Genomic DNA, 144,179 nt, shown 5'->3' with positions numbered 1-144,179 from the left:
GCTCCTAACGCTGGTTTTGGGCACCCGCTGGTATTTGGAGTCAGTGATTAAAGGGTCTAACGCTCACTTTTCAGCCGCGACTTTTCCATACCGCAGATCCCCCTACGCCATTTGCGTAGCCTATCTTTTCAATGGGATCTTTCTAACGCTGGTATTTAGAGTCGTTTCTGAAGTGAGCGTTAGAGCTCTAACGACAAGATTCCAGCCGCCTGAAAATAGCAGGAGTTAAGAGCTTTCTGGCTAACGCCGGTTTATAAAGCTCTTAACTACTATACCCTAAAGTACACTAACACCCATAAACTACCTATGTACCCCTAAACCGAGCTCCCCCCACATCGCCGCCACTCGATTTAAATTTTTAACCCCTAATCTGCCGACCGCCACCTACGTTATACTTATGTACCCCTAATCTGCTGCCCCTAACCCCGCCGACCCCTATATTATATTTCTTAACCCCTAACTTGCCCCCCACAACGTCGCCGCAAGCAACTTAAAATAATTAACCCCTAATCTTCCGACCGCAAATCGCCGCCACCTACGTTATCCTTATGTACCCCTAATCTGCTACCCCTAACATCGCCGACCCCTATATTATATTTATTAACCCCTAATCTGCCCCCCTCAACGTCGCCGACACCTGCCTACACTTATTAACCCCTAATCTGCCGAGCGGACCTGAGCGCTACTATAATAAAGTTATTAACCCCTAATCCGCCTCACTAACCCTATCATAAATAGTATTAACCCCTAATCTGCCCTCCCTAACATCGCCGACACCTAACTTCAAACATTAACCCCTAATCTGCCGACCGGAGCTCACCGCTATTCTAATAAATGTATTAACCCCTAAAGCTAAGTCTAACCCTAATACTAACACCCCCCTAAGTTAAATATAATTTTTATCTAACTAAATAAATTAACTCTTATTAAATAAATGATTCCTATTTAAAGCTAAATACTTACCTGTAAAATAAATCCTAATATAGCTACAATATAAATTATAATTATATTATAGCTATTTTAGGATTAATATTTATTTTACAGGTAACTTTGTAATTATTTTAACCAGGTACAATAGCTATTAAATAGTTAAGAACTATTTAATAGTTACCTAGTTAAAATAACAACAAAATTACCTGTAAAATAAGTCCTAACCTAAGATATAATTAAACCTAACACTACCCTATCAATAAATTAATTAAATAAACTACCTACAATTACCTACAATTAACCTAACACTACACTGTCAATAAATTAATTAAATACAATTCCTACAAATAAATACAATTAAATAAACTAGCTAAAGTACAAAAAATAAAAAAGATCTAAGTTACAGAAAATAAAAAAATATTTACAAACATAATAAAAATATTACAACAATTTTAAACTAATTACACCTACTCTAAGCCCCCTAATAAAATAACAAAGCCCCCCAAAATAAAAAATTCCCTACCCTATTCTAAATTAAAAAAAGTTACAAGCTCTTTTACCTTACCAGCCCTGAACAGGGCCCTTTGCGGGGCATGCCCCAAGAATTTCAGCTCTTTTGCCTGTAAAAGAATAAATACAATACCCCCCCCCCAACATTACAACCCACCACCCACATACCCCTAATCTAACCCAAACCCCCCTTAAATAAACCTAACACTAAGCCCCTGAAGATCTTCCTACCTTGTCTTCACCATACCAGGTTCACCGATCCGTCCTGAAGAGCTCCTCCGATGTCCTGATCCAAGCCCAAGCGGGGGCTGAAGAGGTCCATGATCCGGTCAAAGTCTTCATCCAAGCGGGGCAGAAGAGGATCTTCCATCCGATTGAAGTCATCATCCAGGCGGCATCTTCGATCTTCTTCCATCCGGAGCGAAGCGGCAGGATCCTGAAGACATCCAGCGCGGAACATCCATCCGGACCGACGACTGAACGATGAATGACTGTTCCTTTAAGGGACGTCATCCAAGATGGCGTCCCTCGAATTCCGATTGGCTGATAGGATTCTATCAGCCAATCGGAATTAAGGTAGGAATTTTCTGATTGGCTGATGGAATCAGCCAATCAGAATCAAGTTCAATCCGATTGGCTGATCCGATCAGCCAATCAGATTGAGCTCGCATTCTATTGGCTGTTCCGATCAGCCAATAGAATGCGAGCTCAATCTGATTGGCTGATTGGATCGGCCAATCGGATTGAACTAGATTCTGATTGGCTGATTCCATCAGCCAATCAGAAAATTCCTACCTTAATTCCGATTGGCTGGTAGAATCCTATCAGCCAATCGGAATTCGAGGGACGCCATCTTGGATGACGTCCCTTAAAGGAACAGTCATTCGTCGTTCAGTCGTCGGTCCGGATGGATGTTCCGCGCTGGATGTCTTCAGGATCCTGCCGCTTCGCTCCGGATGGAAGAAGATCGAAGATGCCGCCTGGATGATGACTTCAATCGGATGGAAGATCCTCTTCTGCCCCGCTTGGATGAAGACTTTGACCGGATCATGGACCTCTTCAGCCCCCGCTTGGGCTTGGATCAGGACATCGGAGGAGCTCTTCAGGACGGATCGGTGAACCTGGTATGGTGAAGACAAGGTAGGAAGATCTTCAGGGGCTTAGTGTTAGGTTTATTTAAGGGGGGTTTGGGTTAGATTAGGGGTATGTGGGTGGTGGGTTGTAATGTTGGGGGGGGGGGTATTGTATTTATTCTTTTACAGGCAAAAGAGCTGAAATTCTTGGGGCATGCCCCGCAAAGGGCCCTGTTCAGGGCTGGTAAGGTAAAAGAGCTTGTAACTTTTTTTAATTTAGAATAGGGTAGGGAATTTTTTATTTTGGGGGGCTTTGTTATTTTATTAGGGGGCTTAGAGTAGGTGTAATTAGTTTAAAATTGTTGTAATATTTTTATTATGTTTGTAAATATTTTTTTATTTTCTGTAACTTAGATCTTTTTTATTTTTTGTACTTTAGCTAGTTTATTTAATTGTATTTATTTGTAGGAATTGTATTTAATTAATTTATTGATAGTGTAGTGTTAGGTTAATTGTAGGTAATTGTAGGTAGTTTATTTAATTAATTTATTGATAGGGTAGTGTTAGGTTTAATTATATCTTAGGTTAGGACTTATTTTACAGGTAATTTTGTTATTATTTTAACTAGGTAACTATTAAATAGTTCTTAACTATTTAATAGCTATTGTACCTGGTTAAAATAATTACAAAGTTACCTGTAAAATAAATATAAATCCTAAAATAGCTATAATATAATTATAATTTATATTGTAGCTATATTAGGATTTATTTTACAGGTAAGTATTTAGCTTTAAATAGGAATCATTTATTTAATAAGAGTTAATTTATTTCGTTAGATAAAAATTATATTTAACTTAGGGGGGTGTTAGTATTAGGGTTAGACTTAGCTTTAGGGGTTAATACATTTATTAGAATAGCGGTGAGCTCCGGTCGGCAGATTAGGGGTTAATAATTGAAGTTAGGTGTCGGCGATGTTAGGGAGGGCAGATTAGGGGTTAATACTATTTATGATAGGGTTAGTGAGGCGGATTAGGGGTTAATAACTTTATTATAGTAGCGCTCAGGTCCGCTCGGCAGATTAGGGGTTAATAAGTGTAGGCAGGTGTCGGCGACGTTGAGGGGGGCAGATTAGGGGTTAATAAATATAATATAGGGGTCGGCGATGTTAGGGCAGCAGATTAGGGGTACATAGGGATAACGTAGGTTGCGGCGGTTTACGGAGCGGCAGATTAGGGGTTTAAAAAAATATGCAGGGGTCAGCGATAGCGGGGGCGGCAGATTAGGGGTTAATAAGTGTAAGGTTAGGGGTGTTTAGACTCGGGGTACATGTTAGAGTGTTAGGTGCAGACGTAGGAAGTGTTTCCCCATAGGAAACAATGGGGCTGCGTTAAGAGCTGAACGCTGCTTTTTTGCAGGTGTTAGGTTTTTTTTCAGCTCAAATAGCCCCATTGTTTCCTATGGGGGAATCGTGCACGAGCACGTTTTTGAGGCCGGCCGCGTCCGTAAGCAACTCTGGTATCGAGAGTTGCATTTGCGGTAAAAATGCTCTACGCTCCTTTTTTGGAGCCTAACGCAGCATTTGTTTGAACTCTCGATACCAGAGTTAAATTTATGGTGCGGCCAGAAAAAAGCCCGCGGAGCGTTAGCAGCCCTTTTACCGCCGAACTCCAAATCTAGGCCTAAGAATGCAGCTTCCAAATGAATCTAAAATGGATGCTGTCCAGGAGGTGGGAGGGTCTGGGAGGGAGGGTCTGCTGCTGATTGGCTGTAATGTGTCTTCTGACTGTGAGGTACAGGGTCAAAGTTTACTCAATGATGACGAATAGGGGCGGATCGAACATCGCATATGCTCGCAGGCTGTGGCGAACGCGAACATGCTATGTTCGCCGGGAACTATTCGCCGGCGAACTATTCGCGACATCACTATAGACCACATACCTGTCCCATAGAGGGGGGTGATAAAGATAAATGTTTATTACAAAAAGCGTCCTAGTGGATATTTAATTTGGATGCTTTGTTTCCAAAGGGGCTAAAAATGTCTATTGATTACCAGTGCTTTATGTAAGTGAACGGTTGGCAGTGACTTCTATTCCAGATTGTGGTTACAGGTTGTAAATTTTGTACCAGATATGATCATTAACAACCAGCATATTGCAGAGGCGAGTTGCCTCTTATTTGTAAAAATGACTGATTATAAGTGTAATAGTGCAGGATCTAGTGGGATTGAAAATGATTAGTGCCAGGCTATATACTGTACTAGTACACTAAACAGTATAATCTAGTGAACATACTTATTGGGTTTGTATTCCAGCCATGGTTATGGGGATATATTCGTGTATAGGGTCTGGCCATTCTGACCAATTAGGTTATCTAGTTAATCTTAGCAACTTTAGCGAGTGCAGGGAGCTGTATTATGTCTCCAATGAGTTTAGGTAAATCATGTCTGACTAATGGTTAGGATGACATTATAACAAGTATATTTTGATTAAATCATTTAGGGTTTCACTTGATAGTATGAATCAGTAACAAGCGCTTATATGTATAACCCTTGTTGCTATGGCTACGTGTCACTTATTTTCTCACAATTATGTTTTTGCTTTGCTTTTAGTTTTTTGCCTATACTGGAGCTCTGTATCGGCCTTGGCACATGCGCAGTTGTGCTTTACAGACGTGCAGGAGCCCAGCTGTATGATGTGGAGATTGTTTGGTATATATGTAATTCTCGTTGGATACTCCTCTATCAGACCAAACTCGGCCAGTAGTCTTGTTATCCCGGCGTCGACCGGAATGATAGGGAATATCCCAGAGCAAAGAAAATTAGTAAGATGAGGAGAGCTGCACTCACCACAGGAAGGACAGTCCCCAGCGGCAAAAGCAGAGCAGTCCAAGGGCACACCACTAGAATGGTCAGGCAGGCAGGGTTCGGCAACGAAGAGACAATCCAGAATAGCAGAGGTTAATGAGCAGAGTAGTCAGGCAGGCAGGAATCATCAGCAGTATATCAGTCCAGCAATTCAGGGGTCAAACAGGCAGAGTAGTCAGCAAACAGGCAGGTTCAGCAACAAAGATCAGTCCAGCAGATTAAGGGTTAAGGCAGGTAGAGTAGTCAGTAAACAGGCAGGTTCAGCAACAAAGATCAATCCAGCAGTTTAAGGGTTAAGGCAGGTAGAGTAGTCAGTAAGCAGGCAGGGATCAGCAGCAGTATATCAGGCAAATAGAATGATCTGTCACACCCAGGAGCACACAGAGTGACACCTCTACTTGGACAGTGACAGATCGTTAGAGTAGGGTTTAAATAGGCGCAGGATTCGCACCAATAAGCTCCCACCAGCATCAGGAGTGTGCGGCGATGACATCAGCGCCATACGCATCCTGAGCCGACACTGCCACTGGCAATGAGCAGGAAGGAGACGCCGCGCCCCTAGCAACGGTATAGCGGCGCGGTGTGACAATATATGGGTGAATTTTTTATTATACTGTATTGGTCTGAGGACGGGGGAGACCCCGAAAACATTTAAAAAAAACACTTTATTAAAGTGACAGCTTTAAAATGGAGAGTGACTTCCTGACTTGAACTTGTATATGCACCTAATTTGAAGTGCACCCCGGTAGTTGTTTCCTGAAAGTGAGTGCTGGATCCTATTTCTCTTACTGTATATATTGGTTGGTCTGATGAAGGGGAGCATTCCCCGAAACGTCACTTAATAAAAGTATTTATTTTGTACTTTATTTTAGACCAGTGAGTGCTGTCTCCTACCTACTATATCCTACTCTGCATTCAGCAACCTGGCATTGGAACATTGTTTGTGAGAGTGCACCTCCCTCTGTATTTATTTATATAAATTAGACAATTCTACCTGTCAAAGCTGATATGCCGTTTTTAATTTGTTAAACTAATAAAGGAACTTTGTTGTTACTGCATTTGTGCTGGCTGAACTTCTGGTCTTTGCTTATATATACTATACTATATATATATATATATATATATATATATATATATATATATATATATATATATATATGTAAATATAGAGAAAATAACTCACATGTGCAGTTCATCAACAAATCTAGACAGGCCAGAAGGCTTGTTTTTCCCACAGAAAACCTCTGGAATACATTGTTTCCAATGCAGCAAATGATTCTGGGTAAGATATGCAAATTAGGTTCACAATGACGCACCTTTTTACTTGAAGTCTGCTTTTCAGCAGATTCTCTTAACGCCAAAGCATCGCTGTTCATACAGCTTATAAGCTTAGCTAGGGTTAGTGCAGTGATTCATAACCATCCCAGGACAAACTGTTTCGTAGTTATTGCTACTCATCAGCTGGGAAAAGGTTTGAATCACTGCTGGGTGAAGTTGATTTCGGGCAAAATACAACAATATTTAAAATTAGGCGAGGTAAAAGGTGAGTTTAAAATCCTCCACTACACACAAAATATAGCGAAAATAACTCATTGTGTAGTTCATTAACACATCTAGACAGGCCAGAAGGCTTGTTTTCCCACAGAAAACCTTTGGAATAAATTGTTTCCAATGCAGCAAATGATTCTGGGTAAGATATGCAAATTCGGTTCACAATGACGCACCTGTTTACTTCAAGTCTGCTTTTCAGCAGATTCCCTTAACGCCAAAGTATCGCTGTTCACACAGCTTATAAGCTTAGCTAGGGTAAGTGCAGTGATTCATAACCATCCCAGGACAGACAGTTTCGTAGTTATTGCTACTCATCAGCTGGGAGAAGGTTTGAATCACTACTGGGTGAAGTTGATTTCGGGCCAAATACAACAACATTTAAAATTAGGGGGAGGTAAAAGGTTAGTTTAAAATACTCAAAATACTCAAAATATAGCGGAAAGATTGTCTACATTTCCCCCAGGACTTCCTTTTCTGTTAAGGAATAGGGGTATACACAAAGGAAACGATTCTATTTGTTTGCAACATTGTATCTGGCTGTGCTTTTATGGTACCAACAATAGGATCAACAAGAACTCTCTAGTCGCTACTAGCGACCGCAAAGTCCACCAGCACAGTTCACCAGTCAGTGTGCACTATTTCCAATATTGTCTACCATCTTTATCAAACGATAAGAAGAAAACATAGTCACAATTTGTGACCGCCAAGATTGTCTACATTTCCCCCAGGACTTCCTTTCCTGTTAAGGAATAGGGGTTAATACAAAGAAAACAAATCTATTTGTTTGCAATATTGCATCCTCAATAGGATTTTGTGGACACAAAGTTCTTCTGTTTGCTTTGGACGCTAAGACCCTATACGTGACGTCAGAGGGGTCACGTGAAATCCTCATAAAAAGCCGCCATTCACTATTAGCCGGTAACGCCACACTGAACACAAACGGTGAGCTTGACCCGCTAAGGACACGCTGTGTTGTTCTCCTTACGATTGTGAGAACCGCACTGATACTTTCAAATTGTCAAGATAATTCTCATAGCCTGAGGCCTAGGCTATTTTTTCATCTGTTAAAAGCACTTATTTTTACAATTTGTATTATTTGTACAAGGCTAATTAGAAGCCGTTATTTGTTCTAAGGGAGACGTCCCTTCCTATATGTTTTACATGCTTTAGATGTTATATTTGCATTTTATTAAATTGATATATTGTTTTTATTATAGTTGTCCCACTTTGATACATTATTTACCTTTCATTTGATTTTCTCTATACTAGTTATATTAACCTAGCCTGATACATCTCCCAGGCACACCAATCACTCTTTGTTTTTAATATTTTATATTATGCAACACAAATTTTTGCACTAAATATTCACACACTTATCAGCAATATTATTTTTAACCCGTGCTTTTAGCGCTTAACTATCTTTCACTAGATATTAGAAAAACGGTCAACCACCATAAGGATAACAGTATTGCCATTGGAAACAGGGAGCTCGACAATGAAGTCCATGGAAAGATGTGTCCAAGGATGCTCACCATTAACAATAGGTTGAAATAGACCCACAGGAAGACGTCAAGGAGTCTTATTCTGTGCACAAACTGAGCAGGAGGCAACATACGCAGCAACATCAGAATGAAGACCTGGCCACCAGAATTGTCGAGTGACAGACCAAATAATTTTGTTCTTGCCTGGGCCTGCGGCTTTAGGATAGTGGTTAGTGTGCAAAAGTTTAGTTCGAAGATTCTCAGGAACAAAACACTTACCACTAGGTTTCTCAGGAGGTGCATTGGTTTGTGCAGCCAGGATCTCCTCCCCTAAGGGAGAAGTCAAATTAGTATGTATGGTAGCCATAATATGGTCAGGAGGTATAACTGGAGAAGGTACAGACTCCTCCTTGGACAGAGGCAAAAATTGTCGAGAGATGGCATTAGCCCTAACATTCTTACTACCAGGCAGGTAAAAGACCACATAATTAAACAGAGACAAAAATAGCGCCCATCTGGCCTGTTGGGGCGACAAAAGTTTTGCTTCAGATAGATAAGTTAAATTCTTGTGGTCAGTAAGAATGAGCACTGGTACGCTAGTACCCTCCTGAAGATGCCTCCATTCCTTGAGTGCCAAAATTATGGCCAGTAATTCCCTGTCGCCAATTTCATAATTGCACTCCGCTGGAGACAATTTCTTAGAGAAGAAACCGCACGGATGCAAGGAATCGTCAGGCGTAGGACGTTGAGACAAGAGGGCACCTACTCCAGTCTCAGATGCATCGACTTCAAGAACCAAAGGCAGGACAGGGTTAGGATGAGCTAGAAATGGAGCGGCAGCAAAGGCAGTCTTAAGACTATCAAAGGCCTTAATGGCAGTAGGTGACCAATGGAGTGGATCATTCTCTTTACGGGTCATGTTTGTGATATGTTTGACCAAGGAAGAAAAGTTTTTAATAAACTTTCTATAGTAATTGGCGAACCCCAAAAAACGTTGAATAGACTGAAGGCCAACTGGGTGAGGCCACTGCAGAACTGCAGACAAATTGTCAGGATCCATGGAGAACCCTGCAACAGAGATAAGATAACCTAGGAAGGTTACTTGAGTCTGATGGAACTCACATTTCTTGAGTTTACAAAACAGGCCATTCTCACGTAGTCTCTGAAGAACCCGTGTAACATCAGAACGATGAGCCTCAAGTGTGGGTGAGTGTATGAGGATGTAGTCTAAATACACCACAACACACTGTTGCAACATATCTCGTAGGACATCATTAATAAGTTCCTGGAAAACAGCCGGAGCATTACATAGGCCAAAAGACATTACAAGATACTCATAATGCCCACTCCTGGTGTTAAATGCTGTTTTCCATTCGTGGCCCTCCTTGATCCTAACGAGATTGTATGCTCCTCTCAAATCAAGTTTAGAAAAGACCGTAGCTCCCTTGAGGTGGTCAAAAAGTTCCATAATGAGCGGAATAGGGTAAGCATTCTTAATGGTAAGATGATTAAGGCCCCTATAATCGATGCATGGTCTTAACTCGCCACCCTTTTTCTTTACAAAGAAAAAGCCAGCCCCTGCAGGAGAGCAGGATTTGCGGATGATCCCCCGCGACAGAGCATCGGCAACATACTCCTCCATAGCACAATTCTCTGCAACAGACAGAGAGTAAACCCGGCCCCGAGGAAGAATGGCTCCGGATTGCAGGTCTATGGCACAATAGTAAGACCAGTGAGGAGGCAACGTACCGGCACTCACCTTGTCAAAAACATCTAGGAACTCTCGGTACTCCTCTGGCAATTGAGATACCGAAGAAGTGCACAAGACTTTAACTGGTTTCCGAAGACAAGCGGAAATACATTGCGGAGGCCACGACAAAATTTCGGACCTGCACCAGTTGAGACTAGGATTGTGCTTTTGGAGCCAGGGATAACCCAGAACAACTGGAAAATGCGGAGAATTTATCACCTGGAACTGGAAGGTTTCAAAATGAAGAGCCCCAACAGCCATGGATAATGGAGCGATTTCGTGAGTAATGAGTGCGGGCTGAAGGGGCCTGCCATCAATGGCCTCAATAGCAAGTGGAACAGACTGAGGCAAAACAGGAATGATACAAAAGAACTGTCAATAAAATAGCCCGCAGCACAGGAGTCAACAAGAGCCTGGGTGACTATGGAGGAGTCCACCCAGGAAAGGACAACCGTGACCAAAGGTTTCTCCTTTAGCGGTTCCGGGGACGAGCATAAACCACCCAAGGTCTGCCCCCGACAGGACCTTAGGTGTGATCGTTTTTCCGGCCGTGTAGGACAAGACTTCAAAAGGTGGTCCTGTAACCCACAATAGAGGCAGAGCCCCTCCCTCCTCCTAAAGGCCCTCTCTGCCGTGGAGAGATGCGTGAATCCCAACTGCATCGGCTCAGCAGTACCTGGTGACTCAGGACCAGGAGGCATGGGAGGAGAGGGAGGCATGGGTGGGAATGAAGACATAGGAGACAATGGAACAGGAGGGCCTCTCTCTGAGTCTGATGTCAATTAGGATCAAAAAAGACACCAATGCCTCGAGATCCTCTGGTAAATCTCTGGCAGCAACTTCGTCTTTAATTGCATCAGAGAGCCCATGAAAGAAGGTGGCAACAAGGGCTTCATTGTTCCAACCTACCTCTGTGGCACTCAATGGCATGCTGGACAACAGAACTTGTACCTTGCTAAATGGAGATGAGTCGTTTAGCAGCAGAGGAGGAGCGAGCCAGAACATCAAATACCCTTCGAAAGGAGGCCACAAATTCAGGGTAATTTGAAATCACAGGTTTATTAGTCTCCCACAAGGGATTAGCCCAGGCAAGAGCTGTGTCAGAGAGTAACGAGATGAGAAATCCCACCTTAGCTCTGTCAGAGGGAAACGCCTGAGGTAACATCTCAAAGTAAATGCCCACCTGGTTCAAAAACCCTCTGCACTGAATAGGATCACCTCCATATCGCTGAGGTAGAGGTGCAGAACCGGACATGCTCCTGATAGGACTAGGTGCAGCAGCGGAAACAGGAGCAGCCATAACTTGCAGGACACTTTGATCCAAATGTGCAGTGTGAGTCAGCAGGGTTTGCAGGGCTAGTGCGAATTGATCCAAGCGGTGATCCTGTTCATCCATCCTGGAAATGATGGTAGGTAAAGGTGGATTATTAGCACCATCAGGATTCATGGCCCTTGCATAATTTCAGGGTGCCAGGAATCAGACTGAGACAAGAAGTGCAAAAATAATCACACCTTTATAATAGCAAAAAAATAATAAAAAGTCCACAAGTCAAATAACAAGCCAGGAGTCAAAACCAGAGCTGGTAGTCAGACGAGCTGAATCAGGAGTCAAAGGGAATAGTCAGATGAGCCAAGTCAGGAGCCAAAGCGAGTAGTCAGATGAGCCGGAATTAGGAACAAGGAGAACAGCAGAGTCAGGAACAAGCCAGGGATCAGGAACCAGGAGGGACGTCAGACAGCCAGGTAATACACAGGAACTGGAACTCTCACAAACAGGTCTGAGACAACGCAAGGGCAAAGCATACTGAACAGAGGCCCTTTAAATAATAAGTGATGAGATCACAATTCTGAGACTGCAACCTGTCTCACATGGATGATGTACACCAGTCTGGCCATAAAAGGGCATGCAGGAAATGAGCAGCATCACACACTATGCACTAGAGTCAGCAAGAGAGGTGAGTAAAATGGCTGCCAGCAGCACATGGCAAACAAAGCAGGGCAAAAACCCTGACAGCGCAAAATAGTTTTTTTAACTTGTAACATTAGTGTAACCCGACTAGCGCAACATAAACTCTAGCGGAGTTTTTGTGATCGCAAAAAGCACAATATACCGCTCCACTATCTGTAAATATGTGCAGAAAAAAATCTAATAAAGTATTTGCCTAAGGTTGTGCTAAAAGAACACAGTGTAATCGTGGAGTCTCCTTTTGGCAATTTTTAATTAGTAATCCTCCAAAGAAAGGAGGAAACACAAAATTGTGAAATCCGATCAGTTGTTTGAAGCAACAATTCAATTCTACTGAGCTATAACCTAGCTCTAAGTGTACTGGCTCAATGAGACCCTTCCCAGATCAAAGAACAACATGAACAGGAACTTAGGTGAAAAATATATTTATTTAAAAGGACAATCAGTTAGGTCTAATGTGACACAATAAACTGCACAACAGTAAGCAATTGTGGCATGCGAAGAACCAGCGACAGTAACTGGTAGAAATCCCACCCTCCTAATGACATAACGTTTGGTTTTCCAAGGATCTCTTGTTTTTTTTAGAAGCCAGTGTACAGTTTCAGATTCTCACTGTATACTATAACTGTACTTCTTCTTTGCACTCATTCACCCCCTTGAATAAGGTTAAGCAATACATTATAACTCCCAGTTTATTGATAGAAAAAGGGTGGGTGCCCCTTACTGTTGCTGTCCCTTCTTGCCTAGCCATACAACAGACAACAAAGTCGCACACTGATTAGCTTAAACACACTTCTGGACTGTCTAGCTCCACCCACAGAACACCCATGACTCTAACTCCGCCTACAGAACATCCATGTCTCTGACTTCATCCATGGAACATAAATGACTCTCACTCCTCCCACGGAACATCCATGACTATCCATAGGCATAGTCACAAAAATGTAAATTGAATGTGATAATAAAACGTAACAATAATTAAAAAAATAAAAAATGACAGTCCATCACAAAACCATTTGTGTAAAAAAGACATGTTGCAAACAGCTTACGTGTACCAGCATTCAAGCCATAATCATAGCTTTACATGGACATGTCTTTCTCCTAATAAAGCACCTACTATTCTGCCATTGGTTAAAAACATAAACTTGCTTATTCAAAGGATTACAATGTTAATACATCAAATCATTGTGTTAGTTGTTAGAGAAATACACAGAGAGAGCACCTGTGGGAGCAACGATGCATATATATATATATATATATATATATATATATATATATATATATTTATATATATTTATATATATATACACTTTGTGAGCAAACAACAACTCCAGCACAGTAGCAAATAGATGTGATATATCTGTATTGATGGATTCTCGGAAAGTAATGTAAATATAATAATTTAACAAAAATATGAAAATAAAAATGAAATTAATAGGGAAAAAAACTAAAGAGCTGATGAACAGAGAACTGGAATATGTGTACAAATAAATTAATGAATAAACAAAGAATTCTTCCCGGGGTTTGAACTCATAGTTACATATTTCAAAGTTGACAACAATTCTGCTAAGCTGTAGACGCTATAATTTAGTGCAAATGCCACAATTGGAAAATACATATAGTGTGTAAGTCTATAGAGAATGGGGAATATTAGTATAAACAGTGAATAATGAAAATTTGAATACGCAAGACCAAATTAAAAAAATAATCAAGACTCCAATTTACAGAGTAAACAGTAAAACTAGTAAATTATGGAAACTACAGGTAATAAAACTAAACCCAAGTATATATAATTCCTAATAATCCACTAAGGATTACTATTGCCAATAATTAATAAGGTCATATTCAGAATTTAAACTATGTGGTACACTGGTTTTCAATTTAAAGATCCAAAACATTTATTTTTTGCCCAGAATTCTTTCCATATCGCCTCCATGTTTGGGAATGATAACTTGATCAATGGCTTGCCAACTAAAGTAGTCGGTACTGCAATTGCTCTTTTACAAAATGTTGCATGATTGGTGTAGTAGTTTTTCTAACACTTATGGTGGAGCGATGTTCCCTAATCTGGAACTTAACATCTCTTGTCTTGAGTCCAACATATTGCAAATTGCACAATGTGCAAGTTATTAAAGGGACGGTATACACCAATTTTCATTTAACTGCATGTAATAGACACTACTATAAAGAATAATATGCACAGTTACTGATCTAAAAATCCAGTATAAAACCGTTTAAAAACTTACTTAGAAGCTCCCAGTTTAGCACTGTTGAAAAAGGTTAGCTGGAACACTAAACAGTGTAATAAAATAAATTTTATCGCTTGAAGACCTCTGTCATGAGGAATATAGCGCAGTAACATCTACTGTGAGCCATTGGCACGTATCATCCCAACATATATTTTGTATTAAATTTATTGTTTCAAAATATAGATAATCTATTAATTACCCATTCCCTAGTTTTACATAACCAACACAGTTATATTAATACACTTTTTACCTCTGTAAATAACTTGCATCTAAGCCTCTGCAGACTGCCCCCTTATTTCAGTTCTTTTGACAGACTTGCATTTTAGCCAATCAGTGCTGAATCCAAGGTAACTCCACGTGCGTGAGCACAATGTTATCTATATGACACACATGAACTAACACCCTCTTGTGGTGAAAAACTGTCAAAATGCCCTGAGATAAGAGGCGGTCTTCAATGTGTAAGAAATTAGCATATGAACCTTCTAGGTTGAGCTTTGAACTAAGAATACCAAGAGAACAACGCAAAATTGGTGATAAAAGTAGGGTGACCATATTGCCGCTTTAAAAAGGACACATATGAAAAATACATGTCAGGGTTCTTATAGAAAACATTTATTTAAACAGCCCTGAAAACAGTCCTGACATATGTATTTTTCATATGTGTCCCATCTTAAAGCGGCAATATGGTCACCCTAGATAAAAGTAAATGGTTGTTTAAAATGACATGCCTTATCTGAATAACGAAAGTTTATTTCTCCAACATAGGTGTGTCCGGTCCACGGCGTCATCCTTGTGGGATATTCTCCTCCCCAACAGGAAATGGCAAAGAGCCCAGCAAAGCTGGTCACATGATCCCTCCTAGGCTCCGCCTTCCCCAGTCATTCTCTTTGCCGTTGCACAGGCAACATCTCCACGGAGATGGCTCAGAGTTTTTTTGGTGTTTAAATGTAGTTTTTATTCTTCTATCAAGAGTTTGTTATTTTAAAATAGTGCTGGTATGTACTATTTACTCTGAAACAGAAAAGAGATGAAGATTTCTGTTTGTAAGAGGAAAATGATTTTAGCAACCGTTACTAAAATCGATGGCTGTTCCCACACAGGACTGTTGAGAGGAATTAACTTCAGTTGGGGGAAACAGTGAGCAGACTTTGGCTGCTTGAGGTATGACACATTTCTAACAAGACTTGGTAATGCTGGAAGCTGTCATTTTCCCTATGGGATCCGGTAAGCCATTTTTATTAATAAGAATAAAGGGCTTCACAAGGGCTTTAAAGACTGGTAGACATTTTTCTGGGCTAAAACGATTAATTTATAAGCATTTTTAATAGTTTATAGCTTTGAGGAGTTATTTTATTCTTGGGAATTATGTTAAAAAAAAACGGCAGGCACTGTATTGGACACCTTTTTCACTGGGGGCCTTCTCTAATCATAGGCAGAGCCTCATTTTCGCGCCACTAATGCATACTTGCCAACTGTCCCGTTTTTGCCGGGACAGTCCCGGAATTTGGGACCGTGTCACGGCCATTTAAATGTCCCGGACTGTCCCGGCAAGAGTAGCAGGCTGCAGCGCTTTTTGAGTTAGCTAGCGCAATCGTGCCACTCTGAGGCCCTCCTCCTTTGAATTTTTAATTCTCCAATATCGAGCGGTCAGCAGCAGCGACGAGCAGAGGTGACGTCACCAGGCATCTCATGTGACCACCCCGCGTTGCCGCTCACTAGACTCAGTGTAAGTTCTCAACATGCGGCAGCAGGCAGGAGGGACACAGTACTGTCTGACAGAGCAGGTGAGAGTGTAACTACTGTCGCACACACGCCCGGGGCCTAATCCTCTGACTTGAGCCGATCTGGACCAGAGAGGTGAGACTCAGCCCTGCATAAATGAACCGGCTCAGCTCAGGCTGCAATAAAAAGTTTTAGCCAGCTCAGCTGCTGCTAATACCGACTGTAACACCAAAATTATTTAAAAAAATATTAATAACATTTTTTTTTACTTAGTTTTATTTGTCAGACTGAAACACCAATTAATTATTTAAAACAATATTAATAACATTTTTTGTGACTTAAGTTTTATTTGTCAGACTTAGTCTGTTATGCTAGGAAAAAAGGGTAATAAAATGACAAATTATAAACTAACTGTAACAACCAGCAAGTAGATAATTCGCAAATCTGAGGGGTAATTAAAAAAGAGTAAAGCTTCTTAATTTTTTAATTACCCTGACTGATATTAGCAAATGATCTGCCATTGTTATATGCATTTTATTTGTTATATCTGCTGGTAGAGATATTTTTCAGTAAAGCTTCTTAATTTTTGAATTACCCTGGCTGATATTAGCAAATGATCTGCCACTGTTATAATATACAGAGTTTATTTGTTATCTAATCTGTTGGTTCTGTAAATACAGATGTAGTAAAGCTTCTGAAGCTTTACTACAAAATATCTGTACTTACAGAACCAACAGATTAGATAACAAATAAACTCTGTATATTATAACAGTGGCAGATCATTTGCTAATAATATAGCCAAGGTAATAAAAAAATGAAGAAACTTTACTGAAAAATATCTCTACCAGCAGATATAACAAATAAAATAACAGCTGAGTGGTAGATTATTTGCTAACAGTATTGAGATAGGCATTCCATGTCCCCCCCTACATAATATATAGCCCCCATGTGTCACCCAGCATATAATATATAGCCCCATCCCCCCTTCATAATATTTTGCCCCTTAGTGCTAACCCTGCATAAATATCTGCCACCCATGTGCCCCCTCTACATAATATCTGCCCCCCATGTGCCCCCTGCATGCTATCGGTTCCCCATGTGCCCCCCTGCACAATGTCTGGCCCCCATATGCCCCCCCCCCTGCATAATATATGGTCCCTAATGTGCCCCTTGCAAAATGTTTGTCCCCTATGTTCCCCCCTGCATAATTGCTGGTCCCCATGATGTGCCACCTTCCTAATATCTGGTCCCCATGTGACGTGGCCCCTGCATATTATCTGGTCCCCATGTGTGTCCCCAGCACAATGTCTGGACCCAATGTTCCCCCTGCATAATATCTTATATCTTGTCCCCATATGCCCACCTCCACAGTGTCTGGCCCCTATGTGCCCCCCTGCATAACATATGGCCCACTTGAGCCTCGTATCACACAACTAAAAATCCCACACTCTGCAAAATGTCGGCACTTCCTGCAGCAGAGGGCAGGAAAATGTGTATAGCCAGAATGCCAGCTGTTTGTACAGGGTGTATATGACCAGTCTGCTGGTGATATAACTCCTTATTAGCTGATCTAGATTTCTCCCTGTAGTATGAATGTATATAGAAACAAATGCTACATATAATCAGTTGTCTCTTTATAACACACCGTGCTATAAATATTCATGTTATAGCTTTGCTTATTATGACCACCTCTTCTCTCAGGGCATTTTGACAGTGTTTCACCACTAGAGGGTGTTAGTTCATGTGTGTCATATAGATAACACTGTGCTCACGCACGTGGAGTTCCAGGGAGCCAGCTCTGATTGGCTAAAATTGATGTCAGTCAAAAGAACTGAAATAAGGGGGCAGTTTGCTGAAGCTTAGATACCAGGTATTTACAGAAGTAAAACGTGTATTTTTATAACTGTGTTGGTTATGCAAAACTAGGGAATTGGTAATAAAGGGATTATCTATCTTTTAAAACAATACAAGTTCTGGTGTACACAGAATTGGAATGTTTTCAACACAATGAGATAGCAGTAGAATATGATGCATGGGCCATTTATTTAATTAATTCCATTCTGTACATTCTACTTCTATTTTCATGTTTTAATTATATATATATATATATATATATATATATATATATATATATATATATATATATATATTCTGCACCATAGAAAAATAGGTGGAGCTAAATTATGCTAATTATGTGGGTTTGGCAAAGTGGGTGGGGCTTTAGGGCAGGGGGTGTGGTTAAACATTTCATGTAGGTAATTGATAGCTGCAAAGTGTCCCTGGAAATTTTTTTCAAATGTTGGCAACTATGCTAATGCGCAGTTGTTTTTGGGAAGCAAGGCATGCAGATGCATGTGTGAGGAGCTCAGATACACAGAAAAAGCTTACTGAAGGCGTCATTTGGTATCGTATTCCCCTCTGGGCTTGGTTGGGTCTCAGCAAAGCAGATACCAGGGACTGTATAGGGGTTAAATATAAAAACGGCTCCGGTTCCGTTATTTTAAGAGTTAAAGCTTTCAAATTTGGTGTGCAATACTTTTAAGGCTTTAAGACACTGTGGTGAAATTTTGGTGAATTTTGAACAATTCCTTCATACTTTTTCGCATATTCAGTAATAAAGTGTGTTCAGTTCAGTTTAAAATTTAAAGAGACAGTAACGGTTTTATTTTAAAACGTTTTTTGTGCTTTGTTATCAAGTTTATGCCTGTTTAACATGTCTGAACTATCAGATAGACTATGTTCTGTATGTGAGGAAGCCAAGGTTCCTTCTCATTTAAATAGATGTGATGTATGTGACAAACAATTTAGAGAAAATGATGCCTCAAGTGAGGGGAGTAAGCATGGTACTGCATCATCCCCTCCTTCGTCTACGCCAGTCTTGCCCACACAGGAGGCCCCTAGTACATCTAGTGCGCCAATACTCCTTACTATGCAACAATTAACGGCTGTAATGGATAATTCTATCAAAAACATTTTAGCCAAAATGCCCACTTATCAGCGAAAGCGCGGCTGCTCTGTTTTAGAAAATACTGAAGAGCAGGAGGACGCTGATGATAATGGTTCTGACATGCCCCTACACCAGTCTGAAGGGGCCAGGGAGGTTTTGTCTGAGGGAGAAATTTCAGATTCAGGGAAAATTTCTCAACAAGCTGAACCTGATGTTATTACATTCAAATTTAAATTGGAACATCTCCGCGCTCTGCTTAAGGAGGTGTTGTCTACTCTGGATGATTGTGACAATTTGGTCATTCCAGAGAAATTATGTAAGATGGACAAGTTCCTAGAGGTCCCGGTGCCCCCCGAAGCTTTTCCTATACCCAAGCGGGTGGCGGACATTGTAAACAAAGAATGGGAAAGGCCCGGCATACCTTTTGTCCCTCCCCCTATATTTAAGAAATTGTTTCCTATGGTCGACCCCAGAAAGGACTTATGGCAGACAGTCCCCAAGGTCGAGGGGGCGGTTTCTACTCTAAACAAACGCACTACTATCCCTATAGAAGATAGTTGTGCTTTCAAAGATCCTATGGATAAAAAATTAGGGGGTTTGCTTAAAAAGATGTTTGTTCAGCAAGGTTACCTTCTACAACCAATTTCATGCATTGTTCCTGTCACTACAGCAGCGTGTTTCTGGTTCGATGAGCTAGAAAAGTCGCTCGATAAGGAATCTTCTTATGAGGAGATTATGGACAGAGTTCACGCTCTTAAATTGGCTAACTCTTTTACTTTAGACGCCACTTTGCAATTAGCTAGATTAGCGGCGAAAAATTCAGGGTTTGCTATTGTGGCGCGCAGAGCGCTTTGGCTAAAGTCTTGGTCAGCGGATGCGTCCTCCAAGAACAAATTGCTTAACATACCTTTCAAGGGGAAAACGCTGTTTGGCCCTGACTTGAAGGAGATTATTTCAGATATCACTGGGGGAAAGGGCCACGCCCTTCCTCAGGATAGGTCTTTTAAGGCTAAAAATAAACCAAATTTTCGTCCCTTTCGCAGAAACGGACCAGCCTCAAGTTCTACATCCTCTAAGCAAGAGGGTAATACTTCTCAAACCAAGCCAGCCTGGAGGCCAATGCAAGGCTGGAACAAAGGTAAGCAGGCCAAGAAACCTGCCACTGCTACCAAGACAGCATGAGATGTTGGCCCCCGATCCGGGACCGGATCTGGTGGGGGGCAGACTTTCTCTCTTCGCTCAGGCTTGGGCAAGAGATGTTCTGGATCCTTGGGCGCTAGAAATAGTCTCCCAAGGTTATCTTCTGGAATTCAAGGAGCTACCCCCAAGGGGAAGGTTCCACAGGTCTCAATTGTCTTCAGACCACATAAAAAGACAGGCATTCTTACATTGTGTAGAAGACCTGTTAAAAATGGGAGTGATTCACCCTGTTCCATTAGGAGAACAAGGGATGGGATTCTACTCCAATCTGTTCATAGTTCCCAAAAAAGAGGGAACATTCAGACCAATCTTAGATCTCAAGATCCTAAACAAGTTTCTCAGGGTTCCATCGTTCAAAATGGAAACCATTCGGACAATTCTTCCTACCATCCAGGAAGGTCAATTCATGACCATGGTGGATTTAAAGGATGCGTATCTACATATTCCTATCCACAAGGAACATCATCGGTTCCTAAGGTTCGCCTTTCTGGACAAGCATTACCAGTTTGTGGCACTTCCATTCGGATTAGCCACTGCTCCAAGAATTTTCACAAAGGTACTAGGGTCCCTTCTAGCGGTGCTAAGACCAAGGGGCATTGCAGTAGTACCTTACTTGGGCGACATACTGATTCAAGCGTCGTCTCTGCCACAAGCAAAGGCTCATACGGACATTGTCCTGGCCTTTCTCAGATCTCACGGGTGGAAAGTGAACGTAGAAAAAAGTTCTCTATCCCCGTCAACAAGAGTTCCCTTCTTGGGAACAATAATAGACTCCTTAGGAATGAGGATTTTTCTGACAGAGGCCAGAAAATCAAAACTTCTAAGTTCTTGTCAAGTACTTCATTCTGTTCTTCTTCCTTCCATAGCGCAGTGCATGGAAGTAATAGGTTTGATGGTCGCGGCAATGGACATAGTTCCTTTTGCGCGAATTCATCTAAGACCATTACAACTGTGCATGCTCAGTCAGTGGAATGGGGATTATACAGACTTGTCTCCGACGATACAAGTAGATCAGAGGACCAGAGATTCACTCCGTTGGTGGCTGTCCCTGGACAACCTGTCACAAGGGATGAGCTTCCGCAGACCAGAGTGGGTCATTGTCACGACCGACGCCAGTCTGGTGGGCTGGGGCGCGGTCTGGGAACCCCTGAAAGCTCAGGGTCTTTGGTCTCGGGAAGAATCTCTTCTCCCGATAAATATTCTGGAACTGAGAGCGATATTCAATGCTCTCAAGGCTTGGCCTCAGCTAGCAAAGGCCAAATTCATACAGTTTCAATCAGACAACATGACGACTGTTGCGTATATCAACCATCAGGGGGGAACAAGGAGTTCCCTGGCGATGGAAGAAGTGACCAAAATAATTCAATGGGCGGAGACTCACTCCTGCCACTTGTCTGCAATCCACATCCCAGGAGTGGAAAATTGGGAAGCGGATTTTCTGAGTCGTCAGACATTTCATCCGGGGGAGTGGGAACTCCATCCGGAAATCTTTGCCCAAATAATTCTATTGTGGGGCATTCCAGACATGGATCTGATGGCGTCTCGTCAGAACTTCAAGGTTCCTTGCTACGGGTCCAGATCCAGGGATCCCAAGGCGACTCTAGTGGATGCACTATTAGCACCTTGGACTTTCAACCTAGCTTATGTGTTCCCACCGTTTCCTCTCATTCCCAGGCTGGTAGCCAGGATCAAACAGGAGAGGGTATCGGTGATCTTGATAGCTCCTGCGTGGCCACGCAGGACTTGGTATGCAGATCTGGTGAATATGTCATCGGCTCCACCATGGAAGCTACCTTTGAGACAGGACCTTCTTGTTCAAGGTCCGTTCGAACATCCGAATCTGGCCTCACTCCAACTGACTGCTTGGAGATTGAACGCTTGATTTTATCAAAGCGAGGGTTCTCAGATTCTGTCATTGATACTCTTGTTCAGGCTAGAAAGCCTGTAACTAGAAAAATCTACCATAAAATATGGAAAAAATATATCTGTTGGTGCGAATCTAAAGGATTCCCATGGAACAAGATAAAAATTCCTAAGATTCTATCCTTTCTTCAAGAAGGTTTGGAGAAAGGATTATCTGCAAGTTCTTTGAAGGGACAGATTTCTGCTTTATCTGTTTTACTTCACAAAAAGCTGGCGGCTGTGCCAGATGTTCAAGCTTTTGTTCAGGCTCTGGTTAGAATCAAGCCTGTTTACAAACCTTTGACTCCTCCTTGGAGTCTCAATTTAGTTCTTTCAGTTCTTCAGGGGGTTCCGTTTGAACCCCTACATTCCGTTGATATCAAGTTATTATCTTGGAAAGTTTTGTTTTTGGTTGCAATTTCTTCTGCTAGAAGAGTTTCAGAGTTATCTGCTCTGCAGTGTTCTCCTCCTTATCTGGTGTTCCATGCAGATAAGGTGGTTTTGTGTACTAAACCTGGTTTTCTTCCGAAAGTTGTTTCTAACAAAAATATTAACCAGGAGATAGTCGTGCCTTCTTTGTGTCCGAATCCAGTTTCAAAGAAGGAACGCTTGTTACACAATTTGGATGTAGTTCGTGCTCTAAAATTCTATTTAGAGGCTACTACGGATTTCAGACCAACTTCTTCCTTGTTTGTTGTTTATTCTGGTAAAAGGAGAGGTCAAAAAGCAACTTCTACCTCTCTCTTTTTGGCTTAAAAGCATCATCCGATTGGCTTATGAGACTGCCGGACGGCAGCCTCCTGAAAGAATCACAGCTCACTCCACTAGGGCCGTGGCTTCCACATGGGCCTTCAAGAACGAGGCTTCTGTTGAGCAGATATGTAAGGCAGCGACTTCACTGCACACTTTTACCAAATTTTACAAATTTGATACTTTTGCTTCTTCTGAGGCTATTTTTGGGAGAAAGGTTTTGCAAGCCGTGGTGCCTTCCATCTAGGTGACCTGATTTGCTCCCTCCCATCATCCGTGTCCTAAAGCTTTGGTATTGGTTCCCACAAGTAAGGATGACGCCGTGGACCGGACACACCTATGTTGGAGAAAACAGAATTTATGCTTACCTGATAAATTACTTTCTCCAACGGTGTGTCCGGTCCACTGCCCGCCCTGGTTTTTTAATCAGGTCTGATGAATTATTTTCTCTAACTACAGTCACCACGGTATCATATGATTTCTCCTATGCATATTCCTCCTTTACGTCGGTCGAATGACTGGGGAAGGCGGAGCCTAGGAGGGATCATGTGACCAGCTTTGCTGGGCTCTTTGCCATTTCCTGTTGGGGAGGAGAATATCCCACAAGTAAGGATGACGCCGTGGACCGGACACACCGTTGGAGAAAGTAATTTATCAGGTAAGCATAAATTCTGTTTTTGGACTATACTGTCCCTTTAATATCCCTAAGATACAGTAACTAGGGAGTGCTGTGACTAATGGATTTAAGATTGCATCAAGCCACTTGCAGAGATGTTCAAAGAGAGATCCTATCACCGATACTATGGGGCGGCCTTTAACATGTTTAGTGGATTTGTAAACTTTAGGTAAGTGGTGAAAAACAGCTACCACTGGTTTTTCAACATATAGATATTCAGAGATAGATGGGTCTATAAAACCTTGGTCCAAGCCAAAATTTGTAAAAATTCACGCTGCTATTTTTTTGGTGGATTTAAAGGCAACACTTCGTAGGTCTCAGGGCCACTTAATTGTCGTAGAGCCTTGTCGATGTGCATTGATCTATCAAGTACTACAATTGAACCATCGGCTGCACAAATGACAATATCAGTGTTCATCTTTAATTCATTGAAACCCTGGTATTCTCTTTTGCTTAAATTAGAGTGTTTTTCATGTTGTTGTGCATGAAGTGTGCTTTGATAATGTGCTTCGCTCCTGTAGAAGGTCTCAAGTGCTGTACCAATACTGTGTATGAAGTAAAACTCTGATGATTTTTTAAACCACCCAAATGTACAGATCCTATAATTTACAAGTCCCTTAGATCCCTCCCACAGGAGATTTTGATGTGTAATTATGTCACAAGAATCTTGAAAGGTTTAATCTCCTGTATAGATAGTATTAAGTGATATATTCTTAACCTCAGGTGTAGTAGCAAAATAATTTTTTTCAAAGAAATGTCTATGTAGTGTAATATTCCTCATCGAATGTATAGTCTCCTAGTGCCACAGACTTGAGCCCTTTCTCTTTACTTGGGATTTGGATACACACCAGATTGGATTACAAAGTGCGTTATGCTATGTTGCAGTCTAGTGAGGATGTCCCTCTGAGCTCCTAAGAAATATTTGTGTATTACGTTTACCTTAACTTGTTTGGAAGCTCCTACACATTTCTACTACTGCCCCTCCCCTGGTGTGGTCCGGAACCAGCATTTCTTTCTTCCTTCCCCTATCTATGCTGCCATCGGTGACCTATGACCGTAGGTGTTTATGGATGACCGGGCAGAGGAATACACTACCTAGTTGTGCATAGGTGCTGGGTCAGACACCTGTGGATTAAGTTTATTTCTTGGTTTTCCGGCTCCCCTTCGAAGATACCCGGTAGTCTACAGAAGCATTTACGATCATTATTTGTACAACTGGACCGGCAGACCTTGGGTGAGCGGGCAGTCTGGCACACAGTCTGTTTGTCAGCTGTTCTACAGTTTTTCAGACTTATTCACTTCTATTTTTATCCCAGTGGGTGTGCTCTACATTATTTCTTATATGTTTTTGCTCAATACTGAAACAGATTTGTTATGTGGCACTGACTGTTTGCACTTCTGCATATGTTTTTATGAGTTAATGCTGTTATTGTTTCCACACTCAAAAATGGTGTTACTAGATCTATCCATTGGCATCCCGACAGCCCTAGAACCCACACTCTCTATGTCTCTCTTGTAAAAACTTAGCACCTTTCAATGTATGTGCTATTTGAATCATTAAAGTTTTAGTTTTCCTTCTGTCAGTACACTGTGTACTTTACGTCAAGTTGTTTACAGTTTCTTGTCTAAATGAACAATTAATGCATGGTTTGCTAGCATTTCTATAGAAAAAGTGTTGTTGTTTTTTGGTTTTAAAAAGTGACAATTCAATGCTTTCATTATCCTGTTACAAGTAGTACTTTTCTAAGCTTTTGAAATTGGAGAAAGCGAAATAAGCACGTGTGACAAAAGAAAAACTGTAGTCTTTATTCATGACTGCACTTATGCTATCAAATGAAGCCTAGAGTGTTGACATATTTTATCCTTGTACAGTCTAAAGTATTTATATGTGCAATAAATCAAAGATTGAAAATTATATACTCATCATATTTTCTAATATAAACTTTGTTAAAGTTAAAATATTTGCTTTGATTAATATTTGAGTGGGATAGAATGACGAATTATGGTTAAATATGTAACACTGTCATATATTCATATGGTTCAGTGTTTTTATACTGAAGTGTTCTTAATCTTTTTTTCATTTTCTATGATGCTTGAAGGACAGCTTAGGAGTAAATGAATGATCGTAGAACGAATGAAGCTCTTGTGGAGAATGATCAGATTCTCTAAGGGTGTTTAATTTTAAAAATAAATGTGCACATTTCACCTTCAGTATAAGTCAGCATCTCCATTCTGCTCACGTTTTTGCAATTTACAAGAACAAGTACACACTAACGTAGTTTAAATAAATACTTGATAATGTAATTATGACTGTTCAACAAACCATTTATATTCTTTAATTGCCCTTAACTTTTGAAGGAAGCAAAACTGGCACAAATTTAAAATTCCAGTTCAAAATACTAGTCAATACATTTTCAGCCATTTTTAAAAGGAACATTCAAGTAATTTTTATATGCAAATTACAAATCAGAAATTGAACACTGTACAAATAATGTCCCACTTCCTAACACATGGAAGCAGCAAATCAATATGTAAAAAGTATTTAAAGGGACAGTAAACACCTTGAAATTACAAGACATATCTGTTGTGTTGCTACAGAAGAACACTTCAGCCAAGTCTTAATGTTTTTGAAACAAATTAACATCCTTTTTACTACAGTTCTTTTTCAATAGCCAAACTCCACCCACCATTTGCCTTATTGGGAGGAGCCAATCTGGGCTTTAGTCCACAAACAACAAGGCTAGTCACTGTCATAAAGTCAGTATAAAGTGTATTGTTTTGCACTTGTTATCTGATAAAGCCAATCAGTGACAGATACGTAGCTGAAAAGTCAGAAGGGGCATTCCAAATATATTTCCTAAACATTTCCAGATTTAAAGGGATACTAAATCCACATTTTTCCTTTAATGATTCAGATAGAGCAGCAATTTTAAGCAACTTTCTACTTTACTCCTTTTATCAATTTTTCTTCTTTCTCTTGCTACTTTATTTGAAAAGCAGGAATTTAATGCTTAGGAGCCAGACCATTTTTGGTTCAGCACCTTTGGTGGCGCTTGCTGATTGGTAGCTAAATGTAGCCACCAATAAGCAAGTGCTATCCAAGGTACTGAACCAAAAATGGGCAAGGCAAGGCAAGGCAAGCTTCTTTGTTTTAAATATATATATAATAACTCGTAAGCATGTTTCTGGTAGCACTGAGGAGAGATGTGCATTCAACTTCAGACGGATACAAATTTGTCTGGCTTTATGCCAGTTTGTCAACTCTTCTGACATGCGAGCAACCAAATACATTATAGAACGAAACAGATAAAGAACAAGCAATTGCTTGACCGAATAATTTTGTTTGTATATAAGTTGTCACCAAAAAAGCTGCAGTATGGGGCAGGAAAGCACTTTAGTCACACAGGCTTGTTCAGTCATGCCTTAACCTATCATAAGGAGGTGGGAGACTAGGGGACATTCAGCCATTTTCAATTACTGTGACTAAAAAGGGTGAGAGACAAATCACAAAGTTATAGGTTCAATCACAATCCTTTAGCAAAGCGTATCAAATGATTTAAAGAGACACTAAACCCATTTTTTTTTCATGATTCAGATAGAGAATACAATTTTAAACAACTCTCCAATTTGCTTCTATTTACTAATTTGCTTCATTTTTTAGATATCCTTTGTTGAAGAAATATCAATGCATATGGGTGAGCCAATCACATGAGGCATCTATGTGCAGCCACCAATCTGCAGCTACTAAGCCTATCTAGATATGCTTTACAGCAAAGTATATCAAGAGAATGAAGCAAATTTGATAAAAGAAGTAAATTAGAAACTTGTTTAAAATTGAATTCTCTTAATAAATCATGAAAGAAATAATGTGGGTTTCATGACCCTTTAACTAACAAAAATCCCTATAGACTTTAATAGTGAATTTTGAAGAAAAATCATTAGGTAAGCATTTTTAAAGGATTGTTATTGACCCCTCTATATTCTGTTGTCATTGAAATATAGGTTCTTTTAATTGTTTTAACTCTATAATATAAGATTTTTATTAAAATGAGGTGTAAATTTGCTGTCCCCATTGTAATTAATAGTAACAAATCCAGAACCAATATTCAGCTGAACCAAGCGCCCACAAGAGTGTCATTCAGCAAAAATATGAAATTAATCTTTCAGACGAAACACATTTTTTGCCATGTGCATGTCTAGTAGTTGGTATATCATTATCACTGCAAAGAGATCATGACAGAAGCGGCAAAAATAGGTCTTACATTGGGATAATCCTATCAAATATAGGACTATTGGGAAGAAAGATTAACGATAGAAAATGTGTCAGCTAATTGTAAGTATTCATGTGTGAACAGATATATAAAGAATACATTTAACACATATTATTCATATATTGAACTATTAAAAATCACATGTGGTAATATTCTGAAATGATGTTCCCATGGGTCTCCTGTTTAAATTTAGCTGGAGTATGTGCTTCTGTGTATTACACAATTGTAATGTATGATGAATGCTAGACATTAGTCACGCAATGAATAGATGGCAAACTTTAAAATACTAAGCAAAAGTACATTTATTGCAATATCTGCTGAAATATACTGGAACCTATTAAGGTTCCACACTACTTGAAAATGTTAAATGCAAATAAAAAAATATAAATAGATACAAAGGAAAAAAACATTAGACTGCCAAGTTTTTTAACCACTGGAATGAATACAATTGATTGTGAAAGGGATAAAGCTTATCAAGATTTGATTGTATTATTTCTGCAGTTACCATCATATATATAACATGCATCTTTCAGTATACAAGTTTAAAATGTTAGGGGCATATCTATCAAACTCTGTATGGATCTTGAAGCCCTGTGTTTCTGGCGAGGCTTCAGGCTCGCCAGAAACACCAGTTATGAAGCAGCGCTCTAAAGAGCTGCTGGTGCAATGCTGAATGCCAAGAGCGTATTGCTCTCCGCATTCAGCGAGGTCTATCAGACATGTCGGATCATGTTCGACAAGCCTTTCATAAATAGGCCCCAGTGACTCCTCAAAATCCTCATACTAATCATTGAAACGAAAAAAAAATACAAGTAACATACTATTATAAAATTGCTTCTAAAAAAAGAATACAGGCATCACACACACATAGACACAAACACACAAACACAGACAAATAAAGCCTAGTAACTACACAGCAGTTTCATAGGAAGAGGTATTTTCAATAGAAAAGCAAGTATGGCAAAGTACTCTAAACATATCTTACTTGACCTCTCAGCTGCCTTTGACACTGTTGACCACTTCCAGCTCCTACATAACCTCAGCTCTCTTGGTCTCTGTCACACTGCTTTCTCTTGGATCCACGCTTATCTTTCTAACAAAAGATTTTCTGTGTAATTTACTGACAACTACTCCTTTTCAATGCCTCTTTCAGTTGGAGTTCCTCAAGGCTCTGTCCTGGGTCCTTTGCTTCTCTATTTATAGATCTTTACTGGGTAAAGTTATCAACAGCTATGGCTTCAAATACCACATTTATGCTGATGACACTAAGATCTACCTCTCCAACTCTAACTCTGCTCTCTCTCCCTCTGTTCATGTCAGCGACTGCTTATCTGGCATTTCTTGCTGGATGGTCTCTCACCACCTAAGGGTTAACATATCCAAGACTGAGCTCCTTCTAATCCCCCCTCTAGTTATACTCCAATTTCTGACTTTTCTATCACTGGCGGCGGCATCATTATCTCCCTATCTCCCCGAGTCCACTGTTTCGGAGTTACACTTGACTCTAATTTGTCCTTCATCCCTCACATCTAATTGTTTTCTTCATCCTGCCTCAACCACCTGCACACTATCTCCAAAATGTGTCAGTTTCTGAAAATTTACACCACTAGGCAACAAATTCACTCCCTTGTAATTTCCGGACTTGACTACTGCAATAACCAGTTAACTGACCTTTCTTTCTCCCTCCTCTCCCCCTTTCAATCCATCCTAAATGCCTCTGGCAGGCTAATCCACCTTTCCCAATGATCTGCTTCTGCTGCACCTCTCTGTGAGTTCTTTCACTGGCTCTCATTCACAGCAAAATTAAATTCAACATTATCACCCTGACCTACATAGCTCTTACCAATGCCACTCCCCACTACCTGTTCTCACTAAACAACAAATACACTCCAGCCCAACTCCCAAAGTACAACAATGACACCTGCTCCTTGCATCTTCTATCATCACTTCTTCCCACGCTAGGCTGCAGAACGTCTGTTGTGTGGCACCAACCCACTGTAACGCACCTTCTTGTGTTCTCAGATAATCCCCATATCTGTCTTCCTTTAAACGCTCCATAAATACATTTTTATTCAAGGAAGCCTACCACCCAACTCAGTAACAGACAAATTCCACTTGCCTAATAATTGCCCTCATCTATCTCAGTACTAGCATCATTCTAACCCTTGTAGTCCTCAGCTCCTGTTTCTCACCCTCCTAACCCTCTAGATTGTAAGCTCCCACAGGAACAGGGCCCTCAATTCCTCCTGTATTTCTTTAATAAGCTTTGTCTTGTCTCTAGTATCATCTTTGTACTTTTTTCCCTTGTACCCATTTACAGTACTGCAGAAATTGTTGGGGCTTTAAAATTAAAGTATAATAATAATTAGTTAGGCTGTTGTTTAGTATTGTGTACAGTTATGAGGTCATATCTCTCCATGAATATTAACAAACTCAAATCTGTTAAAAGGAAGGCTACTTTACTGGTACATGGTCTAAATATGTATAACTTAGAGGAGAAAATGGAGGGCGGTGATATGATAGAAACTTAATAATGGGCTTAATAAAACTGTGGCTGAAAGTATGATCTTGGTTTGCATGGCTGAGCAGCTGAACGCAAGCCTCACATCAACCTACACAAAGCCAAGGGTTTAATGTAGACTCTGGACTGGAGCAGTGGAAACGTGTTCTCTGGAATTATGAATTATGCTTCACTATCTGCCAGTCTGAAAGAATCTGGGTGTGGCAGATGCAAGGGAATTCTACCTATCAGAATGCATAGTACATACAATAAAGTTTGGTGGAGGATGGATAATGATCTGTGGCTGTTTTTCATGTTTTCAAACCTGTCCTCTGGCCTCCCCAACTGGCCAGGTTTTCAGGATTACCTAATGTCCCTTTCATGCTACAGTTTACAAAGATATTTAAGAAAATGTGGTGCTTCCAACTTTCCTGTACCAGCATGTCGGTGCCCCTGTGCACAAAACAAGGTCCATGAAAACATGGTTTCATATTCCAGAGTTTCACGGTAAGATGTTTGTATTTAGAGTCTCTTGGCAGACCTATGAAACTGATCTATAACTGTGTAAATGGATGAGCCATTGCCTCAGCTTAGTAATTTCTTATGTTGTCAAGAGTTTGAAGTTATTGAACTAGAAAAATCCAAAAATCATTAGAAAATGTATGCAAAAAGTGTTTTCTGATTTCAGAGTTTCACCTCATGTTTTAAATAGTATCAAGCTTGTCCATATAGTTATTTTATACATGTATAAATTTGCTAATTGTTGACAATTATCAAATTTATCTTAATATCCTTTGTTGAAAAATAGCTCCTTTGCATGATAGCATACTGACATAGGTTAATGAGTGTGCATGTGTATTGAGCACTAAATTGTAGTTTTGTTTGAAACAATTGAATCTATCACAATCAATTGGCTGAGGCCTTTCAGTCTTTTTTTCTGGCCAAAAATGTCACTTTTTGATTCAATGTGTTCCCAATATTGCTGCACCTGTGATCATCCATTTTCAAGAGACTCTTTAACACCTTTTTGAGACCAGTTTTGACTTTTCAAATCCAACTTCTCAAGGCACTTGATAAAAACCTGGAATGGCAGTTCTAATTTTTTACAAATGTGCAAGATACTCTGAATTGGCAACATGAGACATTTTAGAAGTGTATTAACAAATATGGTATTGATTAATGAAATCTCTATTCAACACCATTGTAAAGGCCGTCTGCAGTGGACAGGGCACACATATACAGGTGGCCCTCGTTTTACAACGGTTCAATTTACACCGTTTCAGAATAACAACCTTTTTTTCCAGTCATGTAACTGCTATTGAAAAGCATTGAGAAGCAGTGCATTTATTAAAATAGCCAGTAGGTGGAGCTGTCCGCTTGTGTTGCAGCATAGCAAAGCAAGCTGAAATTAATCAGTTTAACCAGACCTGAGCTATCAAGCAGATTTCAAAGGAACACGATCTTCCTGTCTATAAATCAGTCCAGATTGGAATGCATAGAAAGAACTGTTTGCAGAAAAATGCAAGTGAAGTCTGTGTTGTGTGATTATTTTATTAGGTTTATAATGCTGTTTAGCAAATGTTTTTGTTCATTTAACTTAGTTGAATTATATATTCTGTGTTGTGTGATTATTTTATTAGGTTTATAATGCTGTTTAGCATTTAAAGTCTTCATTTCAAAGCTTTAACAATAATCTATTAGGGGTTACTTATGACAATTTTGAGAGGAGCCTGGAACCTATCTCCCTCACTTTCCATTGACTTACATTATAAACTGTGTCTCAATTTACAACGGTTTTGATTTACAACCATTCCTTCTGGAACCTAACCCTGGTGTAAACTGAGGGCTACCTGTGTGTATATATATATATATATATATATATATATATATATATATATATATATATATATATATATATATATATGTATTGATGTATTGAGTATGTTATATCCTGTAAATCTAATGAGATCTGCAGGAATAATCATATCAGAAAACCAACATCTTCAAAACGCATGGATTAACCTGCTTCTGTAAATGTTTTGATTCTGTAGTGAGTGTTACTGCTTACTACTGACAATCGTGAGTTCAAAAATAAACCATTGCAAGATGATTCCATCCCCACCAATAAAAAACCATCTGAAAGAAATTTGTACATTGACAAAATGTGTATACTGGGTATAGTTTCTCAATTGTAATAACAGGAACCCTTTGATTCCATTTTGTTTTAAGATCATGCCAAACCAGAAATGGTGCATTTACAATCAATTAAATTTAATATTGTAAAAAAAACCAAAAAACAATATTTGTCAAATTTAAAAAGTGACAATATAGCGATTGAGTAATAGCTCAGATGAGGGTAGATTTGAATTGTAGCTTAACTGCACACATATGTAAATACGCATTTTCCTTCCACAGTAAACAAAGGGCTATCCTTGAGGTGTGAAAGCGCTATTGTATCTATCAGTTTTGGTTGATCTCACACTTTTTTGTTAAAAAGCAACTCCAGCTTCCGATGCACTAATCCATTTTGTATCGTAATTACTGCTGATATATTGTGACCTTCTTAAAGGTTTGTAACAATATTATATATACAAAAATCCATATGCTCTGATAGAAAGGGCAATGTTTCAAATAAGCTTGTGCATTCATTTTGTTACTACAAATGCCAATTTGTAAAAAAAAATACAGATATTTGTTTAGTTTTACCAAAACGAATATCTGAATGAATATACTAATTTAAAGTATAACAAACATAATTGATTAGAATATTTTTTCTCCTTTAAATTAGGTGTATACTTACCTATAGCACTCACAGGAGACTCGCTAATCCTTTTCTTCTTCATAGACTTTAGGGCTGCGCTAATATGAACATTAGTGTGGCGAATCCAAGAGCCTGCACTAAGGTACCCTCTTCTTTAGTACAGGTGTGTGGCGCGCTAATCCAACCTTCTTCACAGAGTCCAGGGCTGCACTAATAGAAGAATTAGGCCCTGGACTCTGAAGAAGGGTCGGATTTTGGCTTCCCCTACCTTCGCTAAAAGAGAAGGTACCTTAGTGCATGCTCTGGGATCCAACACAATAATATTTCTATTAGCATGGTCCTGGACTCTATGAGGAAGAAAAAGATTAGCGTAGCTTCCCAGTATGTTATAGGTAAGGTATCCAGCACACAAATATTCTGAAAAATAATTTTTTCACAATTTTCGTCTTGAATGATTCGTTCAAAACAAATTATTCAGGAAAATCAAGTTAAACTGAGAAAGTTTTTAAGTTTGCAAGCTTTGCCTGAATCAAGACATTCCAGTCAAACTGTAAAAGCACGTAGATGAATTACATCTTTGAAAATAAAGTTATTTACAATATACATGTACTGTATTGGCAAAAATGCTTCTAGTAAAAGGTATCATTGTTTTTGTGTTAGCATTTTTCTCTGCACGTGCATGTGAAGCATAGCTAGATATTCTCAGTGCACCAGCATTTTAAATACAGCAGCTGCTCAGAGCACTAGTGGGGGCGTGTACCATGTCAGCAATTAACAAATTGAGCAAGTGCTTTGTTTAAAATGCTGGTGCATGGTGCACACTTAAATATACTTTTGAAACAGATATAGCTTTTATTAGAAGCATTTTTTGTAATACATTTATATTAAAAAAATGCTTCTATTCAAAACTGAAATGCATCCATGTGGACTCCAATTTTGGCTGGAATGTCCCTTTAATTCTGACTTCCAAGTCCCTTTTAGCTTCATTATTCTGAAAAACAATTATGCAGCAGTGATCTCACTTATCTTTTTTAACTGTGTTATGTAGTGTTAAATGTTAGATATTTTACCTTTATATAACCCTAAGCAATCACAAATCACAATCACCTCATACATAATACACACAACTCCTAAATAAAGGATTGAATTGCTCTTAAACGACACATGTACCATTTATACCGATTTTTCCTTCCATTTATTCAAGGTCTTCTTCGCTAACAGATCATTATTATTCTAAAATGAATTATCTAAGCTAAATATTTATATACATCTGTTGCAGTCTTGTACTGCTTTTGGAATATATATATATATATATATATATATATATATATATATATATATATATATATATATATAGTAATTTTTCAGACCATAGACACAGTTAAGTTTTTTTAGAATTGTTTAAATGTATTATTTTTTTTTGGGGGGGGGGAATTTATATCATATGTAGCCCTTCCTGTTGAACATTTGCACCTGTATACAATCTGCAGGAGATGTTGCCTAGGCAACTATTAGACTGGTTGGTCATGTGATCAAGTGAAACTGAAAGAAGAGTGTAAGACACAGGAGGAAGCAGACATGTCAGAGCAGTGAAGGTGTGTGTGAGGCCTGGCTGTGTGAGAGCTGCAGACTTCATCTTGTAAAGTAACAGCATTCCTCTGCTGATTTAGTGTATGCTGCCAGCTGCAGTCTGTCCCTGTTAGAGAGCTGTGGAGAAGAATGCAGACAAAGTAAATGACTGGCAGACCTTGGAGTTTTCTTTCAGCCTGTGCAGAATCCTGTCAGTGGTAAGAAGTATCCTCTCTCCTTGTCATACTGACAGGGCATTCTGTCCATCACATAAACTTATAAACAGCTCTTCCTGTGGATTGCAGTTTCCTATGAGCTGTAACTGTTTAAATGCATGTGGATTACCTTAAAGGGCCCCAACATTTATGTGCACCAACTGGTACCCATCAGCCATTAGGGTGAAGCCTGAGGGTGGGTTCGCAGGTGGTTTGGGAGGGTGCTGGGCCTGGTTAGAGAGAGTCGGTGTGTTAGTTAGCCACTGTATTTCTTGCCTTATTTTTATTTACCATAATCCTTTAATACATGTTCATACTGTTTTACTGTTATTACTGTGTGTGTTGTAGTTATTTATTATGTTCCTGTCTGGGAAACCCATTCTTGCCCTGGATGCCCAGTCAGGTGGAGGCACTGCCACAGTCATGTACCCCAACTCCCAGGTAGCGGAGACTCAGGATCAGCCTGCAGAGCACATGGAGGTAGCTGGGGTAAAGACCCACAGGGGTAATTGTGGGCCTAGGCCAAACCCCGTTACATTTGGTGGTACTGCTGAGATAAATTGGGGTACACCCAGTAAGGATCCGTTAATTCCCCGGCCCACACTCCCATTTGTAACAGATTGGGCCCAGCAACAGAAGGTACCATTGCATCATGCAGTGATGATATGCCAGGTACCTCCCTATAGTGAGATAAAACATGTCACCAAGTGCGTAGAGATTATACTGGGAATAGAGATGGCTACCATCAGAGACATCCTGCATGATTCATACGGTCAAACTTACATGTTAGTATATTCCCATGCAGATTTGAGAGGCCGTCATAGGCCTACATGTCTATACCTTCTTGAAACAGCTCCTGAAGGATGTCGCTTAGTGTACGCTCTCCCTGATAAGGAGGAAGGGGTTACACTGCAGCAACCCTCCACTATAGGCCAAAGAGACTTTAATGTATCAAGTTATTCCCAGATTCTGTCCCCTTTGTCAGAGAAACCCCCCAGGAGATTACCGGTTACCCCTGTAGAGACTGGGGCCATCCCCAAACGAAATGTCTACTTTTCCAGTGTGCAAGGGACAACTGCCCCTAAGACCCCAGATCTAGTGGTTCCCTCATCTCCAACATCCCCAAAACCAGGCGATTCCCTATTGAGAACCACAAGTTCAGGAGAGAGTAACATATCTGAAATACTGCAAAAACTCTCAGAAGCCATAGTAACAGCTACCCATACCCACAGTTACCGTAAGCTGAAAGTGTTTTCTGGGAATCAACCTGTTCCTGCCGGGGAGGAGCCCTTTAAGGCCTGGAAGGATAATGCTGTACAATTATTGGAAGAATGGTCTTGTACGGATAACATAAAAAAACAACGGATAATGGAGAGTCTTCGTTTCCCAGCTACAAATATGATAAGGCTGTTTAGGGGAGTGAATGAACAAGCTACCGCACAAGATTACCTGAAAGTTTTGCAGGATGCGTATGGAAAATCTGAGGACTCTGATGATCTATTAATCAAGTTCCTAGCCACTAAACAGAAGGAACATGAGAAAGCTTCAGACTATATCAATCGATTACAATTGTCACTGGGAAAACTGTTTCATAATGGAGCAGTCACTGCATCTGAGTTGGATGCTCGACTATCCAAACAAATTCAGAAGGGAGGCCTTAGCAATGATCCAGTCATGATCATGTTAAGAGTTAAGTTGGATGATCAAGTCTTGTCCTATTCCACACTGATCCGAAAAGCAAAAATACTGGAGAACCAAATGTCCCCATCTCCTCCACAAAAAGGAAATTCTTCTAAAGCTGCAGATAAAGAGGCTATGGAACTGTTCGTCCTTAAAAAAAAGGTAGCTGAATTAGAATTATTGTCTAAGTCATCGCCAAGAAGAACAGATTATTCTCCTACCAGGAGGCAGCACCGCAGGGAGACCACAGGAAGGTTATTCCCAGAGGAACAGTCCCCCCGAGGGAACTGTTTTAAGTGTGGAAAATCAGGGCATTTCAAGCGGGAGTGTCCCACTAATTCATCAGATACAGAAGTGGATGTGCTAGCTATTGAGCTGGAGGAGGCTCAAGCTACCAATCCTTTCAGGAAAAGAGGAAAAAGAACCACACCCATATTATCTGTGGGGGCCAAGATCGGGCCCAAATCTCTGATACAGTTACAAATAGAAGATATTCATGCCTCGGCCTTGTTAGATACTGGATCCCAGGTCACCATAATTAATAGAGACTTCTATGACCATCATCTAAAACATATTCCCCTGGAGCCAGCAGGAGAGTTGCAGTTGTGGGGAGTGGGATCTCAGGCCCAGCCTGTAGAGGGATGTATAAGAGTGACAATAACAATCCCACAGTTAAACACAGGAATGATCTGCCCTATGGAATTGGAAGCTCTTGTATGCTCCATGAAGAAAACAATGTGCGCCCCAATAATTTTGGGTACCAACGCAAGAATGGTGCAGGACATGTTCAGGGCCTACCTAACTGAAGTGGGAGATGTATCTCTAACCAGACTGATGGAAGTCAGCCCTGTTCTAGGAAAAGAATGCCATCGACTAGCCCTACAAGCTAGACCAGGATCATGCCACTACTCGGGGAAAGAACCTTTATTTGTAAGGCCTGGAGAGACTAAGACTCTACGAGCCATAGCATCTATGCACCATGAAATATCAGGAGGAACCAGGCAATACCTCATTGAGTCCTTGCCTGAGGAGGATGCAAAAAAAGGGTGGACTCTCATACCTGAGGTGAAAGACTGGCGGAATCACTGGTGTAAAGATTTTCCCATAATGATAAGAAACTTAACACCCACAGAGATCAGAATTGATCGTCACCAGAAGATTGGTGTGATTCACTTGTTGGACCAAGTCTCTTCAGTAATGTCTGTAAAGGCAGAACAGGGAGGGGATCATGAAGGACCTATAGTTTTTGAACTGGAAGATTCTCCTCTACCACCAAAGTGGAGAGATAGCCTCCGATCCAAATTAGCTACTCGAGAGAAAGTTTTCTCCAGGAAAGAAATGGATGTGGGATGTGCAAAGAGTGCCACACATGCTATCAGACTTTCTGACCCAGCTCCTTTCAGAGAAAGATCAAGGAGAATACCCCCTCGAGATGTGGAAGATGTCCGGGATATACTCAAACAGATGGAAGAATCTGGCATTATTAAAGAGTCCAGAAGTCCATATGCCTCACCCATAGTGGTAGTTAGGAAAAAGAATGGCACAGTCCGGCTTTGCATAGACTATCGGACTTTAAACAAAAGGACTGTGCCAGATCAATATACTCTGCCACGGATAGAAGATCTGCTAGATGCCCTTTCTGGAAGCCAGTGGTTCAGCGTCCTGGACTTGAGGTCTGGGTATTATCAGGTACCCATGAAGAAGGAGGATCAGGAAAAGACAGCTTTCATCTGTCCCTTGGGATTCTACGAGTTTACCAGGATGCCCCAAGGGGTCACTGGAGCTCCCGCCACCTTTCAAAGGCTGATGGAGAAGACTGTGGGGGATATGAATCCCAAAGAGTGCCTAGTCTATCTTGATGACCTCATAGTGTTTGGAAGGACACCAGAAGAGCACGAACAGCGATTGCTGAAGGTGTTGGATCGACTCCAAGCAGAGGGTCTGAAATTATCAATAGACAAATGTCGATTTGCCCAGAACTCTGTTACATATGTAGGTCACATTGTTTCCGCACAAGGTGTGACAACTGACCCGACCAAAATTGAAGCGGTGATGAACTGGCCCAGGCCAGATAACATCAGTGAGCTGCGCTCATTTCTTGGATTCTGCGGTTACTACCGGAGGTTTGTGAAAGACTATTCAAAGATTGCTCGAGAGCTACACAACCTGTTAAAGACTACCTCAGCTATAGAGGGTGTTAAGGCGCCAAGTCCTAAAGACTCCTTCGGAAAGAAATGGACCTCAGGATGCGAAGAAGCCTTCTTAATCTTGAAGAAAAGACTCACAGAAGCTCCTGTATTGGCATATTCAGATCCCGAGAAACCATATGTGCTCCATGTTGATGCCAGTATGGAAGGCCTAGGGGCCGTATTGCATCAGAGCTACCCAGAAGGGTTAAGACCAGTGGCCTACATAAGTAGAAGTCTAACTGGTGCAGAGAAAAACTATCCGGTCCATAAGCTAGAATTCTTGGCGCTCAAGTGGGCAATTGTGGACAAGTTACATGACTATTTATATGGAGCAACATTCGAGGTAAGGACGGATAACAATCCGCTTACTTATATTCAAACAACAGCAAAGCTGGATGCCACAGGGCATAGGTGGCTGGCAGCATTGTCAAACTATAGTTTCAGCCTTAAATACAAGCCAGGCCCTAAGAATGTCAGTGCGGATGCTCTGTCCCGCAGACCTGGACTTCCTCCTCATGAAGAAAAGGAGGAATGGGAAGAAATCCCTGTGCCTGGGGTAGGAGCCCTGTGCCAAACATATGTAGTGGCTGAGAGGCAGGATGAGTTCTCTGAACTCAGAGGAATAGACTCCATATGTCACTCCCCAGAAGCCGTACCAGAGGTATTCTGTGCTCCAGCAATGCTCCAACAGTGGTCTCACATAACCAATGAAGACAAGAAGAAAGCCCAGTCACAGCACTGGTATATAGGTACAGTCCTCAAGGCAATGAGAGCCAAGAACCCTAAATTACTGAGCTCCCTTCCCATTGGACAAAGAGATTTGTACCGGAGAGAATGGAGTAAACTACATCTAGAAGATGGAATCCTTTATAGAATTATAAAATACCATGACCACCCTGGTCGAAAGCAGCTAGTGTTACCTCATAGATATCGGGGAATGGTCCTGAGAGCTCTCCATGATCAACATGGGCATCTTGGGGTAGACAAGACCTATGGCCTGGTACAAGACCGGTTCTATTGGCCTCGCATGAGAGAACATGTTGAACATTATGTGAAGACCTGCAGAAGATGTATTCAGAGAAAGACTCTGCCTGTGAGAGCTGCCCCTATGGGCCACCTGAGAAGTACAGGACCCCTGGATCTTGTGTGCATGGACTATCTATGTATTGAGAATGATACTACCGGAATTGGGAATGTTCTGGTAGTAACAGACCATTTCACCAGATACGCTCAGGCTTTTCCCACTAAAGACCAGAAGGCTGTGACCGTAGCCAAGGTCCTCTGGCAGAAATATTTTATGCACTACGGTCTGCCCAATCGAATACATTCTGATCAAGGTAGAGACTTTGAGAGTAAGCTGATCAAAGAACTGCTGGATATGTTGCAGGTTCACAAGTCCAGAACAACACCCTACCACCCTGAGGGTGATGCCCAGCCTGAGCGTTTTAATAGGACACTCCTAGACATGCTCGGGACTCTGAAACAAGTGGAAAAGCGGTCCTGGAGTAAGCATGTAGAAGCCATGGTCCACGCATATAATTGCACAAGGCATGAGTCTACAGGATTCTCACCCTATTTCCTAATGTTTGGAAGGGAAGCCAGACTACCGATAGATGTCCGGTTGGGGGTGTCCCCAGATGGGACAAAGTCAGACTCTCACTTCCAGTATGTGAGGACCCTTAGACAAAACCTTCACAGTGCCTACGAGTTGGCCACTCAAGCTGCGGCAAAAATGGAGGAACGCAACAAAAGAAGATACGATACCAAAGTGAAGCATCAGGAAGTCCAAGCGGGAGATAAGGTTCTCCTCCGGAATCTAGGGGTACCTGGGAAACACAAATTAGCAGACAGATGGAAGGATACCCTATTTGAAGTTGTGTCTAAGCTAAAGGGGCTGCCAGTGTATAATATAAAAGGCCCAGAAGGCCGGATCAAAGCTTGGCATAGGAACCATCTACTACCAATAGCCTATATCGATGAAGAGGAAGGGAGTAGTAGTGAATGGGAGAAAAGCACAACGGAGAGTCCTGAAAATGAGGCAGTAGAGACCCCAGAAGCTCTTAGTGCTGATGATCAATGGTGGTCTCCTGCTGCTGAGGAAACACAGCACTTTCCTTCCTCTCCTCCCTTAGCCTCCTCTACATTGAATCCCAACAGCCCCAACTTTGTGCCTGGGACCCCAAAAAGAGACTCTTGTATCATGGGAAAGCCAGGGTCTCAAGCATCTGGTGACCTCCCCACCCAAGTGGCCAGAGCTGAAGATTCCCAGGAACATTCTGGACTTCCTCAGAGAGAACAGAGACTGGGTACTAGAATACGACAGCCTCCCAGGGTTCTTACTTACGATCAAGTCGGAGAACCCAGTTATGTACATATGCCCCAGGTACAATCTAAAATGGTTGATTTTCTGTATGCGGTTGCGGACATTATGAATGTTGGAACCTCTCTGTACTAGAATAAACTGTAAGATAGTAAACATTTGTTTATAGGACTGTTAGTGCATTTATTATTATTTATATGTTTTGTTTTTTTCAATTTACCTCTTGGTGGAACCTTGCCAGTGGAAGGCAAGGATTTTACAAGGGGGAGAATGTAGCCCTTCCTGTTGAACATTTGCACCTGTATACAATCTGAAGGAGATGTTGCCTAGGCAACTATTAGACTGGTTGGTCATGTGATCAAGTGAAACTGAAAGAAGAGTGTAAGACACAGGAGGAAGCAGACATGTCAGAGCAGTGAAGGTGTGTGAGGCCTGGCTGTGTGAGAGCTGCAGACTTCATCTTGTAAAGTAACAGCATTCCTCTGCTGATTTAGTGTATGCTGCCAGCTGCAGTCTGTCCCTGTTAGAGAGCTGTGGAGAAGAATGCAGACAAAGTAAATGACTGGCAGACCTTGGAGTTTTCTTTCAGCCTGTGCAGAATCCTGTCAGTGGTAAGAAGTATCCTCTCTCCTTGTCATACTGACAGGGCATTCTGTCCATCACATAAACTTATAAACAGCTCTTCCTGTGGATTGCAGTTTCCTATGAGCTGTAACTGTTTAAATGCATGTGGATTACCTTAAAGGGCCCCAACATTTATGTGCACCAACTGGTACCCATCAGCCATTAGGGTGAAGCCTGAGGGTGGGTTCGCAGGTGGTTTGGGAGGGTGCTGGGCCTGGTTAGAGAGAGTCGGTGTGTTAGTTAGCCACTGTATTTCTTGCCTTATTTTTATTTACCATAATCCTTTAATACATGTTCATACTGTTTTACTGTTATTACTGTGTGTGTTGTAGTTATTTATTATGTTCCTGTCTGGGAAACCCATTCTTGCCCTGGATGCCCAGTCAGGTGGAGGCACTGCCACAGTCATGTACCCCAACTCCCAGGTAGCGGAGACTCAGGATCAGCCTGCAGAGCACATGGAGGTAGCTGGGGTAAAGACCCACAGGGGTAATTGTGGGCCTAGGCCAAACCCCGTTACACATATATCCTAAATTGTATAATAGGTTCTCCTATCCGTTTTGTCTTTACACTGTTTTTGTTATCTTGTTATCGTATCTTCTTTTTGTTTGTGTGTCATTATAGTAGAAAAATAATATTCTCTAATTCATTACAGCATGTCATTTTAGCACTGGTGACCCTGCATTTCTTTTGCAAGGGTTAAACACAAAGAAACATTATAACTTGGGACCTGCAGAGCACTGCTGGTCCCAAATAGAAAGTGCCACTAACCCAATCACAAATGATAGTCACACAGTTGGGTCGACTTTCATTGATGATTAAGTCAGCAGCTGTTTCCACTCAGGTCCAGCAGTGTTCAACAATTCCCAAGTAATACTTTAACTATGTGTTTATACCTTTTACAATAGTCAAACAAAGTATTGTCGGGTGTCTGGGTTAACATTACACACTCTAATATCCTTATGATGTTTCACTAAATACTTGAAGTTAGCTGAATTTGAGGGGATAAATGAATGTGGGCTAGATTATGAGTGGAGCGCTAATTGTTGAGCCTGAGCGATAAGGGGTTTATCGCAGGTGTTTGCGCGTGTAAGAAGTAGTGTGCATGGTACAATTTGAAAGTAAACAGGTTCGCTTGAGCGCAATTGAATTTAAAGTGCGTTGGGTTACATCAGGAAGTGAATTTGCCCGTAAATATTTTGGAATTTTCTTTTTCAGTTCTGGCTTCTATTAGGCCCACCCTAAAAGAAAAAAGGCGAAATTCTCCAGCACAGCGAGATCTCTCTCATTTATGTATGTGAAGCGGAGACAAGAACAGTGCAATATTGCACTGCATGAAATGAGAGTCTTGTTACACTTACACTTTGTGCTTTGTATTTTATTTTACTATGCATTTTAGATTGGGTCTTTTCAGTATTATTGCATTTAAGCTTTGCCCTTTCTCATATGTATTATAATACATTTAATTTTTTCCACTGGAAGTCGCGGTTTTGAGCCCATTATGAAATTAACTGCAAAGAGAATTGTTACATATTGAAATAGTGCAAAAGTTCTCAGGTTCAACCCCCCACAACAAAGTATTTATTTATTTTATTTTTTTAAATATCAAACCAATAAAAATCAATCTAAAATGTCAAATTTTGCAAAGAAATGTATAAAACATTTTGTGATATTCTAATCTATCAATACAATATACAGTATCTGAGCAACTTTTTTTTTTTACTTTTCTAATTCAATAGCATAGTAACATACTAGCTGAGGTTGAAAAAAGACAAACGTTCATCAAGTTTAACCTATACAGAGCCTACCTGATTTACAATAAAGTAGCTCCATTTGAACTTACTGTAATTCAATTAGAAAGTCAACCAAGTTAACAGAAGAAATCATATCCCTGAGTTTAGACAAAAATGTATGTAAGCAATTTTTATATTCATCTAAGGTATTGGCAGTCACTACCACCTTAGGCAATGAGTTCCACAATTTGATTGATGTTACATTGAAAAAACATTACATTGCTGAAAAATACATCTCCTTTCCTATATCCTTATACTATGATCACTTGTCACAAACAATTTCCTTGAATATGATATATATATATATATATATATATCTGTGTGTGTGTATAAAGTTATTATATCATTTCTCAAGCCCCTTTATCTAGAGTCCCAGAACTGCACTCCATACTCAAAATGAGGTCTTACCAGGTATTTATATTGGGACATACTTATGCATTAATACATTCAGTTATCATATTAGCCTTAGAAGCATCTGCCTTGCATTGCAAAATCATTCTTAGCTTGGTATCTATAGCTTGTTATCTATAGTTTGTTATCTATAAGTATGCCTAAAGATTTTTTTCTCCTGCATATTTTCATTCCAAAATGTAGAATGCTATTTAATTCCTTCTACAAGTAATTATTAAAATATTAAATGGAACAGTGCCCAGTACTGATCCTTGTGGTACCCCACTAATTACTATTTGGAACAACTTATTGCTCCCTGTCTTTTATCCAGTTATTTATCCATGAGGTAACATTATCAGCTATTCCCAGTCCCTTAATTTTGTATAAAAAAAAATCTCATGAGCCACTGTATCTCAAAAGCCTTTGCAAAATCCAAGTATATCACACAAATTGTTAATCATTATCTATATTCCTTATTGCTTCCTCATAGAATCTAATTTGATTACTTTGACATGGTCTATTTCTCATAAAACTATGCTGGTTTGAACTCATTATTCATGAATATACTCTAGAATATATTTATAATCCCTTATAATCCATTCCAGCATCTTCCCCACTACCAATGTCAGGCTTACAAGTTTATAGCTTCCTGCATCTACCCTGCTTCCTTTTAAAAAATTGACACATCAGCTTAATGCTATTTGAATAGAGTACACCCTATAAAATTGTTAATTTGACCTCTTTTCCAGAGTATATCATGGTTGATGGCACAGCTTTTTTAAAGTTAAAGTCATTGAATATATTCTGGTAATGTTCTAGTAAACACAATTGCTTACTGGTCTTCAAATGTGGAAAAAATAGCTCAATCAAACTTTTAAACCAATTATTTTTTACAAAATATTATCATTTTAATTTATAATTGCAATAAAGCCTTTTGACCTTTTAAAATGTTAATTATAAAATTCAGTAAAATGGTTCAAAATTGACATCACCAAAAAGTCCTGAAGTGATATTATTTGTTAAAGGGACAGTCTACACCAGAATTGTTATTGTTTAAAAAGATAAATAATCCCTTTATTACCCATTCCCAAATTTTGCATAACTAACACATATATGTTTTACCTCAGTGATTACCTTGTAACTGAGTTTCTGGAGACTGCCCCCTTATCTAAGTGCTTTTGACAGACATGCAGTTTAGACAATGAGTGCAGACTCCTAAATAACTCCACTGGAGTGAGCACAATGTTATATCTATGACACACATGAACTAGTACTGTCTAACTATGAAAAACTTTCAAAATGCTTTGAGCTAAGAAGAGGTTTTTAACAGTTTAGAAATCAGTTTGAGCCAACCTAGGTTTAGCTTTTAAAAAATACCTTCAAGGGAACAAAGCAAATTTGATGATACAACTAAATTGGCAAGTTGTTTAAAATTGTATGCCCTATCTGAATCATGAAAGTTTAATTTTGACTAGACTGTCCCTTTAAGTGGAATAAAACCTAGCTGATTTACATTAAACTGGGCAATAACCACCATTGTGTGGAGAGCTATTTATCACTTGCACGTTAACTCCGCTAAAAGTAAGATTTTTGCTCGCTTTGGGTAGTGCGCATATTACAATTTAAAAGTAAAAAGTTTTTGTATAATAATAGTGTGATTATGAGTGTAACTGTACTTTTAAATATAATTTTAATGTGATTTGTTTTGTGCAACTTTTTAATTGCAGCATAGCTCTGAAGTTGCGCAATCTCAACATGCGATAGATTCAATTGCGCGCAAGTGAACGCGTTTACTTGAAACCTGTAACCACAATAAACCCCTTTTCACTCACGTGCAACAGTTGGTGCGTCACTTTTAATCTAGCTCATTATTGAAGCTGCTGTGTTTCACATGCACCCATGAAGATCTATAAAAAAAACTGTAATGAGGAAAGAAGGAAAAAATATAAAAAAAAAAAATAATTTTGGAAATATGGGCATACTTTAAAGTGCCCCTTTAAAGCATGCACATTTTTCCAAAATTAAGGGGGTTTTTTACGTTTCACAATTTCACAATTTTTCTTTCATGATTCAAATAGAACATACAGTTTTAACCCCTTCAATACCAGGAATTTCAGATAAAAACTCCAAAATACCAGAGAATTTTTAGCATTTTTGATGTCACTCCATGTTTGATTTTTTTTTATTTACCTATCAAAACTATATAATTCTTAAGTAGACCACTAAAGCTAATGATCTGTGCCCATTTTCGTATATTTCATGCCTCAATTTCACCAACAAATGCGATTATATAAACATAATATTTTTTTTTACTTTTTCACAAACTTTGGTTTTCTCACTAAAAGTATTTACATACTGCTTGTTCAGTCATAACGCAAACAGCTGTAAAAGCTTCTTTTGGATCCCCTTTGTTCAGAAATAGCAGGCATGCATTGTGTTGCCATTTTTTTATATTATATTATATATTTTTATATGCTATTATTATTGTGTAGGTATTACTTTCCTGTCTGACCCCTCCCACCTCCCTGATCCCTTCCAAACAGCTACCCCGCCAATCCTCACAACCACCTTAGCTACTGGCAGTTTGCAGTCTGACAGGCTGCCAGTATGCAATTTAGGGCTTTATTTTTTTATTTTTTATTATTTGTTTTCTGCAGTGTAGTGATCCTTCCTCAACCCTCCCACTGCCCTGATCCCTACCAAATAGCTTTCTAAACCTCCCACTTTGCACTAGTATTGGCCATTTTATGTACTGCAGATGTCTGCCAGTACACAGTTTGATTTAGATTATTATTGTACTTTTTTATTAATATTGCTTTCTATAGTATAGATGTACCCTCCCATAATCGTTATATATAACCCCCCTCTGATTCCCCCTTTTCTGTAGTGTAGTGTCCCATCCCTCCATCCCTTCAAAATGTTTGAACCACTCCAGTCTTCCAAAATGTGATCATCATTATTATGAAAATCACTATAAAAAAACATTAATTGGCATAGTCTCCCTCCTTCAAACGATGGGTCGTATGATGTATTTCTATGGATAAGAGGTGATTAGGGTTGCCAAGTGTCCAGTATTCAACCATACATTCCAGTATTTTAACAGGCTGTCCAGTAAAATCTGTACAAAAATACTGGACACTTAAATGTCCAGTATTTTTAAAGACCCATGTCAGCTAAATGTAAAGGACCTTCTAGGCCTTTATGCATTATAAATATGTCTCAAAAAGAAGTTACACTGTGCATTTTCTATTATATGTGTTACAGGCAATCATGAGGGTGGTCAATCATTGCTGGGTTGTTTACCTCTAGCATCCAAGGGGGTTACATCACTGCTCTGTACATGTGTTACTGGCAACCAAGGGGATAAAATGACTGCTTAATAATTTTCTGCTCTCAGAGTTTCAGGCTCATATTACGAGTTGAAAGTAAAAAGTTTGTTCTCTCATGTTCATAACGTCACAGTAAAAAATAGACTTTGAGAAGTTGCGAATACAAAATCGCATTCCCCCCATAGACTTCAATGTAGCTGAAAAATACCTAGCACCCACAAGTCACACAAACACGATGGCGGTTATTTAAAAGCATAACATAAGAAGATAATATTGAATATTTCATAATCTAATGTTCTGCGGATAGCAGAATATGTTCTATGTATTCTTAAAGAGATATTTAAATGTATATCTGATGGATATTTGCACAAATATATATGTATACATACATATATATATATATATATATATATATATATATATATATATATATATATATATATATATATTTATATATGTATATAAACTTGATTATATTTAGGTCTAGATGTATACAGATATATAGGATTATCTATTTAAAAATACATAGAACATATTCCCCATTGTGCAAAAACATTGGAATGTGAAATTTATATAGTAAATACATAGTTAAACACTTATGAATATTGCATAAATATGTTTTTTCATGTTTTCATCTACTTAACTGCAAAGGGCTCCAATGCACTTATATATATGTCTATATATGTATGCATATGTATTTAAGTGTTTATATTCTGTAAATATGCATATACAAATATAAATACATATATACACACATATACATACATATACATATTTAGCCATGTGTATGAATGTACAGTATCTCTATGTTAAAGCCCTTTGCAGTCTTTTTTATATATATAACACCTGAGACCTCATATCTTTGAGCCCTTATAACTTTTTAATGCAAAATTTTTATTTAATATTTTTGTATCAGATAGTGTTATTATGAGTGTAACTGTACTTTTAAATGTTGATGTGTTTTGTAAATTCAGCAACGTATATCAAGGGAATTAAGCACCTTTGATAATAGGAGTAAATTGGAAAATCATTTAAAATTACCTGTAATATTCTATCTGAATCCGGAAAGAACAAAAATGGGTTTTATATCCCTTTGGTAGGTCCCATACGATGTAACCTGTAGTGTACTGCAAACATTTAACAATAAATGCTCTCAAGAATTAGAACATTATATTTTTTTATCAAGGCAAATAATTTACTACACATGTGCACAAATGCATACTTTATTATTCAGTTTGTAAACAAATAATGTAGTTATCCTCTTTCTTTGGCAATTACTTTGATCTGACACCAGATAAAAGAGCAATTTAAAATATCTAAATAGCTGATTTCTAAGTTTTAATAGGGCTGTTTTTCAAGTTCTCAGTATACTGTAAATAAGCCTTCTTTAATAGGTGTGTTACTGTATGATGAGCTTGTAGGCATCTTGGTAAATGGAGGCCTGCACTGAATTAAGCATGGACATAACTGCTAGAGGTTTTCGGGTGATCCAGGGTGATCCAGTTGCTGCTGGGTGATTCGGGTGATCCAGTTGCTGCTATCATTAAGAGATATTCTTTGTGTCCTCATATTTAAATATACAAACATATTTATTGCAGATATGAGCAGAACATCTTACCATTTGATAGTTTTAGGTAGGAACACTTTTACTATGTCAAGGGCACTTGGCAATCAGGCAAAATTTTGAATCTTATGATATATGGAAGCCTTATTATTCTGTAATAGTTCTGCTTAAATACAAACCCAGTACAAAAAGAGTGGTGTCTTGCAGGGGAATAATATATTGTAATACTACAAAGTGTTTTTTCACTATAGGCAGGTTGTTTCGCCCTCGTTGGGGCTCTTCAGTATGATGTAGGTGCCATGCTATTGGACTCAAGCATTGATTTTAGGTTTACGGCTATATGCCAGTTTTGCTGATGATTACATTAATTTTCGTAACCACACTTACAAAGCGTGAAATTAATGCTTGAGCAGAACAGCAGCAACAACCATAGACAGCCTGTTTGGCCCATTTGGGGCTCATTCCTCCATTGTATTAATCCTAGCCAAAATAAATGTACTTATCTGTGCAAAATTGCAAAACTTACAATTCAAAATCCATTTCAATATAATGGGCAGCCCTGTAGCAAAGGGTGGAATGCTCAAGGACATCAGCATCAACCATAATGACTTGAGTGAGAAAGAGTCCCAAAGTAGCGAAACGGGCTGCCTATGGTTGATGCTGTGTTATTTAAGCCTCATGTATTTCACAGTTTGCTATACTACTGGTTTAAACTGACAGAAGCATAAGGGGTGCCATATTAAAATGCATTTTGAATTAGTAATACTCTGTGGGATAATTTGTATATTCTATGCATTGTATATTTATTCCTTGCTGAACTAATTAAATGGAGGGTTTATCTCACTCTATTAACAACAATACATTTATTTGGTACAATGGGAGTCCCTGCTCTAAAGGATTTCCATGGGTTTAAGTGCAGACCCTGTTCCAAGGAGCTTACAATCTAGTGTTTCAGTGCTTTGCTCAAAGAGCTTACATTCTTGTATTTAAGGAGAACGTACCTCTGGATACTTACAGTGTAGAGAAATAAAAGAAATCCCTGATGTAAGATTGCACTCAGCATGTGACATAACACTAGTCCCTCTGAAATCTTCAATCTTCCTGCCACTGCCATAGAGTATTCCAGTCTTCATTATACTGCTTGCTAGATATGAATCAGTCTATGCACATCTTGTAAGGATTTTTCACCCAATGCAAGAACATTGGTGCATGACACACTGTACCTTATAATGCAGTTTTTTTTTTTCAATTTCTAATCTGAGGTATAAAATACAGGACCATCCCATAACCTATCAAATTGTGTGCTTCACTAGGACTCTCTGCTTCAAAAATCCAACAGTAGTACTTGTCCCACAGTGACTGTAGGCATTCAAGTTTAGTTTCACAGATATAATAGTCCTTGTTCCAGGTTGCTGAAGTTCTCAAATAAAATTGTAAACCAGCTGCAAGGTGCTTATTGGTGTCCCTACGTCAAGGCATTGCATTGAGGATTTAAGTGCAAACATATTAATCATATCATTGTATTCTCTTCACCAAGATCCTTAACATTATTAAATTAGGCAGATATGTGCAGTAAAAATGGATTTAAGCCATTCAATTTGATTTAATATCAGTTTATTAAAGTTATAGCAGTGTAAGTGTACTTATGCTTTATTGTTAGTGTTATGATTCCAAGTTCTAGTGTCACAGAGATGATTTGTATATTGTTTATCAATAAGCCTTAAAAAGTACAGAAAGCTTTAAACATACAGAACCAAATTAAAGCCAAAGGTTTCTATGAAATGGGAAAGTAAAGAAAAAGTGTGACAGAAATGTGAGAAATGATCTGACCTCACTGCACGTGTCTGTAGGCTCTTGGAGCAGGATCTGTATTTACAATCTAATGTGGTAATGGGATGTCTTGCTCAAAGAGCTAACAAACTTGTTAATCTCAGAAAATCTTACCTTAGATACTTACAGTTTAGTAATATAAAAATCCTTGAAGGAAATCTGCCATCAGCGCGTATACTGCTGGCCATAAGCACATCAGTCTGATCTGAATTTATTTCAGATTGCCAGTTGTCTTTTCTTCATCTGGGTCAAGCAGAACAAACAGCTGCATCAGATGCTGCACCTTACAGTACAGTGTTTCATGAGATTCCCAGCACTAGTGAGTTTGCAGCGTAAAAACATCTGCCATCAGCGTGAATACTGCTGGCCAGATGCGCATCAGTCTGATCTGAATTTATTTCAGATTGCCAGTTGTCTTTTCTTCATCTGGGTCAAGCAGAACAAACAGCTGCATCAGATGCTGCACCTTACAGTACAGTGTTTCATGAGATTCCCAGCACTAGTGAGTTTGCAGCGTAAAAACATCTGCCATCAGCGTGAATACTGCTGGCCAGATGCGCATCAGTCTGATCTGAATTTATTTCAGATTGCCAGAAGTCTTTTCTTTATCGGGGTCAAGCAGAACAAACAGCTGAATCAGATGCTCCACCTTACAGTACAGTGTTTAATGAGGGTCCCAGCACCAGTGAGTTTGCAGCGTGAGGACATCTGCCATCAGCGCATATACTGCTGGCTAGATGCACATGAGTCTGATCTGAATTTATCTCAGATCCCCAGTTTCCTTTTCTTCATCGGGGTCAAGCAAAACAAACAGCTGCATCAGATGCTGCACCTTACAGTACAGTGTTTAATGAGGCTCCCAGCACCAGTGAGTTTGCATCGTGAGGACATCTGCCATCAGCGCGAATACTGCTGGTCAGATGTGCATCAATCTGATCTGAAATGATTTCAGATGACCAGTTGCCTTTTCTTCATCCGGGTCAAGCAGAAAAAAACAGCTGCATCAGACAGTGCAGTGTTTAATGAGGGTCCCAGTACCAGAGAGTGTGCAGTGTATAAATTGCAGACCCATACCGTGGGGTTTATATTCTAGGCCTTTACTAGAAGTCCTTGCTTTAGAGCATTTGCAGACTAATGATGCAGTAATTCTTACAATCCTTAAAGCTGGTTTAAAGCCTTTACTGCCAGCTGCAAATCTTATAAAGATATGTAGAGGAAGCACAGAAAGGCATTGGTGTGCCCTACAGTTTTGGCTATAATACTTATAATGCTATAATATGTTTTAAAATATATATATATTTGTAAATATTATATTTAATAAATTATATTTATTTTTAAATAAAGGTGTGAAGATAATATTGATCATTATTATGTAAGGTTTGTATGCTATGTTGAGTACTGGTGCCCATAGGAAGCTACAAAGTTTAAGCTATTACTTCTGTCATTTATCTGTATTATTTTACAATGTATATAAATGTGATTTAGTATTATTCAGTTACTGAGTTGGGGTGATCATGGTAACACTACCTGTAGTAATTGGTGTTCATACCTGCAGCTCCCACTGGATGCCATTTGCATTGTGTTGGAGGTAGTCACTGTTCTTCTCACCAGCACATATACAGAGTTGTAGTTGTAAAGTCTAGCCCAGTCAAAACTGAAGCTCAGCAGGATCAGTCTGGCAACGTAAAGTGAGCAAAAGTTATGAGGGTGGTTGCTTTGTGTTGTCAGTTGGTTTTGTGACATAACTGCTGCATCACATAAGCCACTCCCCTAAGAATGTTACCATGACAACCAGGCATCACATTATACCATGACTGTCAGTTTAGCTTGTTATTAGTGTAGTTAATTAAGCATAATAAAACAACTTTGGAATATACTCATTATTTATTTTGCCCCTTTTCATGTAATTAGTTTTGAAAATTGTACATTGAGTTGGAGCTGCATCCTGCTGACTTTTCAGAGCTAACTCTGCAACAAATATTTTCCTAATTGGCTTTCATAGATAACAACTGCAAAACAATTAATTTTATGCTAACTTAATGGCAATGATTAACCTTGTTGTCTGCCGACTCAATCTTATTTGGCTCCTCCAAATAAGGTGAGAATTGGGTGAAGTTTTTCTATTGAAAACCAATTGCAGTAAACAGGATTTTATTTTGATAAACAAATGTTTACACTTGGCTGATATGTTATTCTATAGGACAGTAACATAAATGTCTTATAATTACAAGGTGTTTACTGTCCCTTTAAGTTCTAACAAAACTCCCATTATAAATCCTGAGCTTCCAGTGCTTATATGTTGAGAATAGATAATTAAAATGTCATGAACTACTTTTGGTCTAGTAATATCTACAGAGCTATGACTGAGCCTCAGGATCATGTCATGTGATTACTTCTGGGGTTACCAGCCATACTAATTAGCATATGTAATTGTGCAGTGTAGCTAAGAAACTATAGGTGCTAGGTCTGTCATTACTTAATAGTAGATTCCCCACATTTATATCAATTGTATATTAATTATAGCTGATCTGAACCATACAAACAGGGTGTCCGGAATTTTAGCAGGCTGTCCAGTACAATCTGTACTAAAATACTGGACACTTAAAGACCCCTGTCAGCTAAATATAAAGGGCCTTCTAGGCCTTTATGCATTAGAAATATGGCTCAAAAGAAGTTACACTGTGCATTTTCTATTATGTGTGTTTTAGGCAAACAGGGGTTTGTTCAATCATTGCTGGGTGTTTACTTCTGGTAGCCAAAGGGGTCACATCACTACTACGCACATGTGTTACTGCCAACCAAGGGGATAAAATGACTGCTTAGTTGTGAAAAATATATGTGGTGGGATCAAGGGTGGGGCCTAAGGTTGAGCTTTTGTGGGGACATTGTGTGAACCCAGCTACAACCGGTGTCCAGTCACCTATAGGTTGTCCAGTATTTTTATAGCGCACAGCTCGCAACCCTAGAGGTGATAGTGGATTCTTTACCTTGATGAAAGATAGAAAATCTTAAATTTAAATGCATATTTTTCTTTTTTGAAGAAAGGTCTCATGTATCTTTATGTATTATATGAAGTGATGCAGTGTTATCCCTCTCTTCTGCTTATATCCCATATGATATGGATCTATCATGGGATTGTTGTTTCCATGAAGAGTATATAGGCATTTAACATTTCAACTGAAAGAAGATTGATTTTCTAATATGAGGACGTGACTTGCGTTAGGAGGCAGAGCAAGAAGAATGCCGACTGCTTCGCACTCTAGAATCCTAGAGCAGTAACATCCGTCCCCAAACGCTGGAATCCTTGGCTGTGTTGGTGTATCGCCGGCCCGGATTAGGGAGGGAAATCCCCCGTGTTTCGGAAGTCACTGAAGCCTACAATTGCTCATGTGGCTGGAGCAACAACACTCATGTGAGCCATCGTTGCTGGAAGTTCCGCGGTGAGATCTTAAGGGGCTACACGTCACCCGGGGATGGGCAAATCCTGCGGCTCCAGGGGAACTTGTGAACCTAGGACGAGTGACCACGTCATAAGGTACCCAGGGGCATACAATAGTGGTAAACAATTTGACTAAGTACACTAAAGGGCCCCTGTGCTTCATATCCAGAACAGTGGATTTAAAGTGCATATCCAATTGAGTGCGTATTTACACCCAGGAAAATGGACAGACTGTGAATTCAATATTTGAGCATACAAGAAATAGGTGTATTGTTTGATACCTGTCTTATGATTGACCTCAGTGGAACTTTTGAATCATCCTAACAGTGAGGAAGGGGACAGCTCCCACAACCCATATAGGAGCGAAGTAATAACTGGACAGTATATGCCCATTTCCCCAGTGTACCATACATGCTGCAGCTCTGATCTGAAACATACTTTTGGAACAGTCTCCCTGCCTCCTGGCTTATAGTGGAGCATTGGTTGCCTGGTAGTTTAAACTTTGCTGGCTTTTACAACCCTCATGGAGTATGGGTGAAGCATTGAATATAAAATTTGTATGCTCCTCAATATTGGTCTGGAAATATCTTGTTTTCAAGTATGTGGAAATTTGTGTGTGGGTCTAGTGGCTCCCATAAACCTCATTGGGTAGGAGTGGAATAGTCTCTATAAAAATTGCACACATTTAAGTTTGATGTGATTATCACCCATATTAAGTAGCTACAGTAAGCTATACTTTCATTCTAATGGTTAAACTTTTGCTACACAAACTCTACAAGGTGAAGCTGAGAAGGTGTGGAAGACGACACTCACTTAAACCTATAAAATGCTACGTAAACAAGGACTTTCAGCAGGACAATTTGCTCTATGAATATTTAGTATCCTTACAGAATATCAGAGCATGTACTATAACTAATGTTTGCACTGATTTTCTTGTTTGTAATGGTTGTATAGTAATTATGATTTGTTTAGTAGTGAATCTAACTAAATTTGTGTCAGAATATGATTACAATCCTGTTGAATATTACATAAATTGTAAGTGGTCAACAGATAAGACCACGGTTTTTAAAATATTGTTGTGAATGTTGATGGGTGTTTATGTCTATTTTGGGCCTCGCTGACAGTTACTGCAATTGGTTTTTAATGTTGTTGTTGTTTGTTCACATAAGTTCACTATGTGGTATTTATAAAAGCTCCACTGGCTTTTTTTTTCTTTTCTATTGGCTACTTTGCTTGTTTTCATAAACACATTATTTAGCATTGTTGGAAGCCCCACTGGCTGTTTGCACACTATTCACTTATACTCATTTATAAGTAATAAGACACTGTATTGCACACTATTCACTTATACTCACTTATAAGTAATAAGACACGGTATTGCACACTATTCACTTATACTCACTTATAAGTAATAAGACACTGTATTGCACGCTATTCACATACTCACTTATAAGTAATAAGACACTGTATTGCACACTATTCACTTATACTTACTTATAAGTAAGAAGACACTGTATTGCACGCTATTCACTTATACTCACTTATAAGTAATAAGACACTGTATTGCACACTATTCACTTATACTCATAAGTAATAAGACACTGTATTGCACACTATTCACTTATACTCACTTATAAGTAATAAGACACTGTATTGCACACTATTCACTTATACTTACTTATAAGTAAGAAGACATGGTATTGCAAACTATTCACTTATACTCACTTATAAGTAATAAGACACTGTATTGCACACTATTCACTTATACTCATAAGTAATAAGACACTGTATTGCACACTATTCACTTATACTCACTTATAAGTAATAAAACACTGTATTGCACACTATTCACTTATACTCACTTATAATTAATAAGACACTGTATTGCACACTATTCACTTATACTTACTTATACGTAATAAGACACGGTATTGCACACTATTCACTTATACTCACTTATAAGTAATAAGACACGGTATTGCACACTATTCACTTATACTCACTTATAAGTAATAAGACACTGTATTGCACACTATTCACTTATACTTACTTAGAAGTAATAAGACACTGTATTGCACACTATTCACTTTTACCCACTTATAAGTATTAATACACTGTATTATATGATGTTTGTACTACACTACCCTTTAGGGTTTTAATACCCCAACTCAGAATAATATATGCTCATAATATAAGCACATCACAAATAGGTAGGCAGTTTTTCCTTGCCCATAATTTCTAGACTTGTGCAGTTTCGAAAAATTTGTTTCGGTTTGGTTCGGATCGATTCGGATCGGTTCGAATTTCGGTTCGGATCTATTCGAATTTGGAAAAAATTTGAATTAATTCATTTCAGATTCATTCAGATTCTTTTGGATTCGGAAAAAATTTGGTTCGGTTCGATTCGATTCGGTTCGAATCGATTCAGAAATTCGGAATTTCGGTAAGTGTTAGGTGGGATGTGCTGTGTATTACACTAGTATTATGTACTGTATATTAGGTTTAACCCATAGCAGAGTGATAAAACCTAATATACTGTACAATATTAGTGTAATACACGGCCATCCGAATCTACCGAATACATCCAAATCGATTCGGATGTATTCGAATCGATTCAGATGTATTCGATTCGATTCGGATTTATTCGGTAGATTCAGCAGTATTTTAATTCGGAAATTCAAATCGATCCGAATCTCCGAATTTTCCGAATTTTCAAATCGATCCGAAACGAATCGCACATGTCTAATAATTTCCTTATATATACACAATTTAGCATATATGCACCTGGTTAGCTTAGCTAGTTAGCTAATGATCCAATTTATTTGAGAATAATAGCTTTTTGATTGAAGCAATCCCTTGGGGTTTATAATATCTATGGAAAGATTCATTGCACAAGGTAAAGGCAACTCTCCTGTCATGCCACTTAAACAGCGAGACGAAAAAAACTAATAAACAAGCTGAACACAGATTTTCTAATATGAGTGCTTAGATGGAGTGCTTCAGCTCAGAGCACAATATAAGTCACCAAAATAATAGGTGATTGACATTTCTTAACCATTCACCTACTACCTAGTGGGATATGAAACACCTAGATATAACAGACTTCTATAGATGCCCCATCCTCCATACAGCAAATATATTAAATATCAATGAGATCACCATGGACACCTCATAGTAAAAAGGGACACCCCTTTTCCCATAAGGAATCTTTTGCCCACCTGCTTACGTTTATGCAAGGATGCTGGAAGACATGGGTTCTTATATAGCCCCTCTCCCCATATGAAGAATTTTAATTATTTTCATTATTATCGGTTATTTGTAAAGTACTAACAGATTTATTCCTAGAGGTGCAGGAAATCATAAGTGATATGGTGATGACATATATTAGGGGGATGTGACCCCCTTATTAATCAAAGTAAATTCTCCAAGAGGCCCACTTTAAAATTACGACTGGACTTCAGAGACCATAAGCATCATGGGAAATGTAGTTCTGAAACATCTGGAGTGCCAAGGTTCACCATCACTACCATATATTATGACCACATGGCAATAGTTCGGTTTGATATCACTAATTTGGAGAGGACATAGAGAACAAGGAATGAAGGGATCTTAAGATACACATAGTAATGACAGAAAAGGATGACATTATATTGTTTTTCGCTTTTTAGGGGTCAAATCTGAATAGCCAATCTTATTTCAAATTCAAAGCGTTTTACAGTTTTGCATTTAAACAATGAAGTGTTGATTGTATTTAAAAGGAAATTTGATTTGAAATACAATTGTGTCAACAGTATGGCTCTGTCATATTAAGATATTAGGCAACATAATAATATATTTTAATAAGCAAATAGCAATTATGTTGATTGTTCACTAATAAAAATAATAATAAATGTGTAACAAAACATTGTACCATTGCCAGACTGTCTTTATAGTGTATTCCCTCTCCTATGACACAAAGGGTAATTACAGAAGGCACACAATAATTTTCGTGTCAAACATTGACAAAAAAGAACATAATTACAATCCTTACAAGGATTCAAGGTTCAATTAAAAAAAAAAAACATGTGTTTTAAAACAATTCAGCTTTCACAGAGAAGGTTATTGAACCAGGCAAGAACATTTGTACTTATCAGACAATTGTAAATACAAACTTAAAGTTTACTGACAAGACAAGTATTCCGACATAGGGAAGATAAACTAGTGTGGGATTAGAATAATATATGCAGAGAATAATAGCATCAATTGAATGTTTCAGAATTTGCAAGCAAACTTTGTTACCTTAAAGCAACATCAAAATAGTTTATATTTCTTTATTAGAAATTAGGGTAAACAATCTGCATAGAAAATATATGCTTTAAAGGCATTTAAATCCTGGCGTGTCAGAGTCAGAAGAAAAGTGATAAGCAGAAGTCTATGTAAACATAACTGTGATGTGATAACTAGTGAGAAAAATTAGATAATAGCATAAAATGTGAAGAATTATGAAGTAAGATATAGCCCTCAAAAAGAAAGTACAAACAGAGGAACAGGTTAGGAAGGATAAATATACCAGAACAAAGGAAACGTGCAAAATGAGAGCTTGTAACAGTCAGGTCTTTAGGTACAGGGATGTCTGAATATCCAAGAACTGTCTTGAAAACCCCACTGGATTTTATAGAATGGATCTGGGACAAGACTCATGTTTGACTCAGATAACTGGATTTCATTTTTAATTGCAAACATATAAAAGTATGCCAGGATTATATTGAAATGTACACAGATGTTGTAAAACATGTCCATGGTATCATCATGGTGAATAGAAGTGGATGCATCTGCATGAAGTCACAACCATGAACAGGCCTTTTAATAACAGGAAGGCTGCCCTGAAACATCCCTGACAGACATAGGCACTGAAACTGCGCAGTATGTGTATACATTTTCTGTATGAAAACCTCATAAACAAGTAAGGTATGCCAGCTAGGTTAGATGACAGAATTCTAGCTCTGTAGCGGTGCCTCTCTAATAGGGTCTATGGGGTCAATTTATAATAGTGCGAGCGGACATGATACGATATAGCGTATCGTGTCCGCTGCACATCAATAAATGCTGACAGCATAAGCTGTTCTTGTGAATACTGCCCCCTGCAGATTCACGGCCAATCGGCCGCTAGTAAGGGGTGTCAATCAACCCGATCATATTCGATCGGGTTAATTTCTGTCTGCCGCCTCAGAGCAAGCAGACAGGTTATAGAGCAGCGGTCTTTAGAAACACAGGGCATCATATGGAGCTTGATAAATTGACCCCTATGTATTCACTGTATAGGTTGAACTCGATGGACTCAACCTTATCTACTATGTTACTTTGTTACTAGGTATGAAGATTAGCCTGCTCACATCACAGATGGCTGAGGCAGAAAGAAGCACATATGTTATAGTCAGATTACGGTGTACAAGTACGGTGCGATGAACAGCAGACTGTTGTTAACTAACAGTCATCGATCTTGCTGCTCTTCGGCTTTTTTACAGCTTTCTTGGTACCCTGTCACTAAACACCCACACTATACTATACTGTGTACCCCCTATACCGCCGTTTCAGAGCCCACCGCAACTCTAATAAATATATTAACCCCTAAACCACCGCTCCCGGACCCCGCTGCAACTCTAATAAATGTATTAACCCCTAAACAACCGCTCCCAGAGCCCACCACAACTAAATAAAGTGTTTAACCCCTAAACCACCCCTCCAGAGCCCACCGCAACTAAATAAAGTGTTTAACCCCTAAACCGCCGCTACCGCACCCCGCCAAAACTAAATACAATTATTAACCCCTAAACCGCCACTCCCGAACCCCTCCGCAACTAAATACAATTATTAACCCCCTAAACCGCCGCTCCCGGAGCCCACCGCCACCTACATTATACTTATTAACCCCTAATCTGCCCCCCCTACACCGCCACCACCTACCTACATTTATTAACCCCTAATCTGCCGCCCCCAATGACGCCGACACTATATTTCAAATTTATTAACCCCTAAACCTAAGTCTAACCCTAACACCCCCTAACTTAAATCTAATTTAAATAAATATAAATAAAATTACTATCATTAACTAAATAAATCCTATTTAAAACTAAATACGTACCTGTAAAATAAACCCTAAGCTAGCTAAAATATAACTAATAGTTACATTGTAGCTATCTTAGGGTTTATTTTTATTTTAGAGGCAACTTTGTATTTATTATAATTAGGTACAATAGTTATTAAATAGTTATTAACTATTTAATAAATTCCTAGTTAAAATAAAGACAAATATACCTGTAAAATAAAATCTAACCTAAGTTAAAATTACACCTAACACTACACTATAATTAAATAAATTCCCTAAACTAAATACAATTAAATACAATTAAATAAAATAATCTAAAGTACAAAAAAACAAACACTAAATTACAGAAAATAATAAAATAATTACAAGATTTTTAAACTAATTACACCTAATCTAATGCCCCTTAAAAGGGCCTTTTGCGGGGCATTGCCCCAAAGTAATCGGCTCTTTTACCTGTAAAAAAAAAATTACAACCCCCCAAACATTAAAACCCACCACCCACACAACCAACCCTACTCTAAAACCCACCCAATCCCCCCTAAAAAAAAACTAACACTAACCCCTTGAAGATCACCCTACCTTGAGAAGTCTTCACCCAACCGAGCCAAAGTCCTCCACGAAGCCGGCAGAAGTGGTCCTCCAGATGGGCAGAAGTGATCCTCTAGATGGGCAGAAGTCTTCATCCAGGTGGCATCTTCTATCTTCATCCATCTGGCGCGGAGCGGGTCCATCTTCAAGATATCAGACGTGGAACATCCTCTTCAAACGACTTCCAACTGAAGAATGAAGGTTCCTTTAAATGACGTCATCCAAGATGGCGTACCTTCAATTCCGATTGGCTGATAGAATTCTATCAGCCAATCGGAATTAAGGTAGGAAAAATCCTATTGGCTGATGCAATCAGCCAATAGGATTGAAGTTCAATCCTATTAGCTGATCCAATCAGCCAATAGAATTGAGCTCGCATTCTATTGTGCTTGTGCACAGACAGTGTGTGTTGAGTCACTTACTGTCTATCTGAGCCGCTGAGTGGGAAATGCGAGAAGCCATGAGACTTTGAGAATTTCCTCTCTATGTTGAGCCATGTGAGTGATGTGAAGTCAATGATGCTCACCCCAGACCAGTGCTGAAGGGAAGATGTGGACACTGAAGAGGTAGGAGGGGGAGCAAGGGTCAAGTCCAGTGGGAACTAATATTACAAGTGAAGAAACATCTGTGCTGCTGCTTACCTCCCGAGTCTCGCCCCCAACCCACAGCACAGCAGGGGCTTTAGAGAGCACACATTATTTTAGGCTGTGCACAACTTTTTTCCTGACCAGTGCACAGGATAAATCAGTGAAATGTATTACCCAAATATATGCTATGGTGAAGGTTGGTGGGGAAATCTAACTGCTGTGAGCCTTACCCAAAGCCTAGGGCTGGACTGGTCTACCTGGACACCGGCTGAAGCAGCTGGCTGGGCTTGGAAGGGAGCTGTCAGCCAGTGTGTGTGTACCTGGACAGATAGTGGCACACTGCAGTCAGGTTACCTCCTTGACAGACCAGCCCTTAAACAAGCAGAGGGAGCAATTGTGACAGGTGCGTCATAAGGGATGGGCTCCTAGGCTGGAAGGTTGCAGTAAGGGGTGGGGGTAGTTTAAGACAAGGAATGTAGGATTACCTGGCTGGCTGGGTGGGGGGCTGGGGGGAGATGTAGAAAAGCAAGACAGGACAGGAAGTGGATCATAATTGCCAAATTTTGTTTTCAGGTGCAGTGCGATTTTGGAGTAGCAGAATTTGTCGTTAATCATGTCTTCCAGGAACAAGACAATTTTCAAACGTTTCCTCAATGATGATGAGACGATATGGATGACAAGGGCCATCAGAGCACAGTGTAAACTGAAGAGGCTGGAGAAGCTAGAGTAGAGCAGTCAGGCACCGAAAGGAGTATTAGCAGAAGGTACAGCGATGGTCAGTTCTCCCACCCAGGTCTTATCAGGGCAGGAATCCATAAGAATTCCATGTGGAGATATGGTTGAGGACACAAGCATCATGTCTAATGCGTCGAGGGTGAGTATAGCGAAGGCAAAGTTAAGCGTGGCATCCGACAGATTTGACAGCCCAGGTATTCCCTTGGAGCAAGGAGGCAGTACTGTGCAAGCAGAGCAGAGGGAGGAAAGGTCTGGGCTTGCAGTGGCTGCGCGCAGAGGTGGAGTGTGGTGGGGGGCCATAGGAGTCGCAATAGGCATATGGCAACTTCGACACAGTCAGGAAACAGAACAGGGCCCTTATACGCCATAGTTACAGGATCCGGTAGGTCTCACTCTGTACCTCCCCCTGAACTGCTTGTTATTTTGTGCCATTATGATACAGGGCGGGGCGGTCGGGCGCCATTTGGTGATGTCAGTGATATGCGTCAGTGGGGGGGGCCAAATGACGTCTACCCGGATAGGGGGTCACCATCTTTGTTTTTTAGCGACCAGGAGGGAGAGTGTTTGCAGGGGGAGGATTGGGAAGCCCATAGCAAGCAGAAAGGAGGGTGATATGGGGGTAGGCCTTGGGGTGATCATTTTGATTATGGGCCCGGCGGCTCAAACAGTTCCTCCCAGTGGCTCCATGAAGGGGATAGAGCGGGTCAAAAGGAGGGGGGTTACAAGAAAGAACCGGAATATCTAGAAGTTTATGGGAGTAGCGACAGGCAACGCATTAGGCCAGTGAAATGAGTAAGGCAAGAGGAATCCAGGGAGGAAAGGACTAGAATTATTAAAGATGTTGAAGGGAATATGTACATGATGATGGATTCGGATGAGATAAGAGACAGGAGTAGCCAGAAAGGGGGTGGAATCAACGAGGTAGAGATGGTAGAAAGCAGGAATGTATTCAACCCAGGGATACCAGTGAGAAAAGGGGGGACAGGGGAGATGACACTAATGCAAACATTTTTTATAACCATCGGGCGGATCTAACACAAGCATCTAAGAGAGGAAAAGTGTGATATGGTAAGCAGGGACACAGCAACAAAGGAGGCAGAAGATGGGAGCAGACAGAACATGAAAGACAAGCTGGGACAGAAGGAAACGGTGATGCATCAGCGAAAACAAGGTAAACAAATCTCTTGTAGAATTTATGGTGATTCTGATTCCTCTAGTAGTTCATCTGTACTTGATTCTGAAGAGGAAAAACCTAACGGGGATGGTAAAAAGAACATTTTAAAGATTGATAGAAACATTTATGCAAAGCAAGGGAAAAAAGGGGAGGGGAAGGATGAGGACATAAGGGAAAAATATAGTGATAATGAGGTGAACCCTGATGATGTGGTAGCAGGGACAAAACATCTCCCCTTAACCCTTCAACTTAAAGCAAAGGTTATAAAGAGAGCACAAAGAGGCAAATACATAGACGTATTTGAAATAACACATGAAGCAGTAGCCCTAAAATCAAGGGGAGAGGACAAGGGTTGGAAGGCGAGGCAAACATTTCCTGAATGGGTTAAAGGTATACTGATATATGCAGAGTGCTTTTTAATGGTTAATCCAGACAAAGTAAAAGGGGTATTAAGATATATTCACCTGATAGCAGAGTGTTATATAACATACAATGGTTTTGCCTGGAAAGATTATGATGGGGAATTCAGGAGAGACAATTTACAATTGGGAGATAAGGGAAGAAAATATTTTGGGGTAAAAATACTCAACATGTGGACTAGATTGTTGAAAGTGACCGATGTCCAAGTTGGTAAACCAAAGGGGCAATTGGAAGCAATTAAAACAGAGGTAAAGGAATGGTGGGCCTTTAATGACAAAAGGTGTGACAGGGGTAATACGTGTAAATTTAAGCATTTATGCAGATATTGTAGGGGTATGCATGCTGGGTAGATTGTAGATGGAATGGTAATGGTAATGTTTAGCAGAATGTACTTTCGCGGGCAACAGTGGCACAACAATGGGGCATGGCCAAAACCTCGTTGAAAGTAGATAAACTAGTAAAGGAGCTAGCTGAATACCTGCTGGAGGAAGAAAGAATTGCATTAATAGAAGGCTTGAGCAGGGGGTTTGTGGTACCAGTTAAGGGAATGGTTTAAAGATCTGTGTGCAAGCTGGGAATTTGAAATCAGCAACAGAATTCCCAAAAACTTTGGAAAAAAATAGAAATAGGTTTAGCTTGAATGACAGGACCATTTAGTCGATTTGGTGGTGTCTCCTTTAGCGGTGGTTCCCAAAAAAGAGAAGGGAAATTATAGGATGATACAAAATCTGTCTTACCCTATGGGACGCTCAGTAAATTACATAATTGATAGAGGGTATGCATCAGTACAGTACCAGTCATTTGACAGTGCTGTTCAGATAGTGAAGAAATTGGGAAAAGGGGCCCTTATAGTCAAGATTGATGAGGAATCTGCCTTTAGACTGCTGCCTTTAAACCCAGATAGTTTAAAGCTAATGGGGTGTAAATTTTGGGTGGGGGGGTTTACTATATAGATAAATACCTGCCAATGGGGTGTTCTGTATCATGCACAATTTTCAAGAAATTTAGTTCTTTCCTGCACTGGCTGTTTGTAAAGCGATCCGGGTGTGAGGCATTGGCCCATTTTCTGCATGATTTTTTGGTAGTGGGAAGGGCAAAAACTGATGAGTGTAAAAGAATGAAGATAGGAGGTTTAGAGCTAATGTTACAAAAATGTGGGGTACCAGTAGCAGAAGAAAAATCTGAGGGGCTGGGGACACGATTATCATTTTTAGGGATATTAATAGATTTGGTAAAAGGGCAATGTGAGCTCCCAAGCGATAAGGTCGAGAAAGCTAGAAAAATTACTGCGGAAACATTAAAGAGGAAGAAAGTGACACTACAGGAATTGCAGAAACTATTGGGTACACTAAATTTTGCATGTAGGGTAATCCCAGTAGGAAGGATATTTAAAGGAGACTTGAAATGGGGACAAAAGGGGCTAAACGCCTGGAACACATGATTAGGCTTAGCACAGAAATGAAGGACGATCTCAGGATATGGGATTCATTTATGTTTTTAATGGAATAAGGATATGGGAAGAGGTAAAATCGGTAGATGAATTAGAATTAGACATGTGCACGGCTAAAAAATTTGGTTAGTTTTCGGTTCGGATCGATTCGGACTTTTCGAATTTCGTTTCGGATCGAATCGGATTCGGCAAAATTTGAATAAATTTGTTTCGGATTTATTCGGATCCGAATAAATTTGTTTCGGATTTATTCGGATTCGGCTGAATTCGGTTCTATTCGGTTCCGAAATTCGGTATGTTTTAGTACACTAAGTCACTAACACCCATAAACTACCTATGAACCACTAAACCGAGGCCCCCCACATCGCAAACCCTATAATAACATTATTTAACCCCTAATCTGCCGATCGGATATCGCCGCAACCTACATTAATCTGCCCCCCCCAACGTCGCCGCAATCTAACTACAAGTATTAACCCCTAATCTGCTGACCGCAAATCGCCGCCACTATAATAAATGTATTAACCCCTAAACCGCCGCACTCCCGCCTCGCAAACACTATAATACATTTTATTAACCCCTAATCTGCCCTCCCTAACATCGCCGCCACCTACCTACAATTATTAACCCCTAATCTCCCGCCCCCAACGTCGCCGCTACTATAATAAGGTTATTAACCCCTAAACCTAAGTCTAACCCTAACACTAACACCCCCTAACTTAAATATAATTTAAATAAAACGAAATAAGTTTACTATAGTTAAATAAATTATTCCTATTTAAAACTAAAGACTTACCTGTAAAATAAACCCTAAGATAGCTGCAATATAACTAATAGTTACATTGTAGCTATTTTAGGATTTATTTTTATTTTACAGGCAACTTTGTATTTATTTTAACTAGGTACAATAGTTATTAAATAGTTAATAACTATTTAATAACTACCTAGTTAAAATAAATACAAATTTACCTGTAAAATAAATCCTAACCTAAGTTACAATTACACCTAACACTACACTATCATTAAATTAATTAAATAAATGAATCATATTTAAAACTAAATACTTACCTGTAAAATAAACCCTAATATAGCTGCAATATAACTAATAGTTACATTGTAGCTATTTTAGCATTTATATTTATTTTACAGGCAACTTTGTATTTATTTTAACTAGGTACAATAGCTATTAAATAGTTATTGACTAATTAATAGCTACCTAGTTAAAATAATTACAAAATTACCTGTAAAATAAATCCTAACCTAAGTTACAATTAAACCTAACACTACACTATCATTAAATAAATTAACTACAAGTACCTACAATTATCTACAATTAAATAAACTAAAGTACAAAACCCCCCCACTAAATTACAAAAAAAAACCAAACACTAAATTACAAAAAATAAAAAAATATTACAAGAATTTTAAACTAATTACACCTAATCTAAGCCCCCTAATAAAATAACAAAGCCCCCCCAAATAAAAAAAATGCCCTACCCTATACTAAATTACAAAAGTTAACAGCTCTATTACCTTACCAGCCCTGAACAGGGCCCTTTGCGGGGCATGCCCCAAAGAAAACAGCTCTTTTGCCTGTAAAAAAAAAACACAATCCCCCCCCCCACATTACAACCCACCACCCACATACCCCTACTCTAACCCAAACCCCCCTTAAATAAACCTAACACTACCCCCCTGAAGATCTCCCTACCTTGAGTCGTGTTCACCCAGCCAGGCTGAAGTCTTCATCCGATGGGGCAGAAGAGGACATCCAGACCGGCAGAAGTCTTCATCCAAGAGGGGCAAGAAGAGGTCTTCCATCCATCATACAAGTACCAAAATACAAACAAACACTAAATTACCAAAAATAATAAAATATTACAATAATTTTAAACTAATTACACCTAATCTAAGCCCCCTACTAGCTATTAATATAGCTACAATATAACTAATAGTTACATTGTAGATATTTTAGGATTTATATTTATTTTACAGGCAACTTTGTATTTATTTTAACTAGGTACAATAGTTATTAAATAGTTAATAACTATTTAATAACTACCTAGCTAAAATAAATACAAATTTACCTGTAAAATAAATCATAACCCAAGTTACAATTACACCTAACACTACACTATCATTAAATTAACTAAATAAATGAATCCTATATAAAACTAAAGACTTACCTGTAAAATAAACCCTAATATAGCTGCAATATAACTAATAGTTACATTGTAGCTATTTTAGCATTTATATTTATTGTACAGGCAACTTTGTATTTATTTTAACTAGGTTCAATAGCTATTAAATAGATATTTACTGTTTAATAGCTACCTAGTTAAAATAATTACAAAATTACCTGTAAAATAAATCCTAACCTTAGTTACAATTAAACCTAACACTACACTATCATTAAATAAATTAACTACAAGTACCTACAATTAAATACAATGAAATAAACTAAACTAAAGTACAAAAAAACAAACACTAAATTACAAAAAATAAAAAAAATTACAAGAATTTTAAACTAATTACACCTAATCTAAGCCCCCTAATAAAATAACAAAGCCCCCCAAAATAAAAAAAATGCCCTACCCTATACTAAATTACAAAAGTAATCAGCTCTATTACCTTACCAGCCCTTAAAAGGGCCTTTTGCGGGGCATGCCCCATAGAAAACAGCTCTTTTGCCTGTAAAAAAAAACACAATACCCCCCCCCACATTACAACCCACCACCCACATACCCCTACTCTAACCCAAACCCCCCTTAAATAAACCTAACACTACCCCCCTGAAGATCTCCCTACCGTGTCTTCACCCAGCGGGCCGAAGTCTTCATCCGATCGGGCAGAAGAGGACATCCAGACCGGCAGAAGTCTTCATCCAAGCGGGGCAAGAAGAGGTCTTCCATCCATCAGAAGTCTTGATCCAGGCGGCATCTTCTCTATTCATCCATCCGGAGCGGAGCGGCAGCATCCTGAAGACATCCCACGCAGAGCATCCTCTTCTTTCTTGATCCGACGACTAAGTGACTGTACCTTTAAGTGACGTCATCCAAGATGGCGTCCCTTGAATTCCGATTGGCTGATAGGATTCTATCAGCCAATCGGAATTAAGGTAGGAAAAATCTGATTGGCTGATTCAATCAGCCAATCAGATTCAAGTTCAATCCGATTGGCTGATCCAATCAGCCAATCAGATTGACCTCGCATTCTATTGGCTGATCGGAACAGCCAATAGAATGTGAGGTCAATCTGATTGGCTGATTGGATCAGCCAATCGGATTGAACTTGAATCTGATTGGCTGATTGAATCAACCAATCAGATTTTTCCTATCTTAATTCCGATTGGCTGATAGAATCCTATCAGCCAATCGGAATTCAAGGGACGCCATCTTGGATGACGTCACTTAAAGGTACAGTCACTTAGTCGTCGGATCAAGAAAGAAGAGGATGCTCTGCGTGGGATGTCTTCAGGATGCTGCCGCTCCGCTCCGGATGGATGAACAGAGAAGATGCCGCCTGGATCAAGACTTCTGATGGATGGAAGACCTCTTCTTGCCCCGCTTGGATGAAGACTTCTGCCTGTCTGGATGTCCTCTTCTGCCCGATCGGATGAAGACTTGGCCCGCTGGGTGAAGACACGGTAGAGAGATCTTCAGGGGGGTAGTGTTAGGTTTATTTAAGGGGGGTTTGGGTTAGAGTAGGGGTATGTGGGTGGTGGGTTGTAATGTGGGGGGGGTATTGTGGGTTTTTTTACAGGCAAAAGAGCTGTTTTCTTTGGGGCATGCCCCCGCAAAAGGCCCTTTTAAGGGCTGGTAAGGTAATAGAGCTGATTACTTTTGTAATTTAGTATAGGGTAGGGCATTTTTTTATTTTGGGGGGCTTTGTTATTTTATTAGGGGGCTTAGATTAGGTGTAATTAGTTTAAAATTCTTGTAATTTTTTTATTTTTTGTAATTTAGTGTTTGTTTTTTTGTACTTTAGTTTAGTTTATTCCATTGTATTTAATTGTAGGTACTTGTAGTTAATTTATTTAATGATAGTGTAGTGTTAGGTTTAATTGTAACTTAGGTTAGGATTTATTTTACAGGTAATTTTGTAATTATTTTAACTAGGTAGCTATTAAACAGTAAATATCTATTTAATAGCTATTGTACCTAGTTAAAATAAATACAAAGTTGCCTGTAAAATAAATATAAATGCTAAAATAGCTACAATGTAACTATTAGTTATATTGTAGCTATATTAGGGTTTATTTTACAGGTAAGTCTTTAGTTTTATATAGGATTCATTTATTTAGTTAATTTAATGACAGTGTAGTGTTAGGTGTAATTGTAACTTAGGTTAGGATTTATTTTACAGGTAAATTTGTATTTATTTTAGCTAGGTAGTTATTAAATAGTTATTAACTATTTAATAGCTATTGTACCTAGTTAAAATAAATACAAAGTTGCCTGTAAAATAAATATAAATCCTAAAATAGCTAGAATGTAACTATTAGTTATATTGTAGCTATATTAATAGCTAGTAGGGGGCTTAGATTAGGTGTAATTAGTTTAAAATTATTGTAATATTTTATTATTTTTGGTAATTTAGTGTTTGTTTGTTTTTTTGTACTTTTCTGATGGATGGAAGACCTCTTCTTGCCCCGCTTGGATGAAGACTTCTGCCGGTCTGGATGTCCTCATCTGCCCCATCGGATGAAGACTTCGGCCCGGCTTGGTGAACACGACTCAAGGTAGGGAGATCTTCAGGGGGGTAGTGTTAGGTTTATTTAAGGGGGGTTTGGGTTAGAGTAGGGGTATGTGGGTGTTGGGTTGTAATGCGGGGGGGGGTATTGTGTTTTTTTTTTACAGGCAAAAGAGCTGTTTTCTTTGGGGCATGCCCCAGCAAAAGGCCCTTTTAAGGGCTGGTAAGGTAATAGAGCTGTTAACTTTTGTAATTTAGTATAGCGTAGGGCATTTTTTTATTTTGGGGGGCTTTGTTATTTTATTAGGGGGCTTAGATTAGGTGTAATTAGTTTAAAATTCTTGTAATATTTTTTTATTTTTGTAATTTAGTGGGGGGGGTTTTGTACTTTAGTTTAGTTTATTTAATTGTATTTAATTGTAGGTACTTGTAGTTAATTTATTTAATGATAGTGTAGTGTTAGGTTTAATTGTAACTTAGATTAGGATTTATTATACAGGTAATTTTGTAATTATTTTAACTAGGTAGCTATTAAATAGTCAATATCTATTTAATAGCTATTGAACCTAGTTAAAATAAATACAAAGTTGCCTGTACAATAAATATAAATGCTAAAATAGCTACAATGTAACTATTAGTTATATTGCAGCTATATTAGGGTTTATTTTACAGGTAAGTCTTTAGTTTTATATAGGATTAATTTATTTAGTTAATTTAATGATAGTGTAGTGTTAGGTGTAATTGTAACTTAGGTTATGATTTATTTTACAGGTAAATTTGTATTTATTTTAGCTAGGTAGTTATTAAATAGTTATTAACTATTTAATAACTATTGTACCTAGTTAAAATAAATACAAAGTTGCCTGTAAAATAAATATAAATCCTAAAATAGCTACAATGTAACTATTAGTTATATTGTAGCTATATTAATAGCTAGTAGGGGGCTTAGATTAGGTGTAATTAGTTTAAAATTATTGTAATATTTTATTATTTTTGGTAATTTAGTGTTTGTTTGTATTTTGGTACTTGTATGATGGATGGAAGACCTCTTCTTGCCCCGCTTGGATGAAGACTTCTGCCGGTCTGGATGTCATCTTCTGCCCCATCGGATGAAGACTTCGGCCCGGCTGGGTGAACACGACTCAAGGTAGGGAGATCTTCAGGGGGGTAGTGTTAGGTTTATTTAAGGGGGGTTTTGGTTAGAGTAGGGGTATGTGGGTGGTGGGTTGTAATGTGTGGGGGGGGGGATTGTGTTTTTTTTTTTACAGGCAAAAGAGCTGTTTTCTTTGGGGCATGCCCCGCAAAGGGCCCTGTTCAGGGCTGGTAAGGTAATAGAGCTGTTAACTTTTGTAATTTAGTATAGGGTAGGGCATTTTTTTTTATTTTGGGGGGCTTTGTTATTTTATTAGGGGGCTTAGATTAGGTGTAATTAGTTTAAAATTCTTGTAATATTTTTTTATTTTTTGTAATTTAGTGGGTTTTTATTTTGTAATTTAGTGGGGTTTTTTTGTACTTTAGTTTATTTAATTGTAGATAATTGTAGGTACTTGTAGTTAATTTATTTAATGATAGTGTAGTGTTAGGTTTAATTGTAACTTAGGTTAGGATTTATTTTACAGGTAATTTTGTAATTATTTTAACTAGGTAGCTATTAATTAGTCAATATCTATTTAATAGCTATTGTACCTAGTTAAAATAAATACAAAGTTGCCTGTAAAATAAATATAAATGCTAAAATAGCTACAATGTATCTATTAGTTATATTGCAGCTATATTAGGGTTTATTTTACAGGTAAGTATTTAGTTTTAAATATGATTCATTTATTTAATTAATTAAATGATAGTGTAGTGTTAGGTGTAATTGTAACTTAGGTTAGGATTTATTTTACAGGTAAATTTGTATTTATTTTAGCTAGGTAGTTATTAAATAGTTATTAACTATTTAATAACTATTGTACCTAGTTAAAATAAATACAAAGTTGCCTGTAAAATAAAAATAAATCCTAAAATAGCTACAATGTAACTATTAGTTATATTGCAGCTATCTTAGGGTTTATTTTACAGGTAAGTCTTTAGTTTTAAATAGGATTCATTTATTTAACTATAGTAAACTTATTTCGTTTTATTTAAATTATATTTAAGTTAGGGGTTGTTAGTGTTAGGGTTAGACTTAGGTTTAGGGGTTAATAACCTTATTATAGTAGCGGCGACGTTGGGGGCGGGAGATTAGGGGTTAATAATTGTAGGTAGGTGGCGGCGATGTTAGGGAGGGCAGATTAGGGGTTAATAAAATGTATTATAGTGTTTGCAAGGCGGTAGTGTGGCGGTTTAAGGGTTAATACATTTATTATAGTGGCGGCGATTTGCGGTCAGCAGATTAGGGGTTAATACTTGTAGTTAGATTGCGGCGACGTTGGGGGGGCAGATTAGGGGTTAATAACTATAATGTAGGGGTCGGCGGTGTTAGGGACACCAGATTAGGGGTTAATAGCTATAATGTAGGCGGCGGCGATATCGGGTCGGCAGATTAGGGGTTAATACTTGTAGTTAGATTGCGGCGATGTTGGGGGGGGCAGATTAGGGGTTAATAACTATAATGTAGGGGTCGGCGGTGTTAGGGACACCAGATTAGGGGTTAATAGCTATAATGTAGGCGGCAGCGATATCGGGTCGGCAGATTAGGGGTTAATACTTGTAGTTAGATTGCGGCGACGTTGGGGGGGGCAGATTAGGGGTTAATAACTATAATGTAGGGGTCGGCGGTGTTAGGGACAGCAGATTAGGGGTTAATAGCTATAATGTAGGCGGCGGCGATATTGGGTCGGCAGATTAGGGGTTAATACTTGTAGTTAGATTGCGGCGACGTTGGGGGGGGGATTAGGGGTTAATAACTATAATGTAGGGGTCGGCGGTGTTAGGAACAGCAGATTAGGGGTTAATAGCTATAATGTAGGCGGCAGCGATATCCGGTCGGCAGATTAGGGGTTAATACTTGTAGTTAGATTGCGGCGACGTTGGGGGGCAGATTAGGGGTTAATAACTATAATGTAGGGGTCGGCGGTGTTAGGGACAGCAGATTAGGGGTTAATAGCTATAATGTAGGCGGCGGCGATATCGGGTCGGCAGATTAGGGGTTAATAAAATAATGCAGGTGTCAGCGATAGCGGGGGCGGCAGATTAGGGGTTAATAACTATAATGTAGGGGTCAGCGATGTTAGGGACAGCAGATTAGGGGTTAATAGCTATAATGTAGGTGGCGGCAATATTCGGTCGGCAGATTAGGGGTTAATACTTGTAGTTAGATTGCGGCGATGTTGGGGGGGGCAGATTAGGGGTTAATAACTATAATGTAGGGGTCGGCGGTGTTAGGGACACCAGATTAGGGGTTAATAGCTATAATGTAGGCGGCAGCGATATCGGGTCGGCAGATTAGGGGTTAATACTTGTAGTTAGATTGCGGCGACGTTGGGGGGAGCAGATTAGGGGTTAATAACTATAATGTAGGGGTCGGCGGTGTTAGGGACAGCAGATTAGGGGTTAATAGCTATAATGTAGGCGGCGGCGATATTGGGTCGGCAGATTAGGGGTTAATACTTGTAGTTAGATTGCGGCGACGTTGGGGGGGGGATTAGGGGTTAATAACTATAATGTAGGGGTCGGCGGTGTTAGGAACAGCAGATTAGGGGTTAATAGCTATAATGTAGGCGGCAGCGATATCCGGTCGGCAGATTAGGGGTTAATACTTGTAGTTAGATTGCGGCGACGTTGGGGGGCAGATTAGGGGTTAATAACTATAATGTAGGGGTCGGCGGTGTTAGGGACAGCAGATTAGGGGTTAATAGCTATAATGTAGGCGGCGGCGATATCGGGTCGGCAGATTAGGGGTTAATAAAATAATGCAGGTGTCAGCGATAGCGGGGGCGGCAGATTAGGGGTTAATAACTATAATGTAGGGGTCAGCGATGTTAGGGACAGCAGATTAGGGGTTAATAGCTATAATGTAGGTGGCGGCAATATTCGGTCGGCAGATTAGGGGTTAATAAAATAATGCAGGTGTCAGCGATAGCTGGGGCGGCAGATTAGGGGTTAATAAGTGTTAGATTAGGGGTGTTTAGAGACTCGGGGTACATGTTAGGGTGTTAGGTGCAGACTTAGTGTTTCCCCATAGGAAACAATGGGGCTGCGGTGTTAGTTTTTTTTCAGCTGAAACTCCCATTGTTTCCTATGGGGAAATGCCGAATTTTACCGAGCTAATTCGGATTTATTCGGAGATACGGCAGCTATTTCGGATTCATTCGGTAGATTCGGAAGTATTTTAATTCGGAAATCCGAATCGATCCGAATCTCCGAATTTACCGAATTTTACGAATTTCCGAATAAATTCGAAACGAACCGCACATGTCTAATTAGAATTATTCACAGATGCAACGGGTAGTAAGGGATTTGGGGCGTAGGGGAATGGCCGGCAGTATGCTGGAGATATTCCCAATAATAGTTACAATAGAACTGTGGGGGGCCATAATATCAAATAAGTAAATAATATGCTGGTCAGATAATAAGGCAGTAGTGGAAATAATTATCTGTCATCATCCTGTAGTCCAATTATTAAATATCTTAGGTACTTTGTACTGAAGTTTCTTAACCCCTTAATGACCACAGCACTTTTCCATTTTCTGTCCGTTTGGGACCAAGGCTAGTTTTACAATTTTGCAGTGTTTGTGTTAAGCTGTAATTTTCCTCTTACTCATTTACTTTACCCACACATATTATATACCGTTTTTCTAACCATTAAATTGACTTTCTAAAGATATCATTATTTTCATCATATCTTATAATTTACTATAAAAAATGATAAAATATGAGAAAAAAATGGAAAAAACAAACACTTTTTCTAACTTTGACCCCCAAAATCTGTTACACATCTACAACCACCAAAAAAACAGAATTTATGTTTACCTGATAAATTTCTTTCTCCAACGGTGTGTCCGGTCCACGGCGTCATCCTTACTTGTGGGATATTCTCTTCCCCAACAGGAAATGGCAAAGAGCCCAGCAAAGCTGGTCACATGATCCCTCCTAGGCTCCGCCTACCCCAGTCATTCGACCGACGTTAAGGAGGAATAATAGCATAGGAGAAACCATATGGTACCGTGGTGACTGTAGTTAAAGAAAATAAATTATCAGACCTGATTAAAAAACCAGGGCGGGCCGTGGACCGGACACACCGTTGGAGAAAGAAATTTATCAGGTAAACATAAATTCTGTTTTCTCCAACATAGGTGTGTCCGGTCCACGGCGTCATCCTTACTTGTGGGAACCAATACCAAAGCTTTAGGACACGGATGAAGGGAGGGAGCAAATCAGGTCACCTAAATGGAAGGCACCACGGCTTGCAAAACCTTTCTCCCAAAAATAGCCTCAGAAGAAGCAAAAGTATCAAACTTGTAAAATTTGGTAAAAGTGTGCAGTGAAGACCAAGTCGCTGCCCTACATATCTGATCAACAGAAGCCTCGTTCTTGAAGGCCCATGTGGAAGCCACAGCCCTAGTGGAATGAGCCGTGATTCTTTCGGGAGGCTGCCGTCCGGCAGTCTCGTAAGCCAATCTGATGATGCTTTTAATCCAAAAAGAGAGAGAGGTAGAAGTTGCTTTTTGACCTCTCCTTTTACCTGAATAAACAACAAACAGGGAAGATGTTTGTCTAAAATCCTTTGTAGCATCTAAATAGAATTTTAGAGCGCGAACAACATCCAAATTGTGCAACAAGCGTTCCTTCTTTGAAACTGGTTTCGGACACAGAGAAGGTACGAGAATCTCCTGGTTAATGTTTTTGTTAGAAACAACTTTTGGAAGAAAACCAGGTTTAGTACGTAAAACCACCTTATCTGCATGGAACACCAGATAAGGAGGAGAACACTGCAGAGCAGATAATTCTGAAACTCTTCTAGCAGAAGAAATTGCAACTAAAAACAAAACTTTCCAAGATAATAACTTAATATCAACGGAATGTAAAGGTTCAAACGGAACCCCCTGAAGAACTGAAAGAACTAGATTGAGACTCCAAGGAGGAGTCAAAGGTTTGTAAACAGGCTTGATTCTAACCAGAGCCTGAACAAAGGCTTGAACATCTGGCACAGCTGCCAGTTTTTTGTGAAGTAACACCGACAAGGCAGAAATCTGTCCCTTCAGGGAACTTGCCGATAATCCTTTTTCCAATCCTTCTTGAAGGAAGGATAGAATCCTAGGAATCTTAACCTTGTCCCAAGGGAATCCTTTAGATTCACACCAACAGATATATTTTTTCCAAATTTTGTGGTAAATCTTTCTAGTTACAGGCTTTCTGGCCTGAACAAGAGTATCGATAACAGAATCTGAGAAACCTCGCTTCGATAAAATCAAGCGTTCAATCTCCAAGCAGTCAGCTGGAGTGAAACCAGATTCGGATGTTCGAACGGACCCTGAACAAGAAGGTCTCGTCTCAAAGGTAGCTTCCAAGGTGGAGCCGATGACATATTCACCAGATCTGCATACCAAGTCCTGCGTGGCCACGCAGGAGCTATCAAGATCACCGACGCCCTCTCCGGATTGATCCTGGCTACCAGCCTGGGGATGAGAGGAAACGGCGGGAACACATAAGCTAGTTTGAAGGTCCAAGGTGCTACTAGTGCATCCACTAGAGCCGCCTTGGGATCCCTGGATCTGGACCCGTAGCAAGGAACTTTGAAGTTCTGACGAGAGGCCATCAGATCCATGTCTGGAATGCCCCAAAGTTGAGTGACTTGGGCAAAGATTTCCGGATGGAGTTCCCACTCCCCCGGATGCAATGTCTGACGACTCAGAAAATCCGCTTCCCAATTTTCCACTCCCGGGATGTGGATAGCAGACAGGTGGCAGGAGTGAGACTCCGCCCATAGAATAATCTTGGTCACTTCTTCCATCGCTAGGGAACTCCTTGTTCCCCCCTGATGGTTGATGTACGCAACAGTCGTCATGTTGTCTGATTGAAACCGTATGAACTTGGTCCTCGCTAGCTGAGGCCAAGCCTTGAGAGCATTGAATATCGCTCTCAGTTCCAGAATATTTATCGGTAGACGAGATTCTTCCCGAGACCAAAGACCCTGAGCTTTCAGGGATCCCCAGACCGCGCCCCAGCCCATCAGACTGGCGTCGGTCGTGACAATGACCCACTCTGGTCTGTGGAATGTCATCCCTCGTGACAGGTTGTCCAGGGACAGCCACCAACGGAGTGAGTCTCTGGTCCTCTGATTTACTTGTATCTTTGGAGACAAGTCTGTATAGTCCCCATTCCACTGACTGAGCATGCACAGTTGTAATGGTCTTAGATGAATGCGCGCAAAAGGAACTATGTCCATTGTCGCTACCATCAACCCGATCACTTCCATGCACTGAGCTACGGAAGGAAGAGGAACGGAATGAAGTATTCGACAAGAGTCCAGAAGCTTTGTCTTTCTGGCCTCTGTTAGAAAAATCCTCATTTCTGAGGAGTCTATAATTGTTCCCAAGAAGGGAACCCTTGTTGACGGGGATAGAGAACTCTTTTCCACGTTCACTTTCCAGCCGTGCGATCTGAGAAAGGCCAGGACGATGTCCGTGTGAGCCTTTGCTCGAGGGAGGGACGACGCTTGAATCAGAATGTCGTCCAGGTAAGGTACAACTGCAATGCCCCTTGGTCTTAGCACAGCTAGAAGGGACCCTAGTACCTTTGTGAAAATCCTTGGAGCAGTGGCTAATCCGAAAGGAAGCGCCACGAACTGGTAATGTTTGTCCAGGAATGCAAACCTTAGGAACCGATGATGTTCCTTGTGGATAGGAATATGTAGATACGCATCCTTTAAATCCACCGTGGTCATGAATTGACCTTCCTGGATGGAAGGAAGGATAGTTCGAATGGTTTCCATCTTGAAAGATGGGACCTTGAGAAATTTGTTTAAGATCTTGAGATCTAGGATTGGTCTGAACGTTCCCTCTTTTTTGGGAACTATGAACAGATTGGAGTAGAACCCCATCCCTTGTTCTCTCAATGGAACAGGATGAATCACTCCCATTTTTAACAGGTCTTCTACACAATGTAAGAACGCCTGTCTTTTTATGTGGTCTGAAGACAACTGAGACCTGTGGAACCTTCCCCTTGGGGGAAGTCCCTTGAATTCCAGAAGATAACCCTGGGAGACTATTTCTAGCGCCCAAGGATCCAGAACATCTCTTGCCCAAGCCTGAGCGAAGAGAGAGAGTCTGCCCCCCACCAGATCCGGTCCCGGATCGGGGGCCGATATTTCATGCTGTCTTGGTAGCAGTGGCAGGTTTCTTTGCCTGCTTTCCCTTGTTCCAGCCTTGCATTGGTCTCCAAGCTGGCTTGGCCTGAGAAGTATTACCCTCTTGCTTAGAGGACGTAGCACCTTGGGCTGGTCCGTTTTTACGAAAGGGACGAAAATTAGGTCTATTTTTTGCCTTGAAAGGCCGATCCTGAGGAAGGGCATGGCCCTTACCCCCAGTGATATCAGAGATAATCTCTTTCAAGTCAGGACCAAACAGCGTTTTCCCCTTGAAAGGAATGTTTAGTAGCTTGTTCTTGGAAGACGCATCAGCCGACCAAGATTTCAACCAAAGCGCTCTGCGCGCCACAATAGCAAACCCAGAATTCTTAGCCGCTAACTTAGCCAATTGCAAAGAGGCGTCTAGAGTGAAAGAATTAGCCAATTTGAGAGCATTGACTCTGTCCATAATCTCCTCATAAGGAGGAGAGTCACTATCGAGCACCTTAATCAGTTCATCAAACCAGAAATATGCGGCTGTAGTGACAGGGACAATGCATGAAATGGGTTGTAGAAGGTAACCCTGCTGAACAAACATCTTTTTAAGCAAACCTTCTAATTTTTTATCCATAGGATCTTTGAAAGCACAACTATCCTCTATGGGAATAGTGGTGCGTTTGTTTAAAGTAGAAACCGCTCCCTCGACCTTGGGGACTGACTGCCATAAGTCCTTTCTGGGGTCGACCATAGGAAACAATTTTTTAAATATGGGGGGAGGGACGAAAGGAATACCGGGCCTTTCCCATTCTTTATTAACAATGTCCGCCACCCGCTTGGGTATAGGAAAAGCTTCTGGGAGCCCCGGCACCTCTAGGAACTTGTCCATTTTACATAGTTTCTCTGGGATGACCAAATTTTCACAATCATCCAGAGTGGATAATACCTCCTTAAGCAAAATGCGGAGATGTTCCAATTTAAATTTAAAAGTAATCACATCAGATTCAGCCTGCTGAGAAATGTTCCCTAAATCAGTAATTTCTCCCTCAGACAAAACCTCCCTGGCTCCCTCAGATTGGGTTAGGGGCCCTTCAGAGATATTAATATCAGCGTCGTCATGCTCTTCAGTAACTAAAACAGAGCATCCACGCTTACGCTGACAAGGGTTCATTTTGGCTAAAATGTTTTTGACAGAATTATCCATTACAGCCGTTAATTGTTGCATAGTAAGGAGTATTGGCGCGCTAGATGTACTAGGGGCCTCCTGAGTGGGCAAGACTCGTGTAGACGAAGGAGGGAATGATGCAGTACCATGCTTACTCCCCTCACTTGAGGAATCATCTTGGGCATCATTGTCATTATCACATAAATCACATTTATTTAAATGAATAGGAATTCTGGCTTCCCCACATTCAGAACACAGTCTATCTGGTAGTTCAGACATGTTAAACAGGCATAAACTTGATAAGAAAGTACAAAAAACGTTTTGAAATAAAACCGTTACTGTCACTTTAAATTTTAAACTGAACACACTTTATTACTGCAATTGCGAAAAAACATGAAGGAATTGTTCAAAATTCACCAAACTTTCACCACAGTGTCTTAAAGCCTTGAAAATATTGCACACCAATTTTGGAAGCTTTAACCCTTAAAATAACGGAACCGGAGCCGTTTTAAGCTTTAACCCCTTTACAGTCCCTGGTATCTGCTTTGCTGAGACCCAACCAAACCCAAGGGGAATACGATACCAAATGATGCCTTCAGAAGTCTTTTATCAGTATCAGAGCTCCTCTCACATGCGACTGCATGCCATGCCTCTCAAAAACAAGTGCGCAACACCGGCGCGAAAATGAGACTCTGCCTATGCTTTGGGAAAGCCCCTAAAGAATAAGGTGTCTAAAACAGTGCCTGCCGATATAATTATATCAAAATACCCAGAATAAATGATTCCTCAAGGCTAAATAAGTGTTAATATCAATCGATTTAGCCCAAAAAATGTCTACAGTCTAAATAAGCCCTTGTGAAGCCCTTATTTACAATCGTAATAAACATGGCTTACCGGATCCCATAGGGAAAATGACAGCTTCCAGCATTACATCGTCTTGTTAGAATGTGTCATACCTCAAGCAGCAAAGGACTGCAAACTGTTCCCCCAACTGAAGTTAATGCTCTCAACAGTCCTGTGTGGAACAGCCATGGATTTTAGTTACGGTTGCTAAAATCATTTTCCTCATACAAACAGAATTCTTCATCTCTTTTCTGTTTCTGAGTAAATAGTACGTACCAGCACTATTTGAAAATAACAAACTCTTGATTGAATAATGAAAAACTACAGTTAAACACTAAAAAACTCTAAGCCATCTCCGTGGAGATGTTGCCTGTACAACGGCAAAGAGAATGACTGGGGTAGGCGGAGCCTAGGAGGGATCATGTGACCAGCTTTGCTGGGCTCTTTGCCATTTCCTGTTGGGGAAGAGAATATCCCACAAGTAAGGATGACGCCGTGGACCGGACACACCTATGTTGGAGAAACACCCATTTTGAAAGTTATAGGGCAATAAATAAAAGTAGCACTTTGCTATTTCCAAACCACTTTTTTTCAAAATTAGTGCTAGTTACGTTGGGACACTGATATCGTTCAGGAATCCCTGAATATCCCTTGACATGTATATATTGTTTTTTAGAAGACATCCCAAAGTATTGATCTAGGCCCATTTTGGTATATTTTTCACAATTTTAGGATTCTCACTGAAATTATTTACTAACAGCTTTTGCAATTATGGCACAAATGGTTGTAATTGCTTCTCTGGGATCCCCTTTCTTCAGAAATAGCAAACATATATGCTAAATGCCACTGCGCACCACACGTGTATTATGCCCAGCAGTGAAGGAGTTAATTAGGGAGCTTGTAGGGTTAATTTTAGCTTTAGTGTAGTGTAGTAGACAACCCAAAGTATTGATCTAGACCCATTCTGGTATATTTCATGCCACCATTTCACCGCCAAATGCTATCAAATAAAAAAAATGGTTCCCTTTTCTCCAACATAGGTGTGTCCGGTCCACGGCGTCATCCTTACTTGTGGGATATTCTCTTCCCCAACAGGAAATGGCAAAGAGCCCAGCAAAGCTGGTCACATGATCCCTCCTAGGCTCCGCCTACCCCAGTCATTCTCTTTGCCGTTGTACAGGCAACATCTCCACGGAGATGGCTTAGAGTTTTTTAGTGTTTAACTGTAGTTTTTATTATTCAATCAAGAGTTTGTTATTTTGAAATAGTGCTGGTATGTACTATTTACTCAGAAACAGAAAAGAGATGAAGATTTCTGTTTGTATGAGGAAAATGATTTTAGCAACCGTCACTAAAATCCATGGCTGTTCCACACAGGACTGTTGAGAGCAATTAACTTCAGTTGGGGGAACAGTGAGCAGTCTCTTGCTGCTTGAGGTATGACACATTCTAACAAGACGATGTAATGCTGGAAGCTGTCATTTTCCCTATGGGATCCGGTAAGCCATGTTTATTACGATCGTAAATAAGGGCTTCAAAAAGGGCTTATTAAGACTGTAGACTTTTTCTGGGCTAAATCGATTGATTATTAACACATATTTAGCCTTGAGGAATCATTTTATCTGGGTATTTTGATATAATAATATCGGCAGGCACTGTTTTAGACACCTTATTCTTTAGGGGCTTTCCCAAAGCATAGGCAGAGCCTCATTTTCGCGCCGGTGTTGCGCACTTGTTTTTGAGAGGCATGGCATGCAGTCGCATGTGAGAGGAGCTCTGATACTTAGAAAAGACTTTCTGAAGGCGTCATTTGGTATCGTATTCCCCTTGGGGCTTGGTTGGGTCTCAGCAAAGCAGATACCAGGGACTGTAAAGGGGTTAAAGTTCAAAACGGCTCCGGTTCCGTTATTTTAAGGGTTAAAGCTTCCAAATTTGGTGTGCAATACTTTTAAGGCTTTAAGACACTGTGGTGAAAGTTTGGTGAATTTTGAACAATTCCTTCATGTTTTTTCGCAATTGCAGTAATAAAGTGTGTTCAGTTTAAAATTTAAAGTGACAGTAACGGTTTTATTTTAAAACGTTTTTTGTACTTTGTTATCAAGTTTATGCCTGTTTAACATGTCTGAACTACCAGATAGACTGTGTTCTGAATGTGGGGAAGCCAGAATTCCTATTCATTTAAATAAATGTGATTTATGTGACAATGACAATGATGCCCAAGATGATTCCTCAAGTGAGGGGAGTAAGCATGGTACTGCATCATTCCCTCCTTCGTCTACACGAGTCTTGCCCACTCAGGAGGCCCCTAGTACATCTAGCGCGCCAATACTCCTTACTATGCAACAATTAACGGCTGTAATGGATAATTCTGTCAAAAACATTTTAGCCAAAATGAACACTTATCAGCGTAAGCGCGACTGCTCTGTTTTAGATACTGAAGAGCATGACGACGCTGATAATAATATTTCTGAAGGGCCCCTAACCCAGTCTGATGGGGCCAGGGAGGTTTTGTCTGAGGGAGAAATTACTGATTCAGGGAACATTTCTCAACAAGCTGAACCTGATGTGATTGCATTTAAATTTAAGTTGGAACATCTCCGCATTCTGCTTAAGGAGGTATTATCCACTCTGGATGATTGTGACAAGTTGGTCATCCCAGAGAAACTATGTAAAATGGACAAGTTCCTAGAGGTGCCGGGGCTCCCAGAAGCTTTTCCTATACCCAAGCGGGTGGCGGACATTGTTAATAAAGAATGGGAAAGGCCCGGTATTCCTTTCGTCCCTCCCCCCATATTTAAAAAATTGTTTCCTATGGTCGACCCCAGAAAGGACTTATGGCAGACAGTCCCCAAGGTCGAGGGAGCGGTTTCCACTTTAAACAAACGCACCACTATACCCATAGAGGATAGTTGTGCTTTCAAAGATCCTATGGATAAAAAATTAGAAGGTTTGCTTAAAAAGATGTTTGTTCAGCAGGGTTACCTTCTACAACCAATTTCATGCATTGTCCCTGTCGCTACAGCCGCATGTTTCTGGTTCGATGAGCTGATAAAGGCGGTCGATAGTGATTCTCCTCCTTTTGAGGAGATTATGGACAGAATCAATGCTCTCAAATTGGCTAATTCTTTCACCCTAGACGCCACTTTGCAATTGGCTAGGTTAGCGGCTAAGAATTCTGGGTTTGCTATTGTGGCGCGCAGAGCGCTTTGGTTGAAATCTTGGTCGGCTGATGCGTCTTCCAAGAACAAGCTACTTAACATTCCTTTCAAGGGGAAAACGCTGTTTGGCCCTGACTTGAAAGAGATTATCTCTGATATCACTGGGGGTAAGGGCCACGCCCTTCCTCAGGATCGGCCTTTCAAGGCAAAAAATAAACCTAATTTTCGTCCCTTTCGTAGAAACGGACCAGCCCAAGGTGCTACGTCCTCTAAGCAAGAGGGTAATTCTTCTCAAGCCAAGCCAGCTTGGAGACCAATGCAAGGCTGGAACAAGGGAAAGCAGGCCAAGAAACCTGCCACTGCTACCAAGACAGCATGAAATGTTGGCCCCCGATCCGGGACCGGATCTGGTGGGGGGCAGACTCTCTCTCTTCGCTCAGGCTTGGGCAAGAGATGTTCTGGATCCTTGGGCGCTAGAAATAGTCTCCCAAGGTTATCTTCTGGAATTCAAGGGACTTCCCCCAAGGGGGAGGTTCCACAGGTCTCAGTTGTCTTCAGACCACATAAAAAGACAGGCGTTCTTACATTGTGTAGAAGACCTGTTAAAAATGGGAGTGATTCATCCTGTTCCATTAAGAGAACAAGGGATGGGGTTCTACTCCAATCTGTTTATAGTTCCCAAGAAAGAGGGAACGTTCAGACCAATCTTAGATCTCAAGATCTTAAACAAGTTTCTCAAGGTTCCATCGTTCAAGATGGAAACCATTCGAACAATTCTTCCTTCCATCCAGGAAGGTCAATTCATGACCACGGTGGATTTAAAGGATGCGTATCTACATATTCCTATCCACAAGGAACATCATCGGTTCCTGAGGTTCGCATTCCTGGACAAACATTACCAGTTCGTGGCGCTTCCTTTCGGATTAGCCACTGCTCCAAGGATTTTCACAAAGGTACTAGGGTCCCTTCTAGCTGTGCTAAGACCAAGGGGCATTGCTGTAGTACCTTACTTGGACGACATTCTGATTCAAGCGTCGTCCCTTCCTCAAGCAAAGGCTCACACGGACATTGTCCTGGCCTTTCTCAGATCTCACGGATGGAAAGTGAACGTGGAAAAGAGTTCTCTATCTCCGTCAACAAGGGTTCCCTTCTTGGGAACCATAATAGACTCCTTAGAAATGAGGATTTTTCTGACAGAGGCCAGAAAAACAAAACTTCTAGACTCTTGTCGGATATTTCATTCCGTTCCTCTTCCTTCCATAGCTCAGTGCATGGAAGTGATCGGGTTGATGGTAGCGGCAATGGACATAGTTCCTTTTGCACGCATTCATCTAAGACCATTACAACTGTGCATGCTCAGTCAGTGGAATGGGGACTATACAGACTTGTCTCCGAAGATACAAGTAAATCAGAGGACCAGAGACTCACTCCGTTGGTGGCTGTCCCTGGACAACCTGTCACGAGGGATGACATTCCGCAGACCAGAGTGGGTCATTGTCACGACCGACGCCAGTCTGATGGGCTGGGGCGCGGTCTGGGGATCCCTGAAAGCTCAGGGTCTTTGGTCTCGGGAAGAATCTCTTCTACCGATAAATATTCTGGAACTGAGAGCGATATTCAATGCTCTCAAGGCTTGGCCTCAGCTAGCGAGGGCCAAGTTCATACGGTTTCAATCAGACAACATGACAACTGTTGCGTACATCAACCATCAGGGGGGAACAAGGAGTTCCCTGGCGATGGAAGAAGTGACCAAAATCATTCTATGGGCGGAGTTTCACTCCTGCCACCTGTCTGCTATCCACATCCCAGGAGTGGAAAATTGGGAAGCGGATTTTCTGAGTCGTCAGACATTGCATCCGGGGGAGTGGGAACTCCATCCGGAAATCTTTGCCCAAGTCACTCAGCTGTGGGGCATTCCAGACATGGATCTGATGGCCTCTCGTCAGAACTTCAAAGTTCCTTGCTACGGGTCCAGATCCAGGGATCCCAAGGCGGCTCTAGTGGATGCACTAGTAGCACCTTGGACCTTCAAACTAGCTTATGTGTTCCCGCCGTTTCCTCTCATCCCCAGGCTGGTAGCCAGGATCAATCAGGAGAGGGCGTCGGTGATCTTGATAGCTCCTGCGTGGCCACTCAGGACTTGGTATGCAGATGTGGTGAATATGTCATCGGCTCCACCTTGGAAGCTACCTTTGAGACGAGACCTTCTTGTTCAGGGTCCGTTCGAACATCCGAATCTGGTTTCACTCCAGCTGACTGCTTGGAGATTGAACGCTTGATCTTATCGAAGCGAGGGTTCTCAGATCCTGTTATCGATACTCTTGTTCAGGCCAGAAAGCCTGTAACTAGAAAGATTTACCACAAAATTTGGAAAAAATATATCTGTTGGTGTGAATCTAAAGGATTCCCTTGGGACAAGGTTAAGATTCCTAGGATTCTATCCTTCCTTCAAGAAGGATTGGAAAAAGGTTTATCTGCAAGTTCCCTGAAGGGACAGATTTCTGCCTTGTCTGTGTTACTTCACAAAAAGCTGGCCGCTGTGCCAGATGTTCAAGCTTTTGTTCAGGCTCTGGTTAGAATTAAGCCTGTTTACAAACCTTTGACTCCTCCTTGGAGTCTCAATTTAGTTCTTTCAGTTCTTCAGGGGGTTCCGTTTGAACCCTTGCATTTCGTTGATATTAAGTTATTATCTTGGAAAGAATTATCTGCTCTGCAGTGTTCTCCTCCTTATCTGGTGTTCCATGCAGATAAGGTGGTTTTACGTACTAAACCTGGTTTTCTTCCAAAAGTTGTTTCTAACAAAAACATTAACCAGGAGATTATCGTACCTTCTCTGTGTCCGAAACCAGTTTCGAAGAAGGAACGTTTGTTGCACAATTTGGATGTTGTTCGCGCTCTAAAATTCTATTTAGATGCTACAAAGGATTTTAGACAAACATCTTCCTTGTTTGTTGTTTATTCCGGTAAAAGGAGAGGTCAAAAAGCAACTTCTACCTCTCTCTCTTTTTGGATTAAAAGCATCATCAGATTGGCTTACGAGACTGCCGGACGGCAGCCTCCCGAAAGAATCACAGCTCATTCCACTAGGGCTGTGGCTTCCACATGGGCCTTCAAGAACGAGGCTTCTGTTGATCAGATATGTAGGGCAGCGACTTGGTCTTCACTGCACACTTTTACCAAATTTTACAAGTTTGATACTTTTGCTTCTTCTGAGGCTATTTTTGGGAGAAAGGTTTTGCAAGCCGTGGTGCCTTCCATTTAGGTGACCTGATTTGCTCCCTCCCTTCATCCGTGTCCTAAAGCTTTGGTATTGGTTCCCACAAGTAAGGATGACGCCGTGGACCGGACACACCTATGTTGGAGAAAACAGAATTTATGTTTACCTGATAAATTACTTTCTCCAACGGTGTGTCCGGTCCACGGCCCGCCCTGGTTTTTTTAATCAGGTCTGATAATTTATTTTCTTTAACTACAGTCACCACGGTACCATATGGTTTCTCCTATGCAAATATTCCTCCTTAACGTCGGTCGAATGACTGGGGTAGGCGGAGCCTAGGAGGGATCATGTGACCAGCTTTGCTGGGCTCTTTGCCATTTCCTGTTGGGGAAGAGAATATCCCACAAGTAAGGATGACGCCGTGGACCGGACACACCGTTGGAGAAAGTAATTTATCAGGTAAACATAAATTCTGTTTTTCACAAACATTTTCACAAACTTTAGGTTTCTCACTGAAATTATTTACAAACAGCTTGTGCAATTATGGCAGAAATGGTTGTAAATGCTTCTCTGGGATCCCCTTTGTTCAGAAATAGCAGGCATATATGACTTTGGCATTTTTTTTCCGCATCAAACGTGTATTATGGCTAGAAGTGAAGGGGTTTATTAGGTAGCTTGTAAGGAGCTTGCAGGGTTAATTTTAGCTTTAGTGTAGAGATCAGCCTCCCACCTGACACATCAGACCCCCTGATCCCTCCCAAACAGCTCTCTTCCCTCCCCACCCCACAATTGTTCCCTGCCATCTTAAGTAATGGCAGAAAGTCTGCCAGTACTAAAATAAAGTATTTGCATATGCTGTGTAGGATCCCCCCTTAACCCCCAACCTCCCTGATCCCCCCCCAAACAGCTCTCTAACCCTCACCCTCTACCTTATTGGGGGCCCTCTTGGGTACTGGCAGTACCCAGTTTACAATAAAATCATTTTTTTTCCCATAGTGTAGTTTCACCCCCCCCAAGAATCAACCCCCCACCCTCTCCCAGATCCCTTAGTTATTATTTAAAAACTATTCCCTCTCCCCTTTCTCCTGCTTTTACATTTAGATTGCCATAGTGTCTGCTCCCTCCCCGTGCATGCATCCGCCCATGCCCCCCCGTGCACGCGCACATGTCAGTGCGCACCCCGTTGATCCCGCCCCCGATCCCGCCCCCCTCCACATCACATGGCCCATCGATGGCTGCCCACCCACCTCTCACTTCGACTCCCACCCATCAACGATACCGGCCATCGATGTCCGGTGCAGAGAGGGCCACAGACTTGCTCTCTCTGCATCTGATGGCCAAGGGGTGTTATTGCAGGATGCCTCGATATCGAGGCATCACTGCAATTATTATTATTATTATTATCAGTTATTTGTATAGCGCCAACAGATTCCGCAGCGCTATAAACAAAGGGGGAGTACAACAAAACAGTTATAGGGTAGAGGGCCCTGCCAAGAGTTGCAGTGTTGTAGTCAGCTCTTAAGAAGGTGATCTACAAACAGCTGGACTCTTAGGCTTACATGCTAAGGGGGTTCAGGGGATTGCAGTTGAGGAGAGGAACTGGTATTAGGAAAGGTTAGCTTAGGTTGTATGCGTCCCTGAACAGTAGAGTCTTTAGGGAGCATTTGAAGCTTTTAAAACTAGAAGAGTCTTGTGGAGAGAGGCAGAGAGTTCCACAAGATGGGAGCCAGTCTGGAGAAGTCCTGTAAACGGGAGTGTGATGAGGTGACAAGAGAGGAGGAGAGTAGGAGGTCATGAGTACAGTGAAGGGGCCGGGAGGGAGAGTATCTGGAGAAAAGGTCTGAGATGTAGGGGGGAGCAGTGCAGTTGAGGGCTTTGTATATAAGAGTGAGAGTTTTGTGTTTGATCCTAGAGGCAAGAGGAAGCCAGTGAAGGGATTGGCAGAGAGGCGCAGCAGATGAAGAGCGACGTGTAAAGAAGATGAGTCTGGCAGAAGCATTCATTATGGATTGTAAAGGAGCTAGGCGGCAGGAGGGGAGACCAGAGAGGACAGAGTTGCAGTAATCAAGGCGGGAAAGAATGAGAGAGTGGATTAAAATCTTAGTTGTGTCTTGTGTAAGGAAGTGTCTAATTTTAGAGATGTTTTTAAGGTGGAAGCGGCAGGCTGTAGCCAAGGACTGAATGTGAGGAGTGAAGGAAAGATCTGAGTCAAATGTGACCCCGAGACATCGGGCATGCAGGGTAGGGGTAATGATGGAGTTGTCGACAGTTATAGAGATATTGGGGGTGGAGATTTTGGAAGAAGGGGGGAAAATGAGGAGCTCAGTTTTGGAGAGATTTAGCTTGAGGTAGTGAGAGGACATCCGGGAAGAGATGTGAGAAAGACAGTTAGTGACACGGGTTAGCAAGGAAGGAGATAGTTCTGGTGTAGAGAAGTAGATTTGGGTGTCATCAGCATACAAATGATATTGGAAACCATGGAACTTAATTAGGGAACCTAGTGATGACGTATAGATTGAGAAGAGAAGGGGACAGAGGACAGAGCCTTGCGGTACTCCGACAGAAAGTGGTGATGGGGCAGAGGAGGCCCCAGAGAAGGCTACACTGAAAGTACGGTTTGACAGGTAGGAAGAGAGCCACGAAAGGGCTGTGTCACAGATGCCGAAGGATTGTCTGGAGCAAAAGAGGGTGGTCGACAGTGTCAAGGGCTGCGGACAGATGAAGGAGGATAAGCAGAGAGAAGTGGCCTTTTGATTTAGCTGTAAGTAGGTCGTTGGTGACCTTAACAATAGCTGTCTCTGTGGAGTGATAGGGACGAAATCCAGATTGCAGCGGGTCAAGAAGGGAGTTTAACGTAAGGAAATGGGATAGGCGTGCATATACTAGTTTTTCGAGAAGCTTTGAAGCAAGAGGGGGGAGGGAAATAGGGCGGTAGTTGGATGGGTGGTAGAATCAAGGGAAGGTTTTTTTGAGGATAGGTGTGACCAGTGCATGTTTCATCGATGAGGGAAATGTACCAGTGCTGAGGGAGAGGTTGAAAATGTGTGTTAGTATAGGGGTAAGGATAGCAGAGAGAGAGAGGAGCAGCTGTGAGGGGATAGGGTCAAGGGGACAGGTAGTGAGGTGAGAGCGCTGTATAAGTGCCGAAACTTCTTCTTCATTAACAGGGGAGAATGAACTAAGTTTCAGGTTATGAGGGTTGTGGTTGAGTGAGAGTATTTGAGGGGGGGGGATAATGGAATTATGTTGAGAGCTGATTTCATGTCTGATGGAATCAATTTTGTTAATGAAGTGACTGGCAAAGTCTTGAGCTGACAGAGAAGTTGTATTAGGAAGTGGGGGAGGGCGGAGGAGAGTTTTGAAAGTGGAGAAGAGACGTTTTGGGTTTGAAGAAAGATTAGAGATAAGGCTAGAAAAGTAGTTTGTAATTCATATAATCCACCAGCACTTATGGGTATAAAACATTCATCTTTTATTGAAGGATCGAATTTAAAATAAGCCACGTTTCGTGACCTTATGTCACTTAATCATGCTCACATGATTAGAGATAAGGCTAGAAAAGTAGTGTTGCTTGTGGAGATTAAGGGCAGAGTAGTAGGAGTTCAAGATGAATTTGTAATGAAGAAAATCAGCTGAACTCTGTGATTTTCTCCAATGCCGTTCAGCAGTACGGGAACATCTGCGTAGGTACCGTGTCAGAGGAGTATGCCAGGGCTGGGGATGAGTGTGTGATTTCCGAGCAGTGGTAAGAGGGGCGAGATTGTCAAGGACGGATATAAGGGTGGAATTATAGTGGCAGATAGATTGTTCACGGCAGCAAAGGAGGAGAAGGATGAGAAGAGCGGTTTAAGGGAATTAGCAAGTTGTTGCTGATCTACAGACCTAATGCTTCTGTGAAGTTTGGTGTGAGGAGTAGAAGGTGGGAGAGTTGTAGGAAGGGATGATATGTTGCAGGTAAGGAGATGGTGACAAGAAAGAGGAAAAGGGGAGTTTGAGAAGTTTGAGAGAGTGCATCGATAGCTAAAGATCAGGTCAAGAGAGTGACTGTCTTTGTGAGTGGGAGAATCAGTCCATTGTGACAGACCGAAAGAGGAAGTGAGTTGCAGAATATGTTTAGCAGATGATGCAGTGGGATTGTTAAGGGGGATGTTGAAGTCGCCAAGAATGAGGGCAGGGGTGTCTGAGGAAAGGAAATAGGGTAGCCAGGTAGCCAGGCAGCCAAGTGATCTAAAAATTGAGTTGCGGAGGCAGGGGGTCAGTATATGACTGCAACACGTGCAGAGAGAGGGGAGAATAAGCGAATCATGTGGGTTTCGAATGAGGGAAAAGTGAGGGAAGAGATAGGGTGTATTTGTTGAAAGGTGCAACGAGAGGAAAGTAAAATACCTACACCACCTCCTTGTCTATTACCAGACCTGGGAGTGTGGCTGAAGTGGAGACCCCCATGTGACAGAGCAGCAATGAATGCAGTGTCTAGGGGAGAGAGCCAGATTTCTGTTAGGGCCAGAAGGTTGAGGGAGCGGGAGATGACGAGGTCATGTATAGAAGTGAGTTTGTTGCAAACAGAGCGAGAGTTCCAGAGTGCACAAGTGAAAGGGGTAGTGGCTTTAGATGCAAGAGGAATGTGAGTAAGGTGTGCAGAGTTTTGTTTTCTGAGTCTATGGGATGGTACACATGGATGTGCACGGCTTGTCAGTGGTTGGGGACCAGGATTAGGGGAGATGTCACCAGCAGTAAGTAGAAGCAAGAGGGAGAGTGACATGAGATGAGATACAGATTTGCAGTAGTGAGACTGCTTTTGAGATGAGCTGCAGGGGGTAGAGAGAGTGTTTAGGAATAGGTAAAGTTCATCAGTAGAAAAGTAAGGTGAGTTTAAGAGAGATGGGCTAATGAACAGTGCAGGTGGAGAGGGAGAAGGAGTAATTGAATAGTGTAGTTTGTTATAGAGACAAAGGGTAGCAAAAAGGAATATGAATATATTGAGCATTTTTACAGAATTGGGAACCAGTTAAAAACATAAGATACAGAATTACTGTAACAATTGCATAAGGGAATAAAAGGTATATGAAACATAATATAATAAAAGTACTGTGTATTCTATGGGGTTAAGGGAATGGAAGGATGTGCTGATCAGTGTTTGCACCTGTCATTTCATGAGAGTGAAAGTTGTGTGGGAGACTATCTATAAATGAGGAAATGAGCTGGGGGTGGGAGGGAAACTGTTTTCCAGAAGGCTACCTGTAGTAAGTAAGATGGCAATTGCAGCAGTTGAGTGAAAAAGTCTGTGGGTTTTTTTCTGTGTTCTGAGAGAGCAATGTGTCTGTAGTAAGTTAGATGGCAATTGCAGCAGTTGAGTGAAAAAGTCTGTGGGTTTTTTTCTGTGTTCTGAGAGAGCAATGTGTCTGTAGTAACTGCAATAACTGAAAAATGGCTGGAAGCAATCAGGATCGCTTCCACCGCTTTCCCAGACCGACGACGTACAGGGTACATCCTCGGTCATTAACTGTATTTTTTTAGAGGATGTCCCCTGCACGTCGTTGGTCGTTAAGGGGTTAAGCATAACATATGCTTCAAAGTGAAACATATACCGGGATATAAAAATGTGGTCACATTTCAAGTTGGAGGTATTCAGGAAACTGGCTCCTGGTGCAAGACTCTCTTTCTCTAGCAGAATGGCAACGGGTAGATGGAATCAGAGAGTTGGTTGAGAAATCAGTGGCGCTGAAAACCTGGGCAACATACAAAAAGTATAGGATGCAATGGCAGGAATTTGAAAAGGGAGAAAGGGCAGGAATTGAGAGTACATTTTTGGAATGGTTATGGGTGCTAAAACAGAGGGTCATGAAGAAAGGGCAGCTGGGTACAGTCATAGCAGGTGTATTGTATATAGCACAATTATATGGAGTTTCGGATTTAACTAAGAGGTTTGTGGTGAAAAAGATAACAAAAAACTGGAATGCAGGTGAAAAGGTGGTGAACCAATAACAGAAGATAGATTGGGAAGCATGATAAGAGTTTTACATGTGGTTTGTCTTAACAAAGATGAGGCCCTAATATTCAGAGTGGCATTTTCATTGGCCTACCATGGAGCGATTAGTATAGGAGAACTGTTAGCCAAAAGCAATTAACATAGCGACAGGGGTTTGAAGCAAGAGGATGTAAGATGGGGAAAGAGGGTGGTTTTAATTTTAATTCGGAAATCAAAGACAGACATGGCTGGAAAAGGAGCCTGGGTGTCAATGCAGGCAGCAGGTGGGATATCTTGCCCTGTAGAATGCGTGAGGGAATACATAGCATCAAAAAGAGAAGGAGGGTTGTTTTTATTAGAATAAAGATGGGTCTAATTCATGAAGGTCCTGGAGTGTGTAGTGAGAAATTTAGCTTGGGAAGGGGTTTACTTTGCCCCACACTCATTTAGAATAGGGACTGCAACTAGCACGGCAGGTAAAGAATAGTCAGGTGAACAGCATAAAAAAAGGGCTGATGGAGATCTGCAGCATACAAATCTTACATACGGTTGGATAAAAGTGGGGAGTAAAAAGGGATTGCGAAATACGATATATATATATATATTTTAACAAAAAATACATTGGTTATGTTATGGCAATGGTTTGATGTATGATCAACATTGTTTTTCTTCATTTAATTTCAAGAAGAGCCTTAAGAGTCTGGGTTGTAGGGCATTTGTATATATACTGGGCACACATGAGAGCAGAAAAATGAATGCAGGGAACACATTTAGGTTTTACACATAAGGAAGCCAGTATTGGATTTGGAAAAGAGGGATGAGATGGGACGAGTTAGTTGGCACTATACAGCAGGCAAGACAAAAAATAATAAAAAATATTTTGGTCCAACATGATTTCTAGGATGTTTTGGAGCAATACAGACACACAAAGAGCAGGGTACAGGTCCAGAAGAAAGATAAATCAAGTAGCAGCTAAGGCAGTTAGAAGTATTGGGGGTCTAGTAATGGAACACACGTTGATAGCAGCAAAGAGGGAGGAATTATTTAGATCGGACGGCGTACATCTGAACAACACGTGTAACGACCAGTTCCTGCAGGACATCAGACGGATACTGGAGGATTTGATAAAGGTAGGGAAAGGTCACTAAGGATAGTTATTTAGGTATTGGAGAAAAGAGGTTCCCCTTTGTTGGCGGTGAAATTGGGGTCTGGCACGTGGGCGGGATATTTGAGGGGTGGGGAGGAACCTGTGGCATACCTCATCCTGAGTTGTGATTCAGTGGTCTAACTAAAGGGTGGCCTATGCCATGGGTTCTCTCCTCCCCTTTTTTACTCTGCCACAAAGGGGCTCTTGTTGTTTGCCCCCTGTAGCGTGGTACAAGTTCAATTTCAATGCTGGTGCATTGTTTGTTATGTGAAATTTCTTCAAATTACGGGATATGTTAATATTCCATTTATTAATTTACAAATATTAAAGTGACCTTTCCAAATTTCGCCAAACTATATTGTCAGTGTCTTTATTCAAGGGTTGCCGATAAGGCAAGATATGGTTAACAAAAGCATAAGATGCAAGGTGGTGACTGTTGAAGTATAGGTGTTATAGTTATGGAAGCTACATGGAGCCTTTAAGACCTTATTAATCAATCAAATTAAATGAAGAGCAGCTTTAAAAATCTGTGCAATGTAGTCTGCGGTGTTAAAATCCTCCTGGCAAATTTAAAGTTGCTCTGTTTGTTTTGTTTGTTTTTACTGTGATTAGTGAAGCAGAGATCGTTAGTCTGTTCCGTGTAAGGGTCAGATTGCTCACACAGGCATTCAGCTATACAGGATTAGTTTCTGCTCTGTGAAAAGTAAGTTGTGCATTCTATAGAAACAGGGTCCACGTGCCCTTTACTAAATGTGAGTACATTTTATTTTTCTAAATATATGGAATGTTTTAATAGATATGTTACATCAATATTGTGCTTCATATGCGGCTGCAGTCAATTGTTAACTAGCATTAATTATAATTATTTTCTGGTTTGATGAGGAGCAAATATAGTAGCCCTGATCCAGTAAGATAGTTATTTATAAAAAATAAAAAAGGAACAAAGAACATGTACAATTTAGCTTTAAAGGGACAGTCTAGGCCAAAATAAACTTTCATGATTCCGATAGAGCATGTCATTTTAACCAATTTTCCAATATACTTTTATCACCAATTTTGCTTTGTTCTCTTGGTATTCTTAGTTGAAAGGTAAACCTAGGAGGTTCATATGCTAATTTCTAAGACCTTGAAGGCCACCTCTTTTCAGAATGCATTTTAACAACTTTTCACCACTAGAGGGTGTTAGTTCATGTATTTCATAAAGATAACACTGTGCTCGTGCTCGTGTATGTGAAGTTATCTGGGAGCAGGCACTGATTGGCTAAACTGCAAGTAGGTCAAAAGAACTGAAATAAAGGGGCAGTTTGCAGAGGCTTAGATACAAGATAATCACAGAGGTTAAAAGTATATTAATATAACTGTGTTGGTTATGTAAAACTGGGGAATGGGTAATAAAAGGATTATCTATCTTTTAAAACAATAAAAATTCTGGTGTAGACTGTCCCTTTAAGTGTAATCTGAATCTAGTTATACTGTATAAAACTTTGTTTAACTTCATTTTGTCTAATTCGACTAAAAAAATTAGCTCTTTGGGATGGAGGGTACTACTATTCCATTACCCTCCTGGAATATTGCAAAAGCATAGTTAATTATGAGTTGTATTTGTGCAGTACTTTGTCCTTAAAGTGATGGTAAATCCTAGCATAGGATTTACTATCACTAAAATTAAAGGCCACCTTCATTAATTAGTTTAAAAAAAAAAAATGATAAAAAGGTTTTTTTATTTCACCACGGCTTTACTGCTTAGTTAAGCAGCTCTGACGACCCCTGGCACTGCTCATTATTTCAATGAGGTGACGCTTCCACCTCTTAGCCAATAGCTATTTGGGCATTATAATGTAAGCATGCATGTCTATAGGCTAAGAAGTGGAAATATCACCTCATTGAAAAAAATGAGCAGTGCCGTGGGCCGAAGAGCTGCTAGGCTTAGTTGTAAAGCTGCGACAAAATATAGGCAACTTTATGGTTATGGTGTTGTGGCAGGGGGGTGTCAAAATGCACCTTCGCCTGTGTAGACAAAAACCCTTGCACCGGCCCTGAGTATTGTGATATATAAGCAGAGCCCAAATAAGACAGCATTGTGATATATAAGCAGAGCCCAGATCAGACAGTATTGTGATATATAAGCAGATCCTAGATAAGACAGTATTGTGATATATAAGCAGAGCCCAGATCAGGCAATATTGTGATATATAAGCAGAGCCGAGATCAGACAGTATTGTGATATATAAGCAGAGCCCAGATCAGACAGTATTGTCATATATAAGCAGAGCCCAAATAAGACAGCATTTTGATATATAAGCAGAGCCCAGATCAGACAGTATTGTGATATATAAGCAGAGCCCAAATCAGACAGTATTGTGATATATAAGCAGAGCCGAGATCAGACAGTATTGTGATATATAAGCAGATCCCAGATCAGACAGTATTGTCATATATAAGCAGAGCCCAGATCAGACAGTATTGTGATATATAAGCAGAGACCAAATAAGACAGCATTGTGATATATAAGCAGAGCCCAGATCAGACAGTATTGTGATATATATGCAGAGCCCAGATCAGACAGTATGGTGATATATAAGCAGAGCCCAGATCAGACAGTATTGTGATATATAAGCAGAGCCCAAATAAGACAGCATTGTGATATATAAGCAGAGCCCAGATCAGACAGTATTGTGATATATACGCAGAGCCCAGATCAGACAGTATTGTGATATATATGCAGAGCCCAGATCAGACAGTATTGTGATATATATGCAGAGCCCAGATCAGACAGTATTGTGATATATAAGCAGATCTTAGATAAGACAGTATTGTGATATATAAGCAGAGCCCAGATCAGACAGTATTATGATATATAAGCAGATCTTAGATAAGACAGTATTGTGATATATACGCAGAGCCCAGATCAGACAGTATTGTGATATATAAGCATAGCCCAGATCAGACAGTATTGTGATATATAAGCAGAGCCCAGATAAGACAGCAATGTGATACCTAAGCAGAGCCCAGATCAGACAATATTGTGATATATAAGCAGAGCCCAGATCAGACAGTATTGTGATATATAAGCAGAGCCCAAATCAGACAGTATTGTGATATATAAGCAGAGCCCAGTTCAAACAGTATTGTTATATAATAGCAGAGACCAGATCATACAGTATTGTGATATATAAACAAAGCCCAGATCAGACAGTATTGTGATATAATAGCAGAGCCCAGATCAGACAATATTGTGATATATAAGCAGAACCCAGATCATACAGTATTGTGATATATAAGCAGAGCCCAGTTCAAACAGTATTGTGATATATAAGCAAATACCAGATCAGACAGTATTTTGATATATAAGCAAAGCCCAGATCAGACAGTATTGTGATAAAAAAGCAAAGCCCAGATCAGACATTATTGTGATATATAAGAAGAACCAAGTTCAGAAAGTTTTGTGATATATAAGCATATCCCAAATCAGACAATATTGTGATATATAAGCAGAGCCCAGGGCAGACAGTATTTATAAGCAAATCCCAGATCAGACAGTATTGTGATATATAAGCAAAGCCCAGATCAGACAGTATTGTGATATATAAGCAGAGCCCAGATCGGACAGTATTGTGATATATAAGCAGAGCCCAGATCAGACAGTATTGTGATATATAAGCAGAGCCCAGATCAGACACTGTTGTGATATATAAGCAAAGCCCAAATCAGACAGCATTGTGATATATAAGCAGAGCCCAGATCAGACACTGTTGTGATATGTAAGCAAAGCCCAAATCAGACAGTATTGTGATATATAAGCAAATCCCAGATCAGACAGTATTGTGATATATAAGCAAATACCAGATCAGACAGTATTGTGATATATAAGCAAATCCCAGAACAGACAGTATTGTTATGTATATGCAAAGCACAGATCAGACAGTATTGTGATATATAAGCAAAGCACAAAACAGACAGTATTGTGATATATAAGCAGAGCCCAGATCAGACACTGTTGTGATATGTAAGCAAAGCCCAAATCAGACAGTATTGTGATATATAAGCAAATCCCAGATCAGAAAGTATTGTGATATATAAGCAAATACCAGATCAGACAGTATTGTGATATATAAGCAAATACCAGATCAGACAGTATTGTTATGTATATGGAAAGCACAGATCAGACAGTATTGTGATATATAAGCAAATCCCAGATCAGACAGTATTGTTATGTATATGCAAAGCACAGATCAGACAGTATTGTGATATATAAGCAAAGCACAAAACAGACAGTATTGTGATATATAAGCAGAGCCCAGATCAGACAACATTGTGATATATAAGCAGCGCCCAGGGCAGACAATATTGTGATATGCAGAGTTTTATAACAGTTAGTAGCTTTGTAACATTTAGTAGCTTTGTAACAGTTAGTAGCTTTGTAACATTTAGTGGCTTTGTTACATTTAGGTTCTTTGTAACATTTAGTAGCTTTGTAACAGTTAGTAGCTTTGTAACATTTAGTAGCTTTGTAACATTTAGTAGCTTTGTAACATTTAGTAGCTTTGTAACATTTAGTAGCTTTGTAACAGTTAGTAGCTTTGTAACATTTAGTGGCTTTGTTACATTTAGGTTCTTTGTAACATTTAGTAGCTTTGTAACATTTAGTTGCTTTGTAACATTTAGTAGCTTTGTAACCGGTAGTAGCTTTGTAACCGGTAGTAGCTTTGTAACATTTAGTTGCTTTGTAACATTTAGTAGCTTTATAACATTTAGTAGATTTGTACCATTTAGTAGCTTTGTAACATTTAGTAGCTTTGTAACATTTAGTAGCTTTGTAACATTTAGTTGCTTTGTAACATTTAGTTGCTTTGTAACATTTAGTAGCTTTGTAACATTTAGTAGCTTTGTAACCGGTAGTAGCTTTGTAACATTTAGTTGCTTTGTAACATTTAGTAGCTTTATAACATTTAGTAGATTTGTACCATTTAGTAGCTTTGTAACATTTAGTGGCTTTGTAATAGTTAGTAGCTTTGTAACATTTAGAAGCTTAGTAACAGTTAGTAGCTTTCTAACATTTAGTAGCTTTGTAATAGTAGAATTGTAACGGTTATTAGCTTTTCAAAATTTAGTAGCTTTGTAACAGTTAGTAACTTTGTAACATTTAGTAGCTTAATAACAGTTAGTAGCTTTGTAAAAGTTAGTAGAATTGTAACGGTTATTAGCTGTTCAACATTTAGTAGCTTTGTAACAGTTAGTAACTTTGTAACATTTAGTAGCTTAATAACAGTTAGTAGCTTTATAACTTTTAGTAGCTTTGTAACAGTTAGTAGCTTTGTAATGGTTATTAGCTTTTCAACATTTAGTAGCTTTGTAACATTTAGTAGATTTGTAACAGTAGCTTTGTAACATTTAGTAGCTTTGTAACAGTTATTAGCTTTGTAACAGTTAGTAAATTCGTAACATTTAGTAGCTTTGTAACATTTAGTAGCTTTGTAACAGTTATTAGCTTTGTAACATTTAGTAGCTTTGTAACAGTTTGTAGCTTTGTAACAGTTTGTAGCTTAATAACATTTAGTGGCTTTGTAACATTTAGTAGCTTTGTAACAGTTATTAGCTTTGTAACATTTAGTAGCTTTGTAAAAGTTAGTTGCTTTGTAACATTTAGTAGCTTTGTAACAGTTATTAGCTTTGTAACAGTTATTAGCTTTGTAACATTTAGTAGCTTTGTAACAGTTAGTAGCTTTGTAATATTTAGTAGCTTTGTAACAGTTAGTAGCATTGTAACATTTAGTAGCTTTGTAACAGTTAGTAGCATTGTAACATTTAGTAGCTGTGTAACAGTAGCTTAGTAACAGTTAGTATCTTAGTAACAGTAAGTAGCTTTGTAACATTTAGTAGCTTTGTAACAGTTAGTAGCTTTGTAACATTTAGTAGCTTTGTAACAGTTAGTAGCTTTGTAAAAGTTATTAGCTGTGTACCAGTTATTAGCTTTGTAACAGTTAGTAGCTTTGTAACAGTTATTAGCTTTGTAACATTTAGTAGCTTTGTGACAGTTAGTAGCTTTGTAATATTTAGTGTCTTTGTAACAGTTAGTAGCATTGTAACATTTAGTAGCTTTGCAACAGTTAGTAGCTTAATAACATTTAGTAGCTTTGTAACAGTTAGTAGCTTTGTAATATTTAGTAGCGCTGTAACAGTTAGTAGCTTTGTAACATTTAGTAGCTTTGTAACAGTTAGTAGCATTGTAACATTTAGTCGCTTTGTAATAGTTAGTAGCTTAATAACATTTAGTAGCTTTGTAACAGTTAGTAGCTTTGTAACATTTAGTAGATTTGTACCATTTAGTAGCTTTGTAAAATTTAGTTGCTTTGTAACATTTAGTGGCTTTGTAACAGTTAGTAGCTTTGTAACATTTAGTTGCTTTGTAACGTTAAGTTGCTTTTTAACAGTTAGTGGCTTTGTAACAATTAGTTGCTTTGTTACATTTAGTAGCTTGGTAACATTTAGATGCTTTGTAATAGTTAGTAGCTTTGTAACATTTAGTAGCTTTGTGTCATGTTTCACTGTGACTTTAAGTAAATCATACCCGCCTTTTCAGCCCTTCCCTATAAAGCTGTGAGTGCTTCACCTGTTAGTTGCTTGATTATTAGAATCTGATAGCTATTGTTAAAGAATCGTTACAATATTGATTCCTCTGTCAAGCCCTAAAAACCTCCAAGAACTCATAACACTTATCTGAAGGAAAAACTAAAAGATACCTTCAAACCTACTCTTTCCTCACGGAAAGTAGAGTAGCTTTGTAATATTTAGTAGCTTTGTAACAGTTAGTAGCATTGTAACATTTAGTAGCTTTGTAACAGTTAGTAGCATTGTAACATTTAGTAGCTTTGTAACAGTTAGCAGCTTTGTAACATTTAGTAGCTTTGTAACAGTTAGTAGGTTTGTAACAGTTAGTAGCTTTGTAACAGTTATTAGCTTTGCAACATTTAGTAGCTTTGTAACAGTTAGTAGCTTTGTAAAATTTAGTAGCTTTGTAACAGTTATTAGCTTTGTAACAGTTAGTAGCTTTGTAACAGTTAGTAGCATTGTAACATTTAGTAGCTTTTTAACAGTTAGTAGCTTAATAACATTTAGTAACTTTGTAACAGTTAGTAGCTTTGTAATATTTAGTAGTTTTGTAACAGTTAGTAGCGTTGTAACAGTTAGTAGCTTTGTAACATTTAGTAGCTTTGTAACAGTTAGTAGCTTTGTAACATTTAGTCGCTTTGTAACAGTTAGTAGCTTAATAACATTTAGTAGCTTTGTAACAGTTAGTAGCTTTGTAATATTTAGTAGCTTTGTAACAGTTAGTAGCGTTGTAACAGTTAGTAGCTTTGTAACATTTAGTAGCTTTGTAACAGTTAGTAGCTTTGTAACATTTAGTCGCTTTGTAGCAGTTAGTAGCTTTATAACATTTAGTAGATTTGTACCATTTAGTAGCTTTGTAAAATTTAGCTGCTTTGTAACATTTAGTGGCTTTGTAACATTTAGTAGCTTTGTAGCATTTAGTTTCTTTGTAATAGTTAGTAGCTTTGTAACATTTAGTTGCTTTGTAACATTTAGTTGCTTTTTAACAGTTAGTGGCTTTGAAAGCAATTAGTTGCTTTGTAACATTTAGTAGCTTTCTAACATTTAGAAGCTTTGTAACAGTTAGTAGCTTTGTAACATTTAGTAGCTTTGTAACAGTTAGTAGCTTTGTAACATTTAGTAGCTTTGTGTCATGTTTCACTGTGACTTTAAGTAAATCATACCCACCTTTTCAGCCCTTCCCTATAAAGCTGTGAGTGTTTCACCTGTTAGTTGCTTGATTATTAGAATCTGATAGCTATTGTTAAAGAATCGTTACTATATTGATTCCTCTGTCAAGCCCTAAAATCCTCCAAGAGCTCATAACACTTATCTGAAGGAAAAGCTAAAAGATACCTTCAAACCTACTCTTTCCTCATGGAAAGTAGAGTAGCTTTGTAATATTTAGTAGCTTTGTAACAGTTAGTAGCATTGTAACATTTAGTAGCTTTGTAACATTTAGTAGCTTTGTAACAGTTAGTAGCTTTGTAACATTTAGTAGCTTTGTGTCATGTTTCACTGTGACTTTAAGTAAATCATACCCACCTTTTCAGCCCTTCCCTATAAAGCTGTGAGTGCTTCACCTGTTAGTTGCTTGATTATTAGAATCTGATAGCTATTGTTAAAGAATCGTTACAATATTGATTCCTCTGTCAAGCCCTAAAAACCTCCAAGAGCTCATAACACTTATCTGAAGAAAAAGCTAAAAGATACCTTCAAACCTACTCTTTCCTCATGGAACTTACTCTCTGCAACAAAACCTGCTAACAGAGTGCACGGATTCCCTGACGTCATCCACTGCCGACATTCAGCTGCTGTGTTCCGCACTTACCGCCGGACACTGAAAGGTAAACAGCTCTCCCTCCGTTCCAGCACTTTGACATGGGCTGAACCTCAATACAGCGGACTACACTGACACTCTCTATCCGAGCTCAGGATCTAGTAAGTCGCAAGTATAAACACTTGTTTGAACTCTGTTACCGAACTGTATATATCATACAAATGTCATCTGACTTAATTGCAGTCTGAGTTTTTCTCTTTCATATCACAACCTGGGATACTAATCATTGCCTAATTACTCACTTTCTATCTGCTGCATAATACCTTTCACCTCCTTTTGAGCAAGCTAAATTCAAAAGTGTCAGTCTCAAGTAAACTTGTTTGCTGAAAGTCTATGCACTCTAAAAATATTCACTTCAGTATAGCCACAATTGTATCAAGTGAATTAAACAGACTTCATATTCTCAGTATTTCATATGAACTGCTATTTAAATTCTGTTTCCTCTCATTAACTCCATATGAGCTGGAACCTATAGAATAGCCACAAATCCTATATTTCTCTAACAGAGCTTCGAACAAATTGCATCTACTATTAAATAGCTTATGATAATTTGTAACATTTAGTAGCTTTGTAACAGTTTGTAGCTTTGTTACAGTTATTAGCTTTGCAACATTTAGTAGCTTTGTAACAGTTAGTAGCTTTGTAACGGTTATTAGCTTTTCAACATTTAGTAGCTTTGTAACAGTTATTAGCTTTGTAACATTTAGTAGCTTTGTAACAGTTTGTAGCTTAATAACATTTAGTGGCTTTGAAACATTTAGTGGCTTTGTAACATTTAGTAGCTTTGTAAAAGTTATTAGCTTTGTAACATTTAGTAGCTTTGTAACATTTAGTAGCTTTGTAACAGTTATTAGCTTTGTAACATTTAGTAGCTTTGTAACATTTAGTAGCTTTGTAACAGTTAGTAGCTTTGTAACAGTTTGTAGCTTAATAACATTTAGTAGCTTTGAAACATTTAGTGGCTTTGTAACATTTAGTAGCTTTGTAAAAGTTATTAGCTTTGTAACATTTAGTAGCTTTGTAACATTTAGTAGCTTTGTAACATTTAGTAGCTTTGTAACAGTTATTAGCTTTGTAACATTTAGTAGCTTTGTAACATTTAGTAGCTTTGTAACAGTTAGTAGCTTTGTAACATTTAGTAGCTTTGTAACATTTAGTAGCTTTGTAACATTTAGTAGCTTTGTAACAGTTATTAGCTTTGTAACATTTAGTAGCTTTGTAACATTTAGTAGCTTTGTAACATTTAGTAGCTTTGTAAAAGTTATTAGCTTTGTAACAGTTATTAGCTTTGTAACATTTAGTAGCTTTGTAACATTTAGTAGCTTTGTAACATTTAGTAGCTTTGTAAAAGTTATTAGCTTTGTAACATTTATTAGCTTTGTAACATTTAGTAGCTTTGTAACAGTTTGTAGCTTAATAACATTTAGTAGCTTTGAAACATTTAGTGGCTTTGTAACATTTAGTAGCTTTGTAACAGTTATTAGCTTTGTAACATTTAGTAGCTTTGTAACATTTAGTAGCTTTGTAAAAGTTATTAGCTTTGTAACAGTTATTAGCTATGTAACAGTTAGTAGCTTTGTAACAGTTAGTAGCTTTGTGACATTTAGTAGCTTTGTAACATTTAGTAGCTTTGTGACATTTAGTAGCTTTGCAACATTTAGTAGCTTTGTAACATTTAGTAGCTTTGCAACATTTAGTAGCTTTGTAACAGTTAGTAGCTTTGTAACATTTAGTAGCTTTGTAACCGTTAGTAACTTTGTAACAGTTATTAGCTTTGTAACATTTAGTAGCTTTGTAACAGTTAGTAGCTTTATAGCATTTAGTAGATTTGTACCATTTAGTAGCTTTGTAACATTTAGTAGCTTTGCAACAGTTAGTAGATTTGTACCATTGAGTAGCTTTGTACCATTTAGTAGCTTTGTGACATTTAGTAGCTTTGTAACAGTTATTAGCTTTGTAACATTTAGTAGCTTTGTGACATTTAGTAGCTTTGTGACATTTAGTAGCTTTGTAACATTTAGTAGCTTTGTGACATTTAGTAGCTTTGTAACATTTAGTAGCTTTGTGACATTTAGTAGCTTTGTAACATTTAGTAGCTTTGTGACATTTAGTAGCTTTGTGACATTTAGTAGCTTTGTAACATTTAGTAGCTTTGTGACATTTAGTAGCTTTGTAACAGTTAGTAGCTTTGTGACATTTAGTAGCTTTGTGACATTTAGTAGCTTTGTAACAGTTAGTAGCTTTGTAACAGTTAGTAGCTTTGTGACATTTAGTAGCTTTGTAACATTTAGTAGCTTTGTGACATTTAGTAGCTTTGTAACAGTTATTAGCTTTGTAACATTTAGTAGCTTTGTAACATTTAGTAGCTTTGTAATAGTTAGTAGCTTTGTAACATTTAGTAGCTTTGTAACAGTTATTAGCTTTGTAACCGTTAGTAACTTTGTAACAGTTATTAGCTTTGTAACATTTAGTAGCTTTGTAACAGTTAGTAGCTTTATAGCATTTAGTAGATTTGTACCATTTAGTAGCTTTGTAACATTTAGTAGCTTTGCAACAGTTAGTAGATTTGTACCATTTAGTAGCTTTGTGACATTTAGTAGCTTTGTGACATTTAGTAGCTTTGTAACATTTAGTAGCTTTGTAACATTTAGTAGCTTTGTAACATTTAGTAGTTTTGTAACATTTAGTAGCTTTGTAACATTTAGTAGCTTTGTAACAGTTAGTAGATTTGTACCATTTAGTAGCTTTGTACCATTTAGTAGCTTTGTGACATTTAGTAGCTTTGTAACAGTTATTAGCTTTGTGACATTTAGTAGCTTTGTAACATTTAGTAGCTTTGTGACATTTAGTAGCTTTGTAACATTTAGAAGCTTTGTGACATTTAGTAGCTTTGTAACATTTAGCAGCTTTGTGACATTTAGTAGCTTGTGACATTTAGTAGCTTTGTAACATTTAGTAGCTTTGTGACATTTATTAGCCTTGTGACAGTTATTAGCTTTGTAACATTTAGTAGCTTTGCAACATTTAGTAGCTTTGTAACAGTTATTAGCTTTGTAACAGTTATTAGCTTTGTAACATTTAGTAGCTTTGTAACAGTTATTAGCTTTGTAACATTTAGTCGCTTTGTAACATTTAGTAGCTTTGTAACATTTAGTAGCTTTGAAATATTTAGTAGCTTTGTAACATTTAGTAGCTTTGTAACATTTAGTAGCTTTGTAACATTTAGTAGCTTTGTAACAGTTATTAGCTTTGTAACATTTAGTCGCTTTGTAACATTTAGTCGCTTTGTAACATTTAGTAGCTTTGTAACATTTAGTAGCTTTGTAACAGTTATTAGCTTTGTAACATTTAGTAGCTTTTTGCCAGTTAGTAGCTTTGTAACATTTAGTAGCTTTGTAACATTTAGTAGCTTTGTAACAGTTAGTAGCTTTGTAACATTTAGTAGCTTTGTAACAGTTATTAGGTTTGTAACATTTAGTAGCTTTGTAATATTTAGTAGCTTTTTGCCAGTTAGTAGCTTTGTAACATTTAGTAGCTTTTTGCCAGTTAGTAGCTTTGTAACATTTAGTAGCTTTGCAACATTTAGTAGCTTTTTGCCAGTTAGTAGCTTTGTAACATTTAGTAGCTTTGTAACATTTAGTAGCTTTGTAACAGTTAGTAGCTTTGTAACATTTAGTAGCTTTGTAACAGTTATTAGGTTTGTAACATTTAGTAGCTTTGTAACATTTAGTAGCTTTTTGCCAGTTAGTAGCTTTGTAACATTTAGTAGCTTTGTAACATTTAGTAGCTTTGTAACAGTTAGTAGCTTTGTAACATTTAGTAGCTTTATAACAGTTATTAGGTTTGTAACATTTAGTAGCTTTGTAATATTTAGTAGCTTTTTGCCAGTTAGTAGCTTTGTAACATTTAGTAGCTTTTTGCCAGTTAGTAGCTTTGTAACATTTAGTAGCTTTGCAACATTTAGTAGCTTTGTAACAGTTAGTAGCTTTGTAACATTTAGTAGCTTTGTAACAGTTATTAGGTTTGTAATATTTAGTAGCTTTGTAACAGTTAGTAGCTTTCTTATTCGCTATCTTTCTTGTTAAGTAACTAAGCAACTTAAAAGGCTAAAATGATGATCTTATAACAAATTGAAATTACCACTAATATATTGAGCTTGATTTATCAACCCATGGTGGACAGGGGTATACGTATATACACCCCTTTCCACCCAAGCTCTCCTCTGGCAGGCAGCAATCCATTGCTGGAATTGCATGCAAGTGCTTCTTTGCGCTAGTGTGCAACCCTGCCCCCTGCCCATGCACAGCCAATCACATGAAGGCAGGAGCTGTGAATCTCTCGGTCGGACAAGACTGGGGAGATTTAAATTCTCCACATAAGAGGTAGAGAACAGGGTTGGAAAGCAGTGGTCTAATGACTTCTGCTTGATAAATGATGACTGCAGGTTCTCTTGTGCAAACCTACAGTCAAAGGGGGGAGAAGGGCTTTATAAATCAAGCCCTAATTAGATATAAATAAACATTCAGAGGAGGAGGAAGGCACATCACTAGGAGGGGCATAGGTATTACATAGGCATTGCCTGATAAAATAGCAACATTTTAACCATGTCCGTGAGATACATTGGAGCTAAATGTACAGCCTGTTTTGTGTATTGCTTATACTTGTATGCTGCTGTTCTTCCTCCATACCCTGAGTAATATACTAATACCTTGTTTGGAACTGCAAAAATGTTATGCTTAGTTTGGACACATAATAAAAGTTTTAAGTAGAAGTATCTACCATCCAACCAGTTAATTAATACAGAGCTATAGCAGGTTCATAAAGTGTGAGTACGGAAAGAAAGAAGTGTGTTGGGATTAACCCCTTTCATGCATATTTACACTTAAGGGTAGATTTATTAAAGGTTGAGTGGACATGATTCGCTGTAGCAAATCTTGACCGCTCGGCTTCGCTAAATGCCGACAGCATATGCTATCCGCATTTATCATTGCACAAGCATTTCTAGTGAAATTCTTGTGCAATGCCGTGCCTGCTCACCGGCAGCCAATCAGTTGCTAGCAGGGGATGTCAATCATCCTGATCGTATCGGATCAGGGTGATTTCAGTCCGCCACCTAAAAGGTTACTTAATAAATCTACCTCTATGTATTTGTTCTTTTTTCTTTAAGGACTTCTAACTATGGGACTTTGTTTACCATCTGGAACTTTTATTTCATGAAACGACATTCTTGTTTGGATTAAGTATTCACATTTTTATTATTTTTTTGTAATTTGGGTGTTTTCACATTTTTATTTCTAATATTCCATTATGTATTTATCAATCTCAGTTCACAATTTAATTTGGAACTACATGACTCACTCGTAATTACTAATCCGCAAAACATACTTATATCGTACTTAAAAAACTTTTGTTTAAATGCATTATTTTATTTTGTGCAAATAATCACCATTTCATTCCTCGGCTTTTGGGGCTTGCGATAACTGTAAAGGTTTTAAGTTTTAACAAAATTTTCAAACTAAAAAAGTGCCAACTTCATCAGATTGCTGTTGCATAACTAGTAGATATTTATATATGTTCTATATCTTAGTCTTTCTTTTTCTGCATGATTTTAACTGGCAGATAGAAGTTTTATGTAAAATGTGTTTAGAGTTTACACTCTTATAGCCAGCCACTGTGTAGGATGTGTTCACAGAAATTTGGCAAAAAAAGAAGAAAAATTTAGCATATATCAGCATCTCCGTATTGACACTTTAAAATCTCAATATGTTTGATAGTCCCGCATCTCCTTTTAAATAGAGTATACAACTTCAATCATTTTAGTAATATTATAAAATATAACAGTTATGTTTTGCACAAAATTATATTTAAAAAAATATAGTGCCAATTTACAGGTGGAGCGCTAAATATTGTTTTTGCAAAATTTATATATTAGTACTCCACTGAGTAATACCAGCAATGCGAACGTGAGATAGCTTCAATGGACTCGAATGGGAGCTTTTTTCTTATGCCGTTATACATGGCATCAGAACTAGTGTAGCGAAGAGGGTAAGTCGTGCACTGATGGTCAGCATATTGTAAATATATATGTGAATGAGTATATACATATATATTTAGGTGTTAAAATGTTTATATACACATATTAACACATAAATATATATGTATATAAGCATATACAGTACATATATATTTACTGAGAACAAACAGTTCCCATAGACTTCAATGTAAAGACACTTTACAATGCCGTTTTTTTCTAACACCCCACAGCCGCAGATTTAAGTCCCCAAAAACTACTAAGTGCAGTTTTTTTTTTTTTTTCTTTTTTTAAAAAAATGTAACATATAAAAAAACAAAAAACTAACACTTGATTTTAGGTGTATTTGGGGCACATTTATAAAATCAGGAGTTCTGATCTCTGGTTAATTTTATAAGTGCTAATTACTATCGTGGTAGCAATAACCAGCCACTTGTAATGGCTGGTTATTTATTGCGCACCGGCAAACTGGCAGATTTGCCCGTTTGCGGACATTCAATAAATTAGTGCTCCACATGTAATCTAGCCCATAGTAATTAATGGCTGAAAAATTAGTAATAGAAAGCTGTTTCTTTAATTTTTTTAAAAACAGTGTAGGTGATATTAATCAGTAGACCTAGCGCAAGTATATACACCTCTAGTTCTCTTCAATGGGTCTCCTAGTAAACCTTGTGATAGTCAGTGATAAAAGTAGATGAAGCGAGCACCAAAAACGCTATGTATATAAGGTGAATGTATAAAGGTCACAATTTTATTGTACACAGTATAAAACACAAATTAAGCTAAAATTAATGGGTCCATGATTCACAAAAATAAAATATTAAATAAACAGTTATAGTAAAATCAGCAACAGTCTATTAGAAAGACGACAACAATTTTCACATACAGTTGGAAATAAGTGGCCAATGCATATATTTTTGTAAAAATGTCCCAGTAAAATTATTTGATGTGAATTCCAATAAAGTTATCCCAATAAAGTGTGTTGTATGAAAGTATCCAAAATGTTCAAATGTTCAAAAAAAATTAAAGTCCAACTGATGAAAAAGAGGTGAAAAAATGAAAAAGTTGAAAAAATGGTGATGAAATATAAAAATAGTGAAAAAATACAAAAATGTAAAAAAGTAAAAAAACAACAATAGTGAAGTTCTGATATTAAAAGAAGTGTAAAAATTCAAAAATACAAATTGCAACAATAAAGGTGTTTAGGATATTTGTGTAAAAGTGAACTTCTTATGTCTTCTAATTGGTGATATCCATCAGTAAATGAGAAAAAAGCTCCTAATTATTCCTGTGAAAAAAAGAAGAAAAACAATTCTGCAGACAATATAGAACAATGTGTTAAGGTATAAGAAATTTGCTTACTTTCAGTTGAATGTTGACCCATTTCGGCCTGATAACAGGCCTTTTTCAAGACTATGTAACTAAGTAAGCAAATGTAGCTTATATAGGGTAGATAATCCAATAGTTACTGAATGCTGGGGCGCCAAAATGTTTGTTTCCTTAAGGGCCACCCACTTCCTGTAGAGTGCATTGTGGGTATGAGCAATAGATAAAAGATATGGGCAAAGAATAAAAAAATATATATAAAAAAGTTTCTAAGGTATTTTTATATATAAAAAAGTCTCTAAGGTATTTTTATATTTTTTTTTAGAGCAACATTGGTTGATCTGTAAATATAATTTTGTATATTGTATAAGATGTATCGTTGGTTCTAGTATATTTGCTGTTTAGTATATGTAATGGTGAGTTTGTGACATCATATCCGGTTTCGGATATGTGACGTAATTTCCGGAATATCATTTCAGGTTATGTTTTGTCCGGATGTTTTAGTGCAATTGGAAAGGAAGGGTAGTTTAGGTATTTAGCATTCCTAGTTTATGGAACAAATAAATACATAATCTTGATGGCAGAGATCTTTGGACTAGTGGGCTGATAGTTGAGTAATCATATCAATATTAGTATAACCGTAAATTACTAAATCGTAATGTTAAACAGATTAATGATCAGACATATCATTAAAAAACAAATTTTCATAAATCGTAACGTTGAACAAATTATTGATCGACCACATCATAAAAACAGGATTGCAAAAAAGGTAAAACTTTAAAAACATTTAGAAACATTTAAAAACAGATAAGTTGGCAAAATGTAAACATGAGCAATATTCGTTGAACACGTATATATTACAAATATATGCACTTACATTGGGATCTTTATGGTATGGAAACATGGAAATATAAAAACAAGGAGAAAGAGATTTTCAAATATGGACAGCGGTACGGAAATGTAAAAATATATAAATATAATGGGGATGCCTTCCTATGATCTAAAATAAATGTTTAAAAGCCATATAGTAGGGATGTGAGTGTTTATGATTGGTGTACAGGCTTCTCAGCTTAGGACACATATCATCCTGTGTCGTTTATATGGAATATGGAAGGATATTTCAGTAACAGTAGTGAGGAGATATAACAAGGTGACTAAACACAATAATAGAGGGAAGGGTAGGGAAATATAAAGAAGTATGTATCTGTATTTGGTAAAGTGATAGTCCACCTCAAAATCCTCCTAGAATGTAGGATCACAGATGATGTGTGTTTACTTGGTTCAGGTAAAAATGTTCGGTATGGTGGCCTCTAGTAGTGTATTTTACGTCTAAAGTTGGCTAAAATTGGTGGTAAATGGTATAAATCTCCTATTTCTTAATTAATTATTGTCAGATAGAATGGCCTACCCTATAGTAGTGTCATATGATTATCCTACCCATGGTCACTAATGGGAATGCGTATATTTGTCTAATTCGTTTTTTTTAGTGCCTCTTTAATTGAAAAAGGTGTGATAAATCTTCTTTGTTATTTAAAACTTTTGGATATAGGCAATCTAATGTAAATATCCATTTGGATTTGTTCAGGAGTAGTTTATGTTCATAATTGCCTCCTCTCCAATTTCTATTGGCCTTACCGCAAAAAAGGCTTTTTTCTATGGGACTTGCCGGTATTACGAGTCTGCCTGGGAGGCCAAAAAGTGAGCGGTACACCCTCTACGGCCAAGATTCCTAACGCATTTTAAAGTCAGTAGTTATGAGTTTTACGTTACAACGCTGTAGCATAAAACTCATAACTAAAGTGCTAAAAAGTACACTAACACCCATAAACTACCTATTAACCCCTAAACCGAGTCCCTCCCGCATCGCTAACACTATAATAAAAATATTAACCTCTAATCTGCCGCTCCGGACATCGCCGCCACTAGAAAAAACATATTAACCCCTAAACCGCTGCATTAACACCTCGCAAACACTAGTTAAATATTATTAACCCATAATCTGCCGCCCCTAACATCGCCGCCACCTAACTACATTTCTTAACCCCTAATCTGCCACCCCCAACGTCGCTGCCACTATATTAAATTTATTAACCCCTAAATCTAAGTCTAACCCTAACACCCCCTAACTTAAATATAATTCAAATATATCTAAATAAAATTCCTATCATTACCTAAATTATTCCTATTTAAAACTAAATACTTACCTATAAAATAAACCCTAAGCTAGCTACAATATAACTAATAGTTACATTGTAGCTAGCTTATGGTTTATTTTTATTTTACAGGCAAGTTTGTATTTATTTTAACTAGGTAGAATAGTTACTAAATAGTTATTAACTATTTACTAACTACTTAGCTAAAATAAATACAAATTTACCTGTAAAATAAAACCTAACCTAAGTTACACTAACACCTAGCACTACACTAGAATTAAATAACTTACATAAATTAAATACAATTAAATAAATTAAATACAATTAGCTAAATTACAAAACCCCCCACTAAATTACAGAAAATAAAAAACAAATTACAAGATATTAAAACTAATTACACCTAATCTAAGAGCCCTATAAAAATAAAAAAGCCCCCCCAAATAAAAAAAAACCCTAGCCTAAACTAAACTATCAATAGCCCTTAAAAGGGCCTTTTGCGGGGCATTACCCCAAAGAAATCGGCTCTTTTACCTGTAAATAAAAAATACAAACACCCCAACAGTAAAACCCACCACTCACACAACCAACCCCCCCCAAATAAAACCCTAACTAAAAAAAACCTAAGCTCCCCATTGCCCTAAAAAGAGCATTGGGATGGGCATTGCCCTTAAAAGGGCATTTAACTCTATTGCTGCCCAAAGCCCTAACCTAAATATAAAACCCACCCAATACACCCTTAAAAAATCCTAACACTAACCCCCGAAGATTCACTTACCGGGAGAAGTCTTCATCCAAGCGGCAAGATGTCCTCAACGAAGCCGGAAGAAGTGGTCCTCCAGAGGGGCAGAAGTCTTCATCCAGACGGCATCTTCTATCTACATCCATCCGGCGTGGAGCGGTCCATCTTCAAGACATCCAGCACGGAGCATCAGCCAATAGGATTTTACCTTAATATAAGCCAATCAGAATCTAAGGGACCCCATCTTGGATAACGTCACTTAAAGAGATATTCAGAAAGACGTCAATTGAAGAGGATGCTCCTCGCCAGATGTCTTGAAGATGGATCCGCTCCGTGCCAGATGGATGAAGAAAGAAGATGCCATCTGGATGAAGACTTCTACCTGTCTGGAGGACCACTTCTGCCCGTCTGGAGGACCACTTCTGCCGGCTTCGTTGATGACATCTTGCCGCTTGGAAGAAGATTTCTCCAGGTAAGTGAATCTTCGGGGGTTAGTGTTAGGATTTTTTAAGGGTGTATTTGGTGGGTTTTATTTTTAGGTTAGAGCTTTGGGCAGCAATAGAGCTAAATGCCCTTTTAAGGGCAATGCTCATCCAGATGCCCCTTTCAGGGCAATGGGGAGTTTAGTTTTTTTTAGTTAGGGTTTTATTTGGGGGGTTGGTTGTGTGGGTGGCAGATGGGTTTTACTGTTGGGGGGTGTTTGTATTTTTTATTTACAGGTAAGAGAGCTGATTTCTTTGGGGCAATGCCCCACAAAAGGCCCTTTTAAGGGCTAATGATAGTTTAGTTTAGGCTGGTTTTTTTTTTGAGGGGGCTTTTTTATTTTTATAGGGCTCTTAGATTAGGTGTAATTAGTTTAAATATCTTGTAATTTGTTTTTTATTTTCTGTAATTTAGAGGGGTTTTTTTTGTAATTTAGCTAATTGTATTTAATTTATTGAATTGTATTTAATTTATGTAATTTATTTAATTGTAGTGTAAGGTTAGGTGTTAGTGTAACTCGGGTTAGGTTTTATTTTACAGGTACATTTGTATTTATTTTAGCTAGGTAGTTAGTAAATAGTTAATAGCTAATTAGTAACTATTCTAGTTAAAATAAATACACACTTGCCTGTAAAATAAAAATAAACCCTAAGCTTAGGGTTTATTTTATAGGTAAGTATTTAGTTTTAAATAAGAATAATTCAGGTAATTATATGAATTTTATTTAGATTTATTTAAATTATATTTAAGTTAGGGGGTTTTAGGGTTAGGTTTAGGGGTTAATAAATTTAGAATAGTGGCGACGACGGGGGCAGCAGATTAGGGGTTAATAAGTATAATGCAGGTGTTGGCGATATTGGGGGCAGCAGATTAGGGGTTAATAAGTGTAAGATTAGGGGTGTTTAGACTCGGGGTTCATGTTAGGGTGTTAGGTATAAACATAACTTTTGCTTCCCCATAGGAATCAATGGGGCTGCGTTACTGAGTTTTACACTGCTTTTTTGCAGGTGTTAGACTTTTTCTCAGCCGGCTCTCCCCATTGATGTCTATGGGGAAATTTTGCATGAGCACGTACAACCAGCTCACCGCTCACTTAAGGAGCACTGGTATCGGAGTGCAGTGTGGAGCGCAATTTTGCTCTACGCTCACTTCTTGCCTGTTAACGCCGGATTTGTAAAAACCCTTAATACCAGCGCTGTAGGTAAGTGAGCGGTGACAATAAACTGCACGTTAGCACTGTACCCCTCATAATGCAAGACTCGCAATCTACCCATTTGATACCCCCACCATGTTTTATTGTAAAATGCTTGTATAGTGGAGTGTCTGTGTTCTTTTTTTCTATGCACAATATGTGTTCTCTGATTCTGTCTCTTAAAATTCTAGAGGTCTGTCCCACATACTGTAAGCCACACGGACATTGGATTATATAAATGACTCCTCTGTCATGGCATCTTATCAGTTTATGGATGTTATGTTTTTCTTTGTTGTGTTGTGAAGAGAAGTGGTTAGTTTTCCAGTCATTTTTGCACACCTTAAAGCTTGGACAAGGGTAAAATCCTTTGATTTCTGTGCCGTGCAAATTTACCATATTATTTCTTTTCTGTTTAGGAATACTAGGGGTCAACATGTTTTTTAGATTATTTGATTTCCTGTATATAAATTGTGGGTGGGGAGTCAGTTTTTCTCCAATTGTGTCATCTTCTTTTAATAATGGCCAATGTCGCTTGAATATTTTTTCTATAATGTGTTTATTTGCACAATATTCAGTAATCATTGGAACATTAATAGTGTCATCTTCAGACTTTCTGACTGGTTTGTTCTTATATTTTTTAAGATCTTTACGGTCAACCTTCCTGACTTCTTCAATTTTCTCATCCAGAGTTTCTTCTTTGTATCCTTTATCTAGGAATCTTTGTTTTAAGATGTTGGCTTGTTCTTCCCATCTTGCAGGGTTGGAGCAATTTTTCATCACCCGTAGTAGTTGGCCTTTCGGTATATGTGCTTTCCAGGTGGCATGATGGCAGCTTAGGCTGGAATATAGTTATTACAATCGACCTTCTTAAAGAAGGTTGATGTTTCTATTTGCCCATCTACGATCTCTATTTTCAGATCTAAAAAGTTGATTTTATTTCTGCTATATTCATAAGTGAATTGTAAATTCATCCTGTTCATGTTCATCACATTAATGGTATAATGTAGATCTTCAAGTTTGCCTCTCCATAATAAAAAAATGTTGTCAATATACCTCACATATAGGACCAGGTCCACGCTAGCTGGGCAGGAGTCCCAGAAGATTTGCTCCCATTTGCCCATATAAAGATTAGCATAGTTAGGCACGAACCTGGTCCCCATTGCTGTCCCACATAATTGTTGATAAAACTTTTTATCATTACTAAAATAATTATGGGTTAAAATATAATTGATGCTTTCAAGGATAAAAGTGAGTTGTGCTTCAGGTACAGATGGATCTTTTTTTGAGAAAGAAATTCACCACTTCAATACCTCCTACATGGGGAATATTAGTATAAAGTGACAATACATTGCATGTTGCCATAATGAATTTATCTTCCCACACTATGGCCTAGATTTAGAGTTTGGCGGTAGCCGTGAAAACCAGCGTTAGAGGCTCCTAACGCTGGTTTTAGGCTACCGCCGGTATTTGGAGTCACTCAAAATAGGGTCTAACGCTCACTTTTCAGCCGCGACTTTTCCATACCGCAGATCCCCTTACGTAAATTACGTATCCTATCTTTTCAATGGGATCTTCCTAACGCCGGTATTTAGAGTCGTTTCTGAAGTGAGCGTTAGAGCTCTAACGACAAAACTCCAGCCGCAGAAAAAAAGCAGGAGTTAAGAGCTTTCTGGGCTAACGCCGGTTCATAAAGCTCTTAACTACTGTACCCTAAAGTACACTAACACCCATAAACTACCTATGTACCCCTAAACTGAGGTCCCCCCACATCGCCGCAACTCGATTAAATTTTTTTAACCCCTAATCTGCCGACCGCCACCTACGTTATACTTATGTACCCCTAATCTGCTGCCCCTAACACCGCCGACCCCTGTATTATATTTATTAACCCCTAACCTGCCCCCCTCAACGTCGCCGCCAGCTACTTACAATAATTAACCCCTAATCTGCCGACCGCAAAGCGCCGCCACCTACGTTATCCTTATGTACCCCTAATCTGCTGCCCCTAACACCGCCGACCCCTATATTATATTTATTAACCCCTAATCTGCCCCCCTCAACGTCGCCGACACCTGCCTACACTTATTAACCCCTAATCTGCCGAGCGGACCGCACCGCTACTATAATAAAGTTATTAACCCCTAATCCGCCTCACTAACCCTATCATAAATAGTATTAACCCCTAATCTGCCCTCCCTAACATCGCCGACACCTAACTTCAATTATTAACCCCTAATCTGACGACCGGAGCTCACCGCTACTATAATAAATGGATTAACCCCTAAATCTAAGTCTAACCCTAATACTAACACCCCCCTAACTTAAATATAATTTACATCTAACGAAATTAATTAACTCTTATTAAATAAATTATTCCTATTTAAAGATAAATACTTACCTGTAAAATAAATCCTAATATAGCTACAATATAAATTATAATTACATTGTAGCTATTTTAGGATTAATATTTATTTTACAGGCAACTTTGTAATTATTTTAACCTGGTACAATAGCTATTAAATAGTTAAGAACTATTTAATAGTTACCTAGTTAAAATAATAACAAAATTACCTGTAAAATAAATCCTAACCTAAGTTATAATTAAACCTAACACTACCCTATCAATAAATTAATTAAATAAAATACCTACAATTACCTACAATAAAACCTAACACTACACTATCAATAAATAAATTAAATACAATTCCTACAAATAACTACAATTATATAAACTAACTAAAGTACAAAAAATAAAAAAGAACTAAGTTACAAAAAATAAAAAAATATTTACAAACATAAGAAAAATATTACAACAATTTTAAACTAATTACACCTACTCTAAGCCCCCTAATAAAATAACAAAGACCCCCAAAATAAAAAAATGCCCTACCCTATTCTAAATTAATAGAGTTAAAAGCTCTTTTACCTTACCAGCCCTGAACAGGGCCCTTTGCGGGGCATGCCCCAAGAAAATCAGCTCTTTTGCCTGTAAAAAAAACCATACAATACCCCCCCCAACATTACAACCCACCACCCACATACCCCTAATCTAACCCAAACCCCCCTTAAATAAACCTAACACTAAGCCCCTGAAGATCTTCCTACCTTGTCTTCACCTCAACAGGTATCACCGATCCGTCCTGGCATCCGGTGCTGAAGAGGTCCAGAAGAGGCTCCAAAGTCTTCCTCCTATCCGGCAAGAAGAGGACATCCGGACCGGCAAACATCTTCATCCAAGCGGCATCTTCGATCTTCTTCTATCCGGTGCGGAGTGGGTCCATGTTGAAGCAGCCGACGCGGATCCATCCTCTTCTTTCTGCGTCTCCCGATGAATGATGGTTCCTTTAAGGGACGTCATCCAAGATGGCGTCCCTCGAATTCCGATTGGCTGATAGGATTCTATCAGCCAATCGGAATTAAGGTAGGAATATTCTGATTGGCTGATGGAATCAAGTTCAATCCGATTGGCTGATTACAACAATTTTAAACTAATTACACCTACTCTAAGCCCCCTAATAAAATAACAAAGACCCCCAAAATAAAAAAATGCCCTACCCTATTCTAAATTAATAGAGTTAAAAGCTCTTTTACCTTACCAGCCCTGAACAGGGCCCTTTGCGGGGCATGCCCCAAGAAAATCAGCTCTTTTGCCTGTAAAAAAAACCATACAATACCCCCCCCAACATTACAACCCACCACCCACATACCCCTAATCTAACCCAAACCCCCCTTAAATAAACCTAACACTAAGCCCCTGAAGATCTTCCTACCTTGTCTTCACCTCAACAGGTATCACCGATCCGTCCTGGCATCCGGTGCTGAAGAGGTCCAGAAGAGGCTCCAAAGTCTTCCTCCTATCCGGCAAGAAGAGGACATCCGGACCGGCAAACATCTTCATCCAAGCGGCATCTTCGATCTTCTTCTATCCGGTGCGGAGTGGGTCCATGTTGAAGCAGCCGACGCGGATCCATCCTCTTCTTTCTGCGTCTCCCGATGAATGATGGTTCCTTTAAGGGACGTCATCCAAGATGGCGTCCCTCGAATTCCGATTGGCTGATAGGATTCTATCAGCCAATCGGAATTAAGGTAGGAATATTCTGATTGGCTGATGGAATCAAGTTCAATCCGATTGGCTGATCCAATCAGCCAATCAGATTGAGCTCGCATTCTATTGGCTGATCCGATCAGCCAATAGAATGCGAGCTCAATCTGATTGGCTGATTGGATCAGGCAAAAGAGCTGATTTTCTTGGGGCATGCCCCGCAAAGGGCCCTGTTCAGGGCTGGTAAGGTAAAAGAGCTTTTAACTTTATTAATTTAGAATAGGGTAGGGCATTTTTTTATTTTGGGGGTCTTTGTTATTTTATTAGGGGGCTTAGAGTAGGTGTAATTAGTTTAAAATTGTTGTAATATTTTTCTTATGTTTGTAAATATTTTTTTATTTTTTGTAACTTAGTTCTTTTTTATTTTTTGTACTTTAGTTAGTTTATGTAATTGTAGTTATTTGTAGGAATTGTATTTAATTTATTTATTGATATTGTAGTGTTAGGTTTTATTGTAGGTAATTGTAGGTATTTTATTTAATTAATTTATTGATAGGGTAGTGTTAGGTTTAATTATAACTTAGGTTAGGATTTATTTTACAGGTAATTTTGTTATTATTTTAACTAGGTAACTATTAAATAGTTATTAACTATTTAATAGCTATTGTACCTGGTTAAAATAATTACAAAGTTGCCTGTAAAATAAATATTAATCCTAAAATAGCTATAATATAATTATAATTTATATTGTAGCTATATTAGGATGTATTTTACAGGTAAGTATTTAGCTTTAAATAGGAATAATTTATTTAATAAGAGTTAATTAATTTCGTTAGATTTAAATTATATTTAATTTAGGGGGGTGTTAGTGTTAGGGTTAGACTTAGCTTTAGGGGTTAATCCATTTATTATAGTAGCGGTGAGCTCCGGTCATCAGATTAGGGGTTAATAATTGAAGTTAGGTGTCGGCGATGTTAGGGAGGGCAGATTAGGGGTTAATACTATTTATGATAGGGTTAGTGAGGCGGATTAGGGGTTAATACATTTATTATAGTAGCGGTGCGGTCCGCTCGGCAGATTAGGGGTTAATAAGTGTAGGCAGGTGTCGGCGACGTTGAGGGGGGCAGATTAGGGGTTAATAAATATAATATAGGGGTCGGCGGTGTTAGGGGCAGCAGATTAGGGGTACATAGGGATAATGTAAGTTGCGGCGGTTTACGGAGCGGCAGATTAGGGGTTAATAATATAATGCAGGTGTCAGCTATAGCGGGGGCGGCAGAATAGGGGTTAATAAGTGTAAGGTTAGGGGTGTTTAGACTCGGGGTACATGTTAGAGTGTTAGGTGCAGACGTAGGAAGTGTTTCCCCATAGCAAACAATTGGGCTGCGTTAGGAGCTGAACGCTGCTTTTTTGCAGGTTTTAGTTTTTTTTCAGCTCAAACAGCCCCATTGTTTCCTATGGGGGAATCGTGCACGAGCACGTTTTTGAGGCTGGCCGCGTCCGTAAGCAACTCTGGTATCGAGAGTTGCATTTGCGGTAAAAATGCTCTACGCTCCTTTTTTGGAGCCTAATGCAGCATTTTTTTGGACTCTCGATACCAGAGTTAATTTTATGGTGCGGCCAGAAAAAAGCCTGCGTAGCGTTAACAGCCCTTCTACCGCAAAACTCCAAATCTAGGCCTAAATTATCTAATAATGTTAAAACTTGCGTAGAGTCTCTTAGGTATGACGGGAGGTTGGTGACGTATTTTGGAGGTTTTTATCCACATACTCAGAGAGATTGCTAGATATAGATCCTATGCCCGATATTATGGGTCTTCCAGAGATTTGTGTATTTTTGGAAGTTGGTAAAATACTGGGGTGATTGTGTGTGTTACTATGATATAGTTAAATTCCCTTTTGTTAAGTATCCCCAGTGTCTTCGCTTTCGTGGCCAGATATTCCAATTCTCTTTTGTATTTCACCACCGAATTGTTGAGTAATCTCTGGTATGATGTGGTCGATCAATAATTTGTTCAACATTACGATTTATGAAAATTAGTTTTTAACGATATGTCTGATCATTAATCTGTTTAACGTTACGATTTAGTATTTTATGGTTATACTAATATTGATATGATTACTCAACTATCAGCCCACTAGTCCAAAGATCTCTGCCATCAAGATTATGTATTTATTTGTTCCATAAACTAGGAACGCTAAATACCTAAACTACCCTTCCTTTCCAATTGCACTAAAACATCCGGACAAAACATAACCTGAAATGACATTCCGGAATGACGTCACATATCCGAAACCGGATATGATGTCACAAACTCCCCATTACATATACTAAACGGCGAATATACTAGAACCAATGATACATCTTATACAATATACAAAACTATATTTACAGATCAACCAATGTTGCTCTAAAAAAATAAAAAATACCTTAGAGACTTTTTTTATATAAAAATACCTTAGAGACTTTTTTATATATATTTTTTTATTCTTTGCCCATATCTGTTATCCATTGCCTATACAAACAGTGCACCCTACAGGAAGTGGGTGGCCCTTAAGGAAACAAACATTTTGGCGCCCCAGCATTCAGTAACTATTGGATTATCTACCCTATATAAGCTACATTTGCTTACTTAGTTACATAGTCTTGAAAAAGGCCTGTTATCAGGCCGAAATGGGTCGACATTCAACTGAAAGTAAGCAAATTTCTTATACCTTAACACATTGTTCTATATTGTCTGCAGAATTGTTTTTCTTCTTTTTTTCACAGGAATAATTAGGAGCTTTTTTCTCATTTACTGATGGATATCACCAATTAGAAGACATAAGAAGTTCACTTTTACACAAATATCCTAAACACCTTTATTGTTGCAATTTGTATTTTTGAATTTTTACACTTCTTTTAATATCAGAACTTCACTATTGTTGTTTTTTTACTTTTTTACATTTTTGTATTTTTTCACTATTTTTATATTTCATCACCATTTTTTCAACTTTTTCATTTTTTCACCTCTTTTTCATCAGTTGGACTTTAATTTTTTTTTGAACATTTGAACATTTTGGATACTTTCGTACAACACACTTTATTGGGATAACTTTATTGGAATTCACATCAAATAATTTTACTGGGACATTTTTACAAAAATATATGCATTGGCCACTTATTTCCAACTGTATGTGAAAATTGTTGTCTTCTTTCTAATAGACTGTTGCTGATTTTACTATAACTGTTTATTTAATATTTTATTTTTGTGAATCATGAATTTTAGCTTAATTTGTGTTTTATACTGTGTACAATAAAATTGTAACCTTTATACATTCACCTTAACCTTTTTGGCGCTCACTTCATCTACTTTTATTTTTTTAAAAACTCAAACATGTTAAATGTATTCTCTTTACATTATTTCATAACTGTTTAGAAATGTCTTTCTATCTCTCTCTCTCTCTCTCTCTCTCTCTCTCTCTCTCTCTATCTATCTATCTACAATATATATATATATCTTGACTGTATGTCTGTCTGCCTGTATAGCTTCTCTCTTTATGGGGCCAATTTATCAATGTCTGTAGAACATGATACGCTGTAGCGTATCATGGCCGACAGACATCGCTGAATGCCGACAGCAAACACTGTAGGCATTTAATATTGCACAAGCTAGCAGGGGGTGTCAGTCCGATCGTATAGGATTGGGCAGATTGCAGACTGCAGCCACAGAGGCAGCGGACCAGTTATGGATCAGCGGTCTTCATAACTGATAATTTCGCCCCTATCTCTCTTTTTTTCCCTGTGGACACATATTGTGAACCCTTGCAGTACAAGCTTACTCATGCAGACCTGCAACTTGAAAAACAGCAGTCTTAAGGCTATTGCTTTGTAACTTCCACACATCTCAGGCAGTGGAGTTAGATCATCATAAACTAATTTGTCCAGGATGATTGACGAAAACTGTTCTTGTGCAGTTAGTTGTATGAGAGCAGGGAGGTGGGGCTGCAAAAACAAAGTGCTTGTGCTTTTGCAGAAAAATATATTTATACCTATATATATATATATATATATATATATATAGATGATTATATATAGGTATATATATACAGATATATATAGGAATATATATTTGTAAATACTTAGAACATATTCTGCTATGTGCAGAACATTGGAATGTGAAATATTTACCAAAAATACACAGTATAATATTTTATTAAATATGAATATTGCATAAATGGGATTTTACATGTTTTCATCCACTTAACTGCAAATGGCTCCAATGCATTTATATAGATATGTGTATATATGTACAGTTTTATCTTGTTTTATTGCGCTTCACTTTATTGTTCTTTTTGCAAATTAAAGGTTTGTTGCAATCCAGTGTTAAGCATGTCTATCTGTGCCATTTGTCCAACATATATAAACATATAAAAACATGTATACACACATATACACACACATATATATATATATATATATATACATATATATATATATATATATATATATATATATACATCACCAACAAAAAGATTATGACTCACTGAAGGCTCAGATGATGGTTTGCATTTTTTAGCAAGAAAATATTTTTTTAAACATAATGCTATTTATAGTGTAAATATAGCTTTTATATGGGAAACAAAAAAAATGGTGTGACTCACTTTATTGCTATATTCGCTTTATTGCTGTGGTCTGGAACAGAAACCGCAATATATGCGAGGTATGCCCGTACACATATGTATGTGTTTATATGTGTGTATATACATCTGTAAATACATATATACACATATAGATACATAAATAAATACATACACATATAGAGGCATTTATTTATACATAATTTTTATTTAGATTTATTTTAATTATATTAAAGTTAGGGGTGTTAGGGTTAGACTTAGGGTTAGGTTTAGGGGTTAATATATGTATTTAGTGTTAGTGATGTGGGAGGCCAGAGGTTTAGGGGTTAATAACTTTAGTATAGTGGCGGCTTCGACGTTGGGGGCAGCAGATTAGGGGTTAATAAATGTATGTAGATGGCGGCGACATTGGGGCGGCAGATTAGTGGTTAATAAGTGTAATGTAGGTGTCGGCGATGTCGGAGGCAGCAGATTAGGGGTGTTTAGACTCTGGGTTTATGTTAGGGTGTAAGGTGTAAACATATATTTTGTTTCCCCATAGACATCAATGGGGCTGCGTTACAGACCTTTACGCTCTGTTATTGCAGGTGTTAGGCTTTTTTTTAGCCGGCTCTCCCCATTGATATCTATGGAGAAATCGTGCACGAGCACGTCAAACCAGCTCAAAGCAGCGCTGGTATTTGTGTGCGGTATGGAGCTCAATGCAACCATATCGCCATTTTTTTTGCAAACCTGTAATAGCAGCGCTATTAAAGGTGAGCGGTGACAATAACTTGCAAATTATTACCGAGCCACTCATAACGCAAAACTCGTAATCTAGCTGAGTGTTAATATGAGTGTAAGGGTACTTGTAATGTATTTTGTATGTGATTTGTGCAACTATTTAATTTCATGAAACAGTTAACCACAGCTCTAAAATCGCGGTGAAGATTCTAGCGTAAATCTTGAGTGTAATTTAACCTGCACTCAAACGAAAACCTGAGCAAAATAGTTTGCCCGCACTTATAAACTAGCCCTATATGTTTATATATCTGAATCATGACAGTTTAATTTTGACTTTACTGCCTATTTAACTGCATTTATTACCTTTAAAACTCTGATAATTATAGATACCTTACACCCTACTGCTCCATTAATTTTACCCCAATTCTTGAATTTGAGACAGCAACTCAAAGTTTCTCAATCCTGCGCCAGTGAAGACAGGGACTCTGCCAAATCTCTCAGTCACACAAGATTCCACACAGATGTCCACAGCGCTGGTATAATGAATATACTTTATTGTTTTATACAGACATCATATAACATAGCAATGTTTCGGGTCAACTACCCTTATTCATGCTATATACATATGCATCAAACTTTACACTTTTTAAAAACCTTAGAATTCGCGCCAACCGCAAGAATGCGGACCTGCTGTCACCTTCTGGTCAAAAATTGTAATTGCACATTAAAACTTAAAAACAATGTTTGCTTTTCTGCAGATATTACAAAATTCATTTACAAATTTCATAGTGCCTTATTAATAATTTCAGGTGCCATTGCATTGCCCTAATACCAATTAAAGTAATACAGTCCAATCAAACTCCCTATTTAGGGCTTTAGGGGGTCATATTATCTAGTTCTTGTATCTAAAACATTTATTTTTGTTTTAATAGCCTTTCTCTTTTGCTACCATTCCTTTGGGGGCCCACGCTGTCTACTATTTGCCACCTAAGTTGACTCACTTGGTGACCACACTCCAAAAAGTGATTAGATACCGGTGCTTCCAAATTGTTATGTCTAATATTGGAACAATGTTATGACATCCTGTTCCTGACCATGCGGGTGTTCTCAATAAACAAAGGTGTCCACAGCATAATCTTCCAAATATTTTCTTTATTTAGGGAAGGAATCAAAGATACAAAAATAGCAGTAACGTTTCAGGTTATACACCCTTAGTCATACAATTGGGTGGTCTCACCCACATAGATCAGAGAACAAGAACATTTTATTAAATACACTACATAAGTGGATTCGCATGTATAATAATCCCTAATTTAATATTTCTTTCCCATTCTTTGGTGGTAAAAACAATGTCCCTTTATCATAGAGCTACAGCTCATACAGCCCAGACATGGAAAACATCCCACATTCTTTTTATTAAGGAATGTTTGTCTACTTTTCTTGTTAGAGCCTATGTCTGTGCTTGTTAACATATCTTTCAATTTTTTTACCCTTATAAAGGCCGTAAGTGGTGGTGCTTTGAGTTCTACTATATCTGTATTACAATCCTGTAGGACATGCCAATGCATTCTAATGATTTCTGTAATTATTACACTGTGTGCACTATATTGTGTAACCAGTACTTGTCTATTTTTATTTTTACTCTTATCCTTAGAATTCTATTTAAGGTTTGCCAATTGATTATTCATTAGGTTCTCTAGGTAACCCCTCTCTATAAACTTCTGCTTCATTTCTTCCTTTCTCACTTTTTTAGTTTCTTCTTTAGTCACTATTCTGTCTACTCTCAGTAGTTGACTTTTTGGTAAAGAATTGACCAAACCTCTAGGGAGGAAACTGTCGTAACTCAGAAGCATGTTCCTATGAGTTACTTTTTTTTTTTTATACAAATTGAATACCAATGTATTCCCTTCCTTGGATACCTTAGTATCAAGGAATGTTACTGATTCTTCACTGTACTCGACAGAAAACTCCAATCCTCTGACTGCTGAGTTTATCTCATCAACAAATTGTTTAAGGGACCCTACGTTGCCCCACCATATGCCAAACACGTCATATATGAAGCTCCACCATGTGGCCCCATAATTAATGAACAGTTTGTTCTCATAGATGACTTTTTCTTCAATTTCACTCATGAATAGGTTGGCATATGATGGGGCAACGTTGGTCCCCATTGCGGTACCCTTTGTTTGAATATACGAATCATCTTTAAATAATTAGTGATTAAAATATAATATAAGTCTCAAAAGATTTTCAAAAAATTCAACCTGTTTCCTAGTGTAAGCCTTGTTCAATACCAATATTTTTCTAATTATTCCTATGCCTGTTTCATGCTTGATGGCAGTGTACAGGCTCTTTACGTTCATTGTAAACAGAAGAAATGTATCTGTTTCTAGGACTACCTCTCTCACTTTATTGTATCACCTGTATCTTTAAGATATGATGGTATTTGTGTTATTTCACTCTGTAGGATTTTATCTAAAAATATGGAGATATTCGTGAAGGCTGATTCTACGCTAGAGACTATCGGCCTTCCAGGGGACTTGGAGGCATTTGTGTACCTTAGGTACCATATAAAATATGGGGTTCCTAGGCTCTTTATTGTATAAATATTCGCTTAATTTTTTATCAATTAATTTGTCCCCATATGCTTTATCCAATAAACTCTGTATTCCTTTTTTATTTTTGTTATAGGATTTTACCCAATTTTCCTATATGTATCTTTATCACTTAATTGCTCTATTTCTTGTACATAATACTTCTTATTTAGGATTATTGTGGCCCCTCCCTTGCCTGCTTTTTTAATCCAGACTTCATTGGATTTGCTTTTTAACGATTCAATAGCATTGAATTCAGTCCTACTTAAATTATATTTCACACTATGATTTTTCTTACACTTTTCTTTAAGTTTAATGACATCATTTTCTACCAACTCCATAAAAGTGCTTAGGCTATGATTAACTATAGTGGGATTAAATGTGCTTTTATTCCTTAAATTTAAGGTTTTTAGATCCCAAACTGTATTATCACGCATAGTAACATTCTGTGAAATAGTATTAATATTCTGTGAAATAGTATTAACATTATCAGACACTTCTTTCTGATGAAACCAAAGCTTTAACTTAACATTTCTAAAAAACCTTTGCAGGTCTTTTTTTAGCTCAAAGAAATTAATGTCTGTAAATGGACAAAATGGTAGTCCCTTTTCCAATAAATTATACTCATCTATTGTTAAATCCTTCCCGGAGATGTTCAAGACTGTGGGGGGTTGTGATCTGGCCTTCTCTTGATCAATATTGTCCCTCATGGGTTCTTTCAATACTGTTAATGTCATTATCTGCCATAAAATTGTCAACCTCTCCCCTTTCGATTCGACCGCCTCACTGTTCCTCTTGTGGTGCTTCCGCACAGCTCGTCTCCTCTGCGGTTGGCATCCTTGCTGCTCTTGTCTAAAGAAGAGGAATCCTCTAAGCCAAACGTCATCGTACTTCCGTGGTCACCTGGTTTCTTGTCTTGCTGCCTTGCTGTCTCACCCACATAGATCAGAGAACAAGTCGCTATGTTATATGATGTCTGTATAAAACAATAAAGTATATTCATTGTACCAGCGCTGTGGAAAATCTGTGTGGAATCTTGTGTGACTGAGGGACTTGGCAGAGTCCCTGCCTTCACTGGTGCAGGATTGAGAAACTTTGAGTTGCTGTTTCAAAATATTGGCTACTATGTTTTCTGCTTGAAACTTGCAACTAAAAACAAATAAGATGGATAATATAAAGCAACAGACGGAACAAAAATGTTTGCTTATACAGATCTTGATGCCGCCAGGATAACCACTTTGTCTAAAGGTTCAAGGGAATTCCTGAGATTGTCTCCGGTGGAGAACTTAAGTATAGAATATGAAAAACTATCATGCAGCAATCTGAAATGGGATTTACATGTCAGCACTCTGTCTGAGTATTACAGAGTGAAGCGGATCCCTAGAGGACTCAAAATGAGTGCATGTCCCATATTGCTGAGAAGCAATAAAGAATATTATGACAAATTTGAGTCAATCCTAAACAAATGTTCGTATGACCTAATGGTTTTAACCATTGACTTCCTTTTCAAGGAGATTGCCACTCAAGAAGAAACATTTAAACAGAATAAAGAGGAACTGGCAAAAGTAATGACAGCTCAAGAAATGGATACTCTGATGAAAAGTGTTGAAGTTAAAACAACAGAAATTGAAAAAATCATTAAAGAACAAAAATGGTAGAAATTCATCAGAGATAAGGTGGATTACCAAACAGGTAATGCTTATAAATTAATGAATACTAGTGCTATCGGTTACCAAGGTTACAGGTACAACAAGACCTATGCAGGGTGAAAAGCCAATAGGCAGCAAGACAAGACACCAGGTGACCACGGAAGTATGATGACGTCGGGCTCAGAGGATTCTTCCCCTTTAGACATGAGCAGCGAGGACGCCAACCGCGGAGGAGACAAGCTGAGCAGTAGCACTGCAAGAGGAACAATGAGGTGGTCGAATTGAAGGGGGAGAGGTCGACAATTTTATGGCAGACAACGCCATTAACGGTATTGACAGAACCCTTGAGGGACGGTATTGATCAAGAGAAGGCAACATCACAACCCCCCACAGTAATGAACATCTCCGGGAAGGATTTAACAAAAGATGAGTATAATCTATTGGAAAAGGGACTATCATTTTGTCCATTTACATACATTAATTTCTTTGAGCTAAAAAAAGACCTGCAAAGGTTTTTTAGAAATGTTAAGACAAAGCTTTGGTTTCATCAGAAAGAAGTGTCTGATAATGTTAATACTATTTCACAGAATGTTAATACTATTTCACAGAATGTTACTATGCGTGATAATACAGTTTGGGATCTAAAAACCCTCAAATTTAAGGAATAAAAGCACATTTAATCCCACTATAGTTAATCATAGCCTAAGCACTTTTATGTAGTTGGTAGAAAAAGATGTCATTAAACTTAAAGAAAAATGTAAGAAAAAGCATAATGTGAAATATAATTTAAGTAGGACTGAATTCAATACAATTAAATCGTTAAAAAGCGAATCCAATGAAGTCTGGATTAAAAAAGCAGGCAAGGGAGGGGCCACAATAATCCTAAATAAGGAGTATTATGTACAAGAAATAGAGGAGCAATTAAGTGATAAAGATACATATAGGAAAATTGGGTACAATCCTATAACAAAAATACAAAAAGAAATACAGAGTTTATTGGATAAAGCATATGGGGACAAATTAATTAATAAAAAAACTAACAGCGAGATTACGAGTCTTGCGTTAGCCTTAAAAAGCAGCGTTGAGAGGTCCCAACGCTGCTTTTTAACGCCCGCTAGTATTACGAGTCTGGCAGGTACAGGTGTACCGCTCACTTTTATTCCGCGAATCGAGCATACCGCAAATCCCCTTACGTAAATTGCGTATCCTATCTTTTCAATGGGACTTGCATAAAGCCGGTATTACGAGTCTTGGAAGAAGTAAGCGGTAGACCCTCTCCTGTCAAGACTCATTTAAAAGTCAGTAGTTAAGAGTTTTATGGGCTAACGCCGTAACATAAAATTCTTAACTAAAGTGCTAAAAAGTACACTAACACCCATAAACTACCTATTAACCCCTAAACCGAGGATCCCCCCCCACATCGGAAATACTTAAATTAAAAGTTTAACCCCTAATCTGCCGACCGGACATCGCCGCCACTTTAATACATATATTAATCCCTAAACCGCCATACTCCCGCCTCGCAAACACTAGTTACATATTATTAACCACTAATCTGCCATCCCTAACATCGCCGACACCTACCTACATTTATTAACTTGCATACAAAGAGAGAAGCGCTCTACCAGGAACGAACAACAGCTCATTAGCTAGTTCAAACGTGGACTCCTTGACCCTGGGGAAGTCTCCCTATGGGTGATGGGGGAAACCAGACGTGGACTCCTTGCCCAGTGTGCTTAGAGGAATGTGGCTGCACCTCACTGATGAGGCCCATAGGAGACCGAAATGATCGTCTGGGGTTGTCATGTTCCTTGTTCAGAGGAGAATTGCCTGGTATTTCGGGGCTGGACTGACCTTACTTGGCGGGATCAGACTGATATACTTCAGGATAATTTTTCTTCTGTGAAAAGCACACTGGTCTAAAAGAGGCTGCTTCCGGGTGGTAAATCGCCATAGAACAAGCCACTAAGCTGTTGTTCGTTCCTGGTAGAGCGCTTCTCTCTTTGTATGCAAATTATTATGACCCTGGGGAAGTCTCCCTATGGGTGATGGGGGAAACCAGACGTGGACTCCTTGCCCAGTGTACTTAGAGAAATATGGCTGCACCTCACTGACGAGGCCCATAGGAGGCCAAAACGATCGTCTGGGGTTGTCATGTTCCTTGTTCAGAGGAGAATTGCCTGGTATTTTGGGGCTGGACTGACCTTACTTGGCGGGATCAGACTGATATACTTCAGGATAATTTTTCTTCTGTGAAAAGCACACTGGTAAAGCCGGTATTACGAGTCTTGGAAGAAGTGAGCGGTAGACCCTTTCCTGTCAAGACTCATTTAAAAGTCAGTAGTTAAGAGTTTTATGGGCTAACGCCGTAACATAAAATTCTTAACTAAAGTGCTAAAAAGTACACTAACACCCATAAACTACCTATTAACCCCTAAACCGAGCCCCCCCCACATCAGAAATACTTAAATTAAAAGTTTAACCCTTAATCTGCCGACCGGACATCGCCGCCACTTTAATACATATATTAACCCCTAAACCGCCGCACTCCCGCCTCGCAAACACTAGTTACATTTTATTAACCCCTAATCTGCCATCCCTAACATCGCTGACACCTACCTACATTTATTAACTTGCATACAAAGAGAGAAGCGCTCTACCAGGAACGAACAACAGCTCATTAGCTAGTTCTAACGTGGACTCCTTGCCCAGTGTGCTTAGAGGAATGTGGCTGCACCTCACTGACGAGGCCCATAGGAGGCCGAAACGATCGTCTGGGGTTGTCATGTTCCTTGTTCAGAGGAGAATTGCCTGGTATTTTGGGGCTGGACTGACCTTACTTGGCGGGATCAGACTGATATACTTCAGGATAATTTTTCTTCTGTGAAAAGCACACTGGTCTAAAAGAGGCTGCTTCTGGGTGGTAAATCTCCATAGAACAAGCCACTGAGCTGTTGTTCGTTCCTGGTAGAGCGCTTCTCTCTTTGTATGCAAATTATTATGACCCTGGGGAAGTCTCCCTATGGGTGATGGGGGAAACCAGACGTGGACTCCTTGCCCAGTGTGCTTAGAGGAATGTGGCTGCACCTCACTGATGAGGCCCATAGGAGGCTTAAACGATCGTCTGGGGTTGTCATGTTCCTTGTTCAGAGGAGAATTGCCTGGTATTTCGGGGCTGGACTGACCTTACTTGGCGGGATCAGACTGATATACTTCAGGATAATTTTTCTTCTGTGAAAAGCACACTGGTCTAAAAGAGGCTGCTTCTGGGTGGTAAATCTCCATAGAACAAGCCACTGAGCTGTTGTTCGTTCCTGGTAGAGCGCTTCTCTCTTTGTATGCAAATTATTATGACCCTGGGGAAGTCTCCCTATGGGTGATGGGGGAAACCAGATGTGAACTCCTTGCCCAGTGTGCTTAGAGGAATGTGGCTGCACCTCAATGACGAGGCCTATAGGAGGCCGAAACGATCGTCTGGGGTTGTCATGTTTCTTGTTCAGAGGAGAATTGCCTGGTATTTTGGGGCTGGACTGACCTTACTTGGCGGGATCAGACGGATATACTTCAGGATAATTTTTCTTCTGTGAAAAGCACACTGGTCTAAAAGAGGGTGCTTCTGGGTGGTAAATCGCCATAGAACAAGCCACTGAGCTGTTGTTCATTTCTGGTAGAGCGCTTCTCTCTTTGTATGCAAATTATTATGACCCTGGGGAAGTCTCCCTATGGGTGATGGGGGAAAACAGACGTGGACTCCTTGCCCAGTGTGCTTAGAGGAATGTGGCTGCACCTCACTGACGAGGCCCATAGGAGGCCGAAACGATCGTCTGGGGTTGTCATGTTCCTTGTTCAGAGGAGAATTGCCTGGTATTTCGGGGCTGGACTGACCTTACTTGGCGGGATCAGACTGATATACTTCAGGATAATTTTTCTTCTGTGAAAAGCACACTGGTCTAAAAGAGGCTGCTTCCGGGTGGTAAATCGCCATAGAACAAGCCACTGAGCTGTTGTTCGTTCCTGGTAGAGCACTTCTCTCTTTGTATGCAAATTATTATGACCCTGGGGAAGTCTCCCTATGGGTGATGGGGGAAACCAGACGTGGACTCCTTGCTCAGTGTGCTTAGAGGAATGTGGCTGCACCTCACTGACGAGGCCCATAGGAGGCCAAAACGATCATCTGGGGTTGTCATGTTCCTTGTTCAGAGGAGAATTGCCTGGTATTTTGGGTCTGGACTGACCTTACTTGGTGGGATTAGACTGATATACTTCAGGATAATTTTTCTTATGTGAAAAGCACACTGGTCTAAAAGAGGCTGCTTCCGGGTGGTAAATCACCATAGAACAAGCCACTGAGCTGTTTTTCGTTCCTGGTAGAGCGCTTCTCTCTTTGTATGCAAGCTACATTTATTAACCCCTAATCTGCCACCCCCAACATCGCTGCTACTATATTAAAGGTATTAACCCCTAAACCTAAGTCTAAACCTAACCCTAACACCCCCCTAACTTAAATATAATTTAAAATAATCTAAATAAAATTACTACAATTAAATAAAGTATTCCTATTTAAAACTCAATACTTACCAGTAAAATAAAGCCTAAGATAGCTACAATATAACTAATAGTTACATTGTAGCTATCTCAGGGTTTATTTTTATTTTACAGGCAACTTTGTATTTATTTTAACTAGGTACAATAGTTATTAAATAGTTATTAACTATTTAATAAATACCTAGCTAAAATAAAGACAAATTTACCTGTAAAATAAATCCTAACCTAAGTTACAATTACACCTAACACTACACTATCATTAATTTAATTACCTAAACTACCTACAATTAATTACAATTAAATTAAATAAACTAAAGTACGAAAAACAACAAACACTAAATTACAGAAAGTAAAAAAATAATTAAATTTTTTTTAAACTAATTACACCTACTCTAATCCCCCTAATAAAATAAAAAAGCCCCCCAAAATATCCCTACCCTATACTAAATTACAAATTGCCCTTAAAAGGGCCTTTTGCGGGGCATTGCCCCAAAGTAATCAGCTCTTTTACCTGTAAAAAAAAAATACAATACCCCCCCAACATTAAAACCCACTACCCACACACCCAACCCTACTCTAAAACCCACCCAATCCCCCCTTACTAAAACCTAAAACTACCCCCTTGAAGATCACCCTACCTTGAGATGTCTTCCGGGAGCCGGGCACAAGTGGACCTCCAGAGGGGCAGAAGTCTTCATCCGATCCGGGCAGAAGAGGTCCTCCAGATGGGCAGAAGTCTTCATCCAGGTGGCATCTTTTATCTTCATCCATCCGGAGCGGAGCGGGTCCATCTTCAATCCAGCCGATGCGGAGCATCCTCTTCAAACGATGAATGAAGGTTCCTTTAAATGACATCATCCAAGATGGCATCCCTTGAATTCCGATTGGCTGATAGGATTCTATCAGCCAATCGGAATTAAGGTAGCAAAAATCCTATTGCCTGATGCAATCTAACCCTGACACCCCCTAACTTAAATATAATTTAAATAAATCTAAATAAAAATTAATATTATTACCTAAATAATTCCTATTTAAAACTAAATACTTACCTATAAAATAAACCCTAAGCTAGCTACAATATAACTAAGCTAAGTTTGTATTTATTTTAACTAGGTAGAATAGTTAGTAAATAGTTATTAACTATTTAATAACTACCTAGCTAAAATAAATACAAAAGTACCTGTAAAATAAAACCTAACCTAAGTTACAATAACACCTAACCTAACCCTACAATTAAATAAATTAACTAAATTAAAAACAATAAAATAAATTAAATTAGCTAAAGTACAAAGAAAACCCCCACTAAATTACAGAAAATAATAAACAAATTATAAGATATTTAAACTAATTACACCTAATCTAATAGCCCTATCAAAATAAAAAAGCCCCCCAAAATAAAAAAATAAACTGTGCCTAAACTATCAATAGCCCTTAAAAGGGCCTTTTGCGGGGCATTTCCCCAAAGAAATCAGCTCTTTTACCTGTAAAAAAAAAATACAAACAACCCCCCCAACAGTAAAACACACCACCCACACAACCAACCCCCCAAATAAAATACTATCTAAAAAATACCTAAGCTCCCCATTGCCCTGAAAAGGGCATTTGTATGGGCATTGCCCTTAAAAGGGCAGTTAGCTCTATTGCATAAAACCCACCCAATACACCCTTAAAAAAACCTAACACTAACCCCCTGAAGATCGACTTACAGTTCTGAAGACCGGACATCCATCCTCAAGGAAGCAGCAGAAGTCTTCATCCAAGCCGGTCCGAAGTACTCAACGAAGCCGGGAGAAGTCTTCATCCAAGCTGGGCGAAGTGGTCCTCCAGACATCCATCCAGACATCCATCCATCTTCAAGACATCCGACGCGGAGCATCCTCTTCATCCGGAGTCTTCTTACTGAATGAAGGTACCTTTAAGTGACATCATCCAAGATGGCGTCCCTTAGGTTCAGATTGACTAATAGAATTCTATCAGCCAATCGGAATTAAGGTAGAAAAAATCCTATTGGCTGATGCAATCAGCCAGCAGGATTGAAGTTCAATCCTATTGGCTTATCCAATCAGCCAATAGGATTGAGCTCACATTCTATTGGCTGATTGGAATGTGAGCTACTACGAAGTAACTGTAAGAAATTTAGGAGAAATTGAAAAAAGTGCAAAACCTACAACTCAGCTGATCACATTTTATAGTCACTTCCATACTATCTTAATGGACACGTTTTAGATGGCTAAATAATAGTGTATATCTTAACCATCAAATTACATTTTACTAGAAATCCCCTCAGATGTGTTGTAATGGCATTTCTTGAAATTAATCAAAGGTTTCAAAATGTCTTAAGCCAATGCAACCTCAAGGGACCCCCTTCTTTATAATATATATTATATATACATTATCTAGGACAGAGGTTGTCAAATGTATATGAAACCTATTAAGTAGAATATTGAGGCTTCTATGAGTTAGGTAAAGATGTGATTGCTATCGTTGTTATTATTATTTGCACAGGAAGGTAATATAGTAATAAAGATTTATAACACATCTAGGTTACAATACAAAACATTACCTAGATAAAATTGCATAATATGATAAGTTTATACAGTCAGTGGCATGTCCAGGACTTAATAAATGGGGTGGGTACTTCCTTGTTTACTTGTGTCAGATATTTTAAATCCCATTAAATTATTAATATAAAAATTTTACCAAGCTTGAAAGATGGTAGTATATAATTATTTAAAGGGACACAGCCACATTCAAAATTACACTTCACGATTAAGATGGAGAATACCATTAAAAACAAAACAAAAAAACTGAAGCATGAGAGCATACTGAGATAGGGTGAGGTGTGTTTATGTGTACTGAACACTTTATAACAGCTGGGTTTGTAACAAACTTTCTGATTTTTTTCTTATTGGTGGAAAAATGGTAATGGGCATTACATTTTTATTTTTTTCGTTAACAAGGTGATCACAATCTTTTCAAGTCAAACACAACTGAAATTGATAACATATCTGGGTGGACACTAAGCGCCTAATGCTAAAAGGGACCCTTTGCTCTAATAAATTGACCCCTAGCGGTCAGAAAAGTGGATATTCAGAAAGAAAAATTATTATTAAAGCGCCAAAAGGACAAGGCTGGGTCTAAGTGAAATTATATCATTTATTACAATGAATATAGAAAACAGTTAAAATATATCTAGAGTACATATAAAATATATATACATATATCCTGGATCCAAGATTTACAATAATTAAAACAAAATGTAAAAGCATTAGCATAATCCACAAGCTTGTTGTCTTGCAGTAGGTTCTATGTGGATTATGCTAGTGCAGGCCGCTGGTTATTCTGATGACTGACAGAAGCTGATGTCAGAAGATTTCTGCATATTCACTGGACTAAGGAGTGAGCAAGACGTGATGTAATATAGTAATGATAAGCCTTAAAGAACACCTATAACTGGATCACGGATTCATGCAGAAAGGATCAATATGGCAGATCACTGACTGACCGATTGGGTCATCACTTAGGAGTCTTATCTACATCTAACACTTGGGAGAAAAAACACTGGGAGGAATACCACTACATCTGTTTGGGACAAACAAGTACATTTATTCATTTTTAATTTTTCACATCTGACATTCTCCACTGTTGTTTGACTGTTCACTTTGTTTCAGGACTTTTTTGGACCTTTTTTTGGATTTTTTTGGATTTTTATATTTTTATATTCTAAATTATATTTTTTATATGTTTTTTTTTGGAGTTTGCCATTGTACACTAACACTACACAATTTAACGATTGCTAGTTGTGTTCACATCATAGGTTTACACTGATTTTTACACTGTTCTTTGTTAACCTTTGTTTGCACTTTATTATTTCACACTGATGTGTTAATAAGAGCACCCACACTCAATTAAAACAACATTCAATCCATTTTCTTTAAAGCACTGTTAAGATACATAGCTTGTATCATTGACTCACAACATATCAGATTTCCAAACCAATCGAAGTACTGATAAAATCAAGTTTTGGATACATCTGTTTTTACTGATTGCTTTTACATTTTGTTTTAATTATTGTAAATCTTGGATCCAGGATATATGTATATATATTTTATATGTACTCTAGATATATTTTAACTGTTTTCTATATTCATTGTAATAAATGATATAATTTCACTTAGACCCAGCCTTGTCCTTTTGGCGCTTTAATAATAATTTTTCTTTCTGAAATTGATAACACACACAAGATCTGATCTCTATTTTCCCACTGCGGGACTGGGAACTACTGATAATGGATGTAAATCACTGAAATAACAAATGGATAAAAGGGGTTAATAGAGTGTATAGGGTAGATTTATTAAATGTCAGACAGTTGATCATGTCCGCCCATCATTGCTAAATGCCTACAGCATACACTGTCTGCATTTAAAATTGCACAAGCATTTCTAGTGAAATGTTTGTGCAATGCTGCCCCCTGCACATTCAGGGGTGTCAATCATACCGATCGTATCTGATCGAGATGATTGCATTCCGCCACCTCAAAGGTGGCAGAGAAGTTAAGGAGCAACAGTCTTACGACTGCTGCTTCTTAACGTCTGTTTCCGGTAAGCCTGAAACTGCAGGGGTAGATTGCAGCATCCGCTGCTTAAAGGGACAGTCTACACTAAAATTGTTATTGTTTAAAAAGATAGATAATCCCTTTATTAGCCATTCCCCAGTTTTCCATAACCAACAAAGTTATATTAATACACTTTTTACCTCTGTTATTACCTTGTATCTAAGTCTCTGCAGACTGCCCCCTTATCTCAGTGCTTTTGACAGACATGCCATTTAGCCAATCATTGTAGACTCCTAAATAACTCCACGGGACTGAGCACAATGTTATCTATATGACACGCATGAACTAGTACTGTCTAACTGTAAAAAAAATTCAAATTGCTCTGAGCTAAAAGGCGGTTTTCAACGGTTTAGAAATCAGTTTAAGTCTACCTAGGTTGAGCTGTTCAAAACTACCACCAAGAAAACAAAGCAAATTTAATGATAAAAGTAAATTGGAAAGTTGTTTAAAATTGCATGCCCTATCTGATTCATGAAAGTTTAATTTTGACTAGACTGTTCCATTAATAAATGTACCTACAAGTCTGAAATGGGTTCAAGGAGTTAATAGAGTGTGTGTCTGTCTTTAGAAACTTGATAGAGTGTTTTTATGATAAGTGTAAAACAATATGGGTTCAATGTTCTAAGCAGCACATGCTTCTTACACTCTCTCCCCCACCTCTGAGTTGAGGGATAGATATCACCCCAAACACATTAATTTGGAGTGATTGACAGTCCCTTCCCTCACAGAATTGGTCTTGCAGGAGAAGTGGGTAACATAACACACAATTGTGTGTGTAATCCTACATACGGGCAGTGAATGTGCAGTGTCCACTGCCCGTATACTGAAAATCTAGTCTGACACATTCTCAAGTTAGGATATAGGGCCCTATGAATCTAATTTGTATATGGGTGTCATGGGTATACTGGGCATGATTGATCAATTATGTTTTTAAACTTTTAATATGTTAAAAGTATTTTTTTTTTAATTCATTAAGAAACTATCACCTAGATTATGAGTTTTGCTCAAAAAAAAGTTGCGTTATTTCACTCTCCATAGCGCTGCAATTACGAGTTACTGAACAGCCTCCTTGTGCTGTGTTATATGGTGCGAGATTGCGAAACACCATCTTGATGCCGCGGCTGTAATTTCCATTTTTTTTATGTTTTCTCAGATTTTGTTAGCTGCACCGGATATCACATATCTGTCTCTTAAATACATACACGTATGTAAATATCTGTCACTCCTTTTGTAGGACTATACAATAGTATTGAATATAGGTTTAATGAATCAAGACAATGGGGTAGATTTATCATAGTTCTAGCGGACATGATACGATGTACGATGCTGTCGGCGTTTATTATTGCACCAGCAGTTCAATCATGGCCAATCGGCCGCTAGCAGAGTGTGTCAATCAACCCGATCGTATTCGATCAGGTTGATTTCTGTCCACAGCCTCAGAGCAGACGGACAAGTTATGGAGCAGAGGTCTTTAGACTGCTGCTTCATAACTTCTGTTTCCGGCAAGCCTGAAGGCTTACGCAGAAACAGGGGCATAAATCGTCGCCCATATATTGATATGTACATCTTTACATGCATTGCTGTGCACATCACCACAATGTCCATGCTAACCTAATTAAATTAGGTAGTCAAAAAATATATATTGCGTTATAAAGGTCATAATTTCTCCTCTTACTGATCCTGAAAATTTTCTTTACCAGTAGGGCCTTTGTGTGGCTGAACTCCAGTCTGTTTCGCCAAGTGTCCAGATCCGACAGTGGCTGATGAGGTCACCGGCAGGGAACAGATTCACCTGATTGCTCCATAAGTTAAACTCAAATAATAACAAACAGATGATCCCTTTTTAGGGAAGAACATCCAGGTAGATCAGGGAATGAAGTGCTGAGTGTTGCATGAAATGCCTAGGATCCTGTGGATAATGTTATACTGTGATGTTTTGAATGGTTTTGTACTTAATATTTTTTAAGAAATTTTGAATAAAAGGTGAGTTTACAGATCTACCCGACAAACCTGACAAGGATCATTTGTTTAATAACATTTCAGATTGTATTGCACATGCTCAAGCCCGTAATAGAATTATTCCAAATAATTTTAGAATAAATGTAAACATGTAGAAAATTACAGTTTTGCCCTTTATCAATAACCTTTGTTTGTTGAATTTGATTAATCCATTTTTTTGCTAAAATAAAGTGCATAACCTGAGGTTGGGGGATTGTGAAAGTTGAAACCATTGTTCTACATGCATCATACAGGTGGTTTTTTCCTCTACCTGGTCATATACGATCCAACCTTTTTCCATTACGGAAATGGTGTTATGCTTTGGATTGAGATCACTCATAATCACAGATAAACAGGATCAGAAATATTCAAACCCAATATTATACGGACACATGCAATCTCCGGGGTAAACTTTAAAGGAAAGGAGCACATTTCAACAATGGAGACTGAGAGAAAGATACATTTAATAATAAAACTAATAGATATGTGCATGGCGAAAAAAATTGGTTCGGTTCGGATCAATTCGGAATTTTTCAAATTTCGGTTCGGACCGATTTCAATTCAGAGAAATTTGAATCGATTCTGTTTGGATTAGTTTCGGATTCATTCGGATTCAAATAAATTCGGCTGGATTCGGTTCGATTTGGTTCAGTTCGGAAATTCAGAATTTCGGTAAGTGTTAGGTGGGATTAGACTAGTATTAAGTACAGTATATTAGGTGTAACCCATAGCAGAGTGATATAACCTAATATACTGTACAATACTAATGTAATCCATGGCCAGCTGAATCTACTGAATAAATCCGAACTAATTCGGATTTATTCGGTAGATTCGGCAGTATTTTAATTCGGAAATTCGGATCGATCCGAATCCCGAATTTTAGGAATCGATCCAAAACGAATCGCACATGTCTAAAAACTAAATTGGAAGGCTTTTTTTTTTTTTTATTCTCCATCTGAATCATGAAAGTTTAAAGGGACACTAAATTAAAAAATATTTTTTGTGATTCAGATAGAGCTTGCAATTTAAAAGAAAAAAACAACTTTCCAATTTAATTCTATTATCAAATTGTGTATTTTATATACACATGTTTCGGAAGCACCAGCTCCTACTGAGCATGAGTTTACAATACATATTTATATGATTCTGTGATTCGCTGATGATTCTCACATGATACAGGGGGCACAGAAAAAGAAGGACCTTTTTAAATTATATTCAGAGTAAGTGCAACATCATTGTCTTTTTATTATACATTTATTGAATACCAAATCTCCTGTATTTAATGGTCCTTTCATTTTAAGACCACGGGCCGATTTAACAAAGTGCGAGTGGACATGTTCCGCTATAGCGGATCATGTCCGCTGCACATCGATAAATGCCGACAGCATATACTGTTGGCATTTATCATTGCACAAGCAGTTCTGGTGAACTGCTTGCACAATGCCGCCCCCTGCAGATTTGCGGGTGTCAAACAACCCGATCGTATGCGGGGTGGATTGATGTCCGCCGCCTCAGAGGAGGTGGACGAGTTAAGGAGCAGTGGTCTTAAGACCGCTGCTTCTTAACTCCTGTTTCTGGCAAGCCTGAAGGCTCGCGCGGAAACAGTTACATTCAGGGCCATTCGGCCCTTGTTAAATCGGCCCCCACAAGTCGACCCTATAAGACATTGGGCAGATTTACCAAGCAGTGGGTGCTGCTATCTCCCCGAGTAGTTTCCGGATTACAAAAAAACTGTAGTTAAGAAGCAATGGTCGTAAGAACACTGCTCCTTAAATTGTCCGCCACATTTTTTTTTATTTTTTTTTGTGTTTTAAAAGCTTTATTGATGTAAATACAGTTAACATACATAAATCAAAAATAAACAGAAAAAGAATATACAAAATTATATGGTCTCTTTTACATTGCTTCTCCATTTATAAACGTCTTCTCTATGTCCAGTTTGGACTACAGACATATAGAATATACTTGAAGCGATAGAGTCACAATCATCAAAAAATGTTTGCAATTCCCGGAGATATCCGGGAAGGAAGTATCAGAGGAAGAGAAAGGGGGGAGCGACAAAGAAGCAGAAGGAAGAGGGAAGAGGAGGAAAAGAGAAAGAAGAAAAAAAAAAAAAAAAAAAGGGGGGAATGGGTAATTATCTCAGATTGTCTTATTCCAGATTGCCAAGATCAGCTCATGAGTCTCTAGTATTTCAATTTTAAGGTAGTGGTATCTTTCTAAGGTAATGAGCTCTGAGACTTGGTGTTTCCATTCAAGCAAAGATGGAACGCATTGTTTTTTCCACATTTTGGGTATAAGTTTTTTTGCAACTGTTAACATTATCAAGAGGAGTGCCAGTTTGGTGGGGTCTTTTAATTTAGGTAGTGAGCAAAAGAGGATACTCTCAGGTGTGTTGGGTATGTGAGTTCCTAGTAGATCTGATATGTAGGCAAAAACTTCGGACCAGAATATATGTAATCTGGGGCAAGACCACCAAATATGGACCTGGGTGCCTTCCTCACCACACCCCCTCCAGCATTTGTTGTTCACTGTGGGGTAAATTTTATGAATCCTCGAGGGTGTCAGGTACCAGCGACTCAGAAATTTTATGTGGATTTCCTGTATACTAGCAGATACAGAGGAGCGCTTTGTAAGTGTAAATACACTAATCCAGGAGTCGCGGTCTATTTCATTTTGTAATTCTCTGTTCCAGGCTAATGTGTAAGATGGGAGTGTAGTGGGATCGTCTTGTAAAGACAATTTGTACAGTAAGGATATTAAATGTCTGGGGGTATCTGTCAATATGCAGAGTTTCTCAAAGGGTGTGAGTTCCCTTCCCATATCCTTCCTGTGTTTATGATGGGAGATGTAATGGTGTAGTTGACTGTATCGAAGCCAAGAGGAGAAAATCTCCCCATGGGTTTCCATTAACTGGGTTTGTGTTTTAGTGATATTGTTTTCGTTGAGGTACTGCATAGTTCCTGTTTTAAGATTATATGGTTGCTTAACATGGAAGCCCATCTTCCAGTATGGGAGATCCATGTTTTCGATTATGGGAGTAAGTGGAGATTGCCTGGATGAGGTTCGTGTGCTAGTAGCTAAAAGCTTATCCCATTCAGTTAGTGTTTCGGCAGTCATTGCGTATTTATGTAGCTGCTTCGGTCTGTGTGATGGAGGGGACCATGCCAATGTGCCTACATTGTTTCTCATGAAGATTTGCCTATCCAGATGTACCCAGGCCTTATTAAGAGTGTTGTGGGACCATTCCACTATATGTTGAAGGAAAATCGCCCTCCTATATGCCATTAAATTTGGTACTCCCAGGCCTCCTCCATCCCTTGTCATGTACATAGTTTTACGTGGGACTCTAGGTTTTAAGTTGGCCCAGATGTAACTCTCAATTATAGATTGTAATTGTTTGATATATCCGTCATGTAGCGGTATTGGAAGCGCTTGGAGTACATACAGGATTCTCGGGAGAACATTCATTTTAATTACTCCGATCCTTCCCAACTAAGACAAGGGTTTGTTTTTCCAGCATGAAAGATCTCTAATTATGTCATTTTTTAATGGAATATAATTATGTTTAAAAAGGTCTGATACTGAGGGTGTCAGGGACACTCCTAAATATTTAAGTTTGTGTTGGGCTACAGGGATATTATATAATTCCTTTAATTTTTGTATATGGTAAATTTGGGTATTAACGTTTAATAGTTCCGATTTGTTTAGATTTAGGAGGAAATTAGACATCTCCCCGTATGACTTCAATACTTTTAGTAATTCAGGTAGTGAGGTCTCAGCCTCAGTGAGGGTGAAGAGGATATCATCTGCATATAATGCTTGTTTGAATTCTGTGTCCCCTACTGATATCCCTTTAATTTTAGTGTTTTTTCTAATTTTTTGGGCAAGTATTTCTATGGAAATGGCGAACAGCAAGGGTGAGAGTGGGCATCCCTGTCTAGTCCCGTTCTTGATAAAGAAGGAGTCTGATAAAGTGCCATTAACTCATACTCTTGCATTGGGGGCAGAATATAGGGCCATAGACATGTTTAAGAATGGTTTTGGGATTCCCATCTCCCTCATTGCTTCTTGTAGAAAAGACCAGTTGACCCTATCGAAGGCCTTTTCTGCGTCTGTCGAGAATAATACCATTGGGACCCCTGACACTCTGGCATGGTTTGTTAATTGTATGACTTTAACCCCTTAAGGACCAGCGACGTACCCTGTATGTCACTGGCCTTTTTTTTGGGACTTGATTGCTTTTTAGAGCGGTCTTGCCACCAGCGTTGAGACTGCTCTATTACACAAAGCCTGCTGGAGGGAGTGAATTAATAGCGTGTTCTTGCTAGACTTGTGCTATTATGTCCTGAAAAAACCCTTAACGACCAGTGACATACAGGGTACATTGTGGTCATTAAGGGGTTAATTACGTTATCCCTAGCCTCCCTTCCAGGTATAAATCCTACTTGATCATTGGAAATCAGGGTGGGTAAAAATTTGTTTAGTCTGTTTGCTAAGATCTTTGCTAATATCTTCATGTCCGAATTTATTAGTGATATTGGTCTAAAATTTCCTGGGCATGTGGCTGGTTTGCCCGGTTTAGCTAGTACTGTAATATGTGCCTCTAATAACCCCTTTGACAGTGTGGGGTCTTCCCTTAGGTTGTTGAAGAGGTTCAACATGTGTGTTGCTAAGGTTCCTTCACATTTTTTATAATATTTCAATGTGAACCCGTCAGGGCCCGGGCTTTTATTTGAAGGGGAATCTGTAATGGCTTGATGGAGTTCCTCTGATGTAATAGGGGCCGCTAGTGTATCTGCTGCTGTCTTGTCTAGGACTGGGAGTCCTAAGTCTTTAAAGTAAAGGTTGGATTTTTCTTTGTAAGCTAGAGAGAGAAAAAAAAAAAAAAAAGGGAAAGAGGTAGTTAGAGAGAATAGAGTTAGGAAGAGAGATGAAAAGTCAAGAGGGTTTCTTTCTTTCAGTATATCCCTGAGTTGTAACAATAAATATGGTGACAGAAGGAAGAGATAAAGAGCAGAAAGAAAAGTTTTCTATTTTGAGGTGCTTTTTCCTTTCTTGTTTTTGTATCCAAAAATATAAACAATATACTTACAGTTGAATAAGAACTTAACCTAACAGGGGTAGTATACCCATGTTTAGCTAATAAAACATTAATAACAAATTGCTTAAGAAAAAACCTGGCAATTGAGGGAGGGGAGAAGGGAAGTATCTAGGAGGAGGGTAGAAGAAGAGAAAGGGCAGGTAAGGAAAGGGTAGCGGGGTAAGGGAGATGGAACGAGTAAAGATATGTAGCAGATTAGATACACAATATCTTGTAAAGTAAAGTCTCCCACATCAATTAATATATTTTATAAATACTTTGGCATATAACTTTCGTATCTGGCATTTCTGCAGATGTATTCGCCCCATGGGGTAGGGTGAGGGAGGATAGGTGGAGAGGGAGAAGAGTAGGGGGAGGGAGTGGAAAACAACTTAGGGAAGGGGGGGGGGGGAAGGG

This window comes from Bombina bombina, chromosome 2 (genome assembly GCF_027579735.1).
Source record: "Bombina bombina isolate aBomBom1 chromosome 2, aBomBom1.pri, whole genome shotgun sequence".
NCBI lineage: Eukaryota > Metazoa > Chordata > Amphibia > Anura > Bombinatoridae > Bombina > Bombina bombina.
This window is presented reverse-complemented; position numbering follows the sequence as displayed.